The 126724-nt window shown below is 43.7% G+C and overlaps 1 protein-coding gene and 1 pseudogene across 3 annotated transcripts; one reads left to right on the plus strand and one right to left on the minus strand.

Moving 5' to 3' along the window:
• Window positions 1–1168: 1168 nt before the first annotated feature.
• Window positions 1169–107231, minus strand: CNKSR3 (CNKSR family member 3). 3 transcript variants are annotated; one of them, XM_055536026.1, is made up of 13 exons: window positions 106589–107230; window positions 42514–42677; window positions 34055–34257; window positions 33514–33601; window positions 27061–27102; window positions 23244–23363; window positions 21601–21660; window positions 16447–16515; window positions 16033–16179; window positions 9471–9595; window positions 6704–6909; window positions 6143–6232; window positions 1169–2703 (listed from the first exon to the last, which is right to left on the minus strand). In XM_055536026.1, the coding sequence occupies exons 1-13, from the start codon at window positions 106638–106640 to the stop codon at window positions 2405–2407; spliced, it is 1665 nt and encodes a 554-aa protein (XP_055392001.1). In that variant the 5' UTR covers window positions 106641–107230; the 3' UTR covers window positions 1169–2404. The 3 variants fall into 3 exon arrangements, with proteins under 3 accessions (XP_055392001.1, XP_055392002.1, XP_055392004.1); XM_055536027.1 differs by lacking the exon at window positions 106589–107230 and adding an exon at window positions 99878–100050; XM_055536029.1 differs by having other exon boundaries at window positions 2431–2615; window positions 106589–107231.
• Window positions 107232–114682: 7451 nt separating this feature from the next.
• Window positions 114683–114955, plus strand: LOC129619477 (non-histone chromosomal protein HMG-17-like; annotated as a pseudogene).
• Window positions 114956–126724: the final 11769 nt, after the last annotated feature.

Here is a 126724-nt window from a genome sequence, read left to right on the forward strand (position 1 = left end):
TACCCACTCCAGTATTCTTGCCTAGAGAATTCCATGGACAGAGGAGTTTGGCGGGCTACAGTCCATGGGGTCACAGAGTCAGACACAACTGAGTGACTTAACACTCTGCAAGTACTAACCACATAGTCAACAGGTGGAAACAGCCACATTAGGCCTGCATGGTCATTCCCTTTATGCCTGTGGTGGCAAAAAAGCAATATGCTCAAGTGTCAGAGATTTACTTATACCAGCTCTTTAGGGGGATGAAAAGGTAAGTATAAATACTTCTAAGAGTTCTCTGAGGGCCAATAAACTGAAACGTGGGAATACTGATGGTCTTCAGGCCAGGAGGCAACTGCTTTACTTTCAGGGAGGAAAAACAAAATGATAATAACCCCCACAAAACAGATACATTCAGTTTGGTGGAGAGAGACGTGGAGATAGAAAGTCCCCATCTTAGGACTTCAGGGAACAGTCTGAGAAACACCGGTCTAGTACAGCTACTTGAGTTGCGCACTGAAAATTCACTTGAGGATGGTCATTGATCACAAAGGGCATTCACCCCACAGCAAAGGGGCTGACCTCCAGCTAAGACCTCCACAGCCACTGAACTCATAACTCAGGGGATCTAAAGCTCCCCTAAAGCTGAGGAGTGAAAGGGAGAGTCGTCCCCTGCCCCCATTGTCTGGGCTTAAAGCCAGCCAAGCCAACATACAAAGGCCGGGCCTAGCGCTCCCCCTTTCCCATAGTCCTCCCATCACCCGTCCCCTGATTACCAGACACCCCACCCCCACTCTGCGCTTACACTGTACTGTCAAGCAGCCGGTGAATCACGCACTCCAAGCCTCTTCTTCCCTCCATTTGCCAAACCCCATAATCCCCATGAAACAACTATATCTTCACTGCAGTTCCTTTGGGGGTTGGTTGACACCAAACAGCCTGACTGAATTCATTCACACAAATACACAAGTGGTTGCCAGTTCCCTGAAGCTCACCAACTCCCTCAATCGCATCTAAAGGAAGATGTTTGCTAACTCCAAGGAATCTCTGATTTCAGGCCGTTCAGCAAAGTAGACAATTCAAGACAAATACCAGCTTTGTCCAGGGGTACAACTCAGAAAAGTCCCCGAATGTAAACTCCACACATGCCCCCTCCATGTCCCCATTTCTAATCCATAAAATTCTAAAATTGCTTCAGAGGGTTTATTTTTTTCTTTTTTAACAAAAATGCCCACGGTGGCAACAGCCATGGTGGTCACTGGTAAACCTGAAAACATCTTGAGCACTTTTTCATTAGCTTCCTGTGCGACACCGAACAGAAATATACCAATTACATGTGACTAAGGTAAGAAAAATATACAACTATATTTAAAACCCTTAAATTAACAAGATAGTACTTTTCCATTCTAACAAAGTATCATACATTCAGTTTAAACAAGAGTTAATACAGACACACTTTTCCAAAATACCATATGCTAGTTGAAAATGAGTGACCGTGAGATTTTTCCAAGAGGTTTCTAATTAGCAAAATGTACAATTTTGAAGAACTGTCCATTCTTTTCTGGAAGATAGTCACTGAACAGGTTAAAATGCAAACTGATGTCTCTCTCATAAACCTAAGTATGCTTGCTTCATTTTTCTGAATGAGACTTTGGCTGTCAGCAAGTCCATTATAGCTTCTTTTCCCTTAAAGACAATAATATACATCATCAACAATGACACCCCTTACAAATAACCATAAACTGTGTGTGTAGTAAGCCCTATCTAAATGTTTTCACGTGTTTCTGTATTAACTGACCTACACTGATTGTTATGCAAATGGAGTTAAACAAGTGTAACAGGCCTACATTTATACCTCTGCTCTGAAAGAGCATCAGATGCTGCCCACGTGTTATTTCAAGGTCAAGGCTGCTACACGTTCCTATGTGGTACATATAGCTTGAAAAATCGAAACAAAATTTTACTCCACTGGCTTTTTCAGGTGAAGAGGTTGGACCAAAACCCAACACATCTGTGTGACAGCGGCCACCAATCATAGTTCCACCCTCAAAACGAACAATGGCCAGTTCTCTGTAATGATCATACCATTCCTGGCCAAGGCTCTGCTTTAGAGAGTGTGTCTCTATGTTCTGACTCTTAAGGAGGCAAAAAAAAAAAAAAAAGGTGGGGGCGGGGGGCAGACTCTCCCCATTTCTCTCCTTTGGCCGCCACAAGTCAGTATCTGATTTAAGATTCTCTGGATTTATTCCCATCCAATGACTTCAAAATTCCAAGAAGTGCAATATACAACTTTCCAAAAAAGAAACCCACGAAATTGCAAAAGATCACTACATAATACTGTGAATGAAGATCAGAACAAGATTGCCAACCGAGAAAACAAGGCACTTGGTAGCAGGAGTCCAGGAGGCCCCAGGGATCGTGGGGCTCAGTGAGTCAACAATTTCAGGCGAGTCAACCAGCTGACCAGCAGGGATGGTTCTGGAGAGGAGGACTTGGCGGCCGAGGAGCCGGCTTTCTTTTTGGTCCCTTCTTCCGGGAACGGAATCGTGGCGCTGCTGTGGAGATCCGAACTGATGTAGCACCTGCTGCCTCGGATGTAGTCTGCACCTCGGACCAGCTGCCTCTCGGTCCCGGGCCTTGAGAAGCGGTACGTGGGCGAGGAGCTTTCTTCAAGGATGGGAGGGATACGCTCGTTACTGAAATACCGGCAGAGGGCATCCTCACCTGTTATCGGATAAAGCCCACAAGCGGTCCATTAAAATACCCATCATGCGCACACCCGCTGCTCAGACTTGCCCTGCTTCTGAAACAGACACCGCACCCTGCCTTCCACTCACGGATGGGCTACCAGGTCCCCCAGGAGGCTGGGCCCACCCCGCAGGGCTTTGAGAAAGCAGAAATGGAAGACATTCACACTTCAGGCTGCTTTTCTATCTGAGAGGTAACACCAGGGCAGAGAAGACTCAGTAAGCCTGCCCTTTTTAATCAGTGTAGGACTTTCATAATTTCACTTGAGATCAAAAAACAAAGAAAATCTTGTAATGCTATCACTCCTTCCACACCTGTGCTTGTTCAATACCTGCACCCTGGAGCACCGGCCCTTGGAACCACGGTTCTTACGCAGGAGCATCCCTCAGGGGCATTCAGGAAGGTGGGGTGCCTTTGCTTGTCACCCTGACTGCAGGGCAGGCACTCTCCACCTTTAATGGGTGGGGTTCAAAGATTCTACTGCTCTGCAAGGCTTGGGACATTTCTGGAGAAGAAAGAATGATCCTACCCTAAAAGTCAGCCCCCCTGGGCTGGGGAGCAGGGCGGGGGAGGTAAGAAATCAAACAGAAACGTAAAACACAGGCCACCCTGGCAGCATGCAGCCTTCTTTTGATCAAGAAGTTCCACTTCTAAAAATGTACGAAGATTGGGACTTCCCTGGTTAAGACTCTGCTCTTCCACTGCAGGGGTCACAGGTTCAATCCCTGGCTAGGGAACTAAGATCCACATGCTGCGAGATTCAGCCAAAAAAAAAAGCATAGGAAGATCTATGTACAAGGTGTTTCTTGAAGCATTATTTACAATTGAGAGGAAAAAAACAGAAATAACCTAAATGTCCAACCATAGCAGACTGAATAAGTGGTTCAAATGGTAAAGAATCTGCCTGCAATGCAGGAGGCACAAGTTCAATCCCTGGGTCAGGAAGATCCCCTAGAGAAGGAATTGGTAACCGACTCCAGTATTCTTGCCTGGGAAATCCCATGGACAGAGGAGACTGGTGGGCTACAGTCCATGGGGTCATAGAAGAGCTGCACAGGATTTTGCAAATAAACCACCACCATTGATGAAAGTGAAAGAGGAGAGTGTAAAAGTTGGCTTAAAGCTCAACATTCAGAAACCCAAGATCATGGCATCTGTTCCCATCACTTCATGGGAAATAGATGGGGAAACAGTGGAAACAGTGTCAGACTTTATTTTTGGGGGCTCCAAAATTACTGCAGATGGTGATTGCAGCCATGAAATTAAAAGCTTACTCCTTGGAAGGAAAGTTATGACCAACCTAGATAGCATATTCAAAAGCAGAGATATTACTTTGCCAACAAAGGTCTGTCTAGTCAAGGCTATGGTTTTTCCAGTGGTCATGTATAGATGTGAAAGTTGGACTGTGAAGAAAGCTGAGCACTGAAGAATTGATGCTTTTGAACTGTGGTGGTGGAGAAGACTTGCAAGTCCCTTGGACTGCAAGGAAATCTAACCAGTCCATCCTAAAGGAGACCAGTCCTGGGTGTTCATTCGAAGGACTGATGCTGAGGCTGAAATTCTAATACTGTGGCCACCTCATGAGAAGAGTTGACTCATTGGAAAAGACCCTGATGCTGGGAGGGATTGGGGGCAGGAGGAGAAGGGGACGACAGAGGATGAGATGGCTGGATGGCATCACCAACTCGATGCACATGAGTTTGGGTGAATTCCGGGAGTTGGTGATGGACAGGGAGGCCTGGCATGCTGTGATTCATGGGGTCGCAAAGAGTCGGACATGACTGAGCAACTGAACTGAACTGATTGCCATAAGACAGATTACCAATGCAACTATTACAAAAAATGCACGTGTTCCTCTTACATAGTATTTCTGAACATCTATCTATTCCATTTTGCATATTTTTCCTAAGTGTATAATATGTAAATATAGGAACAATTAGAAGATATACAAAACACTCAGAGTGATTATTTCTAGGTTGGGGAAGCAGATTACAGATAAGTTTTCTTATATTTTTTATTTGTTTTGCTTTTGTAATCAAAGTTACTTTTAAAAAGTGCCCATAGGAGTCTATTCATATGAAATGCCTTAAGTAGGTAAATCAAGAGATAGAAAGTAAATTTTTGGTTGCCAGGAGCTGAAGGAGGTGGGAATGAGGAATGACTGCTTACAGGGTTTTCTTGTTGAGGTGACAGAATATTCTGGAATTAGTACAACTCTATGAATATACTGAAACCCACTGAATTGTACATTTTAACAGGGTGAGCTTTATGGTATGAGTTGTCTCTCCAAAAAATGGTCATGTTCTGTTTTGTTTTGTTTTCCTTAAGTGTCCATTATTTTATGCAGATAACTTTCCTTCTAAAATGATAACACCAGGAAAATGTGGAAGGTGGGATAGAGGTCAGGTATCTTTCCATTTTCCCAACCTCACACTCCCCACCCCTACACCCCGTATCTCAAATATTAAAAGACTACATCTGGGACTTCAAAGGCTAAAAAAGACTGGCAACAAGGCTGTGGACATTTCCGATCTAAACAAAGGACTGCCCTGCCCCCTGCTGTCTGCTCCACAGATTTTCCATGTCAGCTAAGGGTGTCTTGGACCTCAGATGGCATCTTCTCCCTTTTTTCAATTTAGTATCATCCACGTAATTCAGCTACTTAGGTGACAAACTTTACCAAGTCCCAGGGAAATGTCAGGGGTTGAGCACTTTGGTGGTTGAGGCACCAGAATTTATTTCTTCTTCCTTTTCCTATCTCAGGCCTACCTGCTGTCTATCTTTTCAACAGCTCTTTGTTCCAGCACTGCAAAATCAATGTTAGGCTGTCTTGACAATCAAACGTAATCTGGGTCAACATTTCCCTTAAGAGAAGCAGCATCATCAGTAACTTGGAATAGAGCATAAGTTAAACACAAGTTTCTTTTCCAATAGTAATTATTCTCTAATATAAGGACGAGGAAGAAAAAAAGCTACACCTGTCCATCAAAAATAAGACAGACTCCAGTAATGAAAAGCTAAAAATTGAGGATGGGATCGTTTAATGAATAATGTATTTCTACTTGTTTAGAAATTGGACCATCGATGTCTACAGCCGGTGTAAAGCACACGAAACTAATTAGGAGATTTACAAGCACTAATTAGGATTCACTGACTCAATGGACCTGAGTTTGAGCAAACTCCCAGAGACTATGAAGGACAGGGAAGCCTGGTGTGCTGCCATCCGTGGGGTTGCACAGAGTCAGACATGACTGGGCAGCTGAACAAAGACATAGGTAGAACCTTAGAGGCCTTCAGCAGCCCTGATGTAGATGAGAAGATGACTTCTTCTGTGGTCACTGACCACACTTAGGAAGAGGCCCGAGATGAAGGCCTGGGCTTTACGTTTGGTGCTTTTCCATTTGCTTAAACTTACTTTTCCTCCCATGACCTCGAGGTCTAGCAAAAGGGTCCACGATGCCCATCCAGCTCGCGTCTGCAGGCATCGACAGAGGCCGGGGCTTGCCTTCAGAGGAAGGAGAAGAAAAAGGAGAAGTTGAGAGTTTCTGGACTTCAGAGAACCCTTTATTTAGAACTAGACTGTCCCGCACCCCAACACCACACTCACTGCAGCGTAAGCAAAGCCTAGTTTAAAATAAGGAAAAAGTGTTTTAAAGCGGTGGGTTTCCTCAGCACGCCATGAAGACAGAGCAGTGCTGAACTTGAGTCTATGGGTCCCTGGAGCAAAGCAACTGCAAGTTGAAATGCAGGCCCTGAAAGTTAAAACCGTAACATGATCTCACCCCACTGGGCCTGGATGCCAGGCGGTGTGATGACTCAACCAGCCTTGGCTTTGGAGAGATGAATAAAGGTCTCATACTTAGAATTTCATTGAGGTTTATGTTTTCCTCAGATTACCCTGCAAGTCTGCCAAATTCATCCAACAGTCCCAAACAAGGAAGGGGGAGGGGAAGAGAACAAACAACCCACAGTGTACCGTAAGATGGCGTTTTCTCTCTCATTTTTGCCGGCAGTATGTTGGTTTCCACGGAATAGCCAGGCAGCTGATCAGAATCTGCAATGGTGAATCTCCGTCTCCGGCTTTCCTGGTCCAGGAAGGAATTGGGGGACTCGGAACCCTTAGGACCAGGCTGTGGCTGTTTACATTTACTGAATCCGTAAACAGAACCCCCGTTCTCTTCGCTGCAGGATGGAAGGCAATAATTAAGTTGCTTATGAAGATCCTCTCAAACAAAAGAATATAAGAGGCATACTATTACCAGCACACAGAAGACAACTTAAATTCTCCTTTTCCTCTGGAGGAAAGAGCAATACTTTTTCAAGCACAGCTGCTTCTCAAATACATAAAGATCCTATTAGATAAAAGTAAATATCATGATCCTACTAAATAAGGGGAAATGAGACTTTTTCGTATATATAGTTTAAAGGATACAAATATACCTTTGAAAAGCTAGCTTTGGTTTCCCTGTACACCTATCCTATAGTAGAATTGAATCTCCTATATACTACAGACACCACAAGTGAAGATATGACCAAACCTTTTTTCTCATGCCAAGATTAGTATCTTTGCCAAGATCAAGCAAAGAAGACACTTGAAGTATAATGGCAGTTGTTAGATTTGAAAATGATGTCAAAAAATACAAAGGGGCCTTTATAGTGACCAATGGAAACTGTCTATTTTCTGAACTAAGTACAGAAAATCAGCAAAAATTGGACCACTGCCTGCAACTTAATTCTTTCTGAATGCCAGCTTATACTAAGACTTATAAAATTAATTTTAGTTGAGTCCAAGTTACCAGCTGGTTAACTTTTTTGCATTTAGTAAATTCCATTAGGGGATCATTGCAAAATGACTATATAAATACAGAGTCTACTAAGTCCAAACAGTCTAAAGATCAGCCTGGCCTACTGGTATTCCCAGTGAGTCTGCTACCTGTACCCACCCCAACTGCCACCATGAATCTGTCTCCTTCTATACTCTTAAACCTGGAATACAGCTTCCCCATTTGCAACGCTTTCCACACTCACCGCTTGTCCTCTGTGACCATTTGCATGTTTCATTCCTAATAAAATATGCTTTATTAACGGTGTCTTTCAGTATGTATGTGTCCCCACATGTCTTTTCCCAAATACATTAAGAGCCCCAGTTCCCTCTTGCCCTTACTATGTGCATACTCTTTTTCTTGCCATGGCTCTTGTGACCCCCTCACTGAGACTCAGGCAAGAATATTCAGGATTAGGGGTGTCGGGGTGATCCTCCCTACAGTTTCTGATAGAACAGTCCACATGCTGGTCATCAAAGCAACAAACAGCTCCTTATAGTTTTAAACACACTTAAGATCCAACAACCACAGGAACTCTTGTCTGTGAATACGGGGAAGAGTCTTATCTGACCAACCGGAATGCCCTGGTCACTGAGGTCACTGCTCCACCTGCTGTAATAAGTTCTGGGCAAACCAAGACTCAAGGAGGAGGAAAATGATGTTACTTCTTTTTTGTGCCCAGGAAAGAAACACAGTGGATGCAAAGAGTTCAGCTTAAAACAAAAACAAATGAAAAACTCCAATATAAAATGAAACATCACTACAGGTTCAGTCCAAACTTCTATCTTATGAAATATTACAGCATGATTATGTATTTCTCAATTTATTCTTGAACAGTTGACTAAGACACTGGCAGTTCTCTAGGGGCAAGAACTACATCTGTTTTGCATAAGATGGTAAATCAGGCCCAACTCTCAGGAAATACATGTTGAATAAATGAGCCAGATTCTCTAGTTTTACTAGCATATGTAAATATGTCAGATGGTATAAATAAGCCTGTATTTCATACCTCAATCACCCCCTATATAACATCTAGCATGATCATCCTCACTTCACCATAAACATTTAAAATAGCCATTAAGAAAGCAATGATCTTTAAGAATTCATAATAGACATATACACATAAACACATATGGATGCACAAATACAGGCCATTCCCACCTGTTTTCACATTTTTTAACTCCTGTGAAGAACACGTATCTCTCTCAACAAGATAAAACTAACTTTGATCTCGCAGAAATATTTATTATCTTCCTCCCCAGAGATAAGTTTACCATGTAGTTAATGAAACTTCAGCTTCAGGGAACCGCCAAACAGCCCATTCCACTGCCCAGTGAAGAATGAAAATGACATGACCCAAAAGCACATGCTTTAAGGACCCCGACCCCCCTCCTCCTCATCAAACTGTCTGGCTTCAAGGTCCATAAAACTGGATCTATCCCTACACTTCCCCTTTAAGAATTACACTTCCGTCCCCCAGTTTTTCTGAGATATAATTGACATATAATGCCGTATTCATTTCAGATGTGCAACATAATGATTTATGTATATACTGCAAAATGATCACCACAATAAGCTTAGGTAACATCCATCACCCCGCACAGTGACTAATTCCTTCTTTCTCCTGATGAGAACTTTTAAGATCTAGTCCCTTTGCAACTTTGAAGATACACAACACAGTATTGTTAACAGTCACCATGCTGTTGACCCCAACAGTCCATTGCCAGGACTCAGCCTGTAACTGGAAGTCTGTACTTTTCTGAACCCTTCACCCATTCCTGACCCCCACACTCAGGTCGACGCTTTCTGACAGTGGATTTGAGCCTCAGCCTCCTCTTGAGATGTTCATGGTCTTCCCACCACCAGCAGCATCCCCAGGCCCAGGAGATGAGCACACCACGAAAATGGGCACGGACTTACCGGGGCGAGTAGGGAACACTTGGTGGAGGAGGAATATAAAGATCCAGGATGGCTGGCTTCTCCTTCTTCAGCGAGGCATCCATCGTGCTGTCTGGGGACTGGGTGGTCGTGGTGGGAGGTGAGGTCTGAAAGAGAGCAAGCGTAAAAGCTTGGAGGTTAACTCAGAGATCGTTCTCGGCAAAACCAACCCCAGCCTCTGGGTAAACAGGGTCCTGGGTCATTTGCGTATTTGCAGCTACTAGCAACATTCAACATACATTCTTCTTTGAGACACTCACAATGTCTTTGTTTCTTATTTACAATGTTGTCTTAGTTTCAGGTGTACAGCAAAGTGATGAAGTTATACCCATGTATGTATGTGTAACTGAATATATTTCTTTTCAGATGCTTTTCCATTATAGGCTATTACAAGATATTGAATATCGCTCCCTGTGCTACACAGTAGGTCCTTGTTAGTTATTTTATGTATATTAGTGGGTATATGTTTAATCCCAAGTTACTAATTTATCCTTCCTGCCCTTCCCCCTTTGGTGACCATAAATTCGTTTTCTGCCTGTGAGTTTATGTTCTGTAAATAAGTGCATTTGTATCATTTTTTAGACTCCAGATTTAAGTGATATCATATGATATGTGTCTGACTTACTTCACTTAGTATGATACTCACGAGGTCCATCCATGTTGCTGCAAATGGCATTATTGTTTTCTATGACTAATATTCCATGGTATGTATAAACCATTTACCAAGAGTTTTGAAAGGCTAGATGCATGGTGAGAATCAGAGGCCTGGGAGTCAGGTGACCAGGAGGTTAGAATTCTAGCTCTGAGCAAAGCACCTAAACTCCAATCCTCGGCTTCCTCCTCTGAAACGCAGCCATATTGACAGCACCTCTCACGGAGCGCTGCGGTGAGGACAGAATGAGTGAGTTCACGCTGATCGCTGCCAGCACTGCCACGGACTAGGAGTGTGGCCTCGGGACTCGGACTCTCTGGGCACAATCCTGGTTATACCTCTGATTCGCTGTGTGTCTCCAGGCAAATCACGCAACTTCTCTGTGCCTTATCTACACAATGGGCATAAACGGGAACAAGCATAAAACTCCCATGGACAGAGGAGACTGGCAGGCTACAGTCCACAGGGTCACAAAGAGTCGGACACGACTCAGTGGCTGAGTGTGCATGCACACACACACACATGCGGCAGCAACAAAGGGCAGCTGTGAGAATTAAGTGAGGTAGTACATGTAACGGGCTTTAGCACAGGCTCATCACACAGTAAGTACACAACCTTATGCTGTTTGAGTATTCACGAGCTAATTTTTTAAATTTAAAATTCACATGGCTTCATTTTAATTGTGTTATTGGTCTCAGGGGACCCATTTTATTTTTTTTTTTTTAATCTTGTGAGACCTTCAATCCTATCTCTCCTATAGTCTAACAGCGATGATCAGCCCTTTCTGGTTGGTAAAAGAACAGGGAGAAGGACATGGCAACCCACTCCAAAATTTTTGCCTGGGAAATCCATGGACAGAGGAGCCTGGCGGGCTACAGTCCATGAAGTTGTAAAGACTCGTACATGACTTGGCAACTAAACAATAACAAAAGGAACAACAGCAAGGAAATCTGAGTCAAGGCACGAAGATATTTGGGGAAGGCCAGGGGGAAGCACCATGTGAGAAATGCGCTAGGCCCTGGGGAGACAGAGAGAGACACCGAAGCCTTGTCTGGCCCAGGTGATGATTGCTGGAGACCCTCCCAGAAGTGAGAGTGTGAAATGGAGCCTGAGGCTTGGCAGGATGGGAGTAGCCAGTGCTCACAGAGCAACGGCCCCATTTGGGGGAGGACGTTGAGGCTCAGGGAAACAGACTCCCCAAGCATATATATGCCAGTGCCTAAGACACAGCCTGTGAGCTCTCTGCACCAAGGAACAGATCCACACTTCAGCCTGACCATCTTAGACAACATCTGAAGACACGGGGCCCAGGACCCAGGCTCTCCACAAACAGAAGTAGAAGGAAATGGGCATTTCCACAGAGTAGGTATTTCCCCAAACTCCAACACTGATCATTACTTCTAAATCAATAACCTTCGTTTACCAGGGTGGTGGCCTAAAAACAGAGCAATGAATACCTTTCTAGTAATAACATTAATGATACAGACAAAAACTAGAGATGCTCCCTCCCAGCAGAGGTGGGCACCCAGGCATACAGACTCCTGAAGAACAACACGGAGGGCAAAACCCAGAATGGGGGCTGAGAAAGTGTATGGAGTACCGGTCTACCAGAGTTCTTGTTCTGAGAAAATCCTGGACTCAGTGCCAGGATACTAAACTATAAAATGGCCTCTGAATTTTGTTTTTGGCTGCATCAAGTCTTAGCGGAGGCACAAGGGATCTTTGCTGCAGTGTGCGGGCTTCTCTCTAGTTGTGCTCACGGACACACAGGCTCCAGAGTGTTTGGGTTCTGTAGTTCGTGACACATAGGCTCTTGAGTTGGTATTCTTGCCTGGGAAATCCCATGGGCAGAGGGGCCCTGTGGGCTATGGTCCATCGGGTTCCAAAGAGTTAGACGTGACTTACCGATTAAACTGAAGAAGGCAATGGCAACCCACTCCTGTATTTTTGCCTGGAGAATCCTGTAGGCAGAGGAGCCTGGTGGGCTGCTGTCCATAGGGTCGCACAGAGTCAGTCACGACTGAAGCAACTTAGCATGCATGCATGCATTGGAGAAGGACATGGCGACCCACTCCAGTATTCTTGCCTGGAGAATCCCAGGGACAGAGGAGCCTGGTGGGCTGCTGTCTATGGGGTCGCACAGAGTTGGACACAACTGAAGCAACTTAGCAGCAGCAGCAGCAGGCTCTTGAGTTGGGGGCTTGGTTTTCCTGTGGCATGTGGGATCTTAGTTCCCCAACCAGGGATCAAACCCGGGTCCCCTGCATTGGAAGGCAGATTCTCAACCCCTGGACCTCCAGAGAAGTCTCCAGCATCTGCATTTTGATGGCTGTTCTCTAGCTGGGTTGGAAGTGAAGCTACATGTTTCATTCCTCACCTTCATCTCTTCCCCCAAACTGCACAGTGAGTGGAACTTGACAAGAAGGTAGACAAAGGAAAAAGGAAGCATGTTCCTTTTTAAGTGAATTTCCAGAGGTCAAGGAACTGACTCTAGCCTATACTTAGAAACAATGTTCGCTTTCCTTCTGAACACATCCACCTGATTTTTCCTCTGTCATTTCAAACTCAGTGATGATCAGAAGACCTGCCATCTCTGCCTCCTAGCTGGTTCTTTTCTGACTGTCTCTGATTTCTGTCACTGGTATCACCACGCAAGGTCACTGCCACTTTTCACATCTGCTTCTCGCTTTCCCTGCCTGCCTACCCCTAACCCAAAGACTTTTCTAAAGGTCACTATGAATAATTAGAATTGAGACTTACAAATACTAACTACTTGTCTGAGGTCTCACGGCTAAGATGAGGCAGAGATTGGATTTGAATGCAAGGAGTTCAGTTCTGGACCCCCTTCCTCTGTTTTGTGAGTCCTCCTGATACTTCTTCCAAAGGATCTCTTGAGTTAGTCTTTCACAGAATCGCCCCTGTCCCAGCCTCACCCAGAAGCCAGGTGGCTCAGTGGTAAAGAGCCTCCTGCCACTGCGGGAGATGAAAGTTCGATTCCTGGGTCAGGAAGAAACCTGGAGAAGGAAATTGCATCACCCTCCAGTATTCTTGCTTGTGAAATCCATGGACAGAGGAGCCTGGTGAGCTACAGTCCATGGAGGTCACAAGAGAGTCAGACATGACTTAGCAACTAAAAAACAAAAACAACAAAAGACATGTAACACCTCCCACCTGCTGTTTCAAGTTTAGATAGTGTCATGGGCTAAACTGTGTCCCCTGAGCCCCCAGTAGCTCAGAATGTGACTGTATTTGCAGTCTTTAAAGATATGCTTAATTTAAAATAAGGTCACATGAGTGGGCCCTAATCCAGTCTGACTGGTATCCCTGTAAGAAGAAGTGATTAGGACACAGACATACAGAGCAAGCTCCAATACTCTGGCCACTTAATGTGAAGAGCCAACTCATTGGAAATGATACTGATGCTGGGAAAGACTGAGGGCAGGAGGAGAAGGGGGCAACAGAGGATGAGCTGGTTGGATGGTACCATCGACTCAATGAACATGAGTTTGAGCCAACTCTGGGAGATAGTAAGGGACAGGGAAGCCTGGAGTGCTGCAGTCCATGGGGTTGCAAAGAGTCAGGCATGACTTAGCAACTGAATAACAACATACAGAGCAAAGACCACATGAAGACACAAGGAGAAGATGGCCATCTGCAAGCCAAGGAAAGAGACGTCACAAAAAGCCAACCTTGCTCTCAGATCGCCAGCCCCCAGACTTCTGAAGGAATAAACTTTCATTTCAGTGACCCGGTCGCTGGTACTTGGTTATGGTGGCCCTAGCAAACCAACCCAGACATTAGTGTAAAAACCAACTGTCAACCTGTTGACATTACCTGCGGGATGAGGTCTGTGCTCCTTAGCCTAGAATTCTATACCCACCTGTCCAGCCCAGGCCACTGGTCCACTCTCCCACCCTCTGTGAGAGTCTGGTCTACTTATTCGTGCCGGAGAGCTGTGATGTTCACCCAGAGCCCCTCTGGTTAGCCAGTGAACCCAGCTGCTGAGAGTATCTATTGCTAAAAGCTCATGGTCACCCCCTGCTCCATAGAATTGCCCTCAGCCGACAGCAGACACCCCTGAGTACAGCTGCCAGAGCCTGTGTTGCGTGGTTACACCTGGGTAACAACCCAAGACTAGACTCTACCTGAGACAGCACCTTGCAGGCTTCCCCTCCTTTGCCTGCCTCCCTCCCTGCCAAGTTTTACGGGAAGTACATGCCCTAAATCATTTCAGAAGAATGTCTGCCACACTCTCTGCCTCCAGGAAATCCTATCTGGGCACCACCTGCCCTGATGGCAGTGTATCCTCCCTTGGTGGCTGTGTGAACAGCGTTCATCTACTCCACCAAGAGCCTCCCATCTGCCTACAAAATCCCACCGAGTTTTCCAGGCTCCCACCTCCTCAGGAAGAGGCGCTTTCGCTTACCTGTCCATGCCCACCGCCCCTTCCTCAGAACCCAACATTCACCCCCCTGCACCAAGGAGCTGGCAGAGCTGGATGGCGGGAAGCCCTCCATCAACTACCAATGGTAAAGTAAGACCTCTTCTGTGTTAAGTAACACATTCTGAGAAATCCAGAAGTATTGAAAGACGGTACCCTGTGTGCTGAGTGATGCAAACAGAACAACAGGGAAGGCTGGCGTGCTGCAGCCCATGGGGTCGCAAAGAGTCGGACACGACTGAGCAACTGAACTGAATCAAAGCAAACAGAAGCTGCTGGAGAGTGATTGATACGTTCCCTTTTTATTTAAGAAGTGCCTTTAATTATGTGCCCCTCCTGGCTCCACTGTCCATATCCTGTTCTTTATTTTTATGGGTCCCCTGCCCCGCTAAGGTACACGCGCAGACAGATTTCCAGCACTCTGTGCATCACAAAACAGCCATTGACAGCGTGAGGTACTGCCGTTCCTTCCATTTGAAGATGGACGGTAAAATCACAGGGAGTTACACATAAGTGGCAAGCTCAATCTTATAAAAGAGTTTTAAAGTGTGCTGCTTTTCTTTCATGGTTTAGAAATTAAACACAAAGAACCGATGATATAAGGAGAGGGTAGGTGGGGTGCATGTCCACCCAAGTGTAAGCAGTAAGGAGTGCATTGTCTGTAGAGAATTCAAATAATAAAACTAAAAGCCAGTCTGCTTTTTAGTCTCATCCAAGACTACTAAATCTAACAAAGGAGTGACGGAGCTCCCTGCCTGGTGGGTGGGTCTCACAGTCCCTACCCCTGCCTGGATAAACCGCTGTTGAGGACTCTACCCCAGGCGGTCTCAGATCAGTGTTCAAACTGGATTCCTTTATGGGAGTGTGTGTTTGAAACAAGAGAGGAGAAGGGCCAGAAGGGTCAGAAGGAACCGTCTGCAGCGATGACAGATACTCGCCGCAAGTGGCTACCCAGCACCTGAAATGTGGCCCATGAGACAGAGGAACTGAAGCTTTCCTTTTAATTACTGAAACAGTCACAGGTGGCTAGTGGCTGCCATATTAGCGCAAATCCAGCAAGTCTGTTCTCATGTACGCAGGATTATTGGACGGGCCTCCCAGGTGGCACAGTGGTAAAGAATCTACCTGCCAACACAGGAGATGGGGGTTCGGTCCCTCAGTTGGGAAGATCCCCTGGAGGAGAAAATGGCAACCTGCTCCAGTATTCCTGCCTGGGAAATCCAATTGACAGAGAAGACTGGCAGGTTACAGTCTATGGAGTCGCAGAGTCGGACACGACTGAGCAACTGAGCACCTGTACGTACGGGATTATAGAATAATTATCTGTATACAGATAATCCATACACTCCCGAAACCAATCAAACTGTAACCTTTTTTTTTTTAGACAACTCAGGTATTATACATTGTTCCTGCACCAATGTCAAAGAAAGGCTTTCAACCAATAACAGTACCTGCACCAGAGGCGGCTTCCACCGTAGGTTTTTCAGGGGGGCAGGAGTGAAGTTGAAGGAACTCGTGGGGCGCTTCTTAAGCAGTAACACAACTCCAGTAGGATTCTCTCTCAACTTTCTCACCAGATTTTTTAGCTGCCATCCCACCTTCAAAGAAAGACAATGAGGAGAGGGGACTTACTCATGAATAATGAAAACTTAAGCCTATTTGAGTTCAAGGAATTCAAATTTCCTTGAATTCATCTCAAGGAAATCAGCTATGAGCAAATAGGCAGATACAAATCTGTTCATTCTAGCACTGCTTAAAATTATGGAAAGCTGGATATAAACTGCAAATTTTTTAAATGCAAGCAAAATGGTTTAGAAGTTCTAGAAGGGGAAGATGAAGTCTGAAGCTTCAACGAACAAACTCACCACAGTTTGCTGATTAACCTGAATGACTTCATCACCAGCATGAATCTTCTGAGATCTGTCTGCAGGAGACTGTTAGAGACAAACAGAGAGAGACCTGTCTTATTTTTTAAGCCTCCTTTTTCTTTCTGCTTCTATTTCGTCTCCCTTCTTTCTTCTACACAAAACAAGCAATGGGAATACAATTTTCTCAAGAATGGTTACACAGTGTGCTGGAGATTCCTAAAACTACACAGCCTGTAGAACTTGGCATGTGAATACGCGTGTTATCTCCAGTGGTTTGTTACAACAGATAATCTGTCAGTAGGAACAGCCAAGGTTCATCTAACCTACCATGAAGAGTGGGACGCACTGTCCACCTAACAGGCTGATCAAAGCCACTGGTTCATCTAAAAAGTACCTTCCCTATATTCCTGTCAAAATTAATCTTGTAAAAGCTGACCAACTGCTTAACATGTAAAGACGGTACTGTAACTCTGTCATATAATTGCTTTTTATGTGATTATTAAAACTAACTTTTTATTTTACTCAAACTTGTTTTACATGTTATCATCACATTGCTAAAATAGAAAGATAGTGAAAACAGAAGATATTTAGAAAAAATTTAAATTTTTTTTGTCTTCAGGTTGAAATCTAAATGGATGCATTTTCACAGTATCAAAACAAAGTCCAGACTTCGCGTGCTTCAAATAATAATTTGCTACAAATTTGCAAATATCTGTGTGTGTGTATATATATATATATCTCCACATATGTGTGTATAGGCAGATAAATATATGTAACCTATTTGTCAAATATTTTCTCATGGTTTCTTGTTCATTTAATCAAATTGTAACTCAATGTGTAAGATATTTCATACGATTTTAAAATATGTTTAAAAAAGTCTGCCAACAAACTTTACAGATATCATTAGGCTTATTTTATGGAGTTTTGAGGAAATTGACATTCAGTGGTAAATAACTCAGTTATGGATACACAGTAAGTGAAAGATGCAGAATATAACTTTATGCTTATTAGGTGGTTTTTAACATGAAAGTAATACCTTAAAAATTTTCCCCTGATAAATTGTAACTATATGTCAAAGTATTATTTCATCTTAAAGGGAACCTGTGCCATAATTTCTTCTCAACTTATTTTCTCTCATTAATACATTTTACAGACTAAACATTTTGACAAAGAATTTGAAAAGTATTTTAGGATAAGTGTAATGTCTAATCCTACCTAGAAATATAGATTTATTATCATTATTTAATTGCAAAAACAATAAATTCATGGAATAAAATAAAACAGAATTACGCAAAAAAAAGATACTTCATATGATCAAAAGAGAAGGAAAGGATGAAACTTTGATTTCAAATTCTAATCAACTGTTATCGAAGCCAGAATGTTTTATTTCGTGACTATATAACTGAATCTTCAAGCAATTTACAACCATCCTTTATAAATAGCACCTTTGAACACAGCGATGAGGGGAGCAACTAAACTCAAGACACGCTTGCTGAACTTTCTCACTCAGCTGTTGTGATAGGCTCAACAAGAAATGAGCAGGGGAAAAAAAAGGGGGGGGGCGAGTAGCATTAAACTGTCAGAGAAGGCAATAGCACCCCACTCCAGGACTCTTGCCGGGAAAATCCCACGGACGGAGGAGCCTGGTGGGCTGCAGTCCATGGGGTCTCACAGAGTCTGACACGACTGAAGTGACTTAGCAGCAGCAGCAGCACCAGCATTAAACCGTAGAAACAGTCTCTTGGATTCACCTGGGCCAACACACGGCACAGCTAACTATGCCAGCTACTTTTGAAAACATTTAACTTGCCACCGTGACTACCAGCTGTGCCTCACCTGTGAGACCAGCATCGTGGGTACCACAGGGAGACGGTCTGTCTCCAATCCCCTGCTCCTGAGGCACTTCTTAAACAAACAAATGTGTCAATGCTCCTTTCTTGCCCCTGGTGTCAGATGCCGAACCCATGGTTACAGGTCAACTTTAGCAAGTCTGATCATAATCAGTCCAGTCCCAGTTAATCTTCCTGGGCTGCGGATTCATCTAAGGTAAGCGTCACTTTCTAAAAGATAGCCTTGAAGCCAGAAAGTCCCTGTTAACAGATAAGCAATCTTAAAAAAAAAAAAAAAAACAAGTCCCAGTGTCCTGAACTGACTTCCATTCCTAAGGATCTTCACATATTCATTTCTCCAATGTCCTACCAAGTGATTAAGCATTGTGCTTGGCAGAACACTGGTAAAGAGAGAGCCTGATACCAAAATTCTTCCTAGGGCAGTCGCTCTTGATGATCTTCACCGTGTGCTGGACTACTGAAAAATGATGCTTGATCTGGCCTACTGCAGAAGAGTGATGCCCTGGAGAAGAATGCATCCATTCTTCAGAGGCTCATCTATTTCCCAACTCATGTCAGGGGTGGGGAAGAGGAGTAGGGCTAAGATCCCATCAAGACTTCTGTCAAGGTCTTGAGCAACATCAAAAAAGAAGATAGACAATCACCAGATCCTGTTTGTCTGATCTTGGAATGATCCTGACTTCTCAGGTAACCTCAAAAAGAAAAAAAGGACTAAAGGCCTGAGATGACCTGCTGGCATTGCGTCAACTAGAGTCCAAGATAGAGGAGTGTGAAGACAATTCACATGAGAAAGAGGTTGGTGAATTCTGTCCACTCTAACCCTCCAACACTAGGCTTTTATAAAAACATTCTGACTCTAAAATCATAGCAACCTTCAGTGATAGACAGAAAGCCGTCCTGGAGCTGGCATTTTCTACTGGCATTTAACATTTAAGTGTAAAATATCCAGCACTAAGTATAAAATATTCAGATCAAGTCCTTGAGAAGTGGGCTCTTACCTAACTCCCCACTGTCATCGACAAGAATTACAGAGTATGTAGCATATTCCAGACAATGGACATAAGGTGACTGCAAGAATGAGGGACATTTTCCAGCAGATTACCAGACGGAATAAGACCAGTTTCCCCTTCTTTGATCTTGAACAAGAAGGAAACCATTTCTCTCTAGGATGACTTAGGTACCATCCTACGTGGAGGCACTAGAGCAGCCCCATCCAGGTAAATCCTGAATCTCTCACCCAGTCCTAAGAGTCTGGTAGGAATTCTACAGAATGTATCAGTAGACATTTGATTTGATTCAAAGCTGGTTTTCTTTAGCTTACAGTGTGTGGGGGGGAGAGCAGGCCAGGGATGAGGTAGACAGTGAAAGGAAGTGACATTATAGTGTTCTATATGTTTATCCAAGATTGAAATTGGTTCAAAGACCTGATTGAGTCTGGAACTACACAGGTCTGGGTTGTTAATGCAATCACCAAATTACTAGACGCAAAACTTCAACTGTTTAAAAGCTAAAATAGGACTTTCCTGGTGGTGCAGTGAATAAAAATCTGTCTGCCAATACAAAGGACATGGGTTCAATTCCTGGTCTGGGAAGATTCCACAACTAAGCCCGAGTGCTGCAACTACCGAAGCCGGCATGCCTAGAGCCCCGCTCTGCAACAAGGGAAGCCACCGAAATGAGAGGCTGGAGCAGCCAGCGAAGAGTAGCCCCGCTCACCACAGCTAGAGAAAGCCCATGCAAAGCAACAAAGACCCAGTGCAGCCAAAAACAAAATAAATAAAATGTAAAAACTGAAATGACATTCACCATCCCTCTGAATCTATCCAGCTTCAGAACAATGTACTGAGTGGTACATGAGTATATTCGTGTCATGGTGCAGCTAAATACACAAAGTCTCTGACAAGGATAAGGGAGGAACATTTGTTGTGTGTGTGTGTTTTTTTTTTCCCCGCACCGCCCCCAGCCTAAAAGGAGTGGATCCTGTGCCATTTTTGCCTCTCAGGTGCCATGGTATAAAAATTCCCAGTGGTCTGAGTGGTCTCACTGTAACTCAACAAACAATGCTGAAAGACACTACCAGCTTCCACTCGTCTGCCAGAACCACACAACTTATTTGTAATTCATTGAATGCCTTACAGTGTCACTTTCTTTCTTATTATAAAAATCAAATGTGTCACAAACTCTCATCAAAGATCATGCCATTTTATTTTATCAACAGACCTAGCAGCTGAAGCTTAAACTTCGACACATATTTCCACCAGATCAGAAAAGTATTTCCCTGGTGGCTCAGTGGTAAAGAATCTGCCCACCAGTGCAAGAGACCCAGGTTCGATCCCTAGGTCAGGAAGATCCCCTGGAGAAGGACTTGGCAACCCACTCCAACAGTCTTGCCTGGAGAATTCCATGGACAGAGGAGCCTAGAGGGCTATAGTCCATGGGGTCGACAAGAGTCTGACATGACTCAGCGACTAAAACAACAACGATGAACAAAAGTAGTCACCAAGTTTCTTGTGTCTTGAATTACATCTTCTTGTCTTATTTGATTAAATAGCAATTAATTCCATAGACACATGCTATTTTTACAAGATGCAGAGAAGTTTTTCTGACATTTCAAGCTCTGTATCAATGTCATTCAAAAGCTAGCTGTATTGTAGGTGGCATAAAGAAAGCATTCAATTAGCTCTACTTTTCACAAATTCAAAATGTTTGAGGAACTAAGGGAAAACCTTTTATGTAGCAGAATTTTCTAAAGGATGATAACAGAGTACAAGTTCCTCACAACAGAAATGGCCCTGCTTTTTCTATTCAAATGATTAAGGGGGAAAAAAACTAAATTTCAGTATCATGCAAGTATTATGAAATACAGCTCTATAAAAAGAAACTTTGTCATGCAAAAAGCCGAAAATAGTTGCTTTGGTGACACATATAAATTCCACTTTAAAAAAAACCACTGTATTTAACACATATGGTCACCAATTCCAGCTCAAGTGATTCTCAACAACAAAGAGATCACTGCTTTTGTATTTATGGGTTAACACTTCCAAGAGCACAAAAAAAATAACACAGGATGGCAAAAGCTGGGCAAAGTGTGTGAACGAGAGCAATAAAGGACAATTTAAATAATACATTGATGACAGCTGGTGATGAGCAGCACACTAGCAACAGAAATAAACAAAACAGGCGCCCACACTCCCTTACAGATAACACAACAACATACACATATTTAAATGAAAGGAATAGGGACGCTGGCAAATCTGCTTGAAGGTACAATAGCTTTTACATTAAATGGATATGCACTTACATTTTCTGTGGTTCCAGTAATCACGTGCAATCCATCATAGGTCGATTTGATGTACATACCCTAGAGTGAGTCACAAACATATTAACTCATTACTCCAACGTTTAGAAACAGAGCCACAAGTGAGACTTAGACTTAACACAACATTAAAGGCAGTCATTTCTGAACACCCCTCATTCTTCAGCCTCCTGAAACACTGTAAAACGAGATCCAAAGAGCAGTCAAGGGGAACTAACCAAATACTAGTGAAAGAAATCAGAAACGAGATCTCTTTGATATTATAATTTGTGTACCAGGCACACAGAATTTTGCTCTATGTCTGAGGACTCAGAAGGAATGTTCTCAGATCTGCTGAATGAATGCGGCAGTTCAAACAAGGCCGGTCCTCTCCCGACCATCTCTCTGTGTAGTGACACAATATATTCACTTAATTTGGTCTCAGCAGTCACTGCACAGTGACTTATTCAAGCCACGAACAACCAAACCAGGATGTAAGAGCAGAGACTGCTCAGGAACACAATATAAGAAATAAATTAGAAACAGGCATTCCTGCATTTTAAGGGAGGCATAAATATTAATACACTCCACCCTCAAATGCCCAATGGGCAAACTCAGAGGTGAATGCAGAGCCTGGAAGAAATATCTCTGCAGTTTGAGGCACTATGTATTATTTTTAAAAAATGTTTATTAAACTTTTATAAGACAGGGAAAGAGCAAAAGGTAGAGAGAGCAAGGAGTAGTTGCTCACCCCGGTACCAATGCTGTAATAACACAGAACCTCCTCAGGAGTCATTTTGACCATGAACTTGCCCTGCTCAGCAATCTACAAGCCTCTGGGGATGAGTATCTCACTCAACACTAACACCTTCACGTTTCTGCCCAGCCTCTCTGTTCCTGCTATTCACTATCCGAGTAATCAGCCTCTCCCTCTGCATGGTGTTCCTCTTCACAGAGCTTTGCTTGGGTAACTTCACCATTTGGAACGGCAACTCCACTTCTGCCCACTCGGGCACTTCTCCACTTCCATATGTGGATAAGCCCGCCTCCAGGAAGCCTTCCATGTTTACTTCAGTATAAGCCATCATTTACTTTGAATTGGAGCAGTCTCGGTATGTACATTTCTCCTTACCAAGAATGTGGACCTAGGTGCTGATCTAGGTATCCACCTGTAGGTACTCTCGGGGCCTGTTATTACAGAGCTCATACATTATGTCTAAAACATTTCTGAACTTTTTTAAAACCATCATTTCTTTCAACCTGTCTCTTCTCACATAAAGCCTAAGTGCTAATAGAGACTTCATGGCAGACGTTGTATCCTACCCAGAGACCATCTTTCCTTTGTGGAAATGTGCTTTATCTCCTTGTATTGCTAAGACCTAAAAATAAAACTGTTAAGACAATTCCTCAAGATACGAGTTTACAGTTTTAAAACTGTATTTATTTTTATACTTTGAAGACGCTTTGATATAAAACGTATCAACAGTTCAAGACGGCAAATTCTTAACTGCATAATGGAAATCAGTCTAATTCTACTATTCAGAATTTTAGTGAAAGCAATATGGAATTATTGTTTTTAAAAAAACACAGCAACTTTAATAAAACAATGATGTTATCCAAAAATAAACAAATGCTGTTAGAAGACTTACCAAACCTTCCCCAGGTTTAATGTTTGGTAGGTGAACTTCTTCCAGACACGCACACTGGCTCATTACAGGATCCGTGGTAGATCGGATGGTCTTGTCACAGATGCCATTTAAAACCTTGACCTAGAGTTGGAGAGGCAAATAGAGAAGGTCAATCATTAACCAAGTTTATCTCCAGCTGAATTCTTTTTTAAAAATGCACTTCACTGATCATCCTTAGCTCTGGCCATAACACTGTGATAAAACCACCCAGTCCACGTGGCACGTGGCTTCCATATTTGCAACGTGTAGAATAGTGCCATTATTCCAGCTTTGCTTTAAAAGTGCAGCTTTTAGATTAACTTATTTACAGCCACTGAAGTGCACAGGCTGGGCGGAAACCCCCTTTCAGCAGCTAAAGAGAACCACGTATTCCCAGCCATCTCTGTGGTTTTTTAAGAATGGCTCACATTCTCTGCATACCAAATACTGACAACGTAAAAAAATGATCATTTTGTCCTGCACCTTTTTTGAAAAATGCATTTCATATTTTAAAATAGTTTTAGGGACCTCCCGATGGTCCACTGGTTAAGACTCTGTGCTTCCAATGTGGGGGGTGTGGGTTCGATCCCTGGTCAGGAACTAAGATCCCACATGTCACTGGAGTGGTACAGCCAAAATATTAAGTAAGTAAATAAAATTAGAGCTGTTTTCATTTTAGAGAAAAAATAAGCAGAAATTACAGAGTTCCATCTATTTTCTTTTCCATCTCAACAGTTTCTAACACAGCTATATTATTATAATGGTTAATAATAAGATACTATTAACATCAGGACTTCCCTGGTGGCTCAGACGGTAAAGCGTCTTGCTTACAATGCAGGAGACCTGGGTTCGATCCCTGGGTTGGGGAGATCCTCTGGAGAAGGCCATGGCACCCCACTCCAGTACTCTTGCCTGGAAAATCCCATGGACAGAGGAGCCTGGTAGGCTACAGTCCCCGGGGTCGCAAAGAATCAGACACAACTGAGCGGCTTCACTTTCACTTTCATTAACATCTTGCACTAGTATGGTACATTTGTTACAACTGATCAACCAATAGTGACACATTATTGTTAACTAAGTTCCATAGTTTACATTAGAATTCACTCTTTAGGGTGTATAGTTCTACAGGTTTTGACAGATGCACAATGTCATATATTCACCATCACAGTGTCATAGAGAACAGCTCCACTACCCTAAAAATTCCCTCAGTTCCACCCACCTGTCTGTCCCTCCTCCCCCACGATAAACCCCTAGCAATTACCGATCATTTTATTTTCTCCATAGTTTTTCTTTTTCTAAAATCTCATATGGTTAGAATCATACAGCATATAGATTTTGGATTTTCAGATGGGCTTCTTTCACTTGGTCATACGCATTTCAGGGCCCTCCATATCTTTTCATGGCTCAATAGATCATTTCTTTTTATTGCTGAATAATATTCCATTGTCTGGATGTTCCAGGTTGTTTATCCAGTCACATACTGAAGGACACCTTGGCTACTTCCTAGTTTGGACAGCTATGATTAAAGTGGCTAGAATATTCCATGCAGCTTTTGGTGAATATTAGTTTTTTTCATTTGGGTAAACACCTAGGTGGATAACTGCTGGTTTGTGGGGTAACAGTATGCTTAGCTTTGTAAGGAAAAAAACTGCCACAACGTCTTCCAGCGCGGCTGCACCATTTTGCATTCCCACCAGCAATGAACGAGAGTTCCTCTTGCTCTACATTGGTGTCATCATGAGGTAGAGTTTAGTTACCCTATTAAGTGTGTAGTGGTACCTCTCTGTTATTTTAATTTGAAATTCCTTAATGAAATGTGATGCTGAATATCTTTTCATATACTTACCTGCCAACCGGTATATCTTTTATCATGAGGTGTTTGTTCGGATCTTTCACCTGCTTTTTAATTAGGTTGTTTGCTTTCTTATTATTGAGTTTTGAAGAGTTCTTTGTGCATTTTGAACATAATCTTTATCTGATGTGTGTTCTGAGAACAACTTCTCCCAGTCTGTGCCTTGTCTTTTTGTTCTCTTAACATTGCATTGATGGAGCAGAGATATTAATTTTAATGCAGTCTACCTTACCCATTTTTCTCTCATGGATCACACTTTTTTATTTTTTCACTCCTGAGTTTCCCAGTGGACTCAAACATCCAGATGTGCTCTCTAGCTGGGATTGGCTCCATCCTTCATTAGTAAAAAGAGTCAACAAGTTGATCTATCCATAATCCAAGGCATTCTTTTTTTTTTTCAAGCAGACTATTCTAATCTTCTTATTTGTTTTTATTTATTTATATTTTGGTTGTGCTGGGTCTTTGTTGCTGCATGAGCTGGACCTTTCTCTAGTTGCAGTGAGAGGAGGGTGCTCTCCAGTTGCATTGCGAAGGCTTCTAACTGCAGTGATTTCTCTTGTTGCAGAGCATGGGCTCTGGGGTATGCAGGCTTCAGCACTTGCAATGCATGGGCTCAGTAGTTTCAGTGTCTGGACTCTAGAGCACAGGCTCAGTAGTGTGGGGTGTGGGCTTACTTGCTCCGTGGCATGTGGGATCTTCTCGGATAAGTGATAAATCCCAAGTCCCCTGTGTTGGCAAGCAGATTCTTATCCACTGCACCACCAGGGAAGCCCATGGATCACACTTTTCACGTCATATCTAAAAACTCATCATCAAACCCAAGGTCACCAAGATTTTCTCCTGTTGCTGCTAAGTTGCTTCAGTCGGGTCCAACTCTGTGCAACCCCAGAGACAGCAGCCCACCAGGCTCCCCTGTCCCTGGGATTCTCCAGGCAAGAACACTGGAGTGGGTTGCCATTTCCTTTTCCAATGCATGAAAGTGAAAAGTGAAAGTGAAGTCGCTCAGTCATGTCCGACTCTTAGCGACCCCATGGACTGCAGCCTACCAGGCTCCTCCGTCCATGGGATTTTCCAGGCAAGAGTACTGGAGTGGGGTGCCATTGCCTTCTCCTTTCTCCTGTTATTTCTAGGCATTTTATAGTTTCGCATTTTACATTTAGGTCTGTGAGCTTTACAGTGACCACTCATATTCTCTGAACACCAAACACTGACCAGATAAAATTACTGTAGAGACATGAGGATCCCTATTAAGTGGTCTCCGTGTAGAAATCATAGTGGCTACATGTGGTTATTTCTCCCAATCCCAGATTCATCTAACCTTTCAAAATTAAACAACCAAAGAAATCAGGATTTTATAAAGAGTGATTTTTTTTCTTCTAAGGGGGAAGAATCCAAGAAGTGACACTTTTTGCATGCCTCCAATGTGTTTAACCTCCCTATTTATGGAAAATATATTTATAGCGGTTTCATTGCTAAATTCCTCAACATCAGTAGGAAGAAGGCCTTATCAAAAGAGCACAGGCTGGCTTATGTCAAAAGGAGGAAGTGATGATGAATAGTTACAAAATGCTCTTTAAACAGTCACAGTACATCCCCCTTCCATCATAAGATTTTTGCCAAGATTTTTTTTAATTAAAAAAAAAAAGTGAAATTTGCACATCAGTTTAACCCTCAGAGCTGAGAGTTAGCTATCTAAATATAATTATACCTTGAAGAAGTGTTTGGGGGAGCAAAGCAGAGACCCTAATATACCCAATTTAGTTGGTCTTGTTGTTAAATAACTTGTATTCTTGCCTTTCTACCTAAATTAAGAGATTCATATCCCAAAAGTCAGTATTTCAAAGCATATCCCGAAATACCTAACCACAATACATTTACTTTAATTAATGTGATTTCCACTGTTTTGGGAAAAGGAATTTTACAGTAACTTTTAGAAGGTATACTTACTACAGCCAAAACTTTATCCTCCATTTCTGCTACAAGGCAATCCTAAAGGAAGAAAGAAAATTAAGCTATAAGAGATAAAAACTTTCAGATACAGTTGGCTTAGCTTGCTAGCTATTTCCTGGGACCCAAGGAGGTCCCTGACACACACACCCCCGACCCTGCAGCCTGTAGTCCTGAACTTCAGGGAAGAGAAGACTTCGAAAAGAGGGCAGACATTAGATTCCTCCTAAGACTCTACTGTCTCCAGATCCAGGATGCTAATCATCCAAGGAACACATCTGACCAATTATTTAATCAGAAAGCCTATAGAAATCACCTGAACTAAACTCTACCCACTGTCCAGACTGTACAGAGAGTAGGAAGCCAGAAGTCAGAGTCCAAGAAAGTTGATAATGGTTCTCAAACCTGACCCCAGGCTGAGTTAGCACTGAGACAACAAGCCGGGAGTCTTTAGTTCTGGGCCTGCCCATAAGAATAGCTTTCAAATAAGGGTTTGAGTAAACTTAGCCACAAAGTTTATTTTAAGCACCACTGAGATTAAATCAGATATTTCAGTCCTTAACGGATGAAAGGGGCTCAACAAAACGTTCATTAACACGCTGCCAAAAAAGTGGTCTTGAAGTATGCTATTGATGACATTAAATAATTGGCCGGAATGCAAAGCATTGTTTACTCAGCTTAAGAACAAAAGACTCAGAACCCTATGAACCCAGTTAGCTGATTATAGGAATCACCATTGTCCTGACTGAAAGCAGCCAAAGTGAAACTGACAATGTGAAACTCTCCGTTAACCTTCTAGAATAGGATCCAAAGCAGAAGAGTTCAAGCTACACAGCACTGTGCATGCCGAACAAGAGGGAGACCAGTGAGGTTCCTGAGAGTTTATCTGGCACCACTGCCCGCCAGTGATGAGAGATGGTGGTTCGCTCCCCAGGTCTGGATAATCCCCTGGAGAAGGAAATGGGAACCCACTCCAGTATTCTTGCCCCATGGACAGAGGAGCCTGGCAGGTTACAGTCCATGGAGTTGCAAAGAGTCAGACACGACTGAAGCAGTTCAGCATCCAGCATGCACTAAGTATAATCCCAAACTGCAGTACCCTAAGGAAAATTCAAAGTATTTCATGTACAGGAAGGACACTCATCAACTCTGTTGGAATGATCAAAGATTTCTGCTTCAGTCAAAATGTCCTTTTAGGTCATTTTTTTCTGCCACTGGGAATAGGGGTTAAAATGTACGGCATTCTACCCTATGATTTTATAATCAGATTTTAGTGCTTCTGAAAATTTTGTTTAATTTTCTCTACTAGATAAAAATGTGGGAAATCATAGTCACTCTACTGCTCCCAAAATTTACACTGACTCTCAGGCAGAGAGCAGCCTGGTGAGAAAATACTTAAAAAAAGAAATTTAGGAGTATGTTTTTGCACATGTGAGTCTGATGTAAATTCAAACTCCAGGAGCAACTTCTGTAAAATATGAGTGATGGCAGCCCAAAAATGTGCTTTTCATCCTCCATCTTGTGCACGAAACCAAACCATCAAATACCATGATGACTCCTCCCCTAATTCAAACCAGCTGAAGGACAGAAATATTAAGTAAATGTCAACTTGAGCAAAACAGAATATTTATAAGGTCTTGTTCTGGAAATAAAACTAATGGTTTGGGTCTATGATTTTTCATTTTGTATATGTGTGCACGGTCGTGTCTGACTCTTTGCACCTCTGTTGACTGTAGCCCACCAGGCTCCTCTGTCCCTGGGATTCTCCAGGCAAGAACACTGGAGTGGGTAGCCATGCCCTCCTTGAGGGGATCTTCCCGACCCAGGAATTGAACCCGTAAGCCTTACATCTCCTGCGTTGGCAGGCGGGCTCTTTACCACTAGCACCACCTGGGTAGCCCAGCATTACAAATCCCCAAATAACAGGAGGACTGTCATCCTGGTGAGGCAGAGAGCTCCTCTCCATACACCGGGGCCCAGACATCAAGGTGCATGTGTGACCTCGTGGTTCCTCACATTTGATTCTTTGACGGATCCAAGGAGCCACCAAGAAAGAAAACGGGCTCCTGTGGTGATGGAGCCAAGTTGGGTGAGGGGTGCTCCTGCCTCCCCGAACCATCCAAGGCAGTGTGTGAAAGGGTGTGCTTTGTACCTTCCGCCCTCGTGGACGTGGGTTCCCACACCCATTCCTACCGGGAGGAAGCAGCTGCAGGCCTGACTTCATGCTGTTTGGCATGAAGGCAATGGAATGGAAAAGAGAAGTGCTGGAACCAAGTCAGGCCCTCAGGGCTCCGACAGCAGGGCTGAGGTCTGTTACATCCCTTGGTCACATGGATGAGCCGAGCCCCAGTTAAGGATAGCATCCGCTCCCCTCCCTCCTTATTCTCCCTTCTTACTGACTGAGGAGCCTTGGAAGATGGGTTTAACCTCTCCACACCTGAGCCTCCTCCTCTGCAAAGCCAGGAGGAGAACAGCTATCTCAGAGAATTGTTGAGAATTAAATGTGATAAGATACGTCAAGCGGGGTAGTCCACAGCTGAGACCCAACCAATAAATGGCCCAATAAATGGTCCCCTGGCTGTCCCTTCTCTGGGGATGGTCCTCTCTCCCTCTCTGTTTCCTGGGCTCTCTAGGACTTCCCTGGTGGCTCACATGGTAAAGCGTCTGCCTACAATGCGGGAGACCCAGATTCAATTCCTGGGTCAGGAAGATCTCCTGGAGAAGGAAATGGCAACCCACTCCAGTATTCTTGCCTGGAAAATCCCATGGATGGAGGAGCCTGGTGGGCTACAGTCCATGGGGTCACAGAGAGTTGGACACGATGAGCATCTTCACTTTCTAGGGCTCGTTCCCCCATTTCGTTCTACACTGGGACCCAGCGACTGCCACTGCCATTTTGTCCCTCGCCAGCACAACACATGTTCATGTCCTCGCAAAGAGGAGAGAATGAAGATAGAGGTCAGAAGGCCTTCCCACCACAGGAGGCTTCCCCTGAAATACAGCCTGAAAACTGGACGGAAGGTCTCTCTGTGGACTCAGGTGGGGTGGCTGGGGACTCCAGCCCAGGCAGGCTTAAAAGAAGTGTGCAACAGAACTGAATCACTTTGCTACACACCTGAAACTAACATGACATGATAGATCAACTGCCCTTCAATTAAAAAAAGAAAAGAAAAAAATTACTGAATACATACACACCAAAGAAGTGTGCCATTTCCTTGCAGGGGAAAACAACAACTCTCTATCCTTCCAATCAGGAGAGACACCCACTGTCATCAGAGGGAAGGATGCAGAGAAAGTTACAAGAGGACAGGAAAGGGGCAGCATGTGGAACAGAGGAACAAGAAAAGGGACAAACGCCTCTCTTCACAGACAGGAACACCAAAATAAAGACTCCAGGAGAACACGTTCCTTGTCACTAGAAATAATAGCAACCCAGCTTTTACTCCTTCAATTCCCCAGGAAGAAAAAGCAATAAATGGAAAAGGCAGGCTTCTTCCTAAAGAGTCAAAAGATTCTCTGCCAAGAAGTTCTGAGAAAAACTGCACGTCCCCCAGTTGTGAGAGGGTGTGAAATCCCTGGCAAGGTGAGCCTTGCAGCTGCCATGACACCTCCCGTGGAAAAAGACAGTCCACACATCCTTCAACTGTGCACGCAAATTTTACCACTTGCCAAAGCACCTTTGTGCTCTAATCTCTACAGAAAACACATGTTCCTCATGAGCTAAACATGTTTTTTCAACCCAAGTTCATAAAATGGCATTCCCATATATATTTTATACATTTCCAGTCTTAATCTGTAACAATTGTTCAAATTTCAATAAGCTAGAAAATACCAGAAATACTAACATATGTGCTAACTTGGTCTCCTTCTTAAGCCAACAAGTTTGGTTCCAGAAAACTGGTACCAGAAAAGACTTTTATATTTCCTACTATAGGTTATTATTTCTTAAGTAGGCATTGTGCTTTTCATATATCTTCTTTAATCTTCATAATCTTTTTGAGGTAGGTTTACTATGTTTTAAATATTTTATATTTCTCTTCTAGATCCATTCTTACATGAATAAATAAAAGTGATCACAAACATGCTTTTTTGTAAATGACAAAATGTTTTCTTGTCTTTAGCTTGACTCATACATTCTCTCTCCACTTTTCTCCCTGCCAAAGTAAACCCAACTTTTCTTCCAAATTTCCCACTGTATTTAGATATTTCTTTGTATATAGGTTTTCGGATGTATATGTGTATTACAAATGCACATATATTTTAAAATATGTCTTCATATTACACTTTCTTCCTCCTTTGTTCTTATTCCACAATAAATTGTAGGAATTGAAGCAAATCATCTGGTAAGGTAATTGTTAGTATTACCAATTAACAGATGGGAAAATTGAGGCTCATAAGTTTTAAGTGAATTGTCCAAAGTCCCAGGGCTAATTAATGGTAGAGGGAGAATTTGAACCCTCAGCTATATATCTCTGAAGCATATGCTCAATGAGTACCAATGGGAAAACAAAATAAACACAAAAACAATATCTCTTGTGTCCCTTAAGTCTGGGTTAAATTTTTCGTGATAAGAAGTAAATTCTCATCAGCTTATTTGTCAAAAGCATTATCTCATTCATTTCAACACACATTTAGAAAGCGCCAATAATCATGGACCAGGCATCACATGGCCCCAGTAAACAAGGCCAAACGCAATGAGTGGGTACCCTTCTGAACAGGATCTGTACCCCTGGGCACCCTCCACCAGAAATGCCAGGACATGATGGCTACATAATGAATACAGCATGACTGGTATCCGATTTTTTGTCAAAATTACTCTTATACACTATAAAGAAAGAGCTGAAACTCAGCATTTCTCTATTGCTCTGGGCACTTTTCTAAAAACATGGCCTCAAAAGCATATGATGAAGTCACGTATGCCTCAAGTTCAAGGGCCGCTCAGGACTGGACCTGAAACAACAGCCAAACTTCACTCTTCATGTTCCAGGAACAGACAGAAAGCACATGGCTTTTCAAAACTGCATCTATTTTATGGCATGGTTAGAACTGAGGAAAGGATGTTCTTTACTCTGCCAAATCAGCAGTGGAAACAAACGTGCAATCTCAGAATATTTGAACCAAGTGGGACATGAAAAAAGAACAAGCTCTTCCTTACATTTTTATGGCTTCAACTCAATTTAAGAATAATTTCATAAGAGTCTGCTACGTGCCAGTTAATATCTTCCTGGCCTTCACTAAGGTTTGAAAGTCTGGCCAATGAGTGGTGCATGAAACGTGTCACTTCCAAACCAGAACATCTGTCAGTGTGAAAATCACCCAGGTTCTCTGTCCCTCTGCCTTGATTCCATCAGCCTACACCCTGAAGTGAGGAGAGCTGAAGCAGATCTCCCAGCTGACCCATATACACGTAGATAATCCAGGAATAAGTTGCTGAGGTGTGAGGGATGCTTGTTACTGCATCATCACTGACTGGTAAATCCAACTACCACAGCTCAAACCAAAAAGAAAATTAAGAAGCAGACACAATAACACTGCAGATGGTGACTGCAGCCATGAAATTAAAAGACGCTTACTCCTTGGAAGGAAAGTTATGACCAACCTAGATAGCATATTCAAAAGCAGAGACATTACTTTGCCAACAAAGGTCCGTCTAGTCAAGGCTATGGTTTTTCCTGTGGTCATGTATGGATGTGAGAGTTGGACTGTGAAGAAGGCCGAGCACCAAAGAATTGATGCTTTTGAACTGTGGTGTTGGAGAAGACTCTTGAGATTCCCATGGACTGCAAGGAGATCCAACCAGTCCATTCTGAAGGAGATCAGCCCTGGGATTTCTTTGGAAGGAATGATGCTAAAGCTGAAACTCCAGTACTTTGGCCACCTCATGCGAAGAGTTGACTCATTGGAAAAGACTCTGATGCTGGGAGGGATTTGGGGTAGGAGGAGAAGGGGATGACAGAGAATGAGATTGCTGGATGGTATCACTGACTCTATGGACATGAATCTGAGTAAACTCCAGGAGTTGGTGATGGACAGGGAGGCCTGGCATGCTGCGATTCATGGGGTCTCAGAGTCGGACACGACTGAGCAACTGAACTGAACTGAACTGAACAATAACATACGCAGAACAAAGATTAGGGTGAAAAGTTGTTACTCCAGAATTTCTATTTTTTAAAAATTTAGTGTTCTAACATTTTAGAGAAAGCACAGGATTATTAGGTCAACTATTTTGAAACAAAAGAAGGCAATCTTTGATGTAAAGGCCACTGGTCATTCTTCACAGAAACTATCTGTATAACACATCTAATTTAAAGCCTTGCATCTCTCCCTAGCTCTGATGGGGAATAGCGGGGAAGAAGGAGAGAAATACAGACTGGTACTTCATACCTGAACGTAAATCCTTTGAAGAAAAGGGAAAAGGAAAAAGCTTTTAGAAAAGAACAGTGATGCACTGACCTTCTGGACTGTGGTGGTCAGGTCCAAGCAAAGCTGGATAATTTTATTCTTCGTCACTGAGAAATCAGTGATCCCTGTAAATGGAGCCCTAGAAAGCAATAAAAATTCTCTTTAAAAAAAAAAGTGAAGACACTGAAGCCACCAGGATCCCACACCGTGTATTAACAAGCACAATATACAACAAGCCAGTTTAAATTGTTATGTAAGTTTCCTCTAAGTAACACACAATATAGGAATCTGAATAGCAAAGAGACAGAGAAGTTCTAGATTAAAACCCAACCAAAAATGAGCCAAGGGAATGAACATCCCTTCAAAAGTCAACTAATAGCCTTCATGGAACCAGATAATCAGTAATGTTTAACCTCAGTAAAGCTCAAGTCTTCTCTAAGCTGAGGTTAATCTGTTCCTGCTACTCACCTTCTCCAGAACTTCCAAAGGGACCCTAAAATGGACCACTGACCCCAAACTCCTGAGGCAAAGGACAGACTTCTAGGTGTCTCTGACCTCCTTTCACAGGACAGTAAATCACACTGTCACTTACCTGTCTAGCCAAGCTAACAAGGCCTTGGCAGCACCTATGAGCTCCACCACAGAAGTCAGGAACTCATTGGGGGGCTTGTGGGAGGTGTTCCCATCATAAGCTGGACTTTTCCTCCTGCTGCTTATGTAATTCTGTAAATTGTGGGAGGACGCTCGCAGTTTCAAAACCAAGTTCTTCATATTGTCAGTTTCAAGGCCATAGTTCTGGAAAACAAAATCAAAGGGAAAAATTCAAAACAATCAACAATGTCCAAACTCTCATAATAACTCAAAACCCACTGAGTCACTTGAACAACTCCTATGTCAGCCACAAAACCCTACATGATTTACCCACAGTATTGATCTCACCCACATGAGCCACACCAGCCTTCCCTCCGTTCCTTCCATAGCCTACTCTTGCCTCAGGAACTTTATTCTCAATAGTTTCTCTTCCTAAAATGCTTCTCCCACAAATTTTGGCATAGACGGCTCTTTCTTATCACTTTCATCTTGTGTGTTCAGTTGCTTAGTCATATCCGACTCTTTATAACCCCATGGACTGTAGCCTGCCAGGCTCCTCTATCCATGGGATTCCCAGGCAAGAATACTGGAGTGAATTGTCATTTCCTTCTCCAGGGAATCCTCCAGACCCAGGGATGAAACCTACATCTCCCAAGCAACCCCTGCACTGCAGGCGGATTCTTTACCACTAAGCCACCAGGGAAGGCCATTGACATCCTAATTAGTTTAAATATGCCCACCTCTTCAAAGCTTCCAGGACCACCTAGAGCAGGTTCTCAACCTGGACCCTACTGACATTTAAAATCTAATAATTCTCTGTTTGGATGGTAAGGTGAGATTCCTATAGCCGTAGAATGTTTAGCTGGCCTCCACTTGTTAAAATAGGTAGTATCCCTTCCCCAGTTGTGACAAACAAAAATGTCTCCAGATATTGCCAAGTTTCTCTTGAGGTCTCTCTCTAGCCCATCACCTCTCCGTCATCTCTGGACCACCCTGTTCACTGTCTTCCTCACTCAGATGCATGGTCCACCGGAGCTCGGCTCTGCATACATCCCTCAGAACTGCTTTTCCAGGACAGCAGATGTAAAGCAGTCAGTGAGTAGATAAATTTCCATCAAATGAAACTCATGCAGAAACACAGCAGCACTGTCTAAACACCAGTTCACCTGAAAGGTCATTTCTGTCCCGTGAGCTTCTAATCTCTGTTCCCTCTGAACAACGTTCAACCTACGTGGGTGCTTTTAAAAAATTCATTGCGTATGACAATATTGCCCTAGACTACTCCTTTCTCTGCAAGGAGATCAAACCAGTCCACCCTCAAGGAAATCAACCCTGACTATTCATTGGAAGGACTGTCGCTGAAGCTGAAGCTCCAATACTTTGGCCACATGATGCAAAGAGCCAACTCACTGGAATCTAATGCTGGGAAAGATTGAAGGCAAAAGGAGAAGGGCACGGCAGAGGATGAGATGGTTGGATGGCATCACCGACTCAATGGACATGAATCTGAGCAAACTCCTGGAGACAGTGATGGACAGGAAAGCCTGGCATGCTGTAGTCCATTGAGTCACAAAGAGCTGGATAAGACTGAGTGACTGAACAACTCCCTTCCAGCTAAAGAACAAATCCCAAGAAACAACATGAAATTTGAGACAACCTTAGGGGGGAGGGATGAATTTCAGTATTCCATGTACATATCCTAAATTGGTGTTTCATCACTTTTTAACAAAAATAAATAAATAAATATCTCTGGGGAATATTAAACTATGTCAAAAGCAAGAATGTGGTACCATGTAAAATTTGGTCATAATATATGGCCAACACTGTTGAACATGTTATGCCAGAAACTGGGCTAAGTGCTTGGCAAATATCACAGGCAAACAGCATATGAAGGTGGAAGTGGTATTATCTATATTCTGCAGGTAAGCAGACTGTGGCACAGGGACGTTACATAAATTCTCCCAAGTTACACAGCTAATCCGTGGAGGCGGTGGGATCTAACCAAGGCGATCTGCATCAAGGGTACAAGCTTTGGATCCCAAAGCCATACAACCCCCCTTCCATACCCCCTGTCCAAGAAAGGGCAAAGTGATGAGACAGAAAACAGGATGGATACGGGACAAGGAAAAAGAAGAGTGGCAGTCACCCCAGATCCAGCCCAAACTTAGCTCCTCTGAGTTCTATCCTGACCCGCTCCATTCCCTGTGATATGTTAGAAGCTTCCTTGACAGGCTTCAGCCATCCGGAACCTCACCCTTCTGGAAGGCCAGCAGACTTCCTTAGGATCTAATTGCTGCTTTTGTCCCCCCTGCATCTAGCCTGTCTTTTTGCCCCTCCTCTGTTACCACCTTCATTTCTTTTTTTTCCACTTTTTTATTTTTTAAATTATGAAAACATTTACAGGAGACTTGGAAAACACAGAACAAAGTTACATATAGTTCCTCTATATATTATGATTATACTTTAAGTAGTAAAATAAGATTTTTTTAGAGTTTCAATTTCAAACTCTCAAAAATTAATATAATTAATATACAGAAAAGCAGAAGGATATAGTAGACCTGAAAAACACTATGAACCAATTCAACATAATTAAGATTTATACAATTTTCACACAACAGTAGGATACAAATTCCATTCTAGTTCCCATAGACTATAAACTAGGAGACAGACACTGGAACATATCCAGGGACATTAAATAAGGTACAAAAAGTTCATGGTCTAAAGGTACTGAAATTATACAGTCTTTTTCTCTTACAGCCCCTATTTCTAATGTCTCCGGGAGGGGTGAGCAATGGCCCCAAGTCAAGATACGTAAAGTATCTTGAGTCTGTGAGAACTTTTTCTTTTGGCAAGATGAGCAATAGCAAATAGTAACAGTAACAAAAGACAATACCTTGAATGAAAACATTTCTAACTCTAATTAGATTTTATGTGAAGTTTAAATTTATGTGGCATCTTACCTCTTAGTAAAATTTTTAAAAAAATTTTTATTTAGATACAGGGAATTCCCTGGTGGTCCAGTAATTAGAACTCCATGCTCCCACTATAGGGAGCATGGGCTCAATCTCTGGTCAGAGAACTAAGATAAGATTCTGCATGCCACACAGCACAGCCAAAAAAAATAAAAGAATTTAATTAAGAACAAATATAAAGACAAAAACTCTTCAGCTGCATTAACTGAAAACTCTTTGCAAGTTTTTACAAAAATCTAAATTTCATAACAAAAATGAGTCTTCTGTATCAACAGGAATGTTCCATCTAAACCTTACATTCATCCATTCTTTTTTTCACTGTCATTTTCTGAAAACCAAAACATGGCATTGTCCTTTAATAGAGAAGACGGAAATAAAAAGATGGATTTTTCACCATGGCTTTTGAAATTCAGAGAATCAAAGACTCACAACTGAATGGCTAAATAGCCACCTGACGCAGCCTGTTTGAAGGACTTGTGACTATGATTAAAAGGAACTGTCCCCTTATTCAGTTAATTACTCAGCCTGCCAACTTATGGCAGGAGTTCTGAACTAAGAGCAGGAAGCTCGGCTTTCTATGGCTAGTGTCGCCATGAATTACTTGGAACCTTTATTACTGTACAGTATTTATTACTGTACAGCATTTATTTCTTTAATTCAAAGAGGATTAAATGCATTTTAGTGTTACAGAAAATTTTAAACCTCAATCTTCTATTAAGCAACCACTTTTAATATTAAAGGAGGAATGTAGCTTGTTAACTGGTTCTTTTCATTTCCACTGAGATGAAAATTTTTTTTCATTTCCCACAAATCATGGGACTAGAAGGATGAACAGATGTAGTATGACAGATTATAATTCTATGTTTAAGGTACTTTAGATATTTTAATAGGCTTTATTAAGGTATACTTTATGATCCATAATATTTACTAATCTTAAATGCACAACAGTCACTTTTAACAAATGTATGTTGTCACATAAGCACCACCACAATGACAATTATAGAACACTTGCATCACTCCCAAACATCCTTCACACCACTTAACACTTTCCCTAACCCCTCGTCCCCAGCAACTTCTGATATTCTTCCTGTCAGTCACTCTAGTTCTGCTTTTTTTACATAGGTTATGATTTTAAGAAGCAGTAAAGAAGGAACAAAGGAAGAAAGGAAAATCCCTTCCCCTTCCACCCTATTCCACAATAAGAAAACAAGAAACTGATTATATTAGTTCCAAAGAACTACTGTAGAAACATAATCAGGAAAGGATTATTGACTTAAGTGCCCCACAATGAGAGTAAATGAATAATTTCCCAGACCAGATTTGATCATTTTCACTAACCTTTTCCTTAACGTCTGTCTCCTTCAGAAACTGCTTAATTGAAGATAAGGTATCAAGAAGGTACAAACTAAGAAATGAAATGAATCTCCAAAAATTTAGACATGTACTAAAAACTTTCCACCAAGATCCCACTTCATTAGAAGCTAGCCATCAGGGGTCATTTCATGGTCTGGCCAGAGAAACAATAGATGAGACAGGGGGAAAGAGGCAGTCCGCTCTTCTGGTGTCATTAATTGCACACATTTTCGCTATGGACAAATCTTGCACATCTTCTCTGCTACTTTCTTTTCCCATTCATAAGCAAGACCAACGTAAACACAAACAGCCAGCAAAGATTCCTCTTCTTGAGTGATTTCTCCCACAAAAAGGATAATATTTGGTGGGAGGGCGGGCGGTAATTCTCTGGTGGTCCAGTGGTTAAGAATCCACTTTGCAAATGCAGGGGACGTGGGTTCAATCCCTGGTTGGGGAACTAGCCTCCCACGTCTCAGAGCAATTAATTAAGCCCACTCGCCACGACTAGAGTCCACGCACCCCAGTGAAAGATCCCACATGACACAAGAATCCTGCATGCCGCAACTAAGACCCCACGCACCAAAGAAATGAATACATATTGAAGCTTTAAAACATTGTTTTAAACTGTTTTGCTGAATGGTAAATGATGAATAATGGGTCATCTCTGGGCTACACAAGTGCACAGAAGCCCCCTGGGCAGGTAGACACATCACAGGTATTTCGTTTTAAGCACATATGTAGATGGCATCACTTGATATGTGTATGAATTCCAACTCTGTTCACTTTCCTCAGCCTACTCCAACCTTAAAAATATATCTGTCCCTCTCTTGGTCTTCAGGAAAGTAGGGTCTGGTTGATCTGGAAAGGAAATGGGTTTTACAGTTATATTAGTACCTTTTTATTCTTCATCCCACCCTAGAGACGAATGCTGTCCAACAGAACCTTCTGCAATGATGAAAATGTTCTCCGGCTGCACTGTCCAAATATGGTAGCCACTGGCCACAAGTACCTACTGAGCACTTGGAATGTAGCTGTGCAACTGAGCAACTGAATTTTACTCTTTCGTTTTAATTCATTTTCATTTAAATGGTCACATGTAGCAGCTACTGGAAAAAAGCAGTTCTACAGCCTGTCCCAGTCACCCCCTGCCCCAGATAAGAGGGAGAAAAACTGGATTCTGAACTCAGTCCTGAGAAGTGGTCTTGGTTCTGCCTCAGAAAACAAGTCTCTCTCCTTAGCCACTCTAGCCAGCCAAGGCCAGTGTTCACAAAAGGGAGTTCTCCTTGTTCTGTATCCAGAACCAGAACCAGTGGCCATCTGTTCGCTGGTTTCGGGATCTTAATAGCAGTTCCTTACTTTAGGTTCAATAGATTCTATCTGCCCTTTTCTTTCCAAAACTTTCCAGTGTTTTTGTTTTTTCCTCCCTCTCTTGCTTCTAATTCTATTCATTTCCTGTCCATCATAAAATCAACATCCACTAAACTGTTTACATAGAAATGTCTCTCATAATACCAGGGACAATAGCAAATACATATTAACTGTCCCAGGGATGGACTATTTAAGGCAAAGAAGTTATTTAAATATACACTTATTAAATATACTCTTGTTTAAATACACAAAGATCTATATGGTGTAAATGAATTAAACATGGTATTGATATAATAAACAGATGTATTATAATAAGAATATTTTAAAAGGAGATTATAGCCAGGCTAAAGATATTTTACTGAATGCTCGAAAACCCTCCCTGACTCAAAATAGGCACATTCATTTAAGACCCTTTCATGACCCTCCTGTCAAATGCATTCACTGGCACTCTGCTACACGAAACATGCCCAGAAAGAGTCTGAGGTCAAAACTTTGTCTACAAAGGAAATTAGAAGGAAATCGTAGGAGATAAAACACAGCTTTAGGTTCTGGCATTTCTCCAGCTTTGTTCACTTTAGTCTAATATTTTAAGAGGTAGAGAAGGGAGGGGAAGCAGAGAGGCAGCTGTTATGTTAAATATCCCGCTTGACGTCCACAACGTGCCTGCAGTCCATCCTGCCTCCTCTCCTTCCATCTTGTGGATTTCAAAGTAATTTACCTGCCCTCCAAGCCGTACCGCAAAGCCAAAGAGATGATCTGAAACAGCAGAAAAAGACCAAAAAGCAATGTTCCCAGAAAGCGCAACACGAGTAAACTCAAACATGTCTTACTGTATGAAACACGTAAGTTTTAATCATAAACAGGACTAGGACATATTCTGGTGAGCGCAAAACACCTACATGTTAGTACACAGCTAAATGCTGGTTCTGCTGCCATACTCTGTGGGGCATGGAGGAAGTCTCCCAGACCCGGAACTCCTGCCCCCATCCCTCTGACCTTTCTTTGCCCAGATACACATGATCCTGTGTGACGGGCAGCTGTGTCTAAAAGCTCGCACCAGGCTCTAGAGAAGCAGACTGGCACGCTAGTAGGGAGGATGGACACCTTGATCGAGCTGCTCAGCACTGTCCTGGGGCCATGGCCACTTCCAGAACCAAGCCAGAAGGCCATGTAGCAGCTGGACCCATCCAGTAAGAACCAGGCTACTTTCCCCGGGGATTGAAGTCAAAGACAATCTCCCTGCTACTCCTGACACAGCCCCATGCATGAAGCCCCCAAGGTGTGAGGACCACAGTGGGACCCACCTTGGGGTGGATTGACTCCCTGATTGATGGATGCTGGACAGGTCACCGGCTGAAGGAGGGAGGCTGGGGCCCATTTCCTACTGAGGCTCCAAACGGGAAATTGATCCCCTGTCCCATATGCCCTCAGCAAAAACCTCCTCACTCTGCTGCTACAAAGTGTAGGCTTTCACATCTAGGGGAGTGTCACTGCACAAATGGGGAAAACAGACACTGCGGTCTCCCTGGAGGTCACAGAGCCAAGAGTGTGCAGCAGAGCCTGGATTAAAATGCAAAACCCTGCCTCCCAGGCCAGCGCTCACACCACTTGGCCACAGCGTGTCCCTGGTGGCAGCTCATTCATCAACCACAATTTCCCCCGTTACTTTCCTAAACAAGTGTAGGGCATCTCAGAGCAGAAGACAAGGCTCTGTCCATTTTAAGAAGAACACGCACAATGCAGCAAGTGTTATGTAATCAACGGGACGCAGACCGCCAATGGCAAGCAATCGGCAGCACATTTTTTCCCACCATTCTCAGTGATGTAATTGTATATGCCCTTGGCTCAGGTTCACAGCAGAGCAGTCTGAATGCTGCCGACTTTGTCCAAAGCAAGACAGTTAAGGAAATGGCATCCTTTGCATGGCACCACAATTGACGTGGATCTCACCCTATGCCAACCAGTTTATAAACACGATGCCCTTGGAGGTGGTTTTAGCCCACACCTAAAAGAGCTATAAATACTCCCCACATCACAGATGCAATGAAGAGTCAGAACCTGGCCAGATTTAACTCACTCATGTTCAAGCCAAAACTCAGTCCACTGTGAAATGTAACTAAGTTCACATTTTTTTTTCCCCATCCAGCTGCCATTTCATAGGCTGAATATTTCAAGCACCAGCATCAGTTATTAAACTATCAAAAATATCTGTAAAATATAAAAATGATTTTTATGCAACAAAAACAGACCAAAAAAATCAAACCCCATTTGTCATTTCAATGGAGAAGATGACATGTTCATTCAGGACCATCTTCATCTTTTTATTCTTTATAAAAGATAGGAAAATAAAATGAATACAGAATTTTTTCCATAAAAGGAAAACTTTTTCTGTAAAGGCCAAGAGAGCAAATATTTTCAGCCTTAAGAGGCTACACTGTTCCTGAAACAACTACCCAACTCTACCACAGTAACATAAAAGTAGTCACAGATAACACTTAAATGAATGGGCATGGCTGTGTTCCAATAAAACTTTATTTACAAAAATAGACAACAGGCCAGATTGAAGGTTCAGGCTATTGTTTGCCAGCTCTTCCTAGAAAATTATTTCTTTTCTTCCCTTCTGATATTATCTTCAGCTCATGCTCTACTTCAGTGGATCATTAAGAAACTGATGACAAGCAAGATAGCAAAACCAAGGAGATTTAAAAGGTGAGATTCTTTTAAAAAAACCATCATCCCAGTACAGATCACCTTTTCCTGAACTAACCAGTGCACAGAGAAGGTCGACAGCCTCCAGCACAAGTTCCTGGTGTCCAATGCGTGTGACACCCAGCTCCTCAAGATCCTGGTGGGAAATCTGTAGCAGCTGCTCTCCGTTAATCTTCTCTCGTTCAAACTTGTGGACATACTGCTGCAGGCAATCATCTAACCCTACCAAGAAAGCAAAACAGTCCATTATTGTCATTTTGTTCCCTTACTCCAAAAAATGCCCACATTTAAATCAACCTCAGGAATCACCAATTATGCTCCACTATTTCATGGTCCACACAATCAAGTGTGTTCTCATCTTCTTAAACAAGTTTTAAATCTAAATTTTAAATTCAAATCACAGCTTAAATTTTCAGATGGATCCCACAATTTTGACAGTTATCTTTCCATTCCCTTTTAGCTAGAAGAATAAACACTAACCCCTGGTGGTTTGAAAAGCTAGTTACCTGTGCTACACATACATTTGTCTGTTGGCTAAGCAGTCTTTCTCTGGAACATCAGCCCTCTCCCAGCCTATGTGATTCCAGTGGACATGCCAATGAAGATGCTCTGCCACAGTGATTGGCCACACTATTCTATCCACGAGCCAGTAATAGGTTCAGGGATGAACATGTGATTCAAGCAGAACCAATCAAAATCTCCCCTGAGATTTGATATGTGAACAAATGAAGACAAAGTCTCTTTCTTCTTTTTCAATTAGAAGTCATAAAGATACAGTCTTAGGAGTTCTGGGAGTCACTTTTCTGCTTTTTTTTTTTAATAAATACATTTGAGACAAAGATGATGCCCCAGTAATATCCTACGTGTCCCTGGATCTAATCCTGTTTAAAGATACTTCTAACCCCAGAATATTTTTACTTATATCAAAATAAATTTCCATTTTAGCTTAAGCTTATCTGTGTTGAATTTCTGTCCCTTGCAACTGAAAAGTTCTGATGAATACAGAATCCAGAGGAGAAGCTTTCAGAAGTGGAGCCAGACAAAGACAATGTTCAATGGGTTCACTTATGGGAATTTTTCCAGGTCAAATACTACTGCCAACAATGCTGTATTTTAATATTCTTATATAATGATTGAAATAGGTAAGCCTAATAAAACTTGGGATTCTTTATTCCTGTATAGAGAACTCTCTTGTCAACATGTTTTAATGGTTTTACTAGCAGATTTCACACTAAATCTGTTTATCTATTTAAGCCTAATAATAAAAGCCACCTGAGTGTTTTAAAAGACTAGCTTTATATAAATTCAATCCCACACAAAGGAGGAAAACTCAATTTAACCTGAAAAAGTATGTGGAAGGCATGCTGCTGTCCCCTCCCCCCCCACACACACACACACACTTCATTTACCCCTCCCGAAAGCTCTCTATGTGGGTACTCTGAACCAGGAAAGTAGACATAGGTCTGGCACTTACTTTTGGCAATACTAGAGTCCACAAACCTCAAAATCTAGAGTCCATTTAGCACTCAAAATGTGTTAAGTGATATCTCTGCCCCACTATTTTGAAAGTTTTTAAAGTGGCAAAAACTTTCACCATTTGCCTCCTGATAAGATGTAGAAAGAGAAACAGAGCCCTAATAACCATTTGGGACTATCAAATACTCGAAGCAGAGATTAAGAAAAAATTAATTTTATGGTAACAAGTTACTATGGTAACTAGTAGTAACTAGTCTAACCCACCCTCCCTGAAGAGACATCTGTCTAACAGAGGGGTTCTGTCACACAGCAGCGAGGTTGTGGCAACTATATAAACCCACCTCCACTTTGATGGCCTCGAGCCACCGGTGGCCTCCATTGCATGTGAGTCAAGCAGGTAGTGGAGGCCACACCAGCCAGCAGGTATTGAGGGTAACCGTCCAGGGTACCCAGGGCGGTCTGCAAGGGGGCAGAGTCTATCTCCAGGGCACAACAGTGATAGTCCTAGAGACAAGGAGAGCCTCCTTACAACTCTATTCCCATTTCATAGATGACTAAATCAAGGCTCATGGAAATTCTGTACCTTGTCCACGGTTACATAGCTGGTACAATGCCAAGAGAACGATTTTGTTAGCCATTTTCTTCAGCCCAATATAGAAGAAAAGAGCTCAAATTCAAATCAAGGTTTGTTGACACAAGCCCCAATCCTTTTGCATTCTACCCAGCAAACACGGGACTATAAAAATTCCTCTCCAAGCTTGCTCCTAAGTAAGGAGTAAGGTCTAATCACAGTTATTAAAACAGAAGCATGGAAACCCAGGGGTCCTGAGAAGGTACTTCACATTTCATTGACCCCCAAAACTGGGAAAGTATGAACAAAAGACTAATCACTGTGAATTTTACCCTAAATTACTTAGCCAGTTTTAAGCCAGATTGATTCAATATCTTACACCCTCCCCTCCTTCAGAATGTTCTCTTTCCTTGCCTGCTCTTAAGCTTTAAAAGGAATTTTTGGTCTAATTTGTCATAAATGTTTAGGACAATTATATTAAACATTTAAACCCTGTTACAGCTGAATCAATCTTCCCAAGATATCTATGTTGAAGTTCTAATCAGCAGTACCTCAGAACATTACTGAACTTGGAGGTAATGTTTTTAAAGAGTTGATTAAGTCAAACGAGGTCATATGGGTGAGCCCAAACCCAATATGAAGGAGGAAATGGAAACTGACTCCAATATTCTTGCCTGGAAAATCCCATGAACAGAGGAGCCTGGTGGGCTACAGTTCATGAGGTCACAAAGAGTCGGACACGACTGAGCGACTGAGCACACAAACCCAGTATGACTGGTGTTCTTATGAGAAAAGGAGACATACGTACCCAGAGAAGAGCATGTGAAGACATAGGGGAAGGTCTCTACAAGCCAGGAAGAGAGGCCTCAGAAGAAACCATCTCTGCGCATACTATGATCTCAGACTTCTGGCCTCCAGAATTTGGAGAAATTAGATTCCTTGTTGTTTCAGCCACCCAATCTGTGGGGCTATGTTATGACAGCTCTCACAAACCAACACAAACCTAAGGATGTTTTACTTCATGCTCATCCACACGTGATAAACTTTTTCCTAAAATAAGCAAGGCCCAATGACCAACAGAATTACGATTCATGTTTACCGTGCCAAGCAAGTTCTTGGCTCAAAATACGAGAATAAGACCGGCTCACGTGACTTCTCATGTGCAGAATAAACTAGTCCATTACACTTAAAGTGAAGGACCACATGCACCACAGGTGTTCATAAAACTCCATCCTTTAATAATAAGTAGAAATAAAGATGAGGCCAGACTTCTCTTTTAACTGTGAAAAGTTCCACTGAAGAAACAAGATTTCAGAAATAGCTTCAGAGCATTAAGTAAATATTTTGGACACAAAGAAGAAGGCTGATATGGGAGATGTAAAGACGTTTCTGGATAGGACAAGAGAGAAGTGAAGAAAACAGCAGAACATTTGCCTGAGAAAGGTCCAGCATCTCCTGGAGGATTCAGAGGACTATAAATGATTTGACCTCAACTAATCAAAAGATCCCCAAGATGTAGTAGAATTACCAAGTAGAAACACCATGTGATTACCTGCCCAAATACAGAATCTAGAGCGACTTAAAGACTCCCCACTGTGGAAGCAATTTAAATGCCCATCAAAAGACAAATGGATAAAGATGTGATACACACACACACACACACACACACACACACACATACACACTGGGATATTCAGTTCAGTTCAGTTCAGTCGCTCATTTATGTCCGACTCTTTTCGACCCCATGAATCGCAGCACGCCAGGCCTCCCTGTCCATCACCAACTCCCAGAGTTCACTCAAACTCATATCCATCGAGTCAGTGATGCCATCCAGCCATCTCATCCTCTGTCGTCCCCTTCTCCTCCTGCCCCCAATCCCTCCCAGCATCAGAGTCTTTTCCAATGAGTCAACTCTTCGCATGAGGTGGCCAAAGTACTGGAGTTTCAGCTTTAGCATCATTCCTTCCAAAGAACACCCAGGACTGATCTCCTTTAGAATGGACTGGTTGGATCTCCTTGCAGTCCATGGGAATCTCAAGAGTCTTCTCCAACACCACAGTTCAAAAGCATCAATTCTTCTGCGCTCAGCCTTCTTCACAGTCCAACTCTCACATCCATACATGACTACTGGAAAAGCCATAGCCTTGACTAGATGGACCTTTGTTGTCAAAGTACTGACTCTGCTTTTGAATATGCTATCTAGGTTAGTCATAACTTTCCTTCCAAGGAGTAAGCGTCTTTTAATTTCATGGCTACATCACCTTCTGCAGTGATTTTGGAGCCCAAAAAAATAAAGTCTGCCACTGTTTCCACTCTTTCCCCTTACTCGGCCATAAAAAAGAATGAAATAATGTCATCTGCAGCAACATGGATGAACTTAGAGATACTAAGTGAAGTAAGTCAGAGAAAAGCAAATAAATGATATCACTTATATGTAGAATAAAAAAAAAATACAATGAACTTTGAAAGAGACTCATGAAGAAAACAAACTTACAGTTACCAAAGGGGAAGGGATAAATTAAGAATTTGGGATTAATAGACACAGTACTATAAATAAATAACCAAGAAGGACTTACTGTATAGCACAGGGAACTATATTCAATATCTTATAATAACCTACAATGGAAAAGACTCTGGAAAGGAATAGAAATATACATATATATGTATAACTGAATCACTTTCCTGCATACTCGAGACTAACACACCATTGTAAATCAACTATACCTCAATAAAAAACTTCAAAAATAAAAAGACTTTCCCCTCAAGGGACACATATATTGAATATGCTATGTTTTAAATAGTATTGTCTCCAGTTTCATTATTCTAATACATCATGGCCTATTGTTCAGTTATCCTATTGTTTAGAATACAATAAAACATTCACAAACAGCCAAATCAAACTATTATGCAGTCCCACAAAGGAGGGGAAAATCCCAATTTAAAATGAACCGGTTTTAGAATTTGTAATACACCTTGCACTGTAACTTATTTGTCAAATGTATCTATTTACCAGTTCTTTGCTTCAAGGAACTTACAGAAAGTCTACCAGGGCTGAGAGAAAGACATAATTACACAAAATTAGATTAAAGACATTCCATTTATACAAATTAAATTAAACACACAATTCAATGTGAAAAGAACCACGAAGGAAAAGGATAGGGTTCCCACAGAATGGAAGCTGCAGGGAGAGACACCCAGACTCCCCCATCCTTAAACCTGCAAATAATCCTACACTCTCAAAGAAATCCCAAAGGCAAAAAGGAAAAAAACAAACATCTCATGATTTTTAAAAATACTGTTCTCTGATTTATATCAGAAAAGCCAAGAGGGCAGTGGTTAAGAGCCCGAGTCCAATCTCCGTCCACTTCCTGCTAACTGGGTACCTGGAACAAGTAACCCAGTTGGCTCACTTGTAAAACAGAGATAATAACACTACTTACCACCCAACTCTATCCTTCTGGAATTACTGTTCTTTGTCACCCTGTTTTGTCAAGGTTTGTTGGCCTTAAGTTTAAAGCTGGTTGATACCAGTGGTTTAGGTACAGCAGTCCGAGTTTCGGCAGTAACACCATGTTTGAAACACAGGGTGTGCTGAGTTTTAGCTCAGTTAAAGGACTGAGGAATACGTTTTGCTTTATCAGACAAGCCCTTGACCCACTGGCCTTTCCTAATGAGTCAAAAGAACAACCAGTGTCTCTAGAAGGAGAAAGGGAGGTGATTCTGTTGCTGACCACGGTGTTTGGCCTCCTTAATCAATAGAAATTGATAAGAGATCAGACAAGAAATTCAGGAAAGGCTTTATTGGGGCCCCTGTTGCAGCAAGGGGAGCAAAAACAGGTAACATGTCCCCTTACTCCCTCCCCGAGGCGGGCAAGCTGGTTCCTTATATGGAGGGAGGTAGGGGCGGGTCAGGGCTGGTTTGGAGGGGAGGCTTAGGCGGTTTGCCCTCCACTTCGGTGCTCCTGTGTGCTGGGGGCAAGTGCGATACGCTGTTTCGCTCCCAGCTCTTCAGAAGTGGCAGTTGGGAGTTTTTGGTCTTTTTGTATCTTATTGTCCATAACTTGCCCCAATTGGACATGCACATGCTTATTTTTGTCCCTTCTAGTTTCTTTGTATTCTGTTGCTCCAGGAGATGTTTGTTTAAGCACTGCAGCAAAGGGTCCCGGGCCCCAGCCTGTCTCAGCCCCAGGGACAGCCTGAGACAAAAGGGTACAGCCAGCCTTTGCACCTGCCGAGGTCCCTGATGGAAGCACAGTTCCTCCCCTCAACGTGGAAGAAGCCGGTTTCCTCCCAAGCCATCCTCTTTCTCCCCTATCATAATATCCAGTGTCCACTTTGAGGAGAGAAACTACAGCCATGATTTCCCTTTTTCGGCTCAAGATCCTCTGTCTTCCCCTACTGATCTGAAAAGCACGAAAAGCAGAATGAACTGCACACTGAAGGTAACCCAAGCACAAGCTAACTATTAAAAGGGTGAACTGATGCTTTTAACCTAATCGTGACCAAATCTAAGAGAAATATAGTATCACATCTCATGTTAATGAATAGTCACACATTAAACAGGTATTTGTTTTGTGATTTTTTTAAAAAAAATATTTCTTACCCCTTTGGAAACGCCTATTTCTTATATTGGGGCTTCCCAGGTGGTACTAGTGGTAAAGAATCCACCTGCCAATGCGGGAGAAGAGGGTTCCATCCCTGAGTCAGGAAGATCCCCTGGAGGATGGCATGGTAACCGACTCCAGATTTCTAGCCTGGAGAAGCCCCATGGACAGAGGAGCCTGATGGGCTACAGTCCATAGGGTCACAAAGAGTTGGATACGACTGAAGCAACTCAGCACACTTCTTATATTGAAGGCAAAAGGAGAAGGAGGCGGGAAAGGATGAGGTGGTTAGACAGCATCACTGACTCAATGAACATGAATCTGAGCAAACTCCAGGAGATAGCGGAGGATGGAGGGGCTGGCGTGCTACAGTCCATGTGGTCCCAAAGAGTCAGGAACAACTTAGCAACTGAACAATAAATTTCTTATATTAGGTTTCATAATATGCACACTAGTCCAGCAGAATGTGTGCATTGCTTATAGTTAAATATCCATGTATTGCTGATGTGTGCCCTGGGAAAGCACCATCAAAAATCTCAAAGCTCCAAGGGCTGTCCAGGAGGGCCAGTGGTGCTTCCACTGCAGGGGGCACAGGCCAGTTCCTGGCTGGGGATCCTAAAACCCCGCATGCTGTCCATTGTGATAAAAAAAGAAAAACCAAAAAGCCTGAAAGCCACAGATCTCTGCAATGATGCCTCCCAGATTCTTTTAACTCATCTAAAACTCAAAACAATTCAAACCTGAACTCCTCATCTTTCTCATCAAGCCTGCTTCTCCCCCACTTTCATTTTGGTCAATGACTCCAAGACTTACAGAGTTGTCCAAGCTAGAAAGTGGGAGCCATCCCCCTCCTCCTCCTCCAGATTCTTCAGCCCCAGGACTTCCAGTCTTCAGGCCTTTGAGTTCTCGCCCTCTCAATGTTGAGTTGAGAGGGCCTCCACAAGAGCCCTCCATCTTATCTCATTGTCACAGCTGCCTGGGTTTCTACACTCATCTAGAAACTGGTTGCTATGTGCAGTCCCTTCTTCCCCTTAGTTCAGCCTCCACAATCCCACCTGAGCAAAAACCATCCTCTGCTTAACAGATCCAAATCCGTGAGCTTAGCAGGGCATTCCAAGACTTTCAGGAACTGTCCTCTTCCAAACACCTCTACAATCCCACTTTTCTATAACATTCCTCCTTCTGCTGATGATGGAGAAAACACCCTGAGTTTCTCTGAAAGGAACAAAGGTGTAACTCAGAGACTGGCAAATACAACTGATGGGCCAAATCCAGCCCACTGCTCAGTTTGGGAGGTAAAGTTTCATGGGAACACAGCCACGCTCTTTTGTTTACATATTGTCTCTGGCTGCTTTCGAGATACAATAACAGAACTGAGTAGTTGAGACAGAGACCAAATGCCTCCAAGGCCTAAAATATTTACTATCTGGCCCTTGACAGAAAAGGTGCGCCAAGCCTTGGTATAACCAACAGCAGCAACGAGTAAGTAGTTCTGAGGGATGATAAATCTGCCAACTGGAAAAACAGACGAGACTGGGAATGAGGTGACTCTGATTCTTTTCTTTTTGTATTTTTAGAAGAATCACTTGATATAAACACTGAATTAAAAAGCAGGAAAAAAAATGTTATCTCCCTTCCTCTCACCCCAAAAAAGTCCTGAACATGTTTTAAGAGACACTTTACAATTTTTTTTAATAATTTTATCTTTATTTATCCGGCTGCACCAGATCTTAGTTGTGGCACGGGGACTCTTCAGTCTTCACTGCAGTGTGTGGGGTCTAGCTCCCTGACCTAGAGATCAGGAACCCCTGTACTGGGCGCGAGAAGTATTAACCACTGGACCACCAGGGAGTCCAGACCTCTTACAGTTTCTATCCACTTTATATACAACAAAACTCACCCCTTTTCAGTTTACAAGTCAATGAAGTTTGACAAATACATACAGCCATGTAATGACACCTCAATCATGATGTGAACATTTCTATCACCCCAAACAGTTGCCTTGGGCCCTTTTGCTGGGTCAATTCTTTCTCCATGGCCCCTGGTAACCAATGCCTTGCTTTCTAATGAAGGGAACCTGATTTCTCAGCCTGGCTTTGGTCCCTGTCCTGCCATGTACACACTAGCAAAATCACTTACTTCCAGTTCTTGGGCCCCTCGTGTGAACTAACAGACTTCCATTAAGACTGACACCCTCACACACTTTTTACTCACTTCTTTGATTTTCTCTGTCATCCTACCAGGCTTCTGGTTAAATATAATTTGAAGAAAGAGGACAAGAACTAAACGTAATGTCTGAAAAGAACTCTCAGGGGTGGGAGGGAGGTTCAAGTAGGAAGGGATATATGTACACACATGGCTGATTCACCATGTTGTACAGCAGAAACTAATACAGCATTGTAAACCAATTATCCTCCAATTAAAAATAAACTTAAAAAAATAATAAATTTTTAAAAAGCTCTCTCAGTACTTGTCAGATCTAAAAGTCTACACTTCTCCACTTAGTACTGATACCTGGACTCACAGTTGCAGAGTATAAAGAAGGGAATAAATTGCTCAGGAACTGGAATCCCAAACCTCCTTAGAGCCAAAGACAGTCATCAAAATGAATGCATCTGGTCTTGAGAAAAACTCCCTCAGGGTTTCTGCCCTCATTAGAGCTGTGAGATACGAAGTCATGCCCAAGGCTGCCGCCGCCTTGAAAGCAGAAGCTGCTTAAAATCCAAACACATCCAAAGATGCAGCCACAGGGATACTAGAAGCTCAACTGCGAACCAACAAAGCCTCTTCACTATGTTCAGGGGATGGATCAGCTTATTTTGAGGAGGAGGGACACTCTGCTGACTATCTAGGGTGGCGAGGAGGGGGGCGGGTACCAAGCTGAAAAACCAGAAATACTGAAGACAAAAGAAAAGTCTGTGCTTTTCTGTTTACAATAGCTAGGGCATGGAAGCAACCTAGATGTCCATCGGCAGACAAATGGATAAGAAAGTTGTGGTACATATACACAATGGAATATTACTCAGCTATTAAAAAGAATGCATTTGAGTCAGTTCTAATAAGGTGGATGAAACTGAAGCCTTTTATACAGAGTGAAGTAAGTCAGTAAGAAAAACATCAATACAGTACATTAACGCATATATATGGAATTTAGAAAGATGGTAATGATGACCCTATATGCAAGACAGCAAAAGAGACAAAGATGTAAAGAACAGACTTTTGGACTCTGTTGGGACTCTTTTGGACTTCTCTGTGGGAGAAGGCGAGGGTGTGATGATTTGAGAGAATAGCATTGAAACGTGTATATTACCATATGTGAAATAGATCACCAGTCCAAGTTCAACGCATGAAATAGGACACGCAAAGCCGGTGCACTGGGACAACGCAGAGGGATGGGATGGGGAGGGAGGTCGGGGGTCAGGGGGTTTGGCACAGGAGGACACGTGTACACCCGTGGCTGATTCATGCAGATGTATAGCAAAAACCACCACAATATTTTAAAGTAATTAGCCTCCAATTAAAATAAATAAATTATTATTTTTTTAAAGTCTGTGCTTTTAAACATTTAGGAGAGGCTGGTCCACACATCATGGAAGAGCTGCAAAAGAATGTAGTTTTGATGTCTTATGGAGAAGCAACCAAAGTTTCTAAAGCAAACTCAAGTTTCTTGCTAGTAACCAACGTCTTCTAAGACTTACATCATCACTCTGAGGACATCAGAAGATGGAACCAAATAGCCAGCCAACTCCTTGGGTTTTACTATATACATGGATTTATGACTGAAACAAAACTTGGAAATAGCAAATATATCCATGCCAGGATAATTTAAGAAAGTGAAAATAGGAGTTCAAGGATTCAAGTTACCCAGAAAACAACAGTCAGATGAGCTGCCTTCATTTGAGGTTTATGAACTAGGAAAGAATGCAACTCAACTGAAGATTTTCACCAGGAAACTCTGGCTTCCAAGATGCAGGCCTGGCAACTCCTCCCCTGCCCCCACCCCTACCCAGACTCTGCACAACTTCTGATGCTGTGAAAGGGCAGCCTGCTATGCCCCCAGCATCCTGAGTCCAGCCTCAAAGGGGAGACCAGAGTGGGGACAGGGGAAAGGACAGAAGTTACTGTTGTCTGAAACCATCGTTTGGGGAAGATATTTATACTGCTCTAAATCACTGAAAAAGCACTGACATGCGAATCAGAATCAACCAAAGAACTGATGGTCTACAGGGATGATGAAAATTCAGAATATAATAAGAGCTCTGATGGCTCAGCATTGCATTTCCCTTCCCTTGCCCCCAACCCCCAAAAGTATGATAAACTTGAAAGATAACACCGAGGGCAGGAAAGAAGTTCAACAGTGATGTAGATGTCTGCAACTCTGTGTCTACGTACACATACATATAACCGTTGTTATTAAACAAAGACAGCAAGGCAAGTTTTCAGATGCTAAAAACAAAAACAAAATCCTGAAGATGAACACAAAGCAAGCCACAATACTCTGGGGTAAAAGAAATGTGAACTTTCCAAGGCCGGTGTTGTAATTCAGTAACCAAACCACTGTATCCAACTCTGGAACCATGGACCGAGATGGGAGGGAGGGGGGCAACACGTGAAAGATGAGAGAAGAATTTACTGTCCTTTGCCCAGTAAATTATACTCTCCACCACCCCCAGCACAGTTTATTTTTCCAAAACTATAAATTAGATTTGGTCTAAAAACCAAACTTTGGCTAAAAACTATTGTCACTGGCATGCTTACCCTGAACCCAGTTTCCTGGACACACAGCAAGTTTAAGTTCATGGTACTACAGACGAGCCACTCAAGAGTGTGGAGCAGGTGGCAGCCACAGGAGCAAAACCTGGAAGCTGCACTCATTGCTTGAGTGTCAATACCACCCAGGAGCAAGTTCTACCTTGAGGAGATGAACACGCAACACAGTCACCTCCAGTTTGTCTGAGTCCATTGAGATATCCATGGAAAAACTACAGTCTGTCCAACCCTCTGGGATTCCCAGGTGGTGCAATGGTAAAGTACTCTGCCTGCCAATGCAGGAGACATGGGTTTGATCCCTGGTTCAGGAAGATCCCCTGGAGGAGGAAATGGCAACCCACTCCAGTATTCTTGGCTGGAGAGTCCCATGGACAGAGGAGCCTGGTGGGCTACAGTCCACAGGGCCGCAAAGAATTGGACATGACTGAGCAACTGAGCACATGTACACACACACTCACACACACATGTGAGCCATGTGAAAGGACAGTACTGAAGCCTGTATGAGATTGGAAGACCTGAGGGTTTTGTTACCCTCCAGAGTTCTTCGCCTCCTTCAATAGAAATTGATCAAAGGCCAGGCAAGAAATTCAGGCAAGGCTTTATCGGGCCCCCTGCTGCAGCAGGGGGAGTGAGAAGGAGCACCAGGGTGGGGATAGGGGTGTGTCCAGAGGTCGGGCTGGAAGGATGACAGGTGGCTTGACCACCCCTTAGGTGGTGTTGAGGGCAGGGGGCATGCGCAGTATCTGCTTTTGTTCCTGACCACCTACTTTCACTCTGGGCTCTTCAAAAGGGGCAGTTGGGTTTCTTGGTCTCTTTGTATCTTCTTGTCCATAATTTGGCCCAAATGCTCAAGCATGTAGTTATTTTTAGTCCCATACAGTTTCTTTGTATTTTATTGCTGGAGGAGAGGTGTGTCCAGATGCAAACATTGCAGCAAGGGGTCCCAGGTCCCAGCCTGTCTCAGTTTGATGCAAGAAGCCGACAATATCAGCAGCTGATGAAAGGGATGTTCACATACAAGGAGAGTGGAGAAAGGCCCGCGCAGCTACAAAGTTGGTGACAGATGCCTAGGACAATGGAGCAGGTTTGTCAGGCGGCATCAATCTTTTTTTGATAACAGCTTTATTGAACTAGCATGTACAGAACCTACAATCCACCTACAATTCACCTATATAGAGTGTACAATTCAATGAGTTCTGGTATATTTTGCAACCATAACCACAACCAAATTTACATTTTCAATCCTACCCCCCCCAAAAAAAACACCTCTGGACCCTTAAAGTAGTTACTGCCCATTTCACCACCCCCACCCCCACCAGTAGAACCTACTTTCTGTCTCTCTGGGTCTGCCTGGCTATTTCACATAATGGAGTCTAGATATTGCACATAAATCGGGTCATATATGATTTTTGGTGCTTGACACCTTTCACGTAGACTGACATTCTCAACGCTCATTAAAACCTTCTCAACACACAGTTTAAATGTTACTCACTTGCTCCAAGTCCTGCTGGCTCCCATGGCACCTGGGGTAAAATCTGCGGCCAGCAAAGTCCAGACTGGTCTGTCTGGGTCCTGCCCGCCTCTCCAACTTCATGTCCTGCTGCATCCTCCCCAGACCACCATGCTCGACACGGAGGATGTCTGGTCCTTTCTACCTCAACACCCGTCCCCATGATGCTCCTTGAACCTGGAATGCGGATTCCTCCTCACCCCTCATCTCAGCTCAGATATCACGTTACAGGGAGACCCCAGGAAGGTCTCCACTGAACATCACCACTGTTCGTCACTGTATGTCCTATCTGCTTCCTTCCTAGGACTCAGCGAGCCTGTGAGCATCTCTTTGTTCATTAGTCTGCATTTGCCTCTCTCTCTAAAACATGAGGCCTGTGCATGCTTCTGTTGATGACCCACCTCAGATACTGGCTGGATAAAATAGAAAAAAGAAAAGAAATCCTGGCTGAGGTTGAAGACCCCAACTCCAAAGGGGTGAATGGTGAAGGCTGTAGGACCCCATCTCCTTCCATCTGCCATACTCCTCTGAGGGACCCCGTCTGGCTCTCATCTCCTCATCTTTCTTTCTGGAACCCCCTCAGACCAGAGCTGTGGACATTACTGATATTCCTGATGGGAAACCCCATACAGAAGGTCCTAGCCCTTACAGCTGTGATGTAGCAGAGGAAGAATCTTCTGGGTTCTTTCACACAAAATCCCCACAAGTTTTCCATAATCGTGGCTTGAGAAAATGTTCACTCTGGTTTCCTGAAAGATTAAAGTGACACTTTCTCCTCATTCTCCAGAAAAATCCCAATTTTTACTACTCTCTGATAAAACATGAAATGTCCCACGTCCTATGCTACTGAGTGGCACTGATCTCATAAGTCATCAGCTTGCAAAGTCACTTTTATGTTGTGCAGAGTGAAGAGCATGCAGGCCTGTGACTCCAGGTCTTAGGAGCTGGGTGACCTCAAGCAGATTGTGTCGCCCATCCCTCAACGTGCAAAGGCAGGGGCTGAGAAGCTGGCCCTATGGTCAGAAAAGCACCACATTTCTACAATTCTCTAGTCTTTTGTTTTTGTCCTCAGTGCATGGCTTATAGGATCTTAGTTCCCCAACTTGGGATTGAACCCAAGCCCACAGCAATGTAAATGCCAAGTTCTAACCACTGAACTGCCAGAGAATCCCCATACAATTCTGTAATCTTGGGGCTTTCCTGGTGGCTCAGAAAGTAAGGAATCTGCCTGCAGGGGACCCAGGTTTGATCCCTGGGTCAGGAAGAGCCCCTGGAGAAGGTAATGGCAACCCATTCCAGTATTCTTGCCTGGAGAATCCCATGGACAGAGGAGCCTGACAGGCTAAACTACATGGAGTCCCATGGATCTTAGGTCACCAGCTTCTTCCCATCCTCAAACTGTAAAACACCACCATCATCCAACCCCCTGTTAAAAGAAAGGGCAAGGGCTCAAATACCAAAGCCAGTCCAGTCAGTCAGTTCGATCACTCAATCGTGTCCAACTCTTTGTGACCCCATGGACTGCAGCACATCAGGCCTCCCTGTCCATCACCAACTCCTGGAGTTTACTCAAACTCATGTCCATTGAGTTGGTGATGCCATCCAGCCATCTCATCCTCTGTCGTCCCCTTCTCCTCCTGCCCTCAATCTTTCCTAGCATCAGGGTCTTTCAAAGGAGTCAGCTCTTCGCATCAGGTGGCCAAACTATTGGAGTTGCAGCTTCAACATCAATCCTTCCAAAGAACATTCAGGACTGATCTCCTTTAGGATGGACTGGTTGGATCTCCTTGCTGTCCAAAGGACTCTCAAGAGTCTTCTCCAACACCACAGTTCAAAAGCATCAGTTCTTCTGCGCTCAGCTTTCTTTATAGTCCAACTCTCACATCCATACATGACTACAGCTCCCATCCAAAGGACAGGTAGTTAGCACTATTAATACACAGTAACTAACATGGGGAAAAGAGTACTTTTTAATACCTTATAAGATCATATGGGCTTCCCTGATAGCTCAGTTGGTAAAGAATCCACCTGCAATGCAGGAGACCCCAGTTCGATTCCTGGGTCAGGAAGATCCCCTGGAGAAGGGAATGGAAACCCACTCCAGTATTCTTGCCTAGAGAATTCCATGGACTGTATGTATAGTCCATGAGGTCACAAAGAGTCGGACACAACTGAGCAACTTTCACTTTCACAAGATCATAAGGACCAGAATGAAGGCGGAATTGTAAAGTGCATACTCCTTGCCTTTGTATTGTATATAATTTAAGGACAGGCCCTGTGCTGGCTCAGTGAGGACTCGTTCGGGACTCAGTGTAGCCCACCTCCCTGGGTCCACTCGCCGCTCATGAAGCCGGGCCAGCAGTACCCACTCTGTTGATGTCTCATTTCCTAACAAGACTCTAAGACACAAGTGAGACAAATTTGTACTTTTATCCTAAGAAATTTTAAGTCTTTTCTAGCTCTCCCATTTTTTAAAGTGACTCTGGAAACCGGCCTTTTAGGCCAGTGATGACCATAAGAGGGTAGCAATACACCAATAAAAATGACTGCCTTTAAAGAATTAAATATCTGTAAGATTCACCAAACTCAGAACACCTGTATTTCTCAGATAACTTTTCAAAACCTTGAACTTAAGAAAGGCAAGCTATCTCTTTCTGAGATCAAATAAAAATAGGGACGATCAGGCAGTATACTTCAAGTTTTCTGCATGCCATTAGCATCCCAGAAAAAGACAAAGGCAAAGAGAGTAAATACAACAAAAACAAAGAGAAAGAAAGAGAAGGGGAAAATGAGAAGTAGCTGTCAGTGCAGGGCAATACTTAATTGTATATCCTAAGGCGACAGAGAAAAAAAAAGATATGCAGCCCAGTGTTCATAGCAGCACTGTTTACAACAGCCAAGACACAGAAATAACCTAAATGTCCATCAGCAGAGGAACGGGTAAGGAAATACGGTATACATATATAATGGAATACTACTCAGCCATAAAAAAGAACAAAATAATGCCATTTGCAGCAACGTGGATGGATGTAGAGACTGTCATACTATGAAGTAAATCAGAGCAACACAAATATCATATGATATCACTTACATGTGGATTCTAAAAAAGTGATACAGAGCACCGGTTTGAGCCCCCTGTGCTATACAGCAACTTGTTGTTAGCCATTTATTTTACATGTGATAACGTGTATGTTTCAGTGCTACTCTCTCCTTCCCCTGCTGTGTCCAAAGTCTGCTGTCTATGTCTCCGTCTCTATTCCTGCCCTGTAAGGAGGTTCATCAGCACCACTTTTCTAGATTCCACCATGACAACCTAGAGCAGTGGGATGGGTGGGGGTTGGGGGGAAGGTTCAAGAGAGGGGGACATACATATACTTATGGCTAATTCGCACTGTTGTACGGCAGAAGCCAACACAATATGGTAAAGCAATTATTCTCCAATTAAAAATAATTTTTTTTAAAAAAGTGATACAAATGAACTGATTTACAAAACAGAAATAGACTCACGGACATAAAAATCAAATTTACAGTTACTAAGGGGGAAAGGCGGGTGGGGAGGGATAAATTAGTTGAGGATTAACAGATACACACAACTATGTATAAAACAGATACACAGCAAGGACCTGCTGTATAGCATAGGGAACTATATTCAATATCTTGTAATAACCAATAATGGGAAAGAATTTGAAAAAGAATAGAAGTATATTTATATATGTATAACCGAATCACTTCTCTGCACACCTGAAACTAACATAACACTGTAAATTGACTATTGCTTGCTTGCTAAGTCACTTCAGTCATGTCCGACTCTGTGCGACCCCACAGACAGCAGCCCACCAGGCTCCCCCGTCCCTGGGATTCTCCAGGCAAGAACACTGGAGTGGGTTGCCATTTCCTTCTCCAATTTAAAAAATCAGCCAAGTAAACCACAGGGACAAGGAGAGGGGGGAGCCTGTGTATGTTGCGCTTTCTAAGCAGAGAACAGCTCAATTCACTGGGCTCCTGTAAGGGCTTGCATCTACCACAGAATCAAAAACAAAGAGAAGCACCTGCCCTCCAGAAGCACAGGCAAGCACGAGCAAGGATGGTGTAAAAACTGGGGAACAGCACAAAACTGGAGGGCTCTACCGCAGTCTGGGACTCAGGCTCTGCTCTGAGGGCAAGACTGGAGAACTCCCAGGAAGAAACCCTAGTGGGGAAGAAAAGGAAGAGGGAGAAAGATGTCCTGAGCTGTTGTCTTGCACTTGTATTTTCTTACAACACCAAGAAAATGTAGGGGTGCTGCTCCATGAACAAGAGTCAACTGCAAAGAGAAAAGCAGGACAGGGAGGCAAGCCGGCAGGCTCAGTAAGTTCCCTCCATACAAACGCGCGCCACTCCAAGAGCACATTCGTAAGCCCAAGAGAGTTAGCCAAGGAATCCAATTTAACACAATCCTATCTATACAGTACTGCACTCTAACAGGTTTATAATACTTTTCACCTAAATAATACAGAAAGAACAAACAACCAGAAAAAAATAAAGAAGACATTTTTAATCTTACAGTTCAGCACAACAGCAGGCATACAGGGGCTGGCATCGAGTGAACAGGCAAGAAGAGTTACTGCCTGGAGGAGAGACAGGAGGCGGGAGATGGTAGAGCTGAAGGATCATCAGCGACGGAGAGCAAGTTGCATCTCACTCGTGCCTGACATTGATGGCACAGGTTCTGGTTCCTTGCTGGATTCAATTCTATCTGCCCCCTTGAAAACACGATCAGGTGATGTCTGGGTAGCCCTGCACTCTATCCAGTCATCACTGCCATTGTTTACTGTACAATAAAGTACACAAAAGCACAACCGCTTGCCGAGGATGTATACACGAGACAGTGTTCGCCAGGCACGTGACCTGACTTACATGACTGAACTTGCAAATGCACGTTCGCATCTTTGGCAGTTTGCAACTTGAAGGTGCGTATATAGGGGACTTGGGCTTTCCTGGTGGCTCAGACGGTAAAGCCTCCGCCTGCAATGTGGGAGACCTGGATTCGATCCCTGGGTTGGGAAGATCTCCTGGAGGAAGGCATGGCAACCCACTCCAGTATTCAGTATTCTTGCCTGGAGAATCCCCATGGACAAATGTGCCTGGCAGGCTACAGTCCATGGGGTCGCAAAGAGTCAGACACGACTGGGAAACTAAGCGCACACACACACACACACACACACACACACACACTCTTAGGGGACGTACTGTACTGGAAAGTAAAGACAGAGCTGAGGCTTTGAGAAAGAGGAACTGCAGATTCAATGGCTACTCTGTTTCCACTGAGAGCCCCCAAAAAGCCTTGACAATCATCATGGAGACCAGACCTTAAAGACAACAATGGCTACTGAAATCCTTTTCAGGGGACCTCCTACCTCATCCTCCCCAAATCCCACTGCACCACCACTACCCGCTGCCCGGAAGCTCGCAGTATTTGACTCCAATCACCTCTATCCTTTCATCAGCCTGTTTCTTATTTTAGAAAAGCACGGTACTACCAACAAAACACGGGCTTCCCTGGTGGTTCAGATGGTAAAGAATCTGCCTGCAATATAAGAGACCCAGGTTTGATGCCTGCGTCGGGAAGATACCCTGGAGAAGGGGATGGCACCCCACTCCAGTACTCTTGCCTGGAGAATTTCATGAACAGAGGCACCTCGTGTGCTGAGATCATAAAGAGTTGGCTACGACTGAGTGACTATCACACATACACACCAACAAAACACAAGCTTTCTGCCCGTAAGTCCTGAACGAGTGACATTTTCCTCAGAACAATGAGTTCATTCTATCTGAGCCAACTTTGATCTATTCATTTAGCATCAACTATTTGCTGCCTGGGGCTTCCCTGGTGGCTCAGATGGTAAAGAATCTCCCTGAAATGAGGGAGACCTGGGTTCAATCCCTGGGTTGGGAAGATCCTCTGGAGGAGGGCATGGCAATCCAATCCAGTATTCTTGCTTGGAGAATCCCCATGGACAGAAGAGCCTGGAGGGCCACAGTTCATTGCGTTGCAAAGAGTTGGACACAGTTGAGTGACTAAGCACAGCATAGCACATTCACTAGCACTGATGTGTGGAGGGTTTGCAAATGCCTTCAGCGTGCAGGGGTTTTGGGGGGAGTGTAGTCTTATGAAATATATGGTCAACAGGTGGTCCTGATGAGGGCCAGCAACTGGAGACGCCACCTTCTTCCACAGTCATCATGACAACTGTTCAGTCACCCAAGCAAAATCCACGGGTCAGATTCCTAAGAGGGAACCGCTTCAAGTGATTTCGTAAAAGGCTTATGCCTGATGGGAAAATCACACCTCCAGATTATCTTTCTATTGAAAACATATTTAATTTGAAATTGATTTTTATAATTGTTTATTATTTATTCATTGATACTATATAGCATCAGATCAGATCAGATCAGTCGCTCAGTCGTGTCCGACTCTTTGCGACCCCATGAATCGCAGCACGCCAGGCCTCCCTGTCCATTACCAACTCCCGGAGTCCACTGAGACTCACGTCCATCGAGTCAGTGATGCCATCCCGCCATCTCATCCTCCGTCGTCCCCTTCTCCTCTTGCCCCCCAGTCCCTCCCAGCATCAGAGTCTTGACGCTTTTGAACTGTGGTGTTGGAGAAGACTCTTGAGAGTCCCTTGGACTGCAAGGAGATCCAACCAGTCCATTCTGAAGGAGATCAGCCCGGGATTTCTTTGGAAGGAATGATGCTGGGGCTGAAGCTCCAGTACTTTGGCCACCTCATGTGAAGAGCTGACTCATTGGAAAAGACTATATAGCATACCATGTGTATATATCTATAGATACACATGTAGATACATACACATAAGTGACATCATATAGAGAGATATACACACATACACACACATATGTGTGTGTGCTCAGTCACTTCAGCCGTGTGCGACTCTTTGCGAGTTTGTATGTAGGTGTATACTTCTGTCACTTTCTACTTTTTCGCAGTATAGATATACACATAGTATATCTGGCAGTATAGATATATCCAGAAGACCAGAACAGTGGTCTGTCTCAGAACAGTGGCTCAGAATTTGCTTCCTAGAAGAGCACAGGAAATGCTGAGGGTCTGCACTACACCGGATGTTCTATAGTCTTCTGCCAGATCTTTACCCAGCTGACTGTCTCGGGTCCTTCTGATCTCAACTTGATGTCACTTCTCAGAGAGGTCCTCCCTGACCACCTAATCTTTAAAAGTCCAGAGACGTGTCCCAGTCACTTCTATCTTACCATCTTATTTTCTTCTGAAGACACCACTCTGAAAGTGCCTGCTTTACTAGCTAATGGCCTCCTGTCAGTCTCCTCCCTCTAAACCATCTAAAGCCCAAGAGTTGGAGTCCTTATCTATCTTATCACCTGCATGACTTCACCTCTGAGAACATTTTTGCTCCTACGAGGCACTCAGTAACTGCCAAATGAATGAAGAATGCATGGATCCACATGCTCCAAACAAAACATGAGGAAAGAACAGAGAGACGAAACACAGCAGGCATAGAGTCAGACAACCCGGCTTAAAATCCAGCTTGACTCTGCCATGTGTCCAGGGCCAACTATTTAACTTTTAGACTTCAGTTAGCTTTGAACTAATACAACAAAAAGTATTGAGCTTGAGAGTACTTTGCAAATTATGAATTATTCTATCATTGTTATGAAAGACATCTTGAGTGAATATTTGTAGTGGCCCCAATGAAAAGGTTCATGAGAATACATCTGTAAATGAGTTAATCTGGCAAGAGAGAACTTTTCTCATCTTCTGAATTAATCATATTTTAATTAAAAATTTTAAAAGTGTAAAACTCAGTGATATTTAGTCTATTCAAAAGGTTGTGTGACCACCATCTAATTTGAGAACATTTCCATCACCCAAAAAGAAAATCCCACACACACTGGCAACCACTCTCCACCCTCCCTCTACCCAAATCCTGCAGTCACTAATCTATACTCTGACTCTATGGATGTGCCTTTTCTGGACAGTTCTTATAAATAGAACCCTATAAGATGCAGCCTTCTGTGTCTGGCTTATTTCCAAGGTTCATGCATGTTGCAGCATGCATCAATACTTCATTCCTTTTTATGGTTGAATAATAACTCATGGTATGGATATACTGTATATTATCTTTAATTGATTCAGCAGTTAATGGACAAATGGGTTGTTTCTACTTTGGGGCCATAATGAATAATGCTGTCATAAGCATTCATGCACAGGTGTCTACCTGAGCATATGCTTTCAAATCTCTTGAGTATATATACCTAGGAGTGGAATTATTGAGTCATACCATGACTCTGTATTTTAACTTTTTGAGAAATTGCCAAAATATGTCCCAAAGGAATTGCACCATTTTTCATTCTTACTCTGAATTTATGAGGGTTTTAGTTTCTCCATATCTTCACCAACACTTACTATTATCCATCTTGTTTTAGAGTCAAACTAGTCAGTGTGGTGTAATATTTTATTGTGTTATCAGATTTTAACATCCAAATTATTAATAAGTCCTCCAAAATAGAATACAAATGCCAGATAGCAGGAAAAAGCCCAGATGATACCAAGGCAATGTTTCCTAACTTCAGTCATTCAAGAACCACCTTAATGATTTTGTCAACCCTGGGTGCCATTTCTACTATTTCATACTTCATTTTTTAAAAGTCAGTTCACTTTTCACTTCATTTTTTTAAAAGTCTGTAAATCACTACTATAAACTAGTATCACTTGCCACAAGGAGAAAGTACCATAAACATTATAATGAAAACAAAAACCAAAGTTAGCTAGCTATTAATCTCCGAGGGCTTGCTTCTTCATGTTAAAAGAGAACTTGCAAGGAACGGGTGTTGAAGAAAGGCTAGCTACAAAGACAGTTCCCTTGACCTGTCAGACTCTAAAATCATCTCCAAGACTATCATGGGCTCCTCACTTTGGAAAAGTCTACTGCAACTTTTCAGGAAATACCTCTCCTGAAAGAGGTCAGGAAATGAGTCCCATCACGATGATTAGATTGGAGGGGTGTTAAAGGACTGCTCCCTAACAGCTGTCATATTTCGGTAGCCTGTTACACTTGGTTGAGGGGTGTCCCTTCTCTGTGTTAACGAACTTCGTTCAATTTCCAATAAGTTGGCCCATACTCCAGCTGCAAGCACCTGGCCCTCCGAGTTCCAACAAAAACAACTTTCCGAGCAAATAGACGTAATGCGAATTAGAACTAAAGAGCATCTGCCCCTGGGCAGACAAGTCCAGACAGCGCGACCAGTAATGTGACAAAGTGCCTGGAAGAGCCTGACTGACGGCGCTGGCCCCGAGTACAATGAAAACACACGCCTGATTGTGCTCAGGTGCACTCAACCTCCCGCTTCTGGCCCGACACATGCACTATTTACGCACAAGTGAGATAAAAACAGTCAGTGACAGCATATCCAGGCACCTCCAGGTTGGAACACTAATTATCATCCGTCATCACCCAAGCTTCCCAGAACACTAAATTGCATCTTACTTTAAGAGGAAATGAAGGAGCAGTCCATCTGAAGGTTTCCTCTGCCTCTTTGGGTACTCCAATTCACCCCTCAGATCTCAGTTGAAACATCTCTTCCAGTGGGAATATTTTCTTGGCCCTCAATGCTGAATCCCCTTAGCACGCATCTCCCAGCACCTTCACTTGCCCCTCGTGACACATCTCGCTTTATCATTTAATATTTGCATGCTGGTGTCTGTCTCCCTAGCAGGACGAGCTCCAGGAGGACAGGAAGCAGGCTGGTTTTGTCCATCATTATTCCCGCCACGGTTTGGCCAGTTCTTGGCACAAAGGAAGTGTTCGAGGATTATTTGTTGAATGAATGAGTTCAAACAATGTCAAAATTTTGCTATACAGTATAAGGCTTGCCTATGTTTACAAACATAAGGGGGAAAAGCAGAAGCAGTGATAGATTTTATTTTCTTCAGCTCCCAAATCACTGCAGACGGTGAATGCAACCATGAAATTAAGACACTTGCTCCTTGGAAGGAAAGTCAGGACAAACCTTGACAGTGTATTAAAAACCAGAAACATCACTTTGCCGACAAAGGCACGTAAAGTCAAAGCTATGGTTTTTCCATTAGTCATGTATGGATATGAGAGCTGGACTATAAAGACAGCTGAGCACCAAAGAATTCATACTTTTGAACTGTGGTGCTGGTGAAGACTCTTGAGAATCCCTTGGATTGCAAGGAGATCCAACCAGTCAATCCTAAAGGAATATTCATTAGAAGGACTGATGCTGAAGCTGAAGCTCCAATACTTTGGCCAACTGACGCGAAGAGTTGACTTACTAGAAAAGACACTGATGCTGGGAAAGACTGAAGGCTTCCAGGATAAGAGGGTGGCAGAGGATGAGATGGTTAGACGGCATCACTGACTCAATGGACATGAGTTTGAGCAAACTCTGGGAGATACTGACTGACAGGGAAGCCTGGTGGGCTGTAGTCCATGGGGTCGCAAAGAGTTGGACACGACTTAGTGACTGAAAAACAACAACGTTTACAATGACCATCAAAACTGTGTTTCAAAAAGACCAAAGGGCACAGGACAGATGTTCTTCAACTTCCTAGCATTTCCTGCTACTGGACTGCAATCCAGTTCTTTCCATACAATAGAAGCCTCTCTTTCTTTCACGTAACTTCCAAACAATGAAATTAGGACTGGAGTCTATCAATGAGCCTTTATGGGGACCTGTTGGTCAGTGGTGGAGGAACTGGCGACCAGGGAGGGAAAAAAAGGCACAAAAACTAAAATTTACAGAATGTTTACAATGTGTCACATACTCTTTCTTTAATATACCAAAAAAATCCTTTTTATCACATGAGACAACTGAGACTTGTAAAATGTAGTAACTTGCTCAGTCACACAGCTAATAAACGGTCAAAAAGAAGCAAGTGTCTGGTTCTCTGTGAGCTGAAGAAGTTACGTAAGTGCCAGATAGATGATGCCAACTGTGTGTGTGCTCAGTCGCTCAGTCGTGTCTGACTCTTTGAGACCCCAGAGACTGTAGCCCACCAGACTCTTCTGTCCATGGGATTTTTCAGGCAAGAATACTGGAGTGAGCTGCTATTTCCTCCAGGGGATCTTCCTGATCCAAGGACTGAACCCACATCTTCTGCATCTCCTGCACTGGCAGGCAGATTCTTGACCACTGCACCGCCTGGGAAGCCCAATGCAAGTTGGAAAAGGCCTAAAAGAACAGACAAAAATGAGCTGAAAGAGGCAGAGGGGGGCATTGTAATACAACTGCTTATAAGAGCTAATAGATATGGACCCTTTTCCATATGCCAGGCACAGAACTAAAGGATCTGGCACACATGACTTCCCTGGTTCATCATATCAGCTTTATGCAGTGGCATTACTATTATTCCCCTTTTATGGAGTACAACAGCGGCTTCAGAGAAGTGACCCGACTAAGGTGAGACAGTGGATAAAATATCTGAGAGCTGAATCCGGTTGTATGAGTTCATGTCAGAGCACTAACCCCTTCTTGAACCTCCTACCATGATACTGGGAGAGAACGGTGTGAACTAGGGCCCAGAGGAGGAAGGAGGAAGTTATGCAGTGAGTGCCTTCAGTGGTGTCTACTATTTGTCAGGACACAGCACGGAGCATAGTGAGCAGAGATGAATTGCATGGATCCTGCTCCCTAGGAGTTTATATGGAAGGAAGATAGTGAAGACAGGCAGGTCTTAAAAGTGTAGGGTCTGGAGCCAAGTTGCCTGGGTTCAAATACTGACTAAGTTGTGCAAAGTTGAGGGCTGAAATAAAGAAAATGGTCTAAGTCCTTAATACATACCTGGCTCACAAGCAGCATAAATCAATGTGAGCTATTATTACTCTAAGAGCTAATGAAAAGCAAAATTAGATGGAAAAGGTATGGCTACACCAAAGGACTGTGGAAGGACGGAGGTGTTCAGTGAAATCTAAAGGATGCAAGCTGGACAGACTGACCAAAGTCAGAAAGCTTCTGAGAAATCCATTCGTGACCCGATGTGAGCCCAGCACAGATGGAGACAGTAAGATCACAAGAGAAAGACATTAGCTTCGCTATAAATGTCATATGAGGAGGTTTACCTGGTGGTCCAGTGGCTAAGACTCCATGCTCCCAATGCAGGGGGCCTGGGTTCTACCCCGAGGTGGGGGGGCCTAGGTCCCACATGCTGCAATTTAAAAAGTTCACAAGCTGCCACTAAGACCCAATAGAGCCAAATAAATAAATATTTTTTGAAAAGAAGAAATGTCACATGAAAGGCAAAAATTAACCAAAGATGACACCAAGGGTTTGAGCTGGGTTAACTTGTAAGAACTCAAACTCTAAGGAGAAGGGGGTGACAGAGGACAAGATGGTTGGCTGGCATCACCGACTCCATGGACATGAGCTTGAGCAAACTCTGGGAGATTGTGAAAGACAGGGAAGCCTGGCGTGCTACCGTCCTTGGGGTCACAAAGAGTTGACTACGACTGAGTGACTGAACAAGCAGATTAAAAAAAGAAAAAAAATCCCAGCCACAGAAAAGGGCAAATGGGAAAGACCTGATATGAGAGAGGAGACGTTTAGAAGATGACATAATGCATTTTGTCCCGCACCGACTGAGTTGACTGCACCTACAAGGGAGTCAGCAAGTGGGCACAGCCTGTGGGCATCAGGAAGCCTCAGCGCAGGGCCCCAAGGAAGGGCTAGCCCAAGGAAACGAACAATGACTAAGCACATACTGTGTTTCTGTCGTGCACGGTCAAATATAAGGCTCGTACTTTTCTGAAGAGTCCACAGACCAATCTTATTATCTCCCTTCCTCTTACAAGGAAGCTGATATTACAGGGATGAAGAAAACTGCTGAAGGGGACGCAGCTGGAGAGTTGTAGAACTGGTCTTGGGACCAGTTCATCCAATTCCAGAACCCATTGTCTTTCCACTGGGAGGCTCAAAGAGAGAAGCCTTCTTCTTGAGCAGAACAGAGTCATGACACACACCTGGCCCTTCGGCACCCCTCCCCTCCCCATCCTAGCCCTCTCCTCCTCTGGGCCAGCCCTCCCGCTCCTGTGATTCAGCAAGAGCACTCAAATCATCAAGATCCAGCAGTAACCCTCCCGGGAGAATGGACACAGGTATATGTGTACCTTCGCTGACCACCTCAAATTATCACAAGGTTGTAATCAGCAATGTCGTTGTTCAGTCGCTAAGTCGGACTCTTTGTGATCCCATAGACTGCAGCACGTCAGGCCTCCCTGTCTTTCACTATCTCCTGGAGTTTTCTATACTTCCATATAAAATAAAAAGTAAAACAAAAAAGCCCTCCCACTCCATGCAGGTTTCACGAACCATTCCCCATGCAACGTGGACATGATCACCTCCCTCTGACTCCCGTGGCCCTCGCTGTTAACGCCACCCTCCAGGCACATGCAGACAAGCTTTAATTAGGTATGCTGACCTGGTCACTATGCACCACCCTGCTGATGGACATGCCCGATTGGCTGCCGAGCCTTATTCGAGGCTCTTCCTTCCCCTTGGCTCCATCTGAGTTGTCTTGTCAAGCTTCTGGAGACACGTCTCCTGTTCAGCCCTGGTCTTTCTAGGGGTACACCACACTGCTGCGTCCCCTTTCAATTTCCAAGAGCTGCGGTTGTTTCTTCTCCACCACTGGCTCTTCCAAACTAGGGTCTAAATCTCTAGGAAGAAGGCACTTCCTGTGTTGTGTTGTTCTCAGTGCCTTATGTATGGTAGATGCCCAGAAAGTCATCAGAGATGGTGACAACCTTTAGTACAGAAACACTTCCAGTGACCTCATCTCACACACCTTCGACCTAAAGAAAGCAATGGGTTCTCTGGACAAACACTATAAGAGGCTTGGGCATTTTTCTTTCCCTTTGCAAACCCAGTGTCAATACAGTGGAAGAGATAATATTATAATTTTTTTTTTTCAGATACAGATTGTTAGGAAAACTTGAAAAATAAAAAATGAGTCCTCTTTCTTTGAAATGTTAAAGCTATGATAAAGTCAGGACTTCCCTGGCTGTCCAGTGGTTAAAACTCTGTGTTTTCAAAGCAGGGGGCACAGGTTCAATTCCCAGTCAGGGAACTAAGATTCCACATGCCTTGTGGCATGGCCAAAAAAATAAAAATAAATGAATAAAATAAAATAGATAAGCAACGAGGATTTAGTGTATATCACAGCTATATTTTTTTAAGGATATGAGAAAGTCTGTGCAATAAAATCCACTCACTTGACCTATCCAGGTCTTCTCAGACGGAGCCTCACACACAGCCTATTTACTCTCATTTTACAAAGCAAATGAGCTATCTTGTTTCCCAGGCTTCAGGAGGAAGGTTGAATTAATTCAAGAAAGGCACACGTGGGTATGCTGCTGGGAGCACCCACTACCTAAAAACCAAGGATGGTAACTCTGAAAACCTGGCATTCTGGAGTCATTTGTCAGGACTCACAAGTGGCCAATATGTTGTTGTTGTTCAGTCACTAAGTCATGTCTGACTCTTTGCAACCCTATGGACTGCAGTATGCCAGGCCTTTCTGTCCCTCACTATCTCCCAGAGTTCGCCCAAGTTCATGTCCATTGGGTCAGTGATGCCATCCAACCATCTCATCCTCTGTCGTCCTCTTCTCCTCCTGCCTTCAATCTTTTCCAGCAGCAGGGTCTTTTCCAATGAGTCAGTTCTTCACCTCAGGTGGCCAGAGTATTGGAGCTTCAGCTCCAGCATCAGTCCTTCCAATGAACATTCAGCCAATCAATTTACCATTACAGTAACCATGTGCCTCAATCATGGTGCAAAAATTCTTTCTTTCCCAAGAAAGGAATGCTGAATACACTCTGCTTATGAACACAAGAAAGTAAGCAATTTTAGGAAAATTTTCATCCAAAGTTGAAGAAAAAAATACAAAATATCCAGGTCTTAAAGTGATGAAGTTATGTTACCAGGAAAAGTTATATATGGGGAACTGTTCACTCCTTCCTCAAGTCCAGTCAACAGGATGATACATCATATTAATGCTCTCAGAAGAACTGCAGAATGTCCTCTTTCTTATCTTGTTTTTTAACTTTCCAGACAATCTAACTGCAAGACACAAATAGCTATGAGGTCAGCTGTCTTGAAACTACTAAACCTATCTTTACATAAAGAATCCATTTCATATTAAAGCATTCAAGGCATTTCAAAGAAAGATAATTCATTAAGATTTCTCAAATCTATCATGGAAGTATAAATAACTGAAATAAATGATCACCATATTCTGACATCAACCTATTTTTATTTTTATTTATTTGGCTGCCCCGGGGTCTTAGTTGTGGCATGTATGATCTAGTTCCCTGACCAGGGATCGAACCCAGGCCCCCTGCATTGGGAGCCTGAAGTCTTAGTCACTGGACCACCAGGGAAGCCCTCAAACCTATTTTTACATAAAGAATTCATTTCATATCAAAGCATTCAATGCATTTCAAAGAAAGATGCTTCAGTGAAGTATCAATAAAGAAAGAAAGTGATTACCATACTACTGTGATTATTATCATATTAGTGTGATTAAAGTGATTATCATTATCATATTATGACATCAGGACATCTATTGGAATGTTCAGGCAGCTAACTGGGTTGTAAAGGAGGAATAAGAAAATTCTTGGAGCTTCTCTGTAACGTTTATTAAAGTTTCAAAACATCTGCTATAGAATGAGATCAATACTTCAGTTGCGTCCAACTCTTTGTGACCCCAGGGACTGTAGCCTGCCAGGCTCCTCTATCCATGGGTTCTCCAGGCAAGAATACTGGAGTGGGTTGCCATTTCCTCCTTCAGGAGATCCCGACTCAGGGATTGAACCCACGTCTCTTAAGCTTCCTGCACTGGCAGGCGAGTTCTTTACCACTAGCACCACCAACTGATAATTAACCAGGGCAGCAAAGCTGGGCCCCATCCAAGGTAGCCGAGGAGCAGGATCACAGCTTCCTTCCCTTGCCCTCCGTATGCACCAAGGCGCTTCCTTCCTCACCTGTCATCAGCTGGACGTGACATTCACACTGCTCTTCCCAACACCCCGGTCACTCATGTGACCCCACCCCACTCCTGGTCAGCATCTTCAGTGGTTCTCTAGCACTCAGAGGATGAAGTCCAAACCCTGTAACATCACTGGTGTCGGCACTGGGGACACAGCCATGCACACAGGAGGAAGCCCCTGCTCTCCTGGGGTCTCCATTCAAACAATGGGGCACAGGCAACAAACACACCAGCCTATGAGAGGTCAGGGGTAAGAGCTGGGATGAAGGCAGGGAAAGGAAATCAGAACGGTACTAATCAGAGAAGGCCTCTCACGTGAGGGGAGCAAAGTCCAGAAGGCAACAGCACAACCCTGTGACCTACAAAGGCCTTTGGAAGTAAGTCCCCAGGCTTCCTGACCAGGCCCCTCCCCTGCCTGCTGCCTCCCGCATCAGGCAGCTCAGGCCTCCCAGAGCTGGGGTTCCTTCTCCCAACACACCCTGCTGCTTCCTACGTTCACGCCTTCACATTTGCTCTCCTTCTGCCTGCAAGGCCTCCCACACTCCTATCTGATCTGGCAAATTCTTCCCGAACTTCTGAGATTCACCTGAAGCTTCCCTTCCTTTATGAGGTCGTCTCTGGACACCAGCCACCCGCCACCTCCCACCCAAGTAGAGTTCATCACTCCTAACTTCCTGCCATCTGGACAAGGTATTCTGACTCATGCCTCTGACTCCTGAGTAAAAGGGGCTTCCCTGATGGCTCAGATGGTAAAGAATCTGCCTGCAACTCAGGAGGTGAGGGTTCGATCCCTGGGTGGGGAAGATCCCCTGGAGAAAGGAATGGCAACCCGCTCCAGTATTCTTGCCTGGAGAATCCCACGGACAGAGGAGCCTGGCGGGCTATAGTCTGTGGGGTTACAAGAGTCAGATGTAAACTTAGCAACGAAACTGCCACCACCACCACTTAAAGGCCAAAATGACACTCATCCTTACAGTCCCAGCACCTGGCCCTTCGAGACAGCAGTACCTTAGGGACTCAGTGAATGAATGAATGAAATGTATGTCCTCCTTTTACACTGTCATCTTTCAAAAGGTCTGCCCGTAAGCAAAGCATAAATCCACCAATACCCTTTTATTTAAAACTGTCTTTGTAAAACTGACTTGTTTTTTCCCCTGAAAGCTGCATGCTTTAAAAGTCTTTGGGGGGTTTTCCTCCCATAAAATGATCTTGACACCTCGCCATGCGTCATGGCACATGAAGCAGTTATAAATCTGTAGTTGGAAAAACAGTCTGCTGTGAAGGAAGCGCCCCTATTTGCCAAAACACTTTACAAGGATTGCTAACGATGCAATGAGAATGTGGTGTTGGACCCAATGAAAACAGCTAATCCTTTCTTTCATAGCCTGGAATCCTTCTCACAAAACTTTCTTTTTCACGAGGATCAAAACACACTCTTTCTGGTTTTTTCTCTTTGTACAACTAAACTCTGGACCTGTAACAACTCAGGCTATACCTTCCCCATCCTCATGGTACCCAAGCAGTTGAAGGAGAAGGCAAAAAAACAAAACAAAACAAAAAAAAAAAACCAGCAGAGACCAAGACACAAGACATATGGGTCTTGATAAAGACACAAGACATATGGGTCTTGATAAAGAAGACAGATTTTAGGGTAAAAAAAACTTCTTCCATCAGTGCAGATTTCTCTACCACTATTTTAGCTTCCACTTTGTTTTCAGGGTTGGGCACATCAGAGTTTTAGAAAGGAGGGCCTCCTGTTTTGGGGTAAGGATGCTGGATCCAAGGCCAGATCGCACGAAGATCAGCCTAAGCCACACTGCCAGCTGTCCCGCTCAAGCCCAGACTGGAATTCTGAAACTGAAGACCCTTTAAAAATAACAATGGAAAACAACTCAGCGGCTGTATCCCAACTCAAGCACAGAAGAAAGAGGGAGGAGAAATCGTTTCCATATTTCACATAAACACAGATCTTACTGCGGCCACGAGGAATGCATGAGTCAAACCAGGGCTGACAGTGATCACCACACAAATCGAGCCCCCTGCGAAAGATTAATAGGAAGATGTGCAATTCAGAACTGTGACGGCTTTGTGAAATGGTCGTGTTCACGTGTTGCAAAACGGCTTTTTAAATAACCAAGTGTCTTTTTTCTGTGGAATTCTATCATCTTTGGTCTGGAGGAAGCACCTGGAAGAGACTTACAAATGTAAAATCTGTGCCAAAGTCATAATTTGAGATTGTGTGCTTGCAACTTACTGTAACTCTATATGGTAGGTTCCCCCAGCCCCCACATGCCTTCACACTGTGGTTAAAATTAGTTCTTCCCTTGAACAGACCTGGGGTTTACTGCACTGCAGTGGTCAGGCTGGGGGAGCAACAGAGGGAGACAGATGGCGGGATGGCTGCAACTCCAGGAGGGTGATTTTTAAAGAAGTGAACTTTCGTTTTGTTGACTGTAAATCACAGAGAGTTATCCCTGATGAATGAGAACCAAGCACCAGAATGTCCAGGGCCGGGGCCATCTCATTTAAGGACAGGGGAGTATGAAAGACAAAGAAATCACAAGTTCCATTTCTGGATCTCTCTGTATTCGTAACATAAGCTGGGCACTCACTCCCAGGGTCTGATTAATCCTCAGAAGAACCCTATGATGTATTATTATCTCCATCTTCTTTCTTCTCTCTCTTTTTTAATTGGAGGAAAGTTGCTTTACAATGTTGTGTTGGTTTCTGCCATACTAGAAATCAGTCAGTCATAATTATACATATAATCAGTTATAAATATATACATATATCTCCTCTCCATTTTGAGCCTCCTCCCCTCCCGTAGCCCACCCCCCCAGGTCATCACAGAGCAACCAAGATGTCCATCGACAGATGAATGGATAAAGAAGATGTGGTACATATATGCAATGCAACGTCGCAGGCGTGCATGCTCAGTTGCTTCAGTTGTCCAACTCTGCGACCCTATGGACCATAGCCTGCCAGGCTCCTCTGTCCATGGGATTCTCCAGGCAAGAATGCTGGAGTGAGTTGCCATGTCCTCCTCCAGAGGAATCTTCCCGACCCAGGGATCGAAACTGCATCTCCTGCGGCTCCTGCATTGCAAGCAGATTCTTTACTGCTGAGCCATCACGGAAACCCCACAATGGAATGCTAGTCAGCCACAAAAGGAGCTGATCTGAGGCAGCTGTAGTGAGGTGGATGAACCTAGAGCCTCTACTACAGAGAGAAGTAAGTCAGAAAGAGAAAAACAAATATATGTTGAACGCATATATATGGAATCTAGAAAAATGGTACTGATGAACCTAGTTTCAGGGAAGCAACGGAGAGGCAGATGAAGAGAACGGGCTTATTATCCCCATTTAAAAACATATAAATATTTATTTATTTAATTTTGGCTGCATCAGATCTTAGTTGCGGTGTGCGGGTTTCTCTCTGGTTGAGGCTCCCAGGCTCAGTAGCTTAGTCATTCTGAGACATGTGGGATCCTAGCTCCCTGACCAGGGATCGAACCTGTGTCCCCTGCAGTGGACAGTGGATTCTTAACCACTGGACCACCAGGGAAGTCCTTATTAGCCCCACTGGCAGATGAGGAAGCACGCTCTGAAGGGCTCCACGTGTAAGGTTATCCCCCCAGGAAGCACCAGAGTGAGAACTGCACACAGGGTTTTCCATTCCGCCCAACGCTGGCTCTGCCTTCTCCCTCCCTCCCTGTGGTATGACCTCCCCGGGCAAGTACTGCCCTCAAGTGTAGGAGGATCACAAGAGCAGGAAGGATCCAGGCAAACAGAGCTGTCTCCCTGATTGGTCCTTCATGTGATCAAACTGGCGGATGCTTCATTAAGCAAAGGAAGGCAATGGGTGACAAAGAACAACACATGAGCCTGTTCCTCTCATCCACTGTGACATGACACCACGGAGCTGCAAAGCGCAATTTCACAGCTGATGGAATACCACGCGTCTAACCTCTTTATCTCCCAACAACCCCAATTTCCTTGAAAACCAGAGTAAAATAGTGAACTATGCACGTTCCCTTACAGCTAGAAATGAGGATTTCTTTATAAAGCCACCACATGGCCCCACATGGTCAAGAAATGTGAAGGTCACTGCAGTGCTTATTTGATAATAGCTAATTCCAGTAAAAGATCTAAGTAACTGTCCCATGAAAGTCCACCTCTCTTCTAGAATGTTCCCTTTAAGGCAGCAACCGGCCACATGAAATATGAGAGACTGATGCCGTCAAGAAAACAGATGAGGAAAATAGGCGCCCATTGCCATGTGTCCTCTGTAATGCATCAGCGTCTTGGACTTTGTGATTTTACGCATGCCCATGTTGTTATTTTTACAAGAGGCCTGATGACCATGTTCTGGTCACTTTCAAAGCACTGAAGAAAAAGAATGACAGCAGGTGGCTGGCAAATTGTCAAGCCGAGAAGGCGTCTTCCCCCTTTGTCTAAACAACATGCACAGAGGTCATAATGACAGCATTCCAACAGCTCCTGGGACAATTGCTGCCGTACTTTGGGGAACGGCCACAAATGCCCACAGTCTGTTTGGGTTTGGCAAGCTCAAATGAACAATTTTAGCAAGAGGTCATCAACTGCTTCCCATGATGTCAGCAGCCCATGAATGTATCACAACAATGACTGGTCCCATTTCCCCTTCCAAAGGTTTCCCTCTCATCATTTCTGGGTCCCAGTTCGCTGGGTTATAATTCAAAGTTCCCTTGTCCCTTGGGTCAACTTCTCTTAAATAAGCTCTGCAAAATTATGAAGCACGCTTTGAGGAAAGAGTCAAGTCCCACATTCTCTCGATGAAGTCAGAGATCCTAAAGACTGTATCGGCCATCTCTCACTTGAATATGATTCTGGCAAGAAAAGACCAACTGTGTGCTTGAAACCAAGCTGGTGTCACAGTAATAAACTCTCACAGCAGGAGATCAGTTCTCCCGTCAGGCTGACCCAAGATATTTTGCCAGGTGCCAGCCCATCTGCCATAAAACATCCTGAATCCTTGTTGGGCACCAACATATCAGCCACCACAACCTCCTGTTCCTAAGAGACACCCAGATCTCTATACCTGCATTCCCAAGTTCCTGACAAAGTTAATTAAGTTTGATTGTATAAAAAAATTACTTCTAAAATGGATTACCTAAATAGAGTGACAGACCTTTAAAACAGTATGAAATGTGAAAAAAAAAAAGAAAACATGGATCAGATTCAAACTATGGATCAGATTCAAACTATATGTAAATCCATTTACATAAATGAAAATAATTATACTTGAACCTGTATAAACATGTATGTAAACGTCTAGGAAGGATTCTAGAAGGTGCTCACACCCACCTCTGACAAAGAAAAAGGGTTTAGCACAAAGGTAGAAATTAGATATACTTTTTAATTATCTAGTGTGTGAACTTAGTCACTCAGTCATGTCCGACTCTTGGCAAACCCCTGCACTGTAGCCCGCCAGGCTCCTTTGTCCATGGGATTTCCCAGGCAAGAATACTGGAGTGGGTAGCCATTCCCTTCTCCAGGGGATCTTCCCAACCCAGGGATGGAACCCAGGTCTCCTGCATTGCAGGTGGATCCTTTACCATCTGAGCCACCAGAGAAACCCTAATTATCGAGAGTCAGCTTGTTTAAATTTTTTTACAAGGAAACACTTCTGTGTTATTGGATGAATAAAAATAAAAGCTGCAAGCAACAGAAAGACAATGGGGGGAGGGGGTAAAAAGACAAAAACAAGCCACATTCCACAGCTCCCAGTGTTTAATCAGAGAGGACTTCGCATGAATATTCTCGTGATGACCACGCTGCTCCATGAGGTTGCATTTCTGGCTGCCACATCAGGAGCAGCTGTTTCCTATCATTCGTTATCTGTTTCCTCCAAAGCCATGAAAACTGAAAGGCGATGGTGTCTGGTTCCAAAAGCTGAACATGTAAACCTGAATCCATACCTTCACCCAACAGCATCCTGGAGGAAGGGCAGGAAGGCTCCGGACAGAACCTGCTGCCTTTCTGAGTCCAAAGCCAAGCACTATTCCTGAACCTTCTTACCTGATGACACCGAAGCCACAGAGCCCCCAGGGACCTGGCAGTCCACACTCGTCACCGCCTCTCCGGTCACACCAACCGTCCTATTCAAAGACACTTCATGTTCTTTAGCCCAAAAGGAAACTAAGAGTCACTGATGAACTTTCCATATCTCTCTCCATTCTGAAACAGACTGGAGGAAGTGAACGATGTGAGTACCACCTAGAGACGTCTGCAGGTGGCTGTGATCCCACCCCCAGTTCATCCTCCAGCGCCGCCAATGGACTGCTGCTTAGTTTCCCAAAATCTTCACCTAGAAGACTCCATCCTCAACCTCCATCTGGCCGGCAAACTCCCCTTTATCCTTTAAAACCTTCACAAACAACTGTCCCCTAAACACGCACACACACACACAATGCATTCTCTGTTTCTCTGTACAGCTTCTGGACCTGTAAACACGTCCATCACTGAATGCACTGCACCATATGGTATAATAATCAGTATTGCCACCTCCCTGCTAGACGGAAAGCTCCTCCCCACTGGACCCCCCATAAGCCCACACTCAGTCTGCATCACAGATGGTTAACCAGGCTCACTGCCCTCGACTGCAATACAGACGGGCAAGTGACGTCCCACACCACTGCTGGTGGGTGGGACCTACAAGGTTATCAATTTTATAGGATTTGTGGGTAAAGGGCAATTAGGGTAAGGTTGTGGAAATACTAAAATCAGAAACATCCAGAACTGGGAATCCAGAGAATTCCCTTTCTAGTCTAGGTCCTGCCGTTACATCTTAGCCATGGGACTCTCTGGGCCACAGTTTCTTTAGCTTTAAAATGAAACAACTTATTTATTCAAAAGAACATGTATTTGGACTGCATGACCTATGGTTATTGCCAACCCTCAATATCAGACAGCAGTGGGGAAAAATAAACATGAAAATCAGAGTGCTGGAAGCACGGTACTACATGTACGAGCTAAGTCACTTCAGTTGAGTCCGACCCTTTGCGATTCTATGGACTGTAGCCCTCCAGCCTCCTCTGTCCATGGGATTTCCCAGGCAAAAATACTGCAGGGGGTTACCGTGCCCTCCTCCAGGGGATCTTCCTGACCCAGGGATCGAACCTGCATCTTCTGTGACTCCAGCACTGCAGGCGGATCCTTTACTGTGGAGCCACCAGGGATGCCCACGGAACCATAACCCTAGGGAAAAAAGACCCTTTTCTTCATACTCCCAGCTTTCCTGGTGGCTCAGGAGTAAAGAATCCACCTGCCAATGCAGGAGATGCGGGTTCAATCCCTGGGTTGGAAAGATACCCTAGAGAAGGAAACAGCAACCCACTCCAGTATTCTTGGACAGAGGAGAAATTCCATGGACAGAGGAGCCTCAAGAGCTACAGTTCATGCGGTCGAAAAATCAGACATGATTGAGCGACTGAACACACACGTTCTCAAGGGGGAAAGGGCCTGATACAGATTTATCTGGTTTTAAGAGAACTTATCTACATTCATCACTGCTGAAACCCTGTTCTGGAAGCAAGTAGAAATGGACTAAAACAAAAAACACTCCCTCCACTCAAAGATGCCTGACAGAAAGTACTCTACCCATAGATAGGCAAGTCAGGTCAACTCCAAGCTTTCTCTTTAGCCCCTCTATGCCTTCCTAAGAAACATCAGGGATGGGTCTTGCCCATAAGTCCAGGTCTGTTCCAGCATGGTCCACCTCACTCCAGGTACCTACCTGCAAAGATGCCTCTTTGAGATCCATGGGGACCATTCTTTCTCCCTCTGCACGGGTAACCCTAAAAATCCTTTGAAACGTTTGCAACTTTCTGTGGTTCTCAAACTGAGGGAATCAACCCTGGGGACTAAAGAACACAAGTAATACAGCTATTCCCACAGTGCTTACAGGAGCACATCTTACGTAATAACTCCTTGGCTCCCAAGAAGAAACTGGGCTGGTTTCCTTAATTGGGGCTTGGCGAGACGGAGCACCTTCCATGTGGGGCTAATGGAGGTAGTTGATGACAGGAGACGATTAGTCAGTGGAATACACACTACGGCAGGGACACACCCAGGGATTACTGTCACACCCACCGGTTATCAAATGCCACAGCAGAGCAGGTAGTGGAGTAAGTCGTGGACTTCAATTGTGATAAAACAGAAAATACGAACTGAAAGGGCCCGTCGCCGGTGACAGCCTTTCTTCTGACTTTTGTGAGCATATCCTACGGATTGCTATTGGAAGCTCTTAAGCCTCCCAACACAACGTTGGTGGAATAACTAGGGAGAAAGATTCATAAATCGCCCTATCTTAAAGTTTCAGAGGCAGAACTGGCATCTCCCATTTTCAGTGCCACCTGATATCAACACAGTCCCCAAAGGGTGTGTGGGCCAGTCTCTCTCTTCACCATTCTCCTCACTGAGTTGCAATTTACCATTTGTCAAAAGCAGAGTATGTGTTCATGCACGCATGCTAAGTCGCTTCAGTCATGTCCGACTCTTTGCGACCCCCTGCACTGTAGCCCGCCAGGCTCCTCTGTCCATGGAATTCTCCAGTCAAGAATACTGGAGTGGGTTGCCATTTCCTCCTCCAGGGGATCTTCCCAATCCAGGGATTGAACCTGAGTCTCCTGTGGCTCCTGCATTGCAGGCGGATTCTTTATCACTGAGCCACAGGGAAATTCTCTCAGAAATGTGAAAAATGTTTTCTCCAGGATATCCCTGTCACGTATGTAACAAAACAAGGGCTAGAGTATTTTTAAAGCACTGACTATATGCCATATAGTTTATCATTTATTGTGGGAAATACTTTACCAGCATTATCTCACTGAATCCTCAACATAAACCCTAAAAGTTTACTAACAGCGTGATCCCAAACTTAAAAATAAGTTAGTTGAAGGATCTCTCAGGCGGTCCCAGCAGTGAAGATTCTGAGCTCCCAACGCAGGGGACGTGGGTTCAATGCCTGGTCTGGGAAATAAGATTCCAGATGCCACGTGGCGTGGCCATGAAAACTAAAACAAACTAAAAACTTAAAAAAATAAAAATAAGCTAGTTGACTAAACAAGGCAAAGAAACTGGTGAACATCACACATCTCGTAAGTGACTGGTAGAGGATTCAGACGTAAGCAGCCCTCCCTGGTCTTAACCACCATGTATCGCTGGAGCAGCCACAAGTGTTTTTAGGATGAGAAATGGCCCGAACACAAACACACAAATTTAGACAATCATAACAGACAGAAAAGAGGGAGGCTATGAATGGGTACACGAATACATTTTCTCTCCAGGCAAACTCCTTAAAACAGTTATTCCTCTACCACAGGCAATTACCTACAGAGTAAACACATTCCATCGACAGCCAGGATTTTTAAAAGCTGACTCCAACTTTGTTAGGTTTTAACTTCTCCCCCATCCAAGTGCTGACCAAAGAGCTTTAATGCACAGACAGGCCCTCATTTGAGTAGAAAAACACCACGCCTGACCACCTCAAGTGCAAATGTTAATCCTGTCATGGGGCTTTGGAATGAAACTGTGTTGTTATTTTTTAAAAGAGAAAAAGAATATTAACTGCATGTAACAAAAAACAAAACAACTCTACTCCACATCTCACTGCAACAATGTCACTTTCATTATACTTTTGGATCTATAAAAAGCAAACAAAACCAACAATTATAACAAGGTCTATGAATGAAGTCTGCTTTTACAAGAAAAATAGCCTAGCTATGTTTTTATAACATTATAGTTATCACCTATCCAAGTCTATGCCCCAACCAGTAACGCTGAAGAAGCTGAAGTTGAACAGTTCTGTGAAGACCTACAAGACCTTTTAGAACTAACACCCAAAAAAGATGTCCTTTTCATTACAGGGGACTGGAATGCAAAAGTAGGAAGTCAAGAAACACCTGGAGTAATAGGCAAATTTGGCCTTGGAATATGGAATGAAGCAGGGCAAAGACTAATAGAGTTTTGCCAAGAAAATGCACTGGTCATAACAAACACCCTCTTCCAACAACACAAGAGAAGACTCTACACATGGACATCACCAGATGGTCAACACTGAAATCAGATTGATTATATTCTTTGCAGCCAAAGATGGAGAAGCTCTATACAATCAGCAAAAACAAGACCAGGAGCTGACTGTGGCTCAGACCATGAACTCCTTATTGCCAAATTCAGACTTAAATTGAAGAAAGTAGGGAAAACCACTAGACCATTTAGGTATGACCTAAATCAAATCCCTTATGATTATACAGTGGAAGTGAGAAATAGATTTAAGGGCCTAGATCTGATAGAGTGCCTGATGAACTATGGAATGAGGTTCCTGACATTGTACAGGAGACAGGGATCAAGACCATCCCCATGGAAAAGAAATGCAAAAAAGCAAAATGGCTGTCTGGGGAGGCCTTACAAATAGCTGTGAAAAGAAGAGACACGAAAAGCAAAGGAGAAAAGGAAAGATATAAACATCTGAATGCAGAGTTCCAAAGAATAGTAAGAAGAGATAAGAAAGCCTTCTTCAGCGATCAATGCAAAGAAACAGAGGAGAACAACAGAATGGGAAAGACTAGAGATCTCTTCAAGAAAATCAGAGATACCAAAGGAACATTTCATGCCAAGATGGGCTCGATAAAGGACAGAAATGGTATGGACCTAACAGAAGCAGAAGATATTAAGAAGAGATGGCAAGAATACACAGAAGAACTGTACAAAAAAGATCTTCACAACCCAGATAATCACAATGGTGTGATCACTGACCTAGAGCCAGACATCCTGGATTGTGAAGTCAAGTGGGCCTTAGAAAGCATCACTACCAACAAAGCTAGTGGAGGTGATGGAATTCCAGTTGAGCTATTCCAAATCCTGAAAGATGATGCTGTGAAAGTGCTGCACTCAATATGCCAGCAAATTTGGAAAACCCAGCAGTGGCCACAGGACTGGAAAAGGTCAGTCTTCATTCCAATCCCAAAGAAAGGCAATGCCAAAGAATGCTCAAACTACCGCACAGTTGCACTCATCTCACACGCTAGTGAAGTAATGCTCAAAATTCTCCAAGCCAGGCTTCAGCAATATGTGAACCGTGAGCTTCCTGATGTTCAAGCTGGTTTTAGAAAAGGCAGAGGAACCAGAGATCAAATTGCCAACATCCACTGGATCATGGAAAAAGCAAGAGAGTTTCAGAAAAACATCTATTTCTGCTTTATTGACTATGCCAAAGCTTTTGACTGTGTGGATCACAATAAACTATGGAAAATTCTGAAAGAGATGGGAATACTAGACCACCTGATCTGCCTCTTGAGAAATTTGTATGCAGGTCAGGAAGCAACAGTTAGAACTGGACATGGAACAACAGACTGGTTCCAAATAGGAAAAGGAGTATGTCAAGGCTGTATATTGTCACCCTGTTTATTTAACTTATATGCAGAGTACATCATGAGAAACGCTGGACTGGAAGAAACACAAGCTGGAATCAAGATTGTCGGGAGAAATATCAATAACCTCAGATATGCAGATGACACCACCCTTATGGCAGAAAGTGAAGAGGAACTCAAAAGCCTCTTGATGAAGGTGAAAGTGGAGAGTGAAAAAGTTGGCTTAAAGCTCAACATTCAGAAAACGAAGATCATGGCATCCGGTCCCACCACTTCATGGGAAATAGATGGGGAAACAGTGGAAACAGTGTCAGACTTTATTTTTCTGGGCTCCAAAATCACTACAGATGGTGACTGCAGCCATGAAATTAAAAGACACTTACTCCTTGGAAGGAAAGTTATGACCAACCTAGATAGCATATTCAAAAGCAGAGATATTATTTTGCCAACAAAGGTCCATCTAGTCAAGGCTATGGTTTTTCCTGTGGTCATGTATGTGAGAGTTGAACTGTGAAGAAGGCTGAGCGCCGAAGAATTGATGCTTTTGAACTGTGGTGTTGGAGAAGACTCTTGAGAGTCCCTTGGACTGCAAGGAGATCCAACCAGTCCATTCTGAAGGAGATCAGCCCTGGGATTTCTTTGGAAGGAATGATGCTAAAGCTGAAACTCCAGTACTTTGGCCACCTCATGCATAGAGTTGACTCATTGGAAAAGACCCTGATGCTGGGAGGAATTGGGGGCAGGAGGAGAAGGGGACGCCAGAGGATGAGATGGCTGGATGGCATCACTGACTCGATGGACATGAGTTTGAGTGAACTACGGGCGTTGGTGATGGACAGGGAGGCCTGGCGTGCTGTGATTCACGGGGTCGCAAAGAGTCGGACACGACTGAGCGACTGATCTGATCTCATCTGATCCCTTCTCCATCGGATCTTCCCAATCCAGGAATGGAACTGGGGTCTCCTGCATTGCAGACAGATTTTTTTTTTTACCAACTGAGCTATCAGGGAAGCATAGTTACCAGCAAGAATGATAATTACCTTCATGGCGATGGTTTAGTTGCTAAGTCATGTCCAACTCTTTGCCACCCAATGGAGCCCACCAGGCTCCTCTGTCCATGGGATTTCCCAGGCAAGAATACTGGAGTGGATTGCCATTTCGTTCTCCAGAGGATCTTCCTGACCCAGGGGTTGAACTCACATCTCCTGTACTGCAGGCAGATTCGTTACGGCTGAGCCACCTGGGAAGCCCAATTACCTTCCTTAACCCATAAGACTGTTTTCAGATATTCTGATGACAATTATGTCATTACAAAAGATTGATTTCACTGCATTTACCACTTCCAGGAAGCCTACCACAGCTACTTTTAATAAGACAGCTTTTTCTTAGTTCCTTTGCGTTCTCCCTGAATTTCTATGGTTGCTTCTAGGCATTTGTACTTTTTTTTTCTTTTGTCATTAGTTGGTCATAAATGTTCCTTTTCTCCTTGATTCATTATAACATGATTTTAGAAGCTGGAATTTCTATAGCAGAACTGGAACATTACATACTATCTCAAGGTAACTAGTTTTAAAACAGAAAATAGGAAAAAGGTATCAATATACATGCTACCTTAATAAACTGCTTTTTTAATTTTTATTTTATATTGAAGTGTAAGTGATTAACAATGTCTTGTTAGTTTCAGGTGTTCAACAAAGTGATTCAGTTTTGCATACGTAAGTATCTGTTTTCAAATTCTTTTCCCATTTAGGTTATTACGAAATATTGAGCAGAGTTCCAGTGTTATACAGTAGCTAATAAAATACTTTTGCAATATCCATTCTAAGGCTTTTTTTTTAAGACGAAGGAGAAACAGGAACACCTTCAGTGATGCAAAAAGAATTGATATTACAGAACTTCCAATCGCTAAAACATATAGTGAACGATGTGAAATTGATTACAGTAAAAGCTATAAAGATCTTCCAAGAGATCCCCATACTCAGAAATCACAGGGAAGCAGGCAGGGAGGATAGAAGCAGAAAAACTGGCTGGGATTTTTAAGTGGTAACTATTAAAAACTAAAATTTTACCTTGTTAAATTATTTTTAAAACCACATTCCACTGAATGATCACTGAATGACCACTGAATGGACTGTTGAAGATGGAAGCTTTCCCAGAACTGAGTATATGTTTAACCCTGGGAATGATGTGGCCGCGTCCACCACCCAGAACAATGCAGAGCAGGAGGAAGGGCAGCCACGCCCTGCAGAGGTGGGTCCCCATTTGTTGTTCTTCACCCTACCATAATCAAGTCCCATTAGTTTTAAGTATAATCTGTGTGTCCTTCCAGAGTTCAGGACCTCAGAAATGAATACCCACGCAGCCACTTCTGGTAGAGCCAGTGTGATTCATCTGGGCTTGCATCTGAAATGTTCGTAGTATGTACTGTTAAGGTTTCAGTGATCAACTGCACCAAACTAAAACTGTAATCGGGAGTAGGGGACAGCATTTCTTACATGCTCCAGCATACTTTTGGGTTGCAAGGATGGGGAGACTTGCAAACCCTTGGATGATATTTATGGCCACTTCTTTTTTTTCAAGGTTTTACTGTAAAAAAAAAACTTTTTATTTTATATTGGACTATAATCGAAAACCAGTGTAATAGTTTCAGATGTGTGTGTGCATGCTAAGTCACTTAAGTTGTATCTGACTCTTTGCGACCCCATGGATGTAGCCCGCCAGGCTCCTCTACCCATGGGATTTTCCAGACAAGAATACTGGAGTGCGTGGCCATGCCCTCCTCCAGGGGATCCTCCTGACCCAGGGATTGAAGCCACGTCTCTTGCATCTTCTGCATTGGCAGGCAGGTTTTTTACTACTAGTGCCACCTGGGAAGCCCCAGGTCTCAGGTGCACAGCACAGCAGGTCATCCATACACACACAAGTATCCATTTTCCCCCAAAACTGCTCTCCCACCCAGGCGGTCACATTATGACCACTTCTAGGAATTTTCTAGAGCGTAAATTCCTACAAATAACTCCGCTTTTGCTTTAGCTCACCCACTAGAGTGAAAACTCTGACTCACATAAAGACTACATTATACCAGAGCTAGGACGGATCGTTAATCATTAATCAGCCATGGGCAGCAGACTGCAGGTGATAACACACTGAACACCCACAGCTTGAGGTGTGACCTCCAGGCCACACCCCCTTAGCCTCACTTCCTCCTGCTCCCCGGCCCCCTCCTCCTCCTCAGACGCCTTTCCCCTCCAATCCTCACCACCTCCTCCCCTCTCCCACTGCCTTGCAGCCCAACTCCTATCTCTTTTTTCAATCAAGTCAATGTTTTAATAACTTCTTTTTTTTTTAATGAAGAGTTATGTTCCCTTGTGCTATAAAAGTCTGGTCAATTTCACATTTACAGATCAAAGGAAATAAATACCCAGGAAGTCAAGTTAATTTTTGTACAAAGGCTTTAACTGCTATTTCTCCTTGAGATTCAAGGGTTTCCCGTACATTTCGTGTGTGCTCAGTCATGTCCAACTCTTTGCGACCCCACAGACTGCAGCACGCCAGGCTTCCCTGTCCTTCATCATCTCCCGGAACTGACTCAAACTCATGTCCATCGAGTCGGTGATGCCACCCAACCATTTCATCCTCTGTCATCCCCTTCTCCTGCCTTCAATCTTTCCCAGTATCAGGTCTTTTCAAATGAGTTGGCCCTTCGCATCAGGTGGCCAAAGGATTGGAGCTTCAGCTTCAGCACCGGTCCTTCCAAAGAATATTCAGGATTGATTTCCTTTAGGATTGACTGGTTTGATCCCCATGCAACCCAAGGGACTCTCAAGAGTCTTCTCCAACAGCAGTTTGAAAGCATCAATTCTTTGGAGCTCAGCTTTCTTTATGGTCCAACTCTCACATCCATGCATGACTACTGGAAAAACCACAGCTTTGACTAGACAGACCTTTGTCGGCAAAGTAACCTCTCTGCTCTCTAATATGCTGTCTAGGTTTGCCATAGCTTTTCTTTCAAGGAGCAAGCATCATTTAATTTCATGGCTGCACTCACCATCTGCAATGATTTTGACCCCAAGAAAATAAACTCTGTCCCAGTTTCCATTGTTTCCCCGTCTACTTGACACACTTCCTCCCAAAGGAAGGCCACTCCAAGACATAAAGTCCTCCATTGTCTTCCACCTGCTCAGAAGCATAAACAGGTCGCTGAGGACGCAGCCCACGCCACACACACCACTCCTCCAGGCTCATCTCTCGCCACACCACCTCTGGACAGACCCAGCACAATCGAGTTCTTTCAGTTGCAAGTAAATGCCATGCCTCACTGGTCGCCCAGTTTTCTCCCAAATCTTCTCTTTCCCCTCCTCTCTTTCCCCTCCTCCCTCCTCTAGGCCTGGCTACCTTCTGCTCACCCTACAGGTCTGGACTTCGATGTGGTTTCCTCCAAGAGCCCTCCACACTGTGCCCATTCAAATGCTCGATTACTCCTCTGCACTCCTAGGATGGCCTAGAGCTGAAGTGCCTATGGGCTTGCCTGTAAACTCCACTCAACAGAAGATGCCAAAGACACAGGGATCCCATCACTGCGCCCACTAGAGACAAAGGATAAGTGCTTGATGAATGTTTGATGATTTACATTTAAAGTTGACTGGTTTATCTCTATTTGCACCAGTTTTCCTGCTAACAAATGGCTTCCACCTCCAGGCTATAATAAAAGTCATTTATACATGATTTCAGGACTTCCCTGATGGCTCAGACAGTAAAGCGTCTGCCTACAACACAGGAGACCCAGGTTCAATCCCTGGTTCAGGACAATCTCCTGGAAAAGGAAATGGCAACCCACTCCAGTATTCTTGCTTGAAACATCCCAGGGATGGAGGAGCCCGTTCGGCTACAGTCCATGGGGTCGCAAAGAGTCAGACACGACTGAGTGACTTAGCTTTCACTTTCATACATGATTTCACTGCATTCAAAACATTTCATAAAAATCTTATATGAAGGTGAGTATCACCAACAAGGGATTCTTTCGAGGTCTTGGGTCCATCCATAACAAATATTTTCTACCTAAGTGGGTAAACTATGGAATAAAACAAAACCTATATATATATATATATATATATATATGGAAAAACATGAGGGATTCCCAGGAGGTACAGTGGTAAAGAATCCACCTGCCAATGCAGGTGATGCAAGAGACACAGGTTCCGTCCCCAGGGAGGAGATCCCCTGGAGGAGGAAATGGCTACCCACTCCAGTCTTCTTGTCTGGAAAATTCCATAGACAGAGAAGCCTGGCAGGCTACAGTCCTTGGGGCCACAAAGAGTCAGACACAATTGAGCACGCACGCATGAAGCAGAGAGAGAGTTTCTGTGGAATAACTCTTCTCTATAGAAGCCACTGGTCCGTAGTCATTCAGTGAATGAATAGCTTTGTTAGTATTAAAAGTTAAGAGACTCCATAATCTACAGTGTTCTGTTACCCAGTTCAGGGAGGGCAAAACATGTCTTAATTCATCAAATATCTAGTTACCAAGCAGTCATCTATTCCAAAAAATGGTTACAGATTTTAAACAATTAAAATGCATTCAGCCCTTAAGTCATACTCAGACTAAAACAGTGCTCTATTCATATGGGAAGTCGCTTTAACACTGCGTGGTCTCTCGGGACATCAATGCCTCTTCTTCCATTTGCTCTTGAGTTTATTCAGGCTTTTGCATCCATCAACCAACCAAAACTGTCAAGTTCACCAATATCTCCCACACACTAAATACTCTGGTCAACTTTCAGTCTCCCCTTATTGGCCCACCAGCAGTACTGGGCCCAGCTGATCACTCTTTCCTGTACGTCACCCATCCACACACACACAAATGTCCTTCTATTTGCCGGCAGCAACTTGCTGGTTGCTCAACTCCTCCAGACTGGTTAAGGTGGGGATACCCTAGATTTCTTCTCTTCTCTTGTCTCCCTCTGCCCACTCATTGGGTGATATCATCCAGCCTCAGAGATTTTAACACCACATCATATACCCCTGCTGCTGCTGCTGCTAAGTTATTTCAGTTGTGTCCGACTCTGTGCGACCCCATAGATGGCAGCCCACCGGGCTCTTCTGTCCACAGGATTCTCTAGGCAAGAATACTGGAGTGGGTTGCCATTTCCTTCTCCGATGTATACCCCAGTGGCCACCAAATGTTTTTCTAGTCCCAAGCTCCCCCATTAATGCACACACACTCATCCAACCACCGGCTTCATTCAGCAAACCAGTAAGCACTGGATATTTCAAATCCGGATATTCCCTTAACCACCTCCTCCCACACTCTCCCACCTCTCCGTGGACAGCAACTCTGTCCTTCCAACTCCCCATACCAAAAACACCATGGGTATTCTCTCATACCACCACTCAATTTCTTGGTAAACCCACTGGCCTTTCAGAACACCCAGGATATGGCCACCTCTGCAGAGGGGCCACAGCTACCACTGGGTCCCAGCATCATCTTTCAGATGATTATTGCCCCAGTGTCGTTTTTTTAGTATTATTATTTGGGGGCCATGCTAGGTCTTTGTTGCTGCATGGGCTTTTCTGTAGTTGCAGAGAGCAGGGGCTACTCTCTGGCTGCAGTGAGAGGGCCTCTCATTGCAGTGGCATCTCTTGTTGCAGAGCACGGACTCCAGGGTGCGTGGGCTTCAGGAGCTGTGCCTCCCGAGCTCTAGAGCACAGGCTCAATAGTTGTGGTGCACAGGCTTAGTTGCTCCACAGCATGTGGGATCTTCCCAGACCAGGAATGGAACCCGTGTCTCCTGTAATGGCAGGTGGATTCTTTATCACTGATCCACTAGGGAAGCCCACCCCAGTGTCTTAAGTAGCTCCCTGATCCCCGCCAATTGCTCACTTCTGTCGACTCAACACAGCAACCACTGTAACCTTAAAACATACATCTGATATCACTCTTTAGCTCCAAACCCTCCAAAGGCTCCTCAAACACCAAATGAAAGCCAAAGCATACACAACGATCCCTAAGGCTCTGCACGATGTGGGCCCTGCTCTCCTCTGACCTCATCTCCTGCTGCTCTCCTCCTGGCTCCCTCTGCTCGAGACATCCTGGCCTCCTTGCTCCCTCCACATGCCAGGACCTGGCCCGTCTCAGAGCATCTTCCCTCTGCCAAGAACATTCTTTCACCTGTTTAGCTGAGGTGCCCTCCAAAAGCTTTCCCCTGGTCATCCCAGTGAATGCTGTATCCCTGACTTCCCTCTGCATCCACCTATGGGCCTGGCCAGCAGCATGTACCACACCCACGTGCTACAAGTTTTACTTACTGTCTGTCTGCCCCATTAGAACATCTGCTCCGGGAAGACAGGAACTACACTCTCTTCTTTTCACTGCTGGACCCTCAGCTCTCAGAACAGCGCCTGTACAGGGTAGGCACTCGAGACAAATCTGCTGAATGACTGCCTGGTGACTAGCTACCCTCACCAAGCCTGGTGCAAGTGCCAGCTAACAGGGCACTAGAGTTAACAAATGGAAAAGTTAAATGCAAAAGAGTTAGGGTTATATTTCTCTTAACATGGCCTAGTGACACTACTTCATCCAAAACTTCATGTCCAGAGCTACACTTAATGTGAAAGACATGTGGCATCATTTCAGAATACCAGGTAGGGCAGCTAGTATTTAAAAGTCACAGTTGAGAAATGAGTAGATTTTAAGAGAAATGTCAGGTGTGCAGAATACCAGGCGAGATGTTATAAGAAAGATTGCCCATCATTTTATGGTGGTGTTAGTCGCTCAGTCATGTTCCACTCTTTGTGATCCCACGGACTGTAACCCACTAGGCTTCTCTGTCCAGAAGGATTCTCCAGGCAAGGATACTGGAGTGGGTTGCCATTCCCTTCTCCTGGAGATCTTCCCAACCCAGGAATCGAACCTGGGTCTCCCACATTGCAGGCAGATTGTTTACCATCTGAGCCACCAGGGAAGCCCCATCGTATTACAGTGGTTCCTGTTAAGTAAAGAATCTATTAGCTTTACCTGAAACTCACAGAAAAGATCATATCTATTTCTAAGGGTTGGTAAAGCAATGACGAATAAGAAAACAGGTCATGTCACGCCTGTAGAGGACAGACCTGTCATCCCCTTGAGTGCCAGGCCCTGGACAAGACCTACACACCCTTGGCACTCTTCCAGCCGCTGTAATGCAGAGCAGCCACTAATCTCAGGGAACCGGCTCCTCAACCCACACAGGAATGGCAGCCAGAAACGCTGATCTCACTAAGCGTTGAACAAGACTGAAGGGATTACTCTAAGATGCCTTTTTTGCACTGAACGCTGACTGTGTATCTCCACCGACATGCTGTCCTGTAGGACTCTAATCTTCTCTATTTCACTTCGTATGCCATGTCTTAGACTGCGCCGTACCGAAATAATTCAGGGTGTCAAATTCATGTGTATTGCATCATTTCACACTCAAGGTGGAGGACCTAAATTTCCACTAACACTCTCCTATTTTAACACATTCCGTGTGCCAATCTGCATGATATTTACACCTCATTAAAACATGAGACGATCAGAGTGCCGCCGTGAGAGAGGGCACTCTGTTTTCCGGAGTGTTTGAATTGTGCAAGATGCTGGTCCCGTGCAAAAGATGTCTCCTCTACAAACCAGAACAGCTTTTGAGGGTGGTCCCTGTAAGGTGCGCTCACTCCCATACCCGCAAAGCAGCTCTTCCCCAGAATTCCAGAGACTCCAGGGTGGCACTGCCATGCTAAGGCAGGGAGACACAAATGGCCCCCTTCTCTCCATCCCCAAGAGCAACCTTGCCAAGGCTTCAGGACCGCTCATGGGCCATGCCTCTCTCAGCAGCCCTTCCTCCCACCTCCCACAAGACCCCTGCTCTTACACAGGCCTCTTTAACTCTCTCCAAGAGGCCAGATCAAATGCCTCCTGGAGCTGGTCTCAGACTCCAACCACTCCTCCGTCCAAAGCCCACCCCCACCCCGCAACATCCCACAGTTCTGCCAGCAATATGCCTCCTTTCAAACCCCTGTATTACTTCTCCATTATCCACTGAATTAAGAACAAACTTCCTAAAGGCCAGTGGCTCTCAAACTGTCGTTTAAAATTGGTCTTTCTGTTCCTCTCATGAAGCAGAGGAACTGGTACCAAAAAGGAAATCTATATATTTTTTTCATTTTAAATTTTCAAAAAGAATAAATAGTGGAAATAAACACTTAATGAAAGTTTAACAAAAGATGATCCATAATGAATATGTGTATATATTTTTATAAATACAGCCTGTATACTTACATTTATGTGCGTGTGTTTATACACACATACATACACTGTTCATTTACAAATGGACTGTTGATTTACAAAGCAAGCTGGAACGCTGAAATACCCTGAAATCTTTGCCGTGAAGTTTTGTGGACTGCATTTTGGGGTGAGTACTGCCCCAGCGTGAACACTGACGCTACTGCTTTCCCTGTTTGTCTCCCAATTCAGCACACCGGGAAGACAGAAAGACCTCGAGTAGACTGGTAAATTTTCAAACACGACCACGAAAGCCAGCAGAGAAGTTAGGAGCAAATGCCTTATTTCAGGGTATATGTTTTACTTTATACGTAAAATCTTACTGTACAGACAGAAACACTTTCTGTCAGGCACCAATACCACAAACCCAGTGGCAAAGTAAGCTCAATCAAGAGAAGCCAAATTCCTGTTTTCACACTGAAGAGTAACTACTCAATGGTCTGCTGGGTTCATCAAGGCATTGATATTTCTGGCTTAATAATACTTGTAGGGAATTACATATTACAATACTAGAAATAAGAGAATTCATAAAGTAGCAACGTGAAATTAAAGATAACAGATTTGCTAAATCATGAATGGACTGCTATGTAGCTAAGTGTATTCACATCTTATACGTCTTTTTCTCACTAAGACCATTAACATCTGACCACAACTGTCTACAGGCTTCCCAGATGGCTCAGCGGTAAAGCATCCACCTCCCAATGGAGGAGACATGGGTTCAATCCCTGGGTAGGGAAGATCTCCTGGAGTAGGAAAAGGCAACCCACTTCAGTATTCTTGTGTGGAAAGTTCCATAGACAGAGGAGCCTGGAGGGCTATAGTCCATGGGATCACAAAAGAGTCGGCACAACTGAGTGATTGAGTAGGCACCACAGCTATCTGCAGGAGAATCAACACACTAGCCCATCAGATCAGATCAGATCAGTTGCTCAGTCGTGTCTGACTCTTTGCGACCCCATGAACTGCAGCACGCCAGGCCTCCCTGTCCATCACCAACTCCCAGAGTTCACCCAGACTCACGTCCATCGAGTCAGTGATGGCATCCAGCCATCTCATCCTCTGTCATCCCCTTCTCCTCCTGCCCGCAATCCCTCCCAGCATCAGAGTCCTTTCCAATGAGTCAACTCTTCGCATGAGGTGGCCAAACTGTTGACAGATTCCTCAAAACTGGAAAATGACACAATAAAGCCAGACAGCCAGCTTCATTTGAAAACAAAAAGAACAACAAAAAAATCAGAAGATTCTGGAAAGTGCAGGTTCATGGTCAGCAGAGACTGAGTAGCACGTGTATCTTGGGGTTTGCCACAGTCTCCACCACTCCCTATTGCTCACTTGCCCCCACATTTCAATCTCTGACATTGCCTCCAGGCCCCTGTAGGCATCTAAGTCTGCAACTCTTGTTGCAAGTCTCAGCACCACCCCTGGTCCTCAGGGTTCACTTCCATAGCAGCTTTTCACTTCTGGATTCTCTGGGCGTTTGTCAACTGCAGGAGGGGGCTCTCAAACTCCACCTGCACTGCTCGTGTCCATGGACTAAAACAAAAGAGCTTTTCACCTTGGACTGCAACATGTTTGCCACTGTTTTCTGCTTTTTCTTTCCCTCCCTGCCTTTTACAACTGCATGGCTTGTGCAAAGCCAGCCCGCTCAATGAAAGAGAAAAACTATCCTCTCTCCCTCAAAGTGGAATGGGGGAGGAGGTGTCACATTCTGCTCCTGCCTTAGCACCAGGCCTGGAAATCCCACACAAAAACCTAAACAGGTGCTGCCTGACCATAAAACATTCCCCTCATTCTGTGTTTTCCTGGGGCTGAACACTCACCTGGGTGAGGTACACAACCAAAGGATCCCCTGGGCCTGGGGTGGTGCAACTGGCTAGGAGCCCAAAGGTGCAAAGGCTTTGACCCTTCCCTGCCTACTATGTGGAAAGGATGCTTACAGACCTCGTTGCATTGACGCACCTACCGAAATACATAACAATGGTCCCTGCTAGAAAAGTTCTCTTTCCTAATCAACCGTACGTACTAGCTGAAAACCAACTGGAGACAAGAATTATGGAGGATGGTCTGACATACATCATTTATGGTTCCACACGAGTGGTAAACATCGGTGGTTCTCAAATTTTGGCCGGCACCAAAACCACGGACAGATTGGTTAAAACAGAGCTTCCCGCATTCCACACCCAGAGTCTCTGAATCTGTGGGTCTCAGATAGGGCCTGAGAATTTACATGTCCAAGCTCTGATGTTGAAAAGGGAAGGCGAATGGATAAGCAACCAGGCCCTACTGTATAGCACTGGAAATTATACTCAATATCCTGTGATAAACCTGAATGGAAAAAAATATGAAAAAATGTGTATATAGATATACCTGAGTCACTCTACCGTACAGCAGAAATTTGCAAATCAACTATACTTCACTAAATTTTTTTTTAAAAACCTTACGCTTAATTAAATTAAAACAGGATCCAGCTTTTAAATATACACACTTGTTTAAAACAAAAAGTAGATTGCAGTTTGGAAACACTAAAAAAGAAAAAAAAAAGAAAGTTCAAGACCAGTGGTGACAAGACATTGAGCCACATTATGCTTACTTCTTGTAAATGTCAGGACCAGGGACAACTGTCACAGATTTACAGGTGCTCATTAAGTATCCCAACTAAGTGGCCCAGTGGTAAAGACTCTGCTGGCCAAGCAGGAGACCCAGGTTCGATCCCTGGGTTGGGAAAATCCCCTGGAGTAGTAAATGGAAACCCATTCCAGTATTCTTGCCTGGGAAATCCCATGGACAGAGAAGCCTGGTGGGCGATAGTCCATGGGGTCCCAAAGAGTCGGACACGACTGAGTGACTAAGCACAAGTAAGAATTAGTGTTTCTCCACTTTCAAAAAGAGTCTTTCTTTGCATATCAGCTTTAGATGAGATTCTTAAACCTGGCTGAGGGGCTCAGTTCAGTCATTCAGTAAAGTCTGACTCTTTGTGACCCCATGGACCACAGCATGCCAGGCCTCCTTGTCCATCACCAACTCCCAGAGTTTACTCAAACTCATGTCCATGGAGTCGGTGATGCCATCCAACCATCTCATCCTCTGTCATCCCCTTCTTTTCCAGCCTTCAATCTTTCCCAGCATCAGGGTCTTTTCCAATGAGTCAGTTCTTCGCATCAGGTGGCCCAAGTATTAGAGTTACAGCTTCAATATCAGTCCTTCCAATGATTATTCAGGACTGATTTCCTTTAGGATGGACTAGTTAGATCTCCTTGCAGTTCAAGGGACCATCAGGAGTCTTCTCCAACACCACAGTTCAAAAGCATCAGTTCTTCGGTGCTCAGCTTTCTTTATAGTCCAACTCTCACATCCATACATGACTACTGGAAAAATCATAGCCTTGACTAGACGATCTTTGTTGGCAAAGTAATATCTCTGCTTTTTAATGTGCTGTCTAGGTTGGTCATAACTTTCCTTCCAAGGAGTAAGTGTCTTTTAATTTCATGGCTGCACTAACCATCTGCAGTGATTTTGGAGCCCAGAAAAATAAAGTCTCTCACTGTTTCCACTGTTTCCCCATCTATTTCCCATGAAGTGATGGGACCAGATGCCATGATCTTAGTTTTCTGAATGTTGAGCTTTAAGCCAACTTTTTCACTCTCCTTTCACTTTCATCAAGAGGCTCTTTAGTTCTTCTTCACTTTCTGCCATAAGGGTGGTGTCATCTGCATATCTGAGGTTACTGATATTTCTCCCGGCAATCTTGATTCCAGCTTGTGCTTCATCCAGCCCAGCCTTTCTCATGATGTACTCTGCACGTAAGTTAAATAAGCAGGGTGACAATATACAGCCTTGACGGACTCCTTTCCCTATCTGGAACCAGTCTGTTGTTACATGTCCAGGTTGCTTCCAGGTCTGTTATTCCATGTCTGGTTCTAACTGTTGCTTCCTGACCTACATACAGGTTTCTCAAGAGGCAGGTCAGGTGGTCTAGTATTCCCATCTCTTTCAGAATTTTCCACTGTTTGTTGTGATCCACACAGTCAAAGGCTTTGGCATAGTCAAGAAAGCAGAAACAGATGTTTTTCTGGAACTCTCTTGCTTTTTCCATGATCCAGCAGATGTTGGCAATTTGATCTCCGGTTCCTCTGCCTTTTCTAAATCCAGCTTCAACATATGGAAGTTCCACGGTTCACGTATTGTTGAAGTCTGGCTTGGAGAATATTGAGCATTACTTTACTAGCGTGTGAGATGAGTGCAATTGTGCAGTAGATTGAGCAACAGTATGAAAATGCCTAGGGGTGCTTGTAACTAAATCACTTCATACCATCTACCTCTGGATGTCTTACTAGCAAGGAGTATTTGTGTTTTTTATTTAATACTTATTACCAACAATTTTAGCTTCTGGTGTAGACAGTCATTTCATAAACTCTACTCACAGCTGTGTCATCTGCTCACAGCGAGTTTAAGACTCCAGTTGAAATCCATGCTAAGATGGTGCTGACGATATCCATGATGCTTCGTGACGTCTGGTCCCACTCTACATCGTGAGCTAGTTTTCCTGTTTCAAAGGTCATATTCCAGGTAGACTTTTGACTTGATTCTCTCCAAGACATGGTAATATAAAATTACTCTGAGAACACAAAAGTCTGTTCAATTAACATAGGTTAAAGTTAGAAACACATAAACACACACTTACTCACGTACACACACATCCACTCCTAAACCCCAAACTTCTGAATTTCCCCTCTGCTGCAAATCTCTGAAAATAGGAAATAGAATATTTCCTTTCACTAAAAGGTCTTCCTCAGGAAGGCATGATTCATATGGTCATGCTCACTGCCTTTTCTGACTGATGACACATAGGGGGGGTTTCCTCTAAAAGCCTGAGAGATACCCTCCTTAAAGGGGTGGGGCTGACATCAGGTGTGTGAGGTAAAGCTTCTAGGTTATTCTAATATAAACCTGTGCTGCTGTGCTAAGTCACTTCCTTCGGGTCCAACTCATTGCGACCCTATGGACCATAGCCCGCCAGGCTCCTCTGTCCATGGAATTCTCCAGGCAAGAATACTGGAGTGGGTTGCTGTGCCCTTCTCCAGGGGATCTTCCCAACCCAGGGATCAAACCTGCATCTCCTGCATTACAAGTGGATTCTTTACCATCTAAGCCACCAGGGAAGCCCAAGAATACTGGGGTGGGTAGCCTACCCCTTGTCCAGGAGATCGTCCTGACTCAGGGATCCAACTGGGGTCTCCTGCATTGCAGGTGGATTCTTTACCAGCTGAGCTACCAGGGAAGCCTCAGTATAAACCTACTGACCTTCAATTCTCTCCCACTCACTCCTTCACTGTTGATAAGTGATGCATTGCAGTTTTTTGTTTTTTTTTAATGTGTTCAACTCTCACCTGTTGAAAATTTCTCAAAATACCATCTGCTTAATCAAAAATATGGTGACTCAAATTTCTAAAGTAAAATTATGATAGTCTTTTGGTGGAGCAAAATATTTTCCATTAGATCTATTGATCAGCTTCCTTTGACTCAACTATTTTCAAGTTTTCATACAAAAAGCTTTCTGATTTTTACAACCTTCTGAATTCTAAGGAACTGTTTTGCTCTAGTAAACACAACTGCCCCTGCCCTCCTGATCCCAGGTTAAAAACTGTTCAGTCATTTGATATCAAAGAAAACAAACTAGGCTAAGTCCACTTTCACAAAAACCCTATTCATAGATGGATAAACAGCCTCAGAAACTGTAGCTCCCAGCAAAATGTGCCAGAAGAAAACAATGACGTGAACGAAGCATGTGAACGCAGAGAGTAGCGCTGCACCTCCCTTTGAAATGACAGGAGAGTAATCAGGATGCGGGGAGCGGAGGGGAGCTCTTAACCCTGGCAGAGAAAGGAAAAAAAAAAAAAAAGAATCTACATCCCAGCTTCAAAGATCATTTTTAAATTATCCAGATGTGATGTTACCAGTGAACCAATGGTACCCAGACCTTGGCTTCTCAGATGCTGGAGTCACTAATACCTTCACCCAAGACAGTAATAACGTTATCTCCAGAATATCGCAGTGCCTTCCAGCGGGCCTCCCTAAACTCATTCTGCCTCGAGAATCCAGATCAGATCATGTCACCCCCCTGCCTTCCATAGTAACCAGAAAATATCGCAAATGCCTAAGACCTGTAAGACCCTCCATGATCTGACCACTGTGTGTCTCTCTCACCCCAACCCCATCCAGCACAGCCCCATTGTCCTTGCTGTTCATGACTCCACCGTGCTTCCGCTCCTCAAAGGCTCCAAGCTCACCTCAGGGCCTTTGCACTGGCTGTTCCTTGGCCTACAATGGTCCTCCCCCTAATTTTCCAGTGACTGGTTTCTTCTTGCCTTTCATACCCAAGTATCGTCTTCTCAGAGGGAGACACCATCCAAAGAAGCCTACCAACCTAGTCATGCTCCTTCACCTCTCTGCTTCACTCTCTTCTTGGCGCTGATCACGACTGGATATTTTCTTGTTCATCTGCTTTGTTCAGAGAAGGCAATGGCAAGCCACTCCAGTACTCTTGCCTGGAGATTCCCAGGGACGGGGGAGCCTGGTGGGCTGCCGTCGATGGGGTCGCACAGAGTCGGGCACGACAGAAGCGCCTCAGCAGCAGCAGCACCGGCTTTGTTTGGGTGGTGGTTTTGTTACTGATGTTTGTCATCCCTACTTCTACCCCATTAAAGCAGGCACCCAGCTGGACCCCTGCACCTAAAACACAGATGGATCTCCAGCACCTGGAACTGGAGGTGCTAAGTTCCACAATGCCTGGAACTTAATAGGTCCTCAGCAATCAGCTGCTGAATGAAAAAAAAATTTTCTTTTTACTCAGCACGGAATTTGACATCAAGGAAAGTGTTCTTCCTGAGCTCTCTCCAAGAGAGCCACGACTAAACCTTTCCATGGTACCACCTTCCTACAGGACATGTGCTCAATTGTTCAGTCATGACCAACTCTTTGCAACCCCTTGGATTGTAGCCCACCAGGCTCATCTGTCCACAGGATTTTCCAGACAAGAATACTGGAGTGGGTCGCCACTTCCTCCTCCAAGGGATCTTCCTGACCCAGGGATCGAACGCGCGCCTCCTGTGTCCTTGCATTGGCACATAGATTCTTTACCACTAAGCCCCCTGGGAAGCCCCCTACAGGACACACAAGGTCCCCAAAGGGAGTGAGAGAAAAGTGCCCAAGGAAATAACAAGGAGAAGGCAGAGAAAGAAGTTAACTCACCACCTATTATCAACACAGAGGAGGATGGAACTGTCATAAATTATTAGTAAGCATGAAAGGTGACGATCAGTCACAACAGAATAAAATATTTAAGCAATAATAACCCAATTATAGTACATATTAACTTGGGGGCTCAGATGGTAAAAGCATCTGCGTACAATGCGAGAGACCCAGGTTCAATCCCTGGGTTGGGAAGATCCCCTGGAGAAGGAAATGGCAACCTACTCCAGTATTCTTGCCTGGAAAATCCCATGGACGGATGGAGGAGCCTGTTAGGCTACAGTCCACGGGGTCACAAAGAGTCAGACAGGACTGAATGACTTCACTTTCACTATTATGACTTAATCAGTAACAAGTTTGTGAACACATATACGCCATAGATTATGCAAAATGCTTTCCTTATGTTACATGTTTTAATTCTAACAAAAACACTGAGTTAATTAGCAGTCCCATTTCACAGATAAGAAAATTCAGGCAAGCTTCGGGAAGATAAGATACTTACCCAAGTTTTCAAATCAGTTACTGTCAAATACAGAATCTGAATCCAGCTCTATTTTATTCCAAACCATGCGTATTATTCACCAGGCCTGATCTCTCCCATAGCAGTTACAATGAAAAAGCTGTGAAGAATCAAAGGCAAGCAGGAAATGAAGCCATAAAAATCACAGGTGCTGTTGAAGAAAGTTAAATGTATGGATGGATGGATGGATGTGGTTCCATCAAATAGAAATGTTAATTGTAGCAGACAAAAAAAAAAAAAAAAACTATCATATGACACTCAAAATAAAATAAAAATCAGATTAAGAGAATCAAAAAGTGAAATGATTCATTCCATTACAGAGTTGCATGCTGAAACAATACAATACAGTCAGCAAACTACAATAAAAATAAGTAACTGGCAAGAAGTGTCTCAAATGCTTAAAGGTCAGGTCCCAAATATGTAGGGTTCTGCTCAAGGTGTGAAATAAAGAAAGAAGGAAAGAGAAAGAAAAGGAATGCATCCCAAGAGCGGAAACCCTGAAGGGATCCTCAGGAAATACAAAAGTCCAAAGTTCTTTGAAGTTGCCCCTCCCATCACTTCTTGATGGAGAGAGAATGGAAAGCACCATCTCGACCAGAGGAGGCATAGGGGCTGCACAGAACAAGAGAACAAGAAGTCTGTGGGGTCTGGCCTTCTGACCTGGGACAACTCATTTCATGTCCAAAGCCTCTCTGCTCATCTATGGTAGAGGGATACCTTCACTGTGCCCCTCTGGGGCTTGTGCAAATGTCAGATGAGCACACATATGGAAGAGCTCGGGTAAATAAAACCTGCTTGAAAGCCCCGCTAATGGCTAAACCAGGGGTGAAAACCCCAGAAACCTCACGAAACGAGAGCAAAGAGGAAAAAGAGGTGAGAACACGGATGTGCCGGAGCTGGAACACAACAAGCTAGGAATGGACAAACATCGAGTGGTGACACAGAAGCAGCGAGACAGAAGAGAGGAGCGCCGCAGCTTTCCGCACTGATGTGAACGCAAAAGGGCGGCGTGCAGGTGCGGTGTGAACCGTCTCCACCGTCACAGAGCTCAGACACCCGCCCCCGATGAGCTTCCAAATTTTGAGACCTGCCCTGAAATGACATTCAGTGTCATTTTCCAGCAACAAAGAAGTCTCCCTTCAAAATCATCTAAGTTTGGTGAACCTGGTGCAGTAGCAGACATTACGGCCCAGTGATTGGCTAAAAGGCCATCTCATCCTCCTGAGTCCACTTGAGGATCTTAAGAGCACACTTCAACCATACACACCCACGGCCACCCTGCGATGCCCCAAAAAAAAAAAAAAAAAAAAAAAATTAGGAAAAAAAATGTTGTTATGAGAACGCTTCATGTCCCAAAAAATATGGAAGAAAGCTCAAGAGAAATGTCTATTCAGTTTGCAGAGAAGCACCTGATGCTGTTGCTAGGTGGCGCTTATAAACATAAACACACACCCTAAGATTGCTTTTCTGCTTTAATTAGTGGCCAAGTCAAGCACCCTGAAGTTAAGTGTCATCCCTGGGGAACTTAAATGACACAGATGGAGCCCAAGTCCAATCAGACCAGCAGGACCTACCAGCGAAGGGAGAAAACGTGTTTGCAGTGGCTGTTAGAACAGAGCTCTCCAGCGGCATTGAGCACATGGATCACCAGGGCCTCTTGTTAAAATGCAGATTCTGAGTCAGCAGGCTTGTAGCTTCTGCATCTCTAACAAGCTCCCGGGTGATGCGGGTGCCACAAGTCTTGGACTAGGCGCCAGACAGGAGTCCACAGTCCAAAGCAAGAGCCAGTCCTAATGCCATGGTCATTGGAAGTCCAGTTACTGCAAGAAAACAGTTGACAAAATACAACTGGAACTTATTTACCCAAAGAAAGTGCATGAAGTTTGCGAGAAGCACCTATTATCACACGGCAAACTAAGACTCATCCCCTGATTAGTGATGTTGAGCATCTTTTCATATACTTGCTGGCATCTGTGTGTGTATTGTCACTTTTTATTATTTCTGCATTTTAGTATTTTTAAAAGAAATTTGCCTAAGATGAATTAATAGTCTTTCATATGCTTTTTTCTAATATTTTTAAGGTTACTCTTCTTAATTAAGCTTTAGCTACACCTAGAATTTACTTTGCACATAGGAGACAACAGTATTGTTACGAGTATAAAATGTAGAGAATTTAATAAAATATCAACTTAGAAAAAGCCAGGGGGGGAGGGGGCAAGAAACAAGAACCTTCTTAACCAGCTACAAGTCCCACCCCGGGTCCTCTGCGTGCCTGGCAGAGAAATCTCCACGACACCAACTGGTGTCCCTGAATGGTAAGAATCAACGTTTTGACAGACAAGGCCGCTCAGAGAGAACAATTTATGTCCTGGAGCTATAGAATAAAAGCGGAGAGGAAGCAATAAAAACAAGGAGTAGTAATATAAGAGCTTATATAAGCTCATACTGGCAGAGGAGATATCAGGATACACACCCAGAGTCTGATTCCACAGCCCCTGCTCTCTCTGTTCCAATACCTGGTATAAGCCACAGAAGTAATGAAATAATGGAGCATCACCGCCTATCAGCATGGGACCAAACACTCCCTCTCTCTGCTTTAGTTTCTTTGTCTTTACTACAGGCTAATAATGATTTATACCCCTCTCTGGGTTTTCTGAGGATGAAATGAAGAAGCCTAAATGAAGTATGTGGCCCACTGTCTGATACAGAATAAATGAAGTACGTGGCCCACTGTCTGATACCTAATAAATGCTTCAATAAATGTTTTTCTATTATTATGATTAAGAAAACTCTATGGCTGGAATCCAGGAGATAGAACTAGCAAGAAATTGGAATAAAACAAAGAGTTCTTGACCCATGGCCAAATGGTAGACCTACAGCTGCCAAAAGAAAAGGACCTTCCTTTTTCAGCAACCCTAGAGGCTAAAGGAAGAAGAACCAGCTAACGGGAACCAGGATGACAAAGAGCCTGGGATCCTGACGGCACCACAAAGCCCCCATGAAGTCCTAAATTCCCTATCCCCAGACTTCTTTTACAAGGAAAACCAAACCTCATTTGCTTAGTCCACCAAACACTGGGTTTTCTGGTACACACAGTTGACCTTTTTTTGCCTGATACGTACTGTAAAAGCTCATTTGCTTTGCAAAATCCTTTACCAAATCATCTGGAAGGCATGGCGCCATGAAACGATGAATAGATATGACTTACAAATAACTTTCCTGACACATACAGAATAAGGAAAATAAGACACACACAGCAGATGAGTCTCCCGCATTAACACATGATAGAGAACTCATGATAGGGCTTCTGATGGTCTCCTCATCAGCGTGGTAAAGATGCTGCCGGTCCTCTACGGGTGACCCTGGGAAGAACCTCCTGAGAAGATGGAAGGAAACAAAGCCAACCCATCTGTGGTCAAACACTTCTCAGCTATGTGGCAACGGTCAGGGTACTTAACTTAACACTGAGCCTGTGCCTCAGTGTTCTCAATTGCAAAATGGAAATGACAGCTCCTGCCTCAAAGGGTGCTTACGTATTTAAGTGAGCTAACACAAGTACAATGCTTAGACCTGCGCTAACACTCACTGAGGATCTACTAATATTATGCTACAGTTTCCCTGGTGGCTCAGAAGGTAAAGAATCTGCCTGCAATGCGGAAGACCCAGGTTCGATCCCTGGGTTGGGAAGATCCCCTGGACAAGGGAATGGTAATCCACGTCAATATTCTTGCCTGGAGAATTCCATGGACAGAGGAGCCTGGGAGACTACAGTCCATGGGTGTGCAAAGAGTCAGACACGACTGAGCGACTAACACTTTGGTTTCATTTCACTTCACTACTAATATGGGAATACTGGTGGTGGTAGTGCTAGCGATTAACAAAGAAAATAGTAACAATAATAAAAAGCAGATGAATGACTTCATTCTGTAGACATCAACCCTTTTCCTAGTGTATGCATCTGCCTAATAACATCAGCATGAAAGCAAGCTGTAGATTGTGGTTGGATTTAGACAGTTTTAAATCTAAGGCTTTCTCCAGTGCTCACTCATGCGATGCCAAGAGTGGTAAAGTCTACACGAAGAGCTGCTTATCAGTAGGATGTATTTATAAAATGGGGGTTGGGTAGAAAGGTTAACAAAGACAGCTAAAAATAGTCCTATAAGCAAACAAGTTTGCATAAGCCAACAGTTCATTAAAAAGTCAATACTTTCACATCATGACTCTTGAGAAATATTCAAGTAATGTGTCACGCAATTTGGGAGAATGTAGCCTCTTGTCTAAGAGTTGGCTACACACTTGCTCTTTTTATCTTTTCTAGATTCTAACAGGGAAAGCATCCGGGTCGTTCTATGGGGCTGCACCTGAGGGTCTAAAGGGCACAAGCATTTTGTATAAAGTTGCCACGTAGTAGCCACAGGTATGTACCCTAATCAGCACCCAATGCTCCAGACATCAAGACACTGAAAACTGAACCACCCATAACTGCTCTTGCAGGCCAATAGGAAACTTTCCCCCAGTGAAAGCAGTCTCAACTAAGTCACAACGTCATGGCAGCAGGATCCCAAAAGCAGTTTAATCTGTTCTGCCTTTTAAATGCTAAACAAGCATAACAGATTGTGCATTTACACTTCTCTCCCAATCCCAAGAGGGATCAAAAAAAAAAAAAAAAAAAAGACAAAAATCTTGAGAGTGTGAAGACCTCACTCCAAAATCCCCCTGTGTGCCTGTTACTGCTTTTCTGGTTGTACATTATCAGGTAGGCTGGCAACTGCTCAGGAAAGCCAAAGACTGGTAAGTTTAACACTTTCTTTCACTCCAGTGCAACACTGTCCACGGAAATATAATGGGAGCTGCAGAAGTCAGCCGCTTGTGTAACTTTACATTTTTCAGGAGCCACCTTTCAGAGGGTAAAAATACACAGTCAAAATACTATCAACATGTAATGACTATAAAAAAAACTAGTGATGAGATAGCTTATATGCTGTTTTCACCCCAGTATGTATTTCACACTTACAGCACAGGGCATCGGACCAGCCATATGTCAAGAGCCCAAGGCCCATGAGTGACTACTGGCTACCATATTAGACAGAGCAGCTCTCCAGATCAAAAAACTGATGTCATCAATTTTTTAGGTTGCTTCTCTGATGGACACAATGGTAAAACAGATCAACCAACTCAGACCAAGCAAGTCGCTAGACAAGGGACCTAGTAGTATCTTGGATGGGGGAACACATCCCATTTCAAAATAGCATCTGGGTCTCTACAGATTTTATGTTTTATATCAAGCACGGACATTGTTAGTTACACATTACTCCACATAGAAGTATTTGGTGTTTTCATCTTCCCTTTAAATAAGAGCCCCCAAAACTTTGGTCCCTGGACAAACCTCTTTTCAGGAGAGAGTGTATCCTGTCCCTTCTCTCAGAATGAATGGTCAGACATGCCCCCCACTGACACCCCACATCTCCCACACGTCTGGGACACCCCATCGCACATGGTCTGTGTGTACTCGGCAGGCGGGAGAGATGAGATGCAGAGATGACCGGTGTTGGAGATGCTGCAGCCATGGGTGAGACAGAAAGATGACCTGATCTTACCCACGTTACCTACCTCTCGGGCTTACGGATGACCAAGGGCAATAACAGAGACAGAGCTCTTAGCCAACTGTAAAGCGCTACACAATTCTAGTTATTATTATTGAGAAAGGACACCATTCCTCACCTGAAAGAGCAGATAGAAGAAAGAAAACAAAATAGTAACTTGACACAGAGAGATGCTGAGCTGGGCGGAGGGTGTGGAACCCACGAAAACACGGGTTGTTCTTGGCGGACCCGTTCTCTTGAAAGGGTTCATAGAGGCTGGAGGAACCTCTATCACTTTCGCTTCGAAATCGTGAGAGGCACCTAACAGTAAGAGTGCCAGCTCAGAGTCCAAGCCCCCAGCCTTGGTCCAGCACCCGCGGCCTCTCCAACCCACGGCCTGTCCTCGTCCCCAAAGACGGCGTAACTCAGGATAATGGTTCCAAGCAGACTTCTTCCCAGGGTTTAAATGTGGCCTAAGACTGCGGCGCCAGCGGGGGGTACTGGCGCCTTCCCGGAGCAAAAGTCACCGAGTCCCGGGGAGTCTGGCTCCAGGCTTCTCGCCGGCGCGAACGCCTCAGTGTTGGCTCCGGTGCTGCCCTGGCTCCGGTGCTGCCCTGTCTCCTTCTCCAACAAAAACAGAGGCTCGCCGAGCCGCCGGAGTCTCCCTGTACCTGTCCAACCGCCTCTTCATGCTGCGAACTGCTCTGGGCAGGCGGCGTTTTTACGAGGTCCGAGGGGAGTCACCCACACAAAGGCGCCTTGTGCTTCTGCGCTCCCGGGTGGGCACCCGGGCCTCCGGGCACCGCACCCGGGTAGGGCAGGGCGGGCACCCCGGCCCGATATCCGCGCCCCCAACCCTCATCCTCCATTCAGAGGCCACCCGTACCCCCCGGGTTTAAAGATGAGGCTCCCCTCGGCTGGCCACAACCCGCACCCCCGAAAGCGGGCACCAGAGCGACAGGCGCAGAGAAGTTTGCAGGCTCACCGCGCTGCGCTCTCAAAGCTTCTCGCGGGCAGAGGGGCTGAGCGCCACCCCCCACCCCCGATCCCAGCTCCCCGCCGGCCCGATCCCCCGGGCTGGAGACGCCGGGGTACCCCCAAGCTCGCTCACCTCTAGTCCAGTCCACCACTTGCTTGGGGCTCCACTTGGTCACCGGTTCCATCGTGGAGGGCCGGGCACCCAGCGGAGCTGGAGTCGGTGGTGAAATCCTACTGCCCTCCCGGGAGGGCGCGCCCCGCGGCCGGTCCCCGCGCCCGAGCGCCCTGTCAAGGCTGCATGGCCGCCGCCGTCAGCGGGGCATCCCAGCGCGGCGCGGCCCGGGCGGCGCGGCCCGCTCCCCGGCGCACGGGACAGCGGCGCGGCTCCTCCTCCGGCTGCCACCGTCCGGCTGCAGCTCCTCCTCCTCGTCCCCCGCGGCCGCCGCCGCAGCCGGGACTCCAGACACAGCTGCCGCTCCTAGGCTACGGCCGCTGCGGGAACGCGAGGCAGGGAGTCCAGATTCCCCCGGGCTCAGTTCCGAGCGCGGGACCTTTCCGCCGCACCTCTGCGTCCCCGGGCCGGGACCGCTGCCTCCGGTTCTCGGGCCGCGCGCTCGGCTCCCAGTCCAGCTCCTCCTCTGGGCGGCTGAGCTCTCCGAGGTCCCCGATCCTCGTGCGCCGGCGTCCCGAGCCTTCCCGCCCGCAGGTCCCACCTCCTGCTCCTCCCGGGAGGGCCGCACCGGGGCGGGGAGGAGCGCAGAGCCAGCGCGCTCGGGTTACAAAGTTCCAGCTCCCGGTGGCGAGCGCGGAATAAAAGAGGGGGCGGGGCCGGACACCAGGCGAAACTCGTGGGAGGGGGCGGGGCTGCCCCGGTCGGCCGACTCCGGTTACTTTCGCCCTGGAAACCTGCGTTCAATCACTCGGAGAGGTCCCTGCCGACTTTCCTTTTAAGGGGGCGCATTGTAGATGCGCGTGCATCCTGGAGAGCCCGTTGGGTTTGGGGGAGGCCAGGGTCCTATTTAGTACCTGTTCAGTTTGTCTGGCTGTGAGCAGCAACACAATGAAAAATAATAAAGTCAAAAACTAAAGTTCAGATCTCCGTGTTTCAGTGTTTTGCGTCAATATTGCTCTGCGATCCCTACCTCCTCCTTTTACATTTCTTTAGGAAAAATTGTTTTATTTATATCTTGGATGACATTGTGGCAATTTAACTCACTGCTCTTCTGTAAATTTATTGAAGTATGGTTGATCTGCTGCTGCTGCTGCTAAGTCGCTTCAGTCGTGTCCGACTCTGTGCGACCCCATAGACGGCAGCCCACCAGGCTCCCCCGTCCCTGGGATTCTCCAGGCAAGAATACTGGAGTGGGTTGCCATTTCCTTCTCCAATGCATGAAATCGAAAAGTGAAAGTGAAGTCGCTCAGTCGTGTCCGACTCTTAGCGACCCCATGGACTGCAGCCCACCATGCTCCTCCATCCATGGGACTTTGCAGGCAAGAGTACTGGAGTGGGGTACCATTGCCTTCTCTACCATGTGTTAATTTCTGCTGTATGGTGCCATGGTAAAGAACGTGCCTGCCAATACAGGAGACACAGGAGACTCTGGTTCGATTCCTGGGTAGGGAAGAGTCTCTGGAGGAGTAAATGGCAACCCACTCCAGTATTCTTGCCTGAAAAATTCCATGGACAGAGGAGTCTCGCTAGGTATAGTCCATGGGGTTGTACATTCTTTTTCATATTCTTTTCCACTATAGTTAATCCCAGGACATTGAATATAGATCCCTGTGCTACACAGTAGACTCTTGCTTACCCCTTCTATGTATAATAGTTTGCATCTGCTAATCCCAAACTCCCAGTCTATTCCTCTTCCACCTCCTCACACCTGGGCAACCATAAGTCTATGTCTGTAACTCCTCTTTTAACGCTGTTGCAATATTTCAACTTCGCAACTAAAATGAATCATAATAAACTGGTAGCGTTTAGCGTTCTATATTGCTGTATTGTAATACTCATCTTTGCGAAGCGAGCTAATGCTCATTTGAATTAGTCATCAATCGTGAAAGGAAAGTTGTTAGCCAGCTCTTTAAAAAAAAAAAAGCTTGTGCACAGTTTCAGCGACTGACCGAGGGCCCTTTTATTTTCACGGACTCTGAGGCCAGAGTTAACCCGGAACTGGAAGTCCTAAATTGGAATATCTACCCCTCCTCCCTCAAGTCTCACTGCACCGCCCCCCACCCCAGTCCCTGTGTTCTCCACCTCCCACTCACAGAAGATTCATTGGCACTTAGTGATTCTTACCTTCAACTGCATTATTATTCCCCTTGGAGACTGGTAACTCCTGCGGGGGAAGGGGGGCAGAACTTACCTGATATTATATAGCGCTTTTCTCCTATCCCTCTTCCTATCACTTGGCTGGTGGCACCTAGCAGGTGCTGGTGTTTATCTATTCACTTAATATGTATCTGTGAATGCCTCCTCGGTGCCAACCAGCCACTGCATTCATGAACTATCTGTTGAATTGGTGACATGTACAATTTATACAGGTCTGCTTTAATGCACATGTTGGAAGGATGACTAACAGAAGGCCTACGCTTCTGTTGTATGGTATGATGAGCTGGAGTCCCCAAGAAGAAAAAACATATTTGGAAAAGTGAAACATCAGACCCACCTTCCATGCAACTTACCTATAGGACAGAGAAGCCATAACAACACCGATATGTAGTTATCAAATATAGTGATTTTTGTTGTTGTTTGAGCAAGAGTTACCGGTAGACCAGGAAACTTGGTAAAGGCAATGACAAAATTCCAGATCGAGTAGTTGTCTTTCAAAAAAAAATGACTTTTTAAAATTAATAACATCAATTGTTAACCATCTTTTCTTTATGACAACAGATAAGGAGGCTCTCAACATTTGTCACTGAATTCACTGGAAAATGTAACCAATCTTATCCACAGCTTTATTTACAGTAATCACTGAATTTTGTGACTTCTTTTAGTCATGATTAGCATGACCACACAATTTATCTCCAAGCCAAGATATTCCTGAATCTGAAAGGGGATTTATCAGTACTTAAGATGGAATAACATGAATTAACTAAGCCATATGGTCCCTGTAATTATGAAGAAAACGTCAAATGATTTTACCATAGCGTTCTACTTGCTGTTTTCACAGTGTTTTCAAACTCATTTGCATTTGTCACTACCAGAGAGTTAAAAGCTAAAATTCTGAGAGTCAAACAAGAGTTTGCAAAATTTCATCCCACTGAAAGTTAAAATTTCATCCCACTGAGAGTTAAAAGCTAAAATTCTGAGAGTCAAACAAGAGTTTGCAAAATTTCATCCCACACATTATCTGTGTGTTGATGATAAATACATCATTGCTGAAAAGGAAGGCCATGTGAAGATCTCTAACCCGGAAGACCAATTAACTACCTAAATGAATTAGGGTTCTGTTTACACTTCAAGTCCTGAAGGCTAATTACTATTTAAATAAGGCCTTCTACCTTAATTACAGCTGTTAGCATGTGAAAGTTTGAGGGAGGCCTGCCTTTCTATCTGAAATGCAGACTTGAGGATGTCCAGTCACTAATGGCAGATAATAAAGGCAGAATCTTGGGTAAATAACTTTGGAAATTAAAGTGGATACAAAACGATCATTTATAAATGTGCCAATTTTTCTTCTCTGCTTGCTATAATCTTCACCATTCTATTACACTGTGCTTGCATGCACATTACCAAACAGCAGCCAGGCTAGATTCTTGAGAAGTAGAATTTCTCACTGGCAGCTTGATGTGTACCGCAATCCCTGACACAGAACCAAGAGCTAAATAGATCCTTTTTTTAATTGAATTTGTAGAACTGATACTAGAGCCCAGGCTTCCTAGATTTCTCTTTTCAGCGCCTTTATTTTTCTGCCTTGAGGTCTCCTTACACACATAGGTCATTTATTCAGTCAATGAGATATTTACTCTGTATTAGTAAAGCACCAAACTAGGCACAGAAACAAATGCCAAGTAGCCTTTGTCAGTTCAGTTCAGTCGCTCAGTCGTGTCCGACTCTTTGCGACTCCATGGACTGCAGGCTTCCCTGTCCAGCCTTCCCTGTCCATCACCCACTCCCGGACCTTGCTCAGACTCATGTACATTGAGTCAGTGGTGCCATCCAACCATCTCATCCTCTGTTGTCCCCTTCTCCTCCTACCTTCAATCTTTCCCAGCATCAGGGTCTTTTCCAATGAGTCAGTTCTTCACAGACTTTGTAGAATAAAGATATCATGTGATTTTCAGAGGGGGGAGTTTCTTCTCTAATCTTTAATCAGAGGAAAGTACCCTGCTTGACCCAAAGAGTTCTAAGGATCAATACGATATGAACATTTTTGAGCCAGTCCATACTTTATTAATTTTTTGAGAACTAGAGATGAAACAATTTGTGTTAGTAGTTATTAGCATAATTTAGTTGATAAACACAAGAGAAGCAAAATAAGCAAACCTGTAAGCAAATTAATCTGTAAAGACCCAGGCCCCTCCCCCAATCCAAAGCAATGCTTTCCAGAATGAGAGAGACAAAAAGTAATAAAATGAGCTTCTCCAGTCTACTCTATTTCACAATTTACGATCCTTCTTTTGATTCATTTTTTCCTATCACATTGGTTTTTTTTATTATTTTCAGAACATTCGAAATTACTTAATATTCTCTGCACATATAATTGTCTCATTATATCTCTTATGTTATCTTTCATCTTGAGAGATCCCAAACCATTCTTCAAAACGCTGCCTGGGAAGTATTCTACTTGGTTTGCATTGAGCATTCTTATCTGTGGCATGACCTCACTGCAAAGTCATTGGTTAAGTAAATTATCCAAGCTGTTGATGATCTTGTCTGTCAGTCAATTCCATTTGGTCTGAACTTCACACCACAATCATGCAGTTACCCTCCTAAATATTCTGAGTTTCCTATCAGATATTTCAAGTAGGAAAGTCCTCCAACTTTTTTTGTTTTGTGTTTTTAGTTCTCACAAGGGCTGCCCTACTTATCCATATTCTTCTGATCAGTTACATTAACTCCTCCTACAATAGGAAAGTTGATATTTGGCTTTCTTTTACTGAGCCCTATTTGTAACTTAGATCAATTTTGATTGGATAAATGTTCAGAAACCTCATCTTTTGAATCAGAGTTGCAGAAATTGGTGACATTTTTCTAACACAAAAGAGAAGTGTTGACACTGTTAAATCCTCTTTTCCAGGACTTAGAGCTGTATTTTGAAAGAATTGTTACATGAGGCCATACTCAGAAAAAAAGTTCTTTATGTGCAACTATTAAATTAGCCATTAGGGGAGCTTGCTATAGACCAAGAAGAAACACTCAATCTTACACATTCCCACACGAAATTTATGCTACTTTTCCTTCCAGCTCTCAAGCCGCCAAAGAGTCCAGAAGGGAACCAAATGCCATTTGTATTAGTTGCTCTTACAGTTTCCATTTACCTTTGTGAGACTCATCATCTCTGAACATGAAAATACAATGCCAAGAGTTTCAGATCCAGTGATTTCTGTTTCAAACACAAGTTCCCTCTTGATCATAACAGACAAAAGCTTAGGGTGAAAAAATACTTTTGTTTGTCACAATAAAACCTAAAAATAAAACTATAATTAAACAAACCAAGTAAAAACATTTCTTTATATTTTTTAAATTGAGGTATAGTTGATTTACAATGTTTCAGGTATACTGCAAAGTGATTCAATTGTATGCACATATATATGTATCTATATATTCTTTTCCAGATTCTTTTCCATTTTAGCTTATTATAAGATATTGAATATAATTCCCTGTGCTATGCAGTCGGTCCTTATTGGTTTATATACAGTAATGTGTATACTAGTATGTATACTATATACTATATACAGTGTGTATACTATATAGTATATGTGTATAGTAGACCCATTTTATATATAGCAGTGTGTATCTATTAATCTATTCCTAATTTATGCCTCTCCCCACCCCTCTTTCCCTTTGGATAACCATAGTTTGTCTTCTATGTCTCTGAGTCTCTTCTGCTTTGTAAATAAGTTAATTTGTGTCATTCTTTTAGATTCCACATATTAGTGATATCATGTGGTATGTTTCTTTCTCTGTCTGATTTATTTCACTTAGTATGATAATCTCTAGGTCTGTCCATCTTGCTATAAATGGCATTATTTCATTCTTTTTTACGGCCGTGCAATAGTTATTGTACATATAGACCACATCTTCTTTGTCCATTCATCTGTCGATGGACGTTTATGTGGCTTCTTTGTCTTGGCTATCATAAACACTGCTGCTAAGAACATTGGGGTGCATATATCTTTCCTATTAATGTTTTGTCTTTTCTGGATATATGCCAGGGAATGGGATTGCTGGATCCCACTGGTAACTCTATTTTAGTTTTTCAGGGATCCTCCATATTGTTCTCCATAGCAAACCAAGTAAACTTTTAATGTTAGATTTAAAACACAGATTTGAGAATCATAAACACACTACGCCACAATTTCACAAAAATCTCTAAAGCGTTAATAGGAAGGACATAAAAGTAATTGTTTACTTACTATTTTATGTTTTCCTAAGTTGACTTTGGCATAACAGCGATATTTTATAATGTCATTTTACATCAAATAGAAATACAAATCCAAGTGTTCAGACTATAATTAAGCAGCTTTAATGAACTTTGAGTTCATTAAAGAAGTTTGCTCTTTCATTATATAGCTACAATTGCACACCAAAAAGGAAAATTTCTTCTAGTTGTAACCTATCAGAATATTTAAATTCTTCAGGCTCTGCTATTCAACACACCCAGATTTTCACTAAACGCACGTTTATGCCTTCCATTCGGGATCCTTTTTGAGGATCTGTAATGGGACCCTATTCCTTAATTTTCCACAACCAGGCCTTGTATTCGGAAATACTGTAGTCATTGGGGATGGAGGAAAGGTAGAAATAAAAGGAACATATTAGAAAAGCAGGAAGTGTTTCAGTCTACTTCAGCATCAAAAGGGAAAGGATGAAAATTAATACCAATCAGTGTTTTCCTAGAGGGAATCAGATGATTCCATAGCATTTTAAGAGCACTCCCAAAGGTCTAATTGAACAGGAAAACTCACACTTGCTGCCAAAATGTCAGCAAAATGGTTGTTAAACCCACAACCAGCTCACAAATGCTAGCAACAATAATTGTTTTACAGTAATCATTTTACAGTATGCATGCCACTCTGGGGAAAGAAAAGAACCTCCCAGATCAAATCTCTTTTTCCATTTGAGTTCCGTATAAGTTTTGCTTCGAGTTACAAAGGAATGAGGTTGTATTTGTTCATTTTCCATGTTCTTTCCCTTCTCCTGGGTTTGGTCCCAGTGAAAGAGCTGTGGGGTGGGGGTGGCGGCTGATTCCAGAAGCTAAAGGAACCTCAGTTTAAGGGCCAACAGAAAGCCCTTTGCTGCTCGAGCTTGTGATGCCTGGGTCCTGGAAAATCCTTGGTACTTGGAGGAAAGAAACAAAGGAAGGACCCGCATAACACCAGAGAGGCCTCACCTCTGTCCTGCTCCAAATAATGTCCACTGTGGACGCCAGCTAGGTGGAGCAAGAGATAAGAACAGGAGAAATACGATGCTGGCCTCATGTGTGAGGACCCAGGCAACACGGTCAGGAGGCAGGGTTTGCCTGCCATCTGCATCGCCTCTGCTTCCAAGGCCACCTCCTCCCCCCGTGTTCCCATGTCCTGTGGTTAAAATAACCTCATCTCTACTAAGGTGCTGGCCCAGGATGGTCTTATTCTTAGTGAATCCATATCTTGAAGGGAAATTCTTTGAGATCCTAACTGACTTGATCACCCCAGTCCTGAAGCAGTCTATAAGCCACCCTGTAACCTTGAGCAAGCCAGCTTCTCTGGGCTTATGTATTGAAGATTTAGGTCTAAAGGAACTTTGGGGATCCTTCTAGCTTCTAAATTCTCTTTTCTTGGACTTCCCTGTGGCCCAATGGTGAAGATTCCACCTTCTCATGCGGGGAACCCAGGTTTGATCTCTGGTCTGGGAACTAAGATCCCACTTGCCGTGGGGCAACTAAACCCATGCACCACAACAGAGAAGCTTCCATGGCACAGTGAAGAGCCAGCACAGAAGAAGTGAGAGGGACCCCTGGACTGACCAATGCCCACGTGCCCCTGCATGTCCAGGTGCAGCATCTACCTCCCGCCACCGTCCATGCCCAAGAGAAAGGTTAAAAGTAATGCTACAGGAGATTAAAGCCAAGGTGAAAGACGAACACAGAGAAGATCTGCAAGGTTATCTGCTAAACCTGTTCCTCCAAAGCCAGAACCCAAGCCTGCAAAGGCCCCTGCAAAGGAGAGAGAGAAGGGACCCAAAGGGAAAAAGAGGAAAGCTGATGCTGGCAGGGATGAGAATAACCCTGCAGAAGATGGAGTTGACAAAACAGACCAGGCACATAAAGCTGAAGGTGCTGGAGATGCCAAGTGAAGGGTATGCATTTTTGTTAACTGTGTACTTCCAGTGACTGTACAGCTGGAAATACTATTTTTTATGATGTTTTATAAAAATGCAGAATTTTTTCAAGCTATGTTGTTAGCACAAAGATCACTTCATTGTTGTTTTGGGGGTTGTGGCGGTGGGGGAAGGATACATGTCACTAACGGAGCATCTCCAAAGCTGTGTTGATATGAGGGGAGAAACATCTTTCCCGTCTAGCTTTGAGAGACTTCTTGATTCCCAGGAAGGAGGGATTCCCTGATGTTGGCACACATTAGCCACCTTGGCACATATGCCTTGTGGTATGGAAAAGCTAGAGTTAGCTTATATGTCCTCTTCTCCCGCTCTACTTCAGCGTAGACTTGACTCCCCTAACCCCAGAGACCTGTCGGAACCTGACCCCCCCAAAATCAGTTTCCAGTATGTCAGGCAATTTGGACTTTCCAGTGTCAGCACTGAGATGGCATTCCTCGAAAGAGCAGTGGTTCCTCTTTTAGACTGTGGCTCCTCGGATTGATACCTCCCCCATTTTCATTCCCGTTTCCTGAAAGGCAGGGTCAGCTTGTGAAAAGCTGTTTAACAACATGCGAAATATGAACTGTCAGCCCTCACTCTAAACTTTCCCTGTTCAGAGCATCGCATGAAGACTTCACTGGGTTTTATAGTGGCTTTATGATTTTGGTGGTCCATTGAAAAAGAGAGTTTGAAAGTTGTATGCTGTTAACGATTGCCCATGTCCTGCCTGAAATACCATGATTGTTTATGAAAAGTATCTTTAATAGAGCTAGATACAGTTTGGCTTGGGAAAAAAAAAAGGCCCAGGGCAGACAAAATTTTTTTTTAAATTTTGTTTAAATTATCAAAATTCTTTTTCCTAATGCTGCAGTATCAATTAGTCGGCAGATGAGAGGGAGGGCAGTTTGGCATGAGGAACCTGACACCCTGTTTCCTGGCTTCTATAAATCTGGACGACTCATCGTGATTGTGTAAACTGACTTGCTGACACTGAGTTTCAAAATAAGATATGGAGTAGTGATAAGAGGAGAAACGGAGGAGATTCAGTATTCTGTACATTGTTTATAGATTTTAACTCAGAGTGGAGATAGAAAAGTGAAAGAGGAGAGTGAAAAAGTTGGCTTAAAACTCAACATTCAGAAAACTAAGATCACGGCATCCAGTCGCATCACTTCATGGCAAATAGGTGGGGAAACAATGGAAACAATAAGAGACTTTATTTTGGGGGCTCCAAAATCACTGCAGATGGTGACTGCAGTCATGAAATTAAAAGACGCTTGCTCCTTGGAAGAAAAGCTATCACCAACCTCAGTTCAGTTTAGTTCAGTTCAGTCACTCAGTCATGTCCGACTCTTTGCAACCCCATGAATCGCAGCAGGCCAGGCCTCCCTGTCCATCACCAACTCCCGGAGTTCACTCAAACTCACGTCCATCAAGTCAGTGATGCCATCCAGCCATCTCATCCTCTGGCGTCCCCTTCTCCTCCTGACCCCAATCCCTCCCAGCATCAGAGTCTTTTCCAGTGAGTCAACCCTTCGCATGAGGTGGCCAAAGTACTGGAGTTTCAGCTTTAGCATCATTCCTTCCGAAGAACACCCAGGACTGATCTCCTTTAGAATGGACTGGTTGGATCTCCTTGCAGTCCAAGGGACTCTCAAGAGTCTTCTCCAACATCACAGTTCAAAAGCATCAATTCTTCGGCACTCAGCTTTCTTTATAATCCAACTCTCACATCCATACATGACCACTGGAAAAACCATAGCCTTGACTAGATGAACCTTTGTTGTCAAAGTAATGTCTCTGCTTTTCAATATGCTATCTAGGTTGGTCATAACTTTCCTTCCAAGGAGTAAGCGTCTTTTAATTTCATGGCTGCAGTCACCATCTGCAGTGATCTTGGAGCCCAAAAAAATAAAATCTGATACTGTTTCCACTGTTCCCCCATCTATTTCCCATGAAGTGATGGGACCAGATGCCATGATCTTCGTTTTCTGAATGTTGAGCTTTAAGCCAACTTTTTCACTCTCCACTTTTACTTTCATCAAGAGGCTTTTGAGTTCCTCTTCACTTTCTGCCATAAGGGTGGTGTCATCTGCATATCTGAGGTTATTGATATTTCTCCCAGCAATCTTGATTCCAACTTGTGCTTCTTCCAGCCCAGAGTTTCTCATGATGTACTCTGCATATAAGTTAAATAAGCAGAGTGACAGTATACAGCCTTGACGACAGCATATTAAAAAGCAAAGACATTACTTTGCCAACAAAGGTCCATCTAGTCAAGGCTATGGTTTTTCCAGTGGTCATGCATGGATGTGAGAGTTGGACTATAAAGAAAGCTGAGTGCTGAAGAATTGATGCTTTTCTGTGGTGTTGGAGAAGACTCTTGAGAGTCCCTTGGACTGCAAGGAGATCCAACCAGTCCATCCTAAAGGAAATCAGTCCTGAATATTCATTGGAAGGACTGATGCTGAAGCTGCAACTCCAATACTTTGGCAACCTGATGAGAAGAACTGACTCACTAGAAAAGACCCTGATGCTGGGAAAGATTGAAGGTGGGAGGAGAAGGGGAGGACAGAGGAGGAGATGGTTGGATGTCATCACTGACTCAATGGACATGAGTTTGAGTAAGCTCTGGGAATTGGTGATGGACAGGGAAGCCTGGGGTGCTGCAGTCCATGGGGTCACAGAGTCAGATATGACTGAGCAACTGAACTGACTGACTGGAGATAGGCCATTTGTCAGGATGAAGTTTGTGAGATGCTATCAATAATGTAATGATACAAATCATGCTTTTCTTGTTAAATTAGGGTCTCACTTGTGCAAGTATCAAAATAAAATAAACATTAAATGCACAGAAAAGTACTTACTACTATCAGATGCCCACTCTGGCCTCACCTTGAGGGTCTGGCTCCCCATGAATTAAATACCTGGTGTGAAGGGAGTTACCCCAGTTTCATTTGGGACCCAAACTGCTGCCTTACTTCCTGCCCATTCACCCTATCTTCTTCCCAGCCCAGGAGGTCCCACAGGCAAACACTGTTTGAATTATGATTTCAATGGAATTTTTTTTTTCTACAGTTCCTATTCTATTTAATTCTGTGGCTCTTGTTTCTTTTTCTTTCTCCCTCTCAGATGAAAACATATCCACACAATAGCCTCTAATTAAATTACTGTTTTATAAAATGTAAAAATCCAAAAATCAGTGGTTGGGTTTCTTCAGGAAAAAAGTGACGTACTGGAAGTTTCTAGAACTAGCTCTGACCACATTCTTTCACCAAGTAATGATTCATGAAATCATTCCATCTCTCTGGGGTCAGAATCAAACCCTCTACAAAGTCTCTCCCAGCTCTGGGTCATCATGAATTTAACCATTGCAACACTGTATAACGTTATTTAAAAACAAACATAAGTACTACATCTGAGGATTGCTTCATCTAATTCAAAAGAACCCTGGATCCAACTATGGCTTTATTCAGCACTTGTTCCCCACCCCCCCACCCCAAGGAACCATCTAACCTGAGTGAGAAGTCAGGGTTCTTTTGAGAGGGGGAGGGCAGGAGGCTATGCCAAGTCTTGGTTACTTTGCACGGGTTTTCTCTAGCTGCAGTGCGTGGGCTTTTCATTGTGTTGGCTTCTCTTGTTGTGGAGCACGGGCTCTAGGCATGCAAGCTTCAGTAGTTGTGGCTCATGGGCTCTAGAGCTCAAGCTCAGCAGTTGTGGTACATGGGCTTGGTTGCTCCACGGCATGTGAGATCTTAGTTCCCCGACCAGGATTCCAACCGGTGTCCCCTGCATTGCAAGGCAGATTCTTAACTACTGAAGCACCCAGGGAGCTCCCCCAACCCTTAATATTGCTCTTCATTTTGCTCTCAGGGCTTCCCAGGTGACAAAAGTGGTAAAGAACCTGCCTGCCAATGCAGGAGAGGTCAGAGGTGCAGTTTCGATTCCTGGATAGGGAAGACCCCTTGCAAGAGGGCATGGCCACGCACTCCAGTATTCTTGTCTGAAAAATCCCATGGACAGAGGAGCCTGGAGGGCTACAGTCCATAGGGTTGCAAAGAGTTGGACACGACTGAAGTGACTTAGCATACATGCATATGTATGTTTTTCTGAAACAAATAGCTTCCATCCTTCTCTACAATTAGAAATGTCTCAGATATTCAAGACAGTAAACTCCCACCAATACAGGGGGAGAAAAACTGCCTCTTTTGTTCCCCCTCTCCTCAGCATCTGACTCCATCAGTAGCTTCTTCTATTTGAGGCAGGATCTAGGAGTAGGGATGAAATCTTCACATAAATGATAAAGTCTGAAATTTGATCATCTTTTATTTGTTTTTCTCCTTCTGATGGCACTTGTTTCTGCCGTTATTTGTTGTAAAAGTGGGAAGAATTCAAAGAATGGTGCTATTTTCAGTTACTAATTAATCCACTAAGAAACTTAAGAGCATTCTTCTCTTCTGAGAAAAGGAGGCCTTATACAGTTGACAAGAGTCTTTTATCTTTAAAGGTCCAAAGGCTAAATCATTGTCCATCTCCAGTAGAGCTGCTGTACTTTTAAAGACTCACTAAAGGCTTCCCATGGAAGACTGCCCAAAGGGGAAGTCCAGTCACAGAGAAAAGTTAAGCTTGATGAATTCCAAATTCATCATTTCAAGTCATTAAGAGATAAGCCCTGGAACTGTCGCCACACATGGGCGACAAAGGGGTGCCTCTCATCTGTTCCAATCAAAATACAAATATTATAGCCACGTAGCCAGAGAATTACCCACGTTTCTCTATATGTTATTTACATCCTCTGAGCAATCTCTCACCAGGTTTCTAAGCTAAAGTGTTCAGTTCAGTTCAGTTCAGTTCAGTCATTCAGTCACGTCCGACTCTTTGCAACCCCATGAATCGCAGCTCACCAGGCCTCCCTGTCCATCACCAACTCCCGGACTTCACTCAAACTCACGTCCATCGAGTCAGTGATGCCATCCAACCATCTCATCCTCCGTCGTCCCCTTCTCCTCCTGCCCCCAATCCCTCCCAGCATCAGAGTCTTTTCCAATGAGTCAACTCTTCGCATGAGGTGGCCAAAGTACTGGAGTTTCAGCTTTAGCATCAGTCCTTCCAATGAACACCCAGGACTGATCTCCTTTAGAATGGACTGGTTGGATCTCCTTGCAGTCCAAGGGACTCTCAAGAGTCTTCTCCAACACCACAGTTCAAAAGCATCAATTCTTCGGCACTCAGCTTTCTTTATAGTCCAACTCTCACATCCATACATGACCACAGGAAAAACCATAGCCTTGACTAGACGGACCTTTGTTGGCAAAGTAATGTCTCTGCTTTTGAATATGCTATCTAGGTTGGTCATAACTTTCCTTCCAAGGAGCAAGCTAAAGTGTAGCCGACCACAATTTTAAATTGTCATCTCGTGGTACAGCATTTATGGTTAGACAAGCTTATGTGGGTTCCATGTAGGAGTTATATTTCCATTGACTTTATTTTTTTAAGTAATTCGTTTATTTGGAGCTGCTCTGGGTCTTTGCGGCTACATGAGGCCTTTCTCTAGTTGTGGCAATCAGGGGCTACTCTCTTGTTACAGAGCACGTGCTCTTGACATTTGGGTTTCATTACTTGGGGCGCACAGGTTTAGTTCCTCCGAGGCATTGCATGTGGGATCTTCCCAGACCAGGGATCACACCTGTGTCCCCTGCACTGACAGGCAGATTCTCAACCACTGTGCTAGGGAAGTCCTTGTTTCATAGACTTTAGATGCCCCACCAAAAGTAACTTATTTGAGAACAAAAGGGGATTTTAGTTTACTCTTGGGCCATGCAGCTCCAGTCTTCCAGTCATTTAGACAAATCATGTTCAATACAAATGTGGAGTAATATAAATAACCTTAAATTCATCAACTAATTTCAGAAATAAAAAAAAAAAATCTAGAGTATTTTCATCTGTGGAACCCTAGACAGTGTTGACAGCATAGTAACAAAAGAGCCAAAACAGTAAGAAAAAGGTAAAGTTCAGGAAACCTAAATTTTCAATGATTTTTTTTGTCTAAAAATGATAGTAATAAACAATTTTTAAAAACCAACAACTGCAAAATAAGGTACAACAAGGCATTATATACTGACAATGTATATTTAAAATGGCATAATTCATTGTGGAATAGCTCTGTAACATATTTAATTTGCTTAATTTGCTCTTCAATGTATCTAGGTAATTATGGTGGTTTTTTAAAAATGTACAAATTCTTAATACTACCCCTTTAAATGGTAAACCCTAATTCCGCCTCCTTGAGTGAGTGACTCTCTTCTAACAGAATATGGCAGAGGTGACAATGTGTTATTCTGAGACCATGGCACTTTAAGGACCTGTGGCTTCTGCCTTTTCCTCTTAGATCAGCCTCAGTGGGGGAAGCCAGCCTCCGTGTTGCGATGACCCCCAAGCCCCGCAGAGGGTCCACGTGGTCAGGAATTGAGGCAGCCTGCAGTCAAAGACCAGCACCAATTTGCCAGCCCTGGGAGCTTCCTTGGAAGGAGTTCTTCATGCCCAATTCACCTTCAGATAACTCCAGCCTTGGTCAGCATCTTTATCATGACCTCATGAGAGACCCTGGGCTGAACCATTACCTAAGCTAGTCCTGGATCCTGACTCATGGCAAGAGGGTAAGATAACCTCTAAATTAAGCAGCTAAATTTAGGGTTAATCTCTGTAGCAATAGATAACTAATACAGAAAATTTGAACCATTTCTACACAGACTTCTTTCACATATAGTGTGTCACTATCTCAAACTTCATTAATTTGCCCACTGTCAAACCCCTCTCAACAGAATATAAGCTGCATGAAAGCAGAAAATTCTATTATGTGCTGTGCACTTACACTGAAAAACAGTGTATGGCACAGAGTGGGTCCTCAATATATATTTCTTGAGTGCACAGTTCATTTGATGAATTTGTCTTAATCTCTATCCGATGAAGAGTGCAGGATTAAAAAAAAAATGTTTTCAACTGCTGTTTCATCAGTAGTAAACTTAACTGTGGGCTTCCCAATTTAGTTTGGGAAGGTGGTGCAGTGGTAAAGAATCCGCTTGCCAATGAAGCAGATGCAGGAGACATGGGTTTGATCCCCAGGTCAGGAAGATCCCCTGGAGGAGGGCATGGCCACCTACTCCAGCATTCTTGTCTGGAAAATTACATAGACAGAAGAGCCTGGGGAGGTACAGCCCATGGGGTCTCAAAGAGTCAGACACAACTGAGAGACAGAACACACACACACTAAATAAATATCGGCAAAGGTGCTAAATGGTAATAATATTTATACTAAATATGGAATAACCTTTCTAATGTTCAGATAATTTTTATTTTATAGGCATAATATCTGTGAAGTCTATCTGTTGACAAAAGGAACAGGCTCAACTGGAGATAAATTCTATAATCTTTCCACATAATGTTAACCAACAAATAAGTATGAGAAGAGAGTTTAATAAAGAAACAAACGAAAACCAAAATAGTAACACACATGCACACCACACCCTAGAATCCAGTGTGGGAGAATGGACTAAAAGTTCTCTAAGTCATGTGATTAACTCTATTGATAACTTGAAAAGGCTGAGAGGCTGTAGCATGAGTACAATGTGGTAAGTCTTCTCAGAACCAAAATAAATAGTACAGTGTTCATTTTCAACAATTACAAAGCAGCTGCTTTCCTGAGTTTACTACAGACTCAGATAGATCCATTGGCTTTCTCCATTTCATCAGCTTTTCTATTTGCATCTAAAGACCCATCTAGTCAATCTAATTATTTTCCACTTGTGTCCAGCTAAATCTTTCTCTATTAAATTAACTCTTTATTAAAGTTGTACAATTTCTCTGTGCTCTTCCATGGCACTCATTTTGCCATTTTCTTTTTTTTATACTCACTAGACATAAAAGAGATGCTTAGTAAATGACTATGCTATATTTTTACCCTTCAGGTCTAAGACAGCTTTAAAAAGTCTGTGCTTTATCTTATCATTAATTCATGAAGGAGGTGAGTATCTACCACCATCCCCTACTGCTCTAAGTAATTAAATAATCTTTTCTAAGAGGAAATAAAACCCACTCCCTGAAATGTTATTGTAATAGACAGGATTATCACACTAGTCTTCTGTTAGGCAATTAGAGAAATTGTATATTAATTAATTCAATTTCCTGACTGAATTATGTAACAGAAATGGAAACTATGGAAGCTTGGCAATATCAAAAATACATAAACACCACTGCAGTATTCTTGCCTGGAAAATCCCATGGACAGAGGAGCCTGGTGGGCTACAGTCCATAGGGTTGCAAAGAGTCGGACATGACTAAAGCAACTTAGCAAGCAGCAAAATGCAAATATAAGTATCTAGAAGTCCTCTTTAAGATAAATAAGTAACATATAGTCATCGGTTTTTAGGTAATCTGGTATTGGCAAAAAGACATGGATTAGCAGTCTGAGGACTGGTTTGTTCAAGTACACAAGTGACTGGGCTCCGTCACTAATTAGCTATGAAGTGAAGTGGCTCAGTCTTGTCTGACTCTTTGCAACTCCATAGACTGTAGCCTACCACACTTCTCCGTCCATGAGATTTTCCAGGCAAGACTACTGGAGTGGTTGCCATTTCCTTCTCCAGGGGATCTTCCCGACCCAGGGATCGAACCTGGGTCTCCCGCGTTGTAGGCAGACGCTTTACCGTCTGAGCCACCAGCTATGGGACCCTGATAAAACCTTTACCTCTCTGCCTTTATTGACAAATAGGAATCTATCATAAGAGAACCACTCTGATGATTAAATGCTAAAGGTGCTTCATAAGCCATAAAGCACTGTACAAACGTCAGTCATCTCTTGTACTGGAAGCTCCAGAGCCTGGCGTGAGACCTGACACAGAGCTAGAATTCAAAATTCACAGAGCTAAATGAGTAACTGATGAGCTGTGTGATCTCAGGCAACAAAAATCTCTTCTCCTCCTCTACTTCCTCCTCCTCCTCCTTTGATATCACTGTCACCCTTGTTCACTGGAGTACAGTCATACTGTCCTTTTTCCTGTCTTCCTAAACAGCAGCTGCCTCCTGCCTCGGGGCCTTTGCACCTGCTGTTTCCTCTGCCTGTATCACTCTTCCCCAGCTCTTTGCATGGCCACTCCATTCTCATCAGTCAGATCTTAAGCCAAATGTCATTTCTTCAGAAGCTTTCTCTTACCACCCTGACTAATGTTCCTCTCCTATCATTCACCCAATATATATTCCTGTTTTATTTTCTCTACCTGTTGACATATTACATTCTCCTTCATATAATAAAAAAACACTCTACTAGGGAAAAAAAATACATAAACATTTCAAGAGAAAACTTTAATGCCAGGTCTTGTATGAGTTGCTCAAGCTAAAACCAAATTGTCTTACACATCTTGAAATAAACAATCTTAGAAAATAAAGAGAAAGAGAACAAACAGAGAAAAATGGTAGCACACAAATCAGTTAGTTACATAAAAAGTAACTAAATAGTGAGATTCCTCCTTTAATAGAAAAATAACAATTGATTCTTTATTAATTATTGGTGCCAGAGGAAATAACTAAAATTGTTTTATGATCTTGTGTTGGGAAGAAGAGGGAGTGAGTTGAGGGGTGTGTAGGTAACCAGAGTGGTCCCTGGATGGGTCTGGTCAGGAGACCTCATCTCTCTGTTGGTCAATTATTTTGGAAATGCAAACACCAATAAACATCATAAGCCAGGTGGAAACAGCTCTCAAATAACCATAATATTAGGGGGAAGGAAAATAATGGTAAAGACAGAATAAGATGATAAAATTCAACATCACAAGTAATCTGATGTATGAACACTACTATCTATACATAGCTTATGGACAGAGGAACCTGGCGGGTTAGTGTTCATGGGGTCACAAAAAGCTGGACACAACTGAACGGGCACACACACACAGATCCATAAAATAGATAACTAATAAGGACCCATTGTATAGCACAGGGAACTCTACTCAATACTCTGTAATGACCTATATGGGAAAAGACTCTTTAAAAAAGTGGATGTATGTATATGTATAGCTGATTGACTTTGCTATACGGTAGAAACTAACACATTGTAAACCAACTATACTCCAATAATATTTTTTTTTAAAGTAACCTGAACTTGGCCTCCTCACTTTCCTCCCCCACCCCCTGAGTGTTGTCTTTCTCCCTCATCACCCACATTCCCAGATGGCACTGCTCAGCCTCCCGTGTGCCAAGCCCTGTGTTGGCTTGGGCACCCAGCAGTCAACCAAACAAACAAAATTCTCTGTATTCTTGGGGCTTGCTCTTTAATGTGGAGGAAACAAACTAGATAAAATACATAAAGAAAAAAAAATGTCTATATAGGACAATTCAATGTTATTTTTTCACATTAAACAAATACCTTTCAATGAAATTTTTAAATGGGGTGCAGGGGAAATCTGTGATATTGACCTACATAATTACCCTTCCCACAGAATTATCCTTCCCAAAGAACTAAGAACTTCAGTATCTGTGTCCCAACCATCCTCGTCATGGGTTGAGGGCTGCTCCCGGGGGAGTGTTAGTTCCCTGGCACAGAGCAGGCTCCTTCAGCCAGAGAGAACCTGCCGGCCAAGGGAGGAAGATGCTTGCAGTAGCTTATAGACCCAGCTTGCTCTGGAATGGCAAAGGCCGGAGGAAAAGGTGGGGCAGAGTTTGGTACAGTTTATAATTACATATTGGAGAAGGAAATGGCAACTCACTCCGGTACTCTTGCCTGGAAAATCCCATGGACAGAGAGGCCCAGTAGGCTACAGTTCGTGGGGTCACAAAGAGTCGGACATGACTGAGTGACTTCACTTTATAATTACATATGCTACATTACAGAGTGCATTGCTCACAGGCACATTACCCACTGGGCCCCTGTGGTCTTCCTCTGTATAGGTCCAGGACCTTCCTCTGCTAAGAGGACTTGGCCACATGGAACCTATAGACCCTTCTGGGCCATGCTCCATGGAATCCCAGGATTTCTGCCTGGTAAGGGTAAATCACGTCCTTCAAACAAAAAGCAAGATGGGAGTCCTAATTCCCAGTACCACAGAATGTGCCCTCATTCGGAGACTGGGTCTTTACATAGATGAGTTAAAATGATGCCGTTGGATATTTACATGTTTGTTTTATTTGTTTGGCTGTGCTGTGTGGCATTCAGGATCTTAGTTCCCTTACCAGGGACTGAGCCCATGCCCTTGCAATGGAAGCACCAAGTCTTAGCTACCAGACCATGAGGAAAATACCAAAATGACATCTTTAGACTGGATTCTACTCTAATACGACTGGTGCTCTTATTTAAAAAAAAAAAAAAAAAAAAAAACACAGGAAATTTGACTGCAGAAGCAAACCCAAGTAGAGCAGAGATGATGTAAAGACACCCAGGGACAAGATGGCCATCTACAAGCCAGGAGGAGGGGCCTCCCAGCCCTCAGAAGGAACCAATTTTGCCAACATCTTGATTCAGACTCCCAGCCTCCAGAACTACGAGGCAATACGTTTGTGTTGTGTAAGCTGCCCAGTACCCAACATACCCAAATGGTACTTTGTTATACCGCCTTTTAGTTTAGGAAAATGTGTGAAAGTCGCTCAGTTGTGTCCGACTCTTTGTGACCCCATGGGCTATACAGTCCATGGAATTCTCCAAGCCAGAATACTGGAGTGGGTAGCCTTTCCCCTCTCCAGGGGATTTTCCCAACCCAGGGA

The sequence above is a fragment of the Bubalus kerabau genome, chromosome 9, assembly GCF_029407905.1.
Source record: "Bubalus kerabau isolate K-KA32 ecotype Philippines breed swamp buffalo chromosome 9, PCC_UOA_SB_1v2, whole genome shotgun sequence".
NCBI classification, from domain to species: Eukaryota; Metazoa; Chordata; class Mammalia; order Artiodactyla; family Bovidae; genus Bubalus; species Bubalus kerabau.

Coding starts and splice junctions, on each gene's coding strand:
- CNKSR3 (XM_055536026.1), bottom strand. CDS start 106,640: ATGGAACCGGTGACCAAGTGGAGCCCCAAGCAAGTGGTGGACTGGACT. Junction 27,103..33,513: donor TGACCACCACAGTCCAGAAG/GTCAGTGCATCA, acceptor TTCTTCCTTTAG/GATTGCCTTGTAGCAGAAAT. Junction 16,516..21,600: donor TTACTGGAACCACAGAAAAT/GTAAGTGCATAT, acceptor TGTCTCTAACAG/TCTCCTGCAGACAGATCTCA.